Here is a 133,541-nt window from a genome sequence, read left to right as displayed (position 1 = left end):
TTGAAGTTAGGGCTCAAAACTGTATATATGGACTTGGAAATCCAAAAGGCCATAATGGTAATTTTTTAAAAGTCCAACAGTCATATTCATTGATTATGATTAAGCAATATAAAATAATAACTATTTTAATTTCAGTTTTTATATTTATAACTTTGCCATCAAATCAAAATACCTTTCAAGAATTAAGAGCAAAAACTAGCAGTTATGCCAAGGCCTTGAGATTTAAAACAATATTAAACTTTGAGATATTTTTACAGCATCATTTAAATAAATATATCACCAAGTTATTCAACAAATCATTAGTAAATTCAGCCGTAATCATAATCTAAGGTTTCCATCACTAGTTTCTCAAAAAAAATTTGGATGGTTGGATGGAATTTCACATATCATTCTCAATCCATGATTCAAAAATTGAAACATATACCTACGCATAAAGAAGACAAAAAGATGAATATCATTAATAATGATGAGCCTTTGATGTGGCAACATGTCAGGGCATGCCACATCAATGCTATTTCTCTTCTCTGCCATGTATATGAGTGTGCACCATGTGTACGTGTGTATGCATGGTTTCTATGCCACGTGGCCTATCAAAAGACACTTTTCTCAGTCTCTGAAAACACATTTATTACAATTTAAATTTAAACCTTTGATGTGTCCACGCTGACAATCCCAAATAATAATACATTTTAATATTACTTTATTGTATTTCATCTGTTAATTTTCATCAAAATGATCCTAAAAGCAAGTTATTAAAGCCTAAATAATTTATTTAATCTTTCAAATGAAGTTCTATTTTTTGCTTTTAGGTAATTTCACTTAATTTCTTGACATTAATTTCATAAAAGATTACAATTCATAAGATATATTTTGTACTTAATATTTTTTAGGGGTTTAAAATATTTTTACACTTATATCTGATTTTTTGCCATCAGTTCGTCGTCAGCATCTTCGTCAATGCTAGGGCTGGTGCGGGTAGAAATGGTGGAGGAGTGCCGAGGATGAGCCCGGGTAGGTTGACATGCAGCAAAGTCACGACGCTGGAGGGGGTCGTTGGAGGTCGGAGGTGAAGAGGAGAAATAAGCGTCGACGTGAAGAATTGAGTGTATGACCGAAGCTTGGTGGTGCGTCTGTGTAGGTTGATTGGTGCAGCCAGAACGAGCCGGAGGCGTTCGTCGGTGTGGTTGTGGTCGACGCGTAAACTCAGCGTAGGGTCATGGCATCAAGAGTGGCGGCAATGTCGACAACAGATACAACCTGGTCGCAGGCGTGGATGGCGGCATTGTCGGGTGGAGGCAGCAATAATGTCGAAGGTAGATTTCCGTTAGGCATTGAGGAGGCCCCAGTGTAGATTTATAACGCAGGGTGCGGGTTCCATGGATGCGGCGGCTGGGTGGTGCTGGAATACTACCACTGTGCACAATCAACAGACGACACAGCTCGTGCAATGGATGACAGCCAACGGCGGAGGGTCACGACATTGGACACATGGTGGGGTGAGAATGGCCTGCGTCAACCATGCGACTTTTCACAGAGGCGAGGACGTGCGATGCACGTCAACATAATCAATGTCGCGCGATAACCTCCCGTGTAGTGGGTGCGTGCGTCGGTTGATGTCGTCGGCGGTTCTTCCCGTCGTAGAGTCGCTACGAGTTGTAGTAACGCAGCCGGCAATGCTCTTTGCGAAGCAGTGCAACAGCTACAAAATTCATATGCCTCGCGGTCACGACCGAGGGGTCGCTGACCGCAGCCGGGACAAACGCAGAAGTCGTGGCCCCCTGGTAACCCAAGGACGGGGTCACGCCAATCAGACACACTTCGGAGAAGTCACCACACGGTCGCAAGCAACACGGTTACACCCGATCAACTACCCAGCGGCACCTGATTGTCGCTCAGTGCATGGATCTGACCTCACCAGTTGGAAGATGAGCTGTAGAAGCCCAAGATGATACAAACTCAACCTTGATGCTACGCGGTGATTGGAGGCACGACCTGAAAGGGAATAGCAGCAAATTCACGATTGGGAATGGTAGCCTCCAATGAAGATCTTCCTTTGCCTCTCCACCTTTCCTCTCCTTCTCTCTTCTTCTCCTCCTCCCTCCTGCTCTTCTCCTCTTACGGTGAGACCTGGCGGTGTAACTTCTACACAAAATAACTGCAACCAGATCTGAAGTTGAACATGTCCATCATGGCCTTATATAGGGCCATGATGGACCCATTACACAGTACACATAAGGGGCCCAATTAGGGACCCCTTTTACAACGTTGAAAATGAAAAAAAAAACATAGAGAAATATAAAAAATGACTTGAAATAAAATAAGGGGTGAAATGTGACGATACTGACTCTTCATGACAAGTATGGGGCACTCATCATGATGAACACGAACATGAAATCAGACTAACAAAACAGGTAATTAAAATGCGAACGTGTGCACAGTCGTGCTCTACCCGAAGAATTTAAACCCGGGCGTCTTCACGGTTACTTTGGCGTGCCGGTGGGGTTGGATAGGGACTGGCGGTGATGCTGATGATGATGATGACGGCTTCAATGACGTTTCGTCGACGTTGTTTGGGCACGCTACATCACAATCACATTCTAATCTCACCATTTCCCTAGTCCCACTATTTTGTATATTACATATATCCTCCCATTTCCTTAATCAAAATTTAAGGAGTTTCAAATCCTTGATAATATTCCATTTGGATTTGATACATATTCATTCATAGAAATATCTATTTCATAGAGTATAATTTTTAATTATTTATTGATTAAACTCATATCCAACAACCACAATAAATTGTAGTGTCTTCAGTTTATCACCAAGGTTTAATTTGTATAAAAAATTATGTATAATAAATATCCACATTTGTATACACATTATAGTTTCAGCCTTCTTCTAATGTGTCATAATTTTTATCCTCTATTATTATAATGTTGATTGCACCAACTTGATCTCATTTATGCAATAAAATTCTAAATTCTTTAAAAATGATAAAACTGATAAGTGTATGTACACAAATACTCTTCAATAGTATTTAAAATGACCATAATCTCTTCTTTAAGTGTTTTAGTTCTCCCATAAAGAACTACTTGATGTTTTAGGTTTTAATTCATCACGCGTATTTAAATTAATCAGTAATACTTATGACTTCCTCTCGTAAAAGCATATTACTTGACAGTGATAAGCAAGAAGTGTCTCCATAGGGAGCGTATATTAAGGATTTAATGATGTCTAACTCATTAATTAGGGAATAAGAAACATTTTTTATAAAATAAGATGTATGGTGAGATGAGAAGGATATCAAGTGATAATAGATGCATGTAACAATTAATGTACATATGTTTATAAAAATGAATCAGAGAATGGTAATGATGTGTAAATTAAATATGGATAAATGAAATGTTTGAATTATATGGATGCGATAGATATTACATGAACAGGTAGATATTTATCGATGGGCATGGATGATTCACAGAAGATGGATGAATATAAAGAAGAAGATGAAGAAAGAGGTTTCAGTGGACTCACCATAGATCCTAATATTCCATTGAGATGAAGGAAATTTGCAACAAAGAGCGAGCCCTCCACTTGTTTTTCAACTTCTAAATACATTAACAATGGGCAATATAAAACTTGACAGATCTCAAAATCACTTTCTTTCATTCGGCCAATAAATGTTGGTGAAATTAAAATATTAATTTTCTCTCTTTCCATCAATCCATGTTTTTAATTATCGAGCTAAAAAATTATGATTTGATTTATGTGTTTTTATTTTCTGAGTTGATGTTTTTCCATCATTGAGAAGTATGTCCTTAGGTTATCCATAAATTGTGTTTCATGATCTGCATTCATACTGTTTCGTCGAAAAAAAATATGATGTGCCTCACTTGATTGATGCCTTCATAGAACATTTATTATAATTTTAGTCATATATTTTCTCCTACTAATAGATGTCATTGATTTCTTGTCACATTTATGTCGATTTTAATCTCCAATTACTATAGTGATGGCATGGGTCTGACGCATCCATCACATTATGCAAATAGAATTATCACTATTTTAATGTCTCCATGTGTCCCTATGATTTAAGAAACTAAATTTCAGTCCTTCATTGTCCCAAATTCATATTGACATTTGTGATACCATAATAGTACCTTTTCTCAATCATTAACATGGTGATGCCTGATGTCATCGGTGACATCGTCAGATGGGTAAATCCCTAAGGAAATGTAACTATGTGATGACATGTCCTAGGAAATGTAACTATGTAAATCCCTAAATCCCAATTCGAGAGGTTTGCCGAGCTCCGACCTCCGGGGTGGATGACCGGTGACGGTGACGGTGACCTTCTAATCCTCGTCGGAGAGATGATGATGACTATGGCATCGAACAAAATGATTCCATTGGTACTTGCACGTAACGGATGGGCTGGACCCGCACCTAGAACTCGCTTGTGTCGTAGTTTTCAAGATATAAAGTCTCACCTTATCTAACCTGAGCACGGTAGAGTGCAGCCGAATTTATACTATAAAAGGTAATACAACTGACGAGCAGAGGAACGATGTACCTTGTCATTGGTTCTTCTCATCCTCAATATAATCATTGGTGTAGTGGCCGGTGCGGCAGGTTGGGCGAAGGCATGCCGTAGGTGAGCACCACGTGGCTTGACAGGTGGCGGAAGTCGCAACGCTAGAGAGTGACTTAGGAGATAGGCGAGGACGAAGAGGTAAAGGAGCAGCCAGGGCGCCCCAAGCAAACGACTGAGTTCGGCAGGCGTGACCTTATGGTGATTCGACGTGTGCGAAGATAGGCATCAATTGTGAGCCTTATTAGGCAGCTCGGTGGATGATCGTGTGTATATGCCGCAGCTAGCGGTAGCGAGGCAGCGCGATGGCTTGGCGAGCGACGAACAATACATCATGGGGTAGCGCTTGTCCGAGCAAGTGGAGTGCGGACGCAGGTGACACGGGGCAACAAGCCACGGCGTCCGAGGTGGCGCAGTTGTAGCACGCCACAGGCAAGAGCTGTGGCACTGGCTCCTACTACATCGGCGACCGCGGTTGGCATCGTTGGCGTCAGAGGATGGTTCGGTTGTGGCACGACGTAAGCTCTAGCGCCGACAACAGCGGCGATCATGGCAGCGTCGACAGCTTTCAAAGGTGGCGTGATTGTGGCACAACACAAGCATGGCGATGGCACCGGCATCGACAGCGCGGCGACCACAGGAAGCGTTAGTGGCTCTAGTGCGCGGTAGCAAGACTTTTGTTGGCGGCCCGATGAACGACATGGGCTGTAGGTTGTGATGCAATTGCAGAGGCTCATAGGAGTGCGACGGCCGCGACCAGTGCACTCTGACAGCCCTTTTTCTGGCGGCTCAATTAGCAACACAGACAGGAACAGTGGTGCAGTTGTGAGTCCGCACGTAGGGAACGACACCCACATCTAGTGGACAGCAGTACAATCGCGCAATCGCACGGTTTCACAATAACGCACCGCACACGATGGCAACACAGTAGTGCAGTCATTCGGTAGCAACAGTTGTGCGTCGAGGAGATGAGTAATCGGGTTTGTAGGGCAACGGCTTCGCGTTAACGCGTCAACAACGAGGTAGTCAGCGACAGCAAGTGTCTGGCAAGTGTGGGCCGCGCTTTATCGCCGCCCTTCCTTCCCTCTCCCTTTCTATTCTCCTCTTCCTTTTCTCCTTCCTTTTATTCTTCCTCCTCTTCCTTTCCTTCTTCTCTCGATGAATGATGCCTTTGTTGACCTAAACATCTTCAACAAGTAAAAAACATTGTTAAGAAACCAGGGCATCCATCATGCCCTTATATAAGGGGCATGATGGTGATGGAAATATATGTGGCCGGCAAGCGAATCACACATTCCACATCTCGTCCCATATTCATTAATAGAACATATTCATTATAGTGCATGTGTGATGCGTATAATGAAGTCCATGAATACATGATCGGACTTAGTGAATTATGATGAGATCATAATACGGAGATCACTAGTCTTTAAGCATGTGTTCTAAACATTCCTATTCAAAGGATACGCGAGAAGGACATCGAAGTATCCGAATAGAATAGTACTATCTAGCCTCACTCATAGATGAGTATGGCCGGTCCAATAGCCATTAGTGTGGCGACACTAAGGATAGATAGTGGGTGTTCTTTAGTGGAAAGAGTTCACTGAATTGATCCGTACGAATCCCTGAATGGTATTATACCGAACTGTCAATCAAGTTGATTCACGTCACGCTTGTGTAAGTGGTCCTTAGACCTGAGACACCAAAGACGTCTTGTGGATGGACGGTTGTACTTTGGCTATGGCCAACGAGTCTCTAATCATGGGATTCTAAACGGTCTTAGTTCGGGTGCATCAAGAAGTACACAAAGGCGATTGAGTGGTCAAGATGGGATCGTCCACCCTCGGTATAAGAGGTGACAGTTCAAGGAAGATGATGCGATGAAGTCTGATAAGCCGAAAAATCACGTAAAATTACGTGGTCGTTACGCTTTTTAGACTATGCAATAAATTTATAATTCCCTTAATTACTAAATAAGAATATAGAGCAAGCAAGGGGTCGATCCGCAAGGAGGCAACAATTCAGAATTTTCAAACAATTTTTATGAATCAAGTCAAGTAATTTTGAATTTTGCAATATTTAATTCAATTAATATTAAATAATATTCTTAAAATAATCAAAATTAAGTAAAACTTAATTTTGATTTCGGTCAGATAATTCCAGATAAGAATATTATTATTATTTTAAGCTCATAAAAAATATAAATTATTAATTTCCCAATTTAATAAAATTTAGAATAATTTTCAGAATTAAAATTGGGAAATTAATAATCAAGAAAGTGATTTTTGAATTGGAGTTTAAAATGGGTGAATTTTTGTTCAAATTTTATTTTGGGTTTTTATATATTAAATTAAATTCCTAAACAATAAAAACCGAAATCTAGAGAGAGAAACAAATCAAATTAACCTAGAGAGAGAAAGTGAAGAAATTGGGGGAAAGCCCCAATTTCGACCCTAAATTAAAAATGTAATGAAGCAGAAATGCCCTAAAATGATTAAGAATTAATTATCAAAAGTCAGATCTCGAATCCAAATCAAAAAGAAGTGCTGATGCATTCAAAACATGAATCTAGGGCATGTACATTTCGCCCATGCCAAGGCGTTTTCGAATCGTTCTAGAAGATGATCAAATACAATTCAGAAACTTACAAATTTGATAAAGAGATCCAGATCTGACGACTTCCAGAATGCCTCCTGTGTCCTTCCTGGCCAATTGCTTGGGGAGAGCCTCCAAAAGTGAATTTCGCCTTTTTTTCTGACCTCTATTTAAAGATCCAACCGTCCAGATTGTAGAGGAGGAAAAGACGAACCTGCCCTCAAAATTTCAGCCCAATCGGAGTTGTAGATCTCAAGATATCGCAGTTTTAGTGAGATCAAATGTGGGCCGTTGGATCTCTTTTATTTTCTCTAAAAAATCGGAATTTCCTATTGGCTGGGCTTGATTTTCTCGCTTTCCGTGTTTCTGGACACGTGCACCCTCGTTTTCCGTGTCGGTCGCACTTTTTCGCTGCTTTTTAAGAAAACAGAAAAGGACAAAATAGTGCTTTTTTCGCTTGGTTAGAAGAGAGAGAGAGAGAGAGAGAAAAAGAAAAAAATCATTGTTTTAAATAAACGCCAATGATCGGCGTCGATTTCCGCTTTTCTCTCTCTCTTTTAATCACTCTATTTGACTTTTCCTATCTCTCTCCTCTCTTCTCTCCTTTCTTATTTAATTAATATATCCCTTCATTCGCCCGAATTTCGGGCGAATGACGTGGATATTCATTTTAAATGCATTTAAAATGCAAAATAAATAATCAATATATTATTTAATTAAATGAAAATCATTTCTTGCCTAAATAATGGTCAGAAAAATTCAGAAAAATTCATAAAAATATGGGAAAATTTCATAAAAATCAGGAGATGATTTACTGACCTTAAACCAAGCAAATAAAATCATGTAAAAGTAATTCTTCACTGAAAAAATGTCAAATTCTATGTAAAAAATGATACAAAATATGAAATAATAGAAAAACGACATGTTAACTGATTTCAATGTATTTTATCATGATAACATGCAAATATGACCATTAAAACACATAAATAGAATGTATAATTCAGTAATTAAGTATATTAATTTGCATGTTATCAAAGTCCTTGGCCAAGGCAGTGAAATATCGGAGAAGAGTTCTCCAATGATTTTTGAATGCATCAGTACTAACTCGGATGATCGATTAGGGTTTGACAGTTGACCATACCCTAAGTCGTTCAAGGAACATCAAGTAGATGAGGGATTATACATACACAATAACTGATGACGAACAGGTTCCATGAGTGAGTCGATACACACTCCTTTGTATCTTCTAGGACTGATACATGGGCCTAGAGGGTCCCACGCAAATGGTCTTTTGGACGTTGGAAGATATACTTAAGTTTTGGGGGTTTTTATGAAACATACCCACTTAGTATAAATAGGGGAAGGCCCTAAACGAAATTTACCCAGGCCAGAATTATTCAGGGGCCTTTCCCCTTCTTCTCCACTCTCCCCACACCCCCTCTCCATCCCTGATGTGATCGGGACGACGTAACGACACTGACAGAGAAAGAACGGGGCTCATCAACGAGAAGGAGGAGATCCGACGCACCGAGGACCGCGTGGATACGTCTAGAGGCTGCACACTTGAGCAGCTTGACTCGTCTCACTCCGGGATCAAAGAAATCACGAATGAGATTCATGCAAAGGTACTTCGTTTCAACGTTTTCATTGATGCCATTCGATTCACAAAAGACTTCCGTTGTGCATTGTTTTGATTTCTTCATCCAAGTCAAGGCCTCTAGAACCCAACATATGGCCCCTTACAAAAGGGTCCAATATGGGGGTTCCATTTACATAGGGACCCCCTTTGAAACAAAATAAAAATACTAAAAGATAATGCCAGGCAATGCATGCCAAAACGACACGAAGGCGATACGACACATGACAACACAAACATGAACGCAACAGACAAGAACACGATGAATACGAACAAAAATAAAGCAACGAAAAGGATGAGCACGTGTCGATGAAAATCATAACGTCGAAAATGCGGACACATAGGATTGTCTAAATAAACCAGGAAAATAATTGTAAATACATATAATTTGATTCCCTTAGAAATGTCCTTGAAATTTCATTGGATCATTTATTCAACATGGAACCTGAAAAGTGTTAAAAGTATCAACTATACATATAAGAATAAATATCCATGTGAAATGCTAAACACACGTGATACAATCCCTCATGGTTTTAGAAATAGATGATAGTCAGGGGGAATGAAGCCTACTTCTTGTCGGATATGAGACTCTAATCTAGGATATCCTCTCACCTTTTGGACTATCTATGATAATCTCTCACTTGTGGCAGCTTATTAGTTCTAGAAGTTCACAGTAATCTTCTTCATGCCTGTAAGTAAAAGATGGGATTATGCTCCTCTTGTTCAATCACATATTATCAATATGTACCAGGGAAGCGTTGGTGATGAGACTCCTATCGAACTGTTGGAAGAGAACTAATAGAATTGGTGAGAGAAATAAGATAAAGTGTTAGGGTATAAAATATATACTGCGTAGATAAATAATACTTCTAAAGAATACTCCCAATAATTGATGAATGAAGAGAATAGACCAGACGTGTGTAGATAAAAATGATGATATCAAATCCTTCTCAAAATAGTGGATGATAAAGGTATGTGTCTACCTAAGAAAAGAAAGATAATGATAATGAGCAACATATCCTTAAAAAAATGAAATTACATGCTTCCAAACACAAGAAAACTCACAATACTACTTCCCTCTTTTCCCATTTTTCCTTTTTATTTTTTAATTTTTTTAGAAAGGGGTGGACACAAAATATAAGCTTTAATTAAAAAATAATATTTTTTGTCAAATATATTATTCTTGAAAAGTTCATCAAATGATAGTGAGAAAATTAAAAAATATAATGACAAGATATAGATAAAAAGGGGACATAAGAATGAAAATATATTGTAAAAGAGTGGTATCACAAAGGAGAAGAAGAGATAGGGTTCATGTAGTGATAAGCATTAACATATTAATTTATGTAAGGTAGACTAAGAGAATAGTGCGGATGATACATATATATGTTTGAAAGATAGCTTTAAATGGTTCGCAGAAAAAGGTATTACATGCTTAAACGTTAAAGATTCTTTCATTGGATTTGGAATCCTATCATCCCACATGGAAGAAAACAAAGATTTTGAGGCGTATATATTAAATCAGGTGATAATATATTAAATATACATATAAATTAAATATAAAATAACGATATTATTAACTCATTTAATATATATGCCTCAAAGTTTTTGTTTTCTTCCATATGAGAGTTTAAACTCCAAATCCTATTATCCCATATGGAAGAAAATGACATTTTTGAGGGGTATATATAAAATGAGGTAATAATATACTTAAAAAAATCTCTGTTTACCTGTTGGTCGACGATTTTCCTCACCAAACAATTGCATGACGAAGAATTTCAAGGAATTAATGCATTTTTACAAACATTCCAACTCCGATATCTGATATCGTCATCCTTTCCAAGAGACGTAGGCAGATATCGATAGTCTATCAACCAATATCAGATATCGTGATCTGATATCCGGATATCAATTAAACCGTTACCCATTATCAATATTGGGACGTGCGAACACTATTAAGAAGTTCTCTAACATCAGATGAGACCTACACTATTTCACTTGTGCAATAGCACCATTGGTGTCACACAAAAATGGAATAGGGTTTATGATCACATATAAATCCAGTTTTAGTGATGAACATTTCAATCACTCTTTCTTCTTTGGAGACTTCAACTATAGTGATGTACTCCATTCTCATCATCAAGTTTTAAGTTGACCTAGTTGGAAACTTTCCAATAGGTCATACTTCATTACTGTAGAAATATAACTTCAAATGTAGACCCTCTATCATTTGAATATCATTGAAAACACAATTTATGAAATGCTTGAGTTTCAATCCATCTTGTCCATGAACTCAAACATTTCCTTTTGTCTTCTCAAGACATCAAGAACATATCTCATTTTATTTTAATGCTCATAATAGTTAGAACTTAGGTCACTTTAGGCCTCATACATAGAATGATGTACATGATTAATCTTATTATCATGGTACAGTGAACCTATCTCAAAGTTCCCCATCCCAAAACTCCTTTTGGTGATGATATCTATGTTGATGGATATGGAGAATAGTAATAAACTTCTTGATCTATCTCTATAGATCTGTATTCTCAATATGTAGGTTACTTCTCCTAAATCCCTTCACGGCGAAGATATTTGAGAGGCATTCTTTTATCAAGATAAAATTCCTACACCATTCTGAATGAGTAGAATGTACTCTGTATAAAGAATATAATAATTATGATAGTATTTATGCTCCCCTTGGTCTTCATGTATACTTGCATGGATCGTTCTTAATTTTCAATGAAGACATGAGATTTTATCAAATCTATGGGAACTCGTATTCTAACTTTGGAATGTCTGCTTCAATCCATAACTGGATTTTGGCAGCTTGCACACCTGAATGTATACTTTTAGGTTGTATCGTATACACACTCATCCATTTCTAGATTCCACAATCATAGTGTGCTTCTATGGCGAGAAAGATTCTGGCGGACTTTCTCATGGTAGCTTGTGCAAACCCTTCCTCCATTTGAACTATTTCTATTTTCCCATCAGCACCAATATTTATCAAAAAATTCACTTACTCATAATAGGTATCATACCCTTTAGAGTGTCAACCAAGTTCCAAACTTGGTTGAGGTGTGTGGACCATATTTCAGAATCCATATGCTCTTGCTCATTCCAAAAGTTAGAATAGCCTCTTCATATGTTAGAGATCACCGTTCAGTTTGAACGAGGCCCCATTCCGCCTTGGGGAGGTTCTTTTCAGGCTGCACAATCAATTGTGGATTTTCTATCAAAACTACAAAACCCATCATCTAGACCCATAGGCCAGACCATCAAGGGTCCACTTGATCCACTACAAAAGCCTAAGTTCTATACACAAACTTGTATGCCGTCAAGTAAATAAACTTTTAATGGTGGAGTTACATTAAATTCATGAAGAAAATTTTAAGTGCCTTTCAAATTTTTTACCAAATTACTCAACTCCAATATTAAATTCATGCACAACTAATAAAGATTTTGAAATCATAAAATGACATTTTTTTGCCCAAACAGAAAATATGTGGTTTTCCTGATTCTAGGAAAAAGTGGTATAAAATAAAAATGGAAAACCATGGTTCTTTAAGATCATTCAGCTTGTTGGAAGATAATGCATGATGCTTCTATCCTTGTGCCTTTTCAGCTTGTATCCCCTTTAGATTGAGATTACATAAGAGAAGGGAACTCTAATTATAGTGGGGAGATCATGTTTTCTATGTAATAAAATTTTATTTAATTAAAAATATCATAAATTAAATGATAGTTTTCAAAGTAAATACTAAAGTAACCTACTAGAATCAAGTCTAAAAATTAAATAACTTATGGAATATTATTTTGTCAGGAATAGCATGAATATACGTGCAAATGCCATTGTCTTGGGGTTCTAGCTCCTGGTATTCCTCAAAATTTATCCATTCACTTGAATTTCTTACTTGCCTTTCGAATGTGAAGTCAGAACAGCACAATGCAACCTAATTCTTTTATCTTGCAAGTTGAGACTCAACTTCTTATTATCAAATAAGATCGATGTCCAACCTTGATCTAAATATGATAAGATTTACTAAATATCGTTCTATTATGCTATATCCTAATGGGTCATTAATAAACAGTCATAAAGACCATAAATCATCTGACATTATCTCACTCCAGTCATTATCATCTGGCAATATTCTCTTTAAGGATCCTATTAATTTCCTAATTTCTCACTTTAATTTGAAAATTGGCTTAAGGATGACATGGAATTCTCAGTTTATGATGAACCTCATACATATTCAGTAGAAACTGCAATGGGAATTATTAAAATCAAAACCTGGACTACATTAATTATGGCTCATGGACATCAAAACCTGGACTACATATATTCATAAAGTTCAGCCCACTTCATTAGTCATTTTTACAAGTAGTAGTTGGCTCAAAAAGTTAGAACCTTTCCAGATTATGGTGCAAAAGGTCCCATAGAATCTATGCCCCACAAATTAAAATTTTATATTTCAACGATTACTTTTAGAGGCATAGAATCTTTCTTTTTCAGGTTCACCGTAGATTCAAATTTTAATAATTTTTTTCAAATTATATGAATCTTAAAATAAAAATGCCAAGAAAAAACTTCAGTGAAGAACTTTAAAAGTATATTTTTGTAAATAAAAATGGCCACCACAAAATGATGATCGAAAACATCCTAATATACTTCTATGTTCTTCGTCAGGAAGACATCTTCTAAAAATATGATATGATCCTAAATGAAATATTTCAGGATCTTCCCATACATAAATTTTAATGCCTATCAAAAGTTTCTTTCTATCTTCCTCTCAGACAATCTTTTTTTTTTTTTATGTATTAACTTTCTTCAAAACAAAGATGGTTATTTATACAACTTTTTAATTTCACCGGATTACCTCAAATGGCCATGCTTGTTATTTTTTAGGTACTTTGATACACCTGATCAAAATGAATAAGAACATACTGAATTATATGTAATAGTTAAATCTCTGATTTATTGAAATAATTCAACCTGATTAATGGAGGAGAAAAGTTTAAGATAAAAATATTTCTACATGTTTGAGTTATTCCCTGATCCTTTTGGTTTATATCCTTTCCTCAAATGCATGCTATCATAGTGTCATTTCCATAGTTTTGAAAAAAAAAATTATAGCTATCTATACAAGAAAAAAAATCTCACCTGGGTCCACAAAAAAATCTTTCCTATTCTCCTGCAAAGTCTTCCACGTGGGTGAAAATCCATTTCGTTCCGTTTCATCTCACCAAGGCTCATTTTGACGTTTCTACGCTAAATAACTTCTATAAAACTTATCACTATTTTGACTCATCTGTAAATTTCAATACTTACCAAAACTTATGAAATGAACTTGGGAAAGAATTCAACGATCCTTAATTATTCTCTCTTAATCTATATCAGTGTGATATCAATCTAGACAAAGATATAAAACGAAACAATATCAATTGAAAAACCACATTTTTAAGAGAGTTAAATAAAATTAAAGATAAAATTATAAATAAATATTTTTTCCTGGTTGATTACAAATCCAATGCTTTTTAAGCAGTTTTAAATGAATCGTATTGTTCCAAAAATTAGTAACATACATTTTTCATATTGGGGATAATTTCTGCTGGTTGATTACACATGAATGGTTCTCTATAGAAGATTGAACTTTCATGGACAAGGAAGAAAATGAATTTGATAACTTATTTCAAATATTTTCAGCCAATAAATGTTGACATTTTGACATTTTGATAAATTATTTCAACTACACAACATATTTCATAAACGTCCAAAATACATGTTGACATTTTGATCCATTACGAGTTGTTTTTATTTTAACTGTGAAAGTAATCAAATTATATAAATGCTTAATTTTGTATTTTCTCAGTAGATAATAAATTAAAACATGGCTGAGATAAGTGCATCTATTTTACTTGCATCCGACAAATTATGTTGTATCATTTAAAAAAATTAGGAAAATGAATAACTAAACCCCAAAAACCTCAAAGTTGGACTTCCAAAATTCCCATAAAATATTAAGAATGATAAAAATAATATATTTAAAAATTTACCATACACTTAACTTAAAATAGCTTCATTAAAATAATTGTATAAAATTATATATTTACTTACCGGATTGCATCATGACATAGTTCAAAATTTTAACTGGGATAGGCCAAAGTTTTATGGTCATTTAGGAATCCTAGAAAAAAACCCTAACCTTCAAAATAAATGAACAAAGTTTTATTCTTCAACCCTTTCGCCTCATCAATATTTTAAAAAACCTACCTAATCATTTTTTCACACAGTTTTTTTAAAATTTTCCTGTTGACAGGAAATACAAAATAATGATTTTTCATATTTCAACAACAGTGGTGATGATCAATTTCCGTATTTGACTTGAAAATATGTGTTTTGGTTTGAATGGACTATTTTCCAATATAGATTTGAGATTAACTCCATGTCCATCTCTCTCATTTTAACTTTATGAATTCATTTCTGGAAGGGTTTCACTTATTGTTTGAGAAATGACAAAAAAATGTTTTGAAACATTGAAAAATACTTTTTTACCTTCTTATCATTTATTTATCATATCTCGAAAATGATTCATTATATTTATGTATGATTGACTAGGCATTCTTCCGATATGTATGATTGACTAGGCATTCTTCCGATATGACTAGGCATTCGTACTTGAATTTTGGAGTCTCGTTGTTTCTTTAGATAAATTCATGATAATATTAGCCTTTAATGATATTTTATAAACTATGAAATTATCGGAGATTCCATATATCATAAGGATCATAATAAGATACGATGTATTTATCTATAAAAATTAAATATGATTTGAATGCACAGAAAATATGGAGATCTAGTTTTTCCACAAAGGTTTCAGAGGCCAATCTTTTGGTTGTATTTATTCAGATATAGTTTCTCTGGAATTCCAATTGAAATTTTATTTTAATTTTAATTTTCCTATTTTCTGTGCCCGTAAATGTTCAACTATTATCAATCTTAATAGCTAATGAGTTTGAGTTTACATTTTTTCCAAAAGGACAACGAACACTAATCAATCAAATACATTTAATGGCTATCTAATCAATATAAGGATGGAGGATAGATATCTTTTGATAAGCCTAAATTTGGTATTTCATTAAACATATTTAATCATGTCTTTTGATTATAACCTTATGACATGATATTTATATGGTTCCCTTTTTCAGAGTACAGAAAGTGTAGGGAGAGAAATTAGGTTCATCCAAAGGTAGGAGGGGACTGCAAAATATGAAATGTAATTTATGATTTTGGTAGATAGAAGTTTAGCACAAAGAGGTGATGTTGAAGAGTGAGAAAGAGGATGTGAGATGAGAGTGTGAATTGAAGCTGACCTAAACCTTCGCCTATGGATTTAGGTTGCTTGATGGATGAATGAGAATGGTACATGGCGCTTAGGGTTTGACCCTCTTGGAGGATCAAGACCTAAGGAAAGAATAAGAACGACAAAAGTTATGGACCTCATTGATCTTGCTCCTCTCGTTCGGCATCAGACAGTGTCAGAATATTCTCTCTTACTTACAAGCTATTTTAATCAATCCAGTTGTATGTATGGAAAAGGGGGGAAAATGAGCCTAGCCTCAAATTCACATTTGGATCTTAAGATGTCAAGCATTGAAAAAGGATGAACCAAAGCTGTCCAGTTGCTCTTTTCTCTCACCTCCAGACCTAACCAGCTCATCCTGCTTTTCCTGTATGCCATTCACCCAAAATTTGTGCTCTTACTGATGCCAAAAATATCACCTTCCTTCATCTAATCTATTAAAATCTACACATGAATGTGTCATCTTCTCATTAATAAAAATGGGAACAGTAAGATAACTAGAAATAATATTATTGTTTCACATCTGAGAGTGTGGCACGTGTCCTAGATTCCATTGGCGTTGGATATCACTTAATTGAAAAAGGATAAAATGATTTTTTAATGAGAAATTGGTTTTTTTTTCAAGCAACTATTGTGCAAAATAAGTTATTGTATTTTTTGGATTTAATGCAAACTGTGTTAATACGATCTCTCTGTAACTTTTGTGGCTTAAATAAAATAAATAGTTAGCTCATTATTCATCATTTTTACCCAATAAGTTTCAAGGTCAAAACAATGAGTCCCCGATGATTATTTGCCACATCAATTGAAAAACTGACCGTTACATATGGAGGAATGACATGTAGCACTGGATTTCACTTTTAAGCCCTAGAAAGTTCATAAGTAATTCATCCAAATGCTTTAATTTATTCTGCATGAATTAGTTTTTTAAATTTTTTGTTGTAAAATGCAATCATATCCATAAAAATAACTTAAAGCCTTCGGTAATGCAGAATATGTATTTTCTAACTTATAAAATTAGTTTCATAGTGTTTCTAAAGTTATTAAATTGATAAAATATCAGAAATTCTTGAAAAATCATAAAATCACACCAAAGGATGTTTAAACAAATTTAAAACATCATAACATAAAATTAACACATTTTTAATGCAGAAATTTATTTAATATGCATAACATATGGCAATTTTCATGTTATCCTCCGCCTCTCAGACTAGGTCACGTGTTTCATGGTGGAGATAAAATAAGATAATTTGTGAAGAAATAGAGACAGAGATAAGTGAGTGATGGATTAAAATATGGGTTTATGGGTCAATGCTTTATTACATCTGGATAAGTCGGACCATCATATTCAAAAGATAGATTTGACTTACAAAATTTCCATATATTCCCCCTCCTAAACCTATGTAGATATGCTTGATGAAATACTATATCATGGCTTAAATGCATGGAAAAAACCTTGAACCTCTGTGTTCCCATTAGGCATATTTTCCCCAAGAATTATCTTAGGACCCTCCAGTCTGATTCTCACGGTTCATATGACTAAACATAATTCAATATTTTATATGTATTTTATGTTTCTACCTAAATTTGGAAAATAAATTTTAATGGAAATAAAACTTGTTTCACATAACCTAAAAAGTGATTTTTTATTATATGATATTTAATGTTAATAAATTTTCCCTCAAATTTTTTAGAAAATTTTTTGTTTATTTGGAGGTATAAATTTCTAAAATTGGCTTCTTCTGTCGTTCTAGAGCCTTACTTGGTATTGCATACACCTTATAACTTGTGATCATTCTGTTTAAAATATGATGTTGTGCTTCCATACTTTTGGTATGCTAGTTATGTCACTAGAATGTGCAACATATGGTATTACAACACATCATCTTTAAGTTGAGTCATGTAGCACAATGAAAAACTAGAATTTATGGTACATTAATTTCATTTAAAGCCTATGATTTATGAAAAAAAATTAATATTTTTTTCACTACATAGAACAAAGTAAGGAATGAATCCACAAAGAGCAGGTAATTTTGACATTTTTTGGATTTTTTTCTTTTAGAGATATTATCTTAGATGTTTTGAATGATTAATTTTTAGATTTTACGTTTAGATTTCACATTTTTAGATTATACAAAATCTGAAGGAACAAAAATTATTTTTTATTTTATTATATTATCTTCATTTGATATGATTTTTAAAAATTGGGAATTTCCTGGGAATTGATTGAGTTAAAAATGATTAATAGTTAATATTAAAAACTTAAGATCAGTTCAAATGATTGGTTTGAATAAAAGATTCAGTTCAAATGATCGATTTAGTTTGAACTGACCAGTTTGGACAATGGTTATGACAAACCAACCAATTATGATGATTGTTTTATTGTGAACTGATTGGTTTGCTATGGAAAATCGGGTCGGTTCGAACCAATCATTTCATATAGCTTCTTTCAATTCATCACCCTGCATCCAATCAAGAATGGCTTCAAAGTATGACTTTCTAACATAGAATAAAATTTCTTCAAAAAACCAAAATTCCTAAATCATTGTTTTGCTCTATCCTTGAAGGGTAGTGGAAAAACATTTCATCATCATAACTTCACTGTAAATCCCTTACAGTGGATATAAATAAATTCTTTTGTTAAATTCATCTAAATAAGCATGTGGATCTTCTGAAGATAACCACAAAATGTTTCAAGGGCTTCACAAAGGCATTATCATTGTTAAATACTACATTATCTGCTAATGGTGCATGTGAAAAGGTAGTCTTTTATATCTAATCAACTCATAATGCCCTTTTAATCTTGTATTCCTCTCAAAGAATTTATATTTGTTTCTAATCACTCATGTAACATATAATGTCCTTAATTTTGCTCATGGAAACATTTTTTTCTAATTCAGGAGGAGTGAATTCAAGTTGTTTACATGTAATACTGTTGATAAATAAAAATTTAATTATATTGGTGAACTGCAAGAATTTATCTCAAAGTACTCCTCTCATTGTGGTTCTACACTTATATAAAGGGCATAAAATACTAATGATACAAAATTAAATTTAGTTACCCCATGACGTGCTATTGGCAATAGCGTCAGTTGATAAATCAAAATTTGGGCTCTGATTTATGCAATTTTTTTTTAAAATCCATACTTTGTATAGGGTAAGGGTCAAATCCATAGCAAACTGGTGATGAAAAGGTTAATTTTTTTGTTCAGAGATAATTTCATATGTTTATTACGGGTAATATTTTTTTGGTTTTAATATTGTCTAAGTATTAATTTTTAAAAGGTAAATAATACTATTTAAACTCATTTCAATGAAAAATATTTTTCATTCTTTAATAGATTCTTCCAATTCAATATGATTTTTTCAAAATTTTCTTCTTTCAACCTTTTGGGAATTTATTAGGATAGGATTTTTGGGGAGTTTTTTAGAGTGAAAAATAATTAAAAATACAAAATTCAGCTCTCCTTGAACTGATTTATTTGGCTTGAACCAGTCAGTTCAGTTCAATTGATTGGTTTGAATAATTGTTTTGGATGATCAGTAGTATTTAAAATGATATGTTCTGATGATGGGATTGCAAACCATTCAGTTCAAACGATCAGTTCACATTGAACTGATTGGTTCAAAAGATCTATTCAGACGATTGGTTCGAATGATATGTTCGCATGACTGATTTGAATTATTGGTGTGAAAGATTGGTTTAGTTGGAGCCCATCAGTTCTGTTAGACCTGATCGAATCAGTTGTTCCACTGTCTCAATCCATTGGTATGGCTGGCAACTGGGTAAGCCGATGCATGCGGGCATTGCGAGTGGGAGATGAGGATGTGTGGTTCTTTAGAATGCTTTTAACTTGGGATACATGTTTAACTTTATTACACAGTTTGCATCATTGGAAAGCTTGGCTTATGGGCCCTCTTCTTTAATGCTTGTCGAGATAAAAATGAGATAAAATTCGAATGAAAAAGATAGGCATCACACAAACCTCATTGTCACTGCACCCAAAGGTCAAGTAATGATTTTTGTCCAACAATATTGATCAAAATTTAACCCCATATCCCACACTTTTATAAAAAATCAATGGATCAAAGGAATCTTATGGAGAATGCAACAAAATAATAAGTCAGGAGCATAAATCCAAAATGTGGTACAAACTGAGGGGAGAAGAGTTTAGATAGCAGTAACCTAACTTTCCAAGCCTTTGGAGTTAATTCCAAGGGTCTGGCGGGCTAGGGTTACTTGATTTACATACTTGATCCTCATGTTTTCCTCTGCATATTTGGAAATGGACATTTCAAATTCATATTATGTGTTAATTACACTATTCTTACCTTAATTTGACTTTGTTCTTAAAAGAGGCTTAAACAGGCTTGAAAAATGAATTTCTTGTGTATTAAAAATGGATTGGGTTTCTTGTTCTGGTCTAGGACATGAGTTGCAGGTCTTATTTTTCTCCCACTTGCATCCAAAATTTACCATTTATTCACCTAAGTACTAAATTTCAAATAAAACTCTAATAAGAAGAACAACATCATAATTCATCAAGAAAATGACTGAGAGAAACAATCGAAGAACCTGATCGCAATGTGAGGCATGTGCAACAGTCAGATATGACTGGAAGCTCGAGAAGCGGAGGCATTTACACTGCCGGAAGCAGTTCTCGATGTGGTATTTCTCAGGGAAAACGATCAGAGAAGAGATATGGATCCCACGACCGATGCCATCCATCTATCCGAGTAGCTGCTACATAGGCTGCTAAGCTGGAAAGCGTGCACAGGAAAATCTCTCACTTTTCGTTGCCAAAGATTAATATAAAATAATTAGGATAGTTAAAATAACTAAAAATGTAAAATAATTTTCTTTTTGCTCTCTATGAACTTGTTGTTAGAGATTGGGAAATAATTGGGAAGACACTGATGAGGTTTCCGTCATCGTCATCGCCTTGTCGATAAATCACAATGTCAAAGCCGTTGTTGTCATTGTCTATCTTTATTGACGTGAGCTTAGAAAAGTGAGGATGATGATGATGATTTTGTTGGGTTGTTGTGATCTAGATGATGAACCTTTTGTATCGTCACCATTGCAATAGTGAGGACTATAATTAAAATTATGATGACTTAGAATGAAAAATCTTAAGTATTTCACTCTATTTATGTAGTGACAACATAGAAGATGGAGCCATTTGGAATCTTAAGGTTGAAATTTTCAAGTAGGACCAACAATATTGCATACAAGTATAGTTTCGGATCGTCCCGGACGTGGACGATGGATGGGATGGGACGAATTTGTTCCCGTCCGACTTTCGGATTCAGTGTAGGGATGAAGGACAGGAAAAAATTTTGTCCAGGGAAAAAACCGTCCTGTCCCTCATCCCGGATGAAAAAAACCATTTGATATTTTTAATATATGAAAATAGATTTTTCTAGGTTTTTAGGGAAATATGGAGGAAAGAGAATCCTAATGGAGATATGTACAGTTATTTCTGAGCGGCATCAGTTTGTACGCGGGTAAAAATACAGGGACTTTGATGCAAATTGTCATAGAGAGGCCATGTGGCTACATCTCAACCATCGGATGTGAATCCGGCACTGTTTCATCCACAATCGTCCGTCCATCATCCGAGACCTCTGGACAGACCGTTTTTTTGTCCCAGGGGACAAAAACCGTCCCGTCCAGTGGTCCCCACGATGAATTTTCATCCCAAATTTAGTCCATACCCTTGGACGGGATGATGATTTTGTCCCGGGATGAAAAAAAATCATCCCGTCTGCATTCCTGAACTATACATACAATGAGTCATTGCCTTTTGATGAAGACCAATAAAGGGACATCAAATGCTCGTCGTGAAATTTTTGCACTTCAGACTTTCTCTCAACCAAAAATTTTAATCGATTATTTGGGAGGGCTAAAATTTGAGGATATCGAGCAGGCCTCTAATGGTCTAACTCAGGCAAGGGAAAAAATAGCATAATAGGTATTCACTGAAATCTTGGTTCCTTTTTAAATATCTACTTTGAACATGAATACTTTTCCTTTGTAGAGTCATGCTCTCGGTTATGCTTCCAATGAAAAGAAGATTATTGATTATCCAATCTCCTACAACTATTTAGCATGTGACATACCTTTTGATAATGCATCCAATACTGGGCTGTTATCACCACAATCTATCTATCCATCCATCCATCTATCTCTACGGATATTTATGTATTTATCCATCAATCTATTTGCCTACTATATATATAGAATTTATCTATCAGTCCATCTTCCCAACTACCTATATCTATGTATATCTGTATGTATGTGTGTGTGTATGTATGTATGTGTGTATGTGTGTGTGCATATGTACGTTTGTACGTATGTATGTATGTACGTGTATGTATGTGTGTATGTATGTATGTACGTACGTACGTACGTACGTATGTATGTATGTATGTATGTACGTATGTATGTATGTACGTGTATGTATGTGTGTGTGTATGTATGTATGTACGTATATACGTATGTATGTATGTATGTACGTATGTATGTATGTACGTGTGTATGTATGTATGTGTGTGCATGTGTATATACGTGTGTATGTATGTATGTATGTATGTATGTATGTATGTACGTACGTACGTATGTATGTATGTACGAATGTACATATGTATGTATGTATGTATGTATGTGTGTATGTATTTGTGTATGTGTGTAATGTATGTATGTATGTGTGTGTAATGTATGTATGTATATTTCTGTATACCTATCAATCAATGTATTTTACTATTTTCTTCTTAAATATTTATGCATCCATCTATCAATGTGTAAGTATATCGTCAATCCATCTATTATTATATCAATCCGTCAGTCCGTCCCTATTTATGGTGGTGATTCATCTACCTCTCCGTGCGGTTGTCTGATGATATATACCCAAACATTTTAACTACTATTTTTTCTTGCACTTTGAATATATTATCTGCAATATCTCCAGATATCTCTGTGTATATAAATAATATTTTTATCCCCGTCAAACAAATTAAAATGAATCGACTTACGGTACTTTATAACTATTTAAAACTATACTAGAACTATATTAGGAACTTTTTTTTATGGAATCTTCTACTGATTCCGCGGCGCGATCTGGGCCGTCCATATTTACGATGAGCTCAAGTTTCACCCTAAATCGTCTCTCGCTCTTTCGGTCCTTCCTTGGTCTCCGGAACTGGAGATTTGAAATTTTGAATCTGTGGATCTTCCGCTCGCCAGAGTACAACGGTAAGATTTTCTGTTCTTCGTTCCCCGCTTTTACTTGGATTCTCTCCTGGAATTCGTATTTTGAATTTCTTGTTCGATTTCAACGCCGGCGGACTAGAACTAGGATTTATATTGATTTTCGACATTTCCGCTCGTTTCCGAGCTGGCTGTTCATGGCCCAATCACTCTATGTCGCCTATTAACACATCATTGTAAATCTATGTTATTGACTCTTGCTTAATCTTGAAATTAAATTCATGGTTAAGTTTTATCTCGTTTAAACTGTTAGATGACTGTCCATCATCCTCGCGATTTTAGCCTTTCTGACTAATCAGTTGAATGATTAAGTTGAGAGAAAGTCTGAAAGTGCAAACAATTCGTGAGGATCATTTACTATCCATTTCAAAACCCGCCATCTTCTTGATTTTACACTACATTAATAGATTGTTAACCACTAATATCTAGTTAATTACTTGTAATTAAATAGATGGTCATCATGCCCCGATTAGGCCTCCTACATCACCTCTAGTCCTCAAAATCATCATCATTATCATTATTTTTTAAGGTTCAACTTTGCTAAGGTTAATTAGATAATAGATATTAATAGTAAAATCGAGGTGATGTAATAGATATTACTCTTTTATAAAGGCTAAGCTCACTCCGATAACAGTAAACAATGACAAGAGAAGAAAATGACGATGATGAAATTTTCATCACTCTATCATCTTCATGATTCTTCCCACCAAACTCTAACAAGTTGACATAGAGCTATTTTACATTTTGAATTTTTTAAACTATGTTATATCGTTTGGTCCTTCTATATTAATATCCCAACATTTTTTTGATTGACACTACATTAATAGACTGTTTTTTTTAAGAAATACATAACTAGATTATTAACTATTAATAAATCTAATTTTCACTTTGCTGAGCTCACTCCGACAACAATAAACAATGAGAAGAAGACGATGATGAAATTTCCATCATCCTCAACGCTTTCTATCATCTTCCTGATTCTTCCCACCAAACTCTAATAACAAGTTGCCATATAGCAAAAAAAAAAGCTATTTTACATTATTAGTTTTTTAAACTATATTATTTCTTTTGGTCCTACTATACTAATATCCCAACATTTTTTTTACTGACACTACATAAATAGACTGCTTTTTTTTGAAGAAATACATAACTAGATTGTTAACTATTAATATCTATCTAACTATCACTTTGTTAAGCTCACTCCGCTATCAATAAACGATGAGAAGAAGACGATGATGAAATTTCCATCATCCTCTACACTTTCTATCATCTTCCTGATTCTTCCCACCAAACTCCAACAATAAGTTGCTATAGAGCAAGAAGAAAGGTATTCTACATTTTTGAATTATTTTAACTATCTTAATTCTTTTAGATTATTCTTACCAGCTTAGAAGCTACTCGGATAAGAGTAGAGACAGACGAGCTTCAGACACCATCGCCGCAGTCATCAATGGCGTCGGCTGCCGGAGCCAGATCTCTTCTCCGATCGTCTTCCCTGAGAAATGCGGTATCGAGAGCCGCTTCCGGCAGCACAAATGCCTCCGCTTCTCGAGCTTCCGCTCGTCTCCGACCGCCTCCCGCGCCACGCGTCGTGATCAGGTTCTTCGATCAATTCTCTGTGACGTTTTCTTGATGAATTGTGCCTCTGTTCTTATTCTTGTTCTTTCTGGAAAGATCTCCAATTGAGATGACCAGCTTCTGCGTGGAATCACTTCTCCCGATGCACAGCGCCACGGCCTCGGCTCTCCTGACCTCGATGCTGTCCGCCTCCAGGCGTCATTGCGGCTGGTTCTTGGAAGGTAAGCAATTTTCCAGCAGTTTTTTCGAGAAAATTAGAACTTTTTTCTGTTCATCGCCTGTCATCTAGAGTTTGAAATTGATCGCCTTGTTCTTTAGAAGATCCCTCTCATACTTTTTTTTAGTAGGAGATCGAATCCGAACAGATTCTGATCATTTTTATTCAATCAGTTGGAAATGATGACGTGTGACAAAGTATGAGAGGGAACTAGCAAAATCGTTTGTCCAGAGGCATGCTCTGTGAGTATCTTCGAACATGATTTTATTTTAAAACTCTTTCCACTTAATTTCTGAAAAAAATCAAAATTTCATCTCTCTCTATCAAAATTAAATAATATCCTATTTCTCTTCTTTGTTACCGGCCATAAACCCATAATTCATCATCCACCGGCCACGAACTTACCAGATTCTCTGCGTTGAAACAGCTTGCAATGATGACGTATGAAGAGTTCCCAAATGACCACAGGTTCAAAACCTTTCCGCAGATTAATATATAACTCCATCTCAAGACACTCACATTCTCTATCTAGATTTTGTTCCCTCTAGAAATATTCTTCTCTTCGATCATGATTTGGTTCTAAAACTATTTCAGCTAATTTCTTAAAAAATCAATCTTTCATCTCTCTCTACCCTCGTCTCTACTTGATTATCTAAGTAAAGTTTTCTCTCCCATTGTTCTATCTTTCTATCTTCTGGAGAGAGAGATAGAGATACTCCCATTGTTTGTCTATGTTTTTTATGAATTTGGGGTTGCATGTATTTCTCATTTCCCCCATCTTTTTTCTACATATTGTTTTCTTCTTGGTGTTTGTAGATGGGTGAGCGAAGGGTTCCACTGGCGATCTCTCTCTCTTGATGGGAGAATCCATGCTCTTTGGATTACTAACATGTGCATCTCTCTCTCATCAATAAACCATTTTTCACATGATACAATAAAAAACGCATTTTTATTGCATACAGTGGATGGATGAAGCTTTCAGATCTAAAATTACAATCAAATGTCGTATCGATTCAAGTAAACGGGAAGAATGGACAAGTAAGAAAATAAGAACAGTAAAAAGCATAAATAAAGTGCCGTCAGAATTGAAGCTGGCGGCAGATCTCAGGAGAAGGATTCCTCGACTGAAAAAACTTCCGAAAGACTGCATCAGGGCTAATTTCTGCCCCTCCTTCTAGCTGAGAAGACGTTACAATCCTAATAATAAGCGTGCTCCACGCAGCCAAGAACGCCCTTTCTTCTTCTTCTTCTTTGGACGTCACCTCCGCAAGAGGTTTGCTTTGATCGTCAAAATCGAGCAATCTCTGAACGGAAAGAGGAGTTCCTCCGATCCTCTTCTTTGGGGTCATCATCGGTTCTTCTCTTGGCTCGAATGCATCGAAAGAACACTCTCCTGGCGTCTGAAAACCCTTTGGGATCTCCATTGAATCGATTGATGAACAGCTTTCCGAGATTCCCGATCGAGGAGTACCTGAGGTTTGGGCGTCTGCGGAGGCTTCTTTTTCGAGAGGGGAATTTGAATCTGCCGCGTCGAAGTCGAGCTTTCTCTGGACAGGATAGAAGGTTTTCCTCGCTGATTTCTTCTTGGGAGCGAAGATCATGGGGGACGGCCCGGGAAGAAAAGAATTGAAAGTTTTTCCCTCGGGCGTCATGAAGCTCGATCTCAAATCTGTTGTTCCGCATCCGCATGAAGATGTCGTAATCGGCCGGCTTTCTCTGTCGATAACCGGGGTCCCAGGCCTCATCTCCATTCCACGGGAGGTGATTGGAACGGTAATCTCACAGAACATACAACTCATCCATGATGAACAGCTTCAGCAATCTGAGCTTCCGATCCAGCGCTCGGATTCGAGGAAATTACGCCTTCGATCTGCATAAATCGAGCCAACAGGATCAACGACCGGCAGAAAAACGCCACAAGAGTGCAAAATTGAAACAAAACCTGCGGTAATCATCAGCCGCCGGCTAGGAAAAACGCCACACGAGTGTAAAATCAATATAAACCCTAGTTCTAGTCCGCCGGGGCTGGAATCCAACAAGAAATTCAAAATACGAATTCCAGGAGAGAATCCAAGTATAAGCGGTAAAAGAAGGACAGAAAATTCTTACCGTTGTACTCTGGCGAGCGGAAGATCCACAGATTCAAATTTTCAAATCTCCCGTTCCGGAGACCAAGGAAGAACCGGAAGAGCGAGAGACGCGGGAAGCGATTTATTGTTCCCGCTTTCTTGGAAATTTATATGGGCCGAAACTTGAGATCATCGCAAATATTGACGGCCCAGATCGTTCCGTAGAATCAGTCAAAGATTCCGGGATCTGTCTCCGTTGACCAGTATTTATTGATATAATAATCTGATTCCAGTATAGTTTTAAATTCATATATTAAGAAAGTTTATTGTCAACCGTGTTGACCGACTTGATAATAGTCAATTCTTAGTAGTGTCAGAGTGGGACAGATTTTATTCGCATTAAATTGTTTGAAAGGGGCAAAAATATTATTTATATACAGAAAGATATCTGGGGATCTTGCCGATACAATATTTAATTAGTATATCACCAGACATGCCTAGAGAGATAGATAAATAACCATCATATAAATGGATGGAATGACGGATTGATATAATAATAGATGGATCGATGATATACTTGCATATTGATAGATGGGTACATTAATATTTAAGAAGAAAATAGATAAATACATTGAGATATAGTTATACCTAGATAGCTAGCCAGCAAAAAGAATGATAGATAAATACATAAATGAAGGTAGATAGATAGTTATGTACATAGAGATGGATGGATGGATAGATAGATAGATAGATCGGTAGATAGTCAAAGATCCAAACACTTAGATAGATAAATAGATAGAGAGATTGATCGACCTATTCATACGATGTTAGATTTGTAAAAAAGATGGTTGGATAGATATATAGATAGGTAGACAGTCAAAGATCCAAACATTTGGGTAGATAAATAGATACAGAGATTAATTGATCTATAAATACATACAATCATAGACATATAGATAGGCAGATAGTCAGATATCCAAACACATATGTAGATAAACAAATACAGAGATTGATGGATATATAGAGACATACAATGATAGATAAAAAGATGGATGGGTGGATAGATAGACAGATACATGGTTTGATAAAAAAGACATACAGATAGATGGGCGTATCCGAGACATCCACATGAAAAAGCAAGAGAGATATATATAGATGTAGATGGAGAGACAGATAAGAAGATCAAGAGCTAGCGGCAGCGATACCACTCATCATAATCTTGAATTCGGAGAAATCAACGAGCCCGTCATGGTTGCGATCAACGGAGCAGATCATCTGGTTAACGCGGGAAATATCCCGCCCTTCTTCCCCCAATCCCAGCTTCTTCAGCACCGATTGCAACTCCCTCGGGCAGATAAATCCATCGCCATCTTCATCAAACACGTGAAACGCCTCCACCAGATCGGAATCCCCGCCATCTTCCTCCTCCGTCAATTGCGATCCGAAGAGAGAATCTCCGAGAGATCGGTGAAGATCGGCGAAATCCTCAAACCCTAGCCCCGATCGTCCGGCGAGAAACGATTCGAGATCGCCGGGGGTTTCTTCGAGCCCGAGCTTGGTTAGCGCCCGATTCAACTCCTCCACGGTGATCTCGCCATCGCCGTCGTCGTCGAACACGTCGAAGATTCTTCGCAGTCGGATCGTGTTCAAGCTCGAGCTCCGCAGGCGGAATGATTTCGTCGTCGACATCCTCCGATGGAGAAGAGAGAGAGAGATGATGTCTCTAGAGAGAGAAATCGGGACCCCTCCCGGAAGAATTTTATTTATAGTCCGGTGGAATTACACTAAAAATATAATTTTTAATTCGATAATTACCGGTGGCTTGTTTTGATATTTAAGTTTGATAGTTGACTGGTCAATGGTCAAAGGACAATGGTCAATAGTCAATATTTGTGTTTTTTAGAAAATGATATTTTATGAATGTTAGACAAAGTGAGAGGATCCGGTCGCATCCCGTCCCTCGTCCCCTCCTAGGGGTGTCGTACGCATGATAAAAAGTGAAGAGTACATGTGGTGCGAGGGGCTGCTTACTCGAAGGCCATCCGTCTAGTAGATCATTCATTCTTAACATTATTGCCCTTTAGGTGTCGTGACGAGGCAGTTTCTCATATGATTGGCCCCTGTGTCTATATTATTTTAAATTCAATAAATACATTTATGAATGTGATATTAAAAAAAAACATTCTGTGGAAGAAAAACTTAAATTTAATTTTGTCAATGGTAAATGGTCAATAGTCAATATTTGTGTTTTTTAGAAAGCGATATTTTGTGAATGTTTGAGAGGAACCAGTCTTGTTGTTTGGTCCACTGGTCCTGTCCCCGGTCCCTGCTCCTAGGGGTGTCATGTATATGAAAAAAGTGAAGAGTATATGCGGTGTGAGGGGCTGCTTACTTGAAGGCCACCCTTTTCGTAGATCATACATCCTTGACATTATGGATCAGATCCATTAATGTGTCGTGACGTGGCAATTTTTCGTCTGATTGGCCCCTACGTCCTACGTATAGTATTTTAAGTCGTATGCATAGTTATATGGATATATATATGTGAATGTGATATTAAAAAATATATCCTTGACATCTCGTAGATCATACATCCTTGACATTATGGATCATATCTATTTTGTTGTCGTGACGTGGCGATTATTCATTTGATTGGCCCCTACATCCTATGCCATGTGCATAGTTATATGGATATATATACATGTGAATGTGATATCAAAAAATACATTTCATAATCGGTAAAATAAACTTTTAATTTTACTTTTGACAATTAAGTTTAAAATATATATTTTAAAAGTCATGTGTGGAATATCAGTCCTAGTGATGGGGACGTTTTTGAATACCATAGGGCGCTAATGTTTCTCAAACTGCAGCAATGTAACTATGTAACATGATTTTTCTAGACCAAATAATAACAAATGGATGTAATAGACACAAACTAACATGGGAGAGAAGGAAATTCAGTAATAAAATAGATTAAATAAAGAACGAGCGTGAGTGAATGAGATAAATAGTATGATGGTATAAAAAAATATAAAAAAACAATATTGAAGGGAAATGAGAAGGCTCACTTTTTGTTTAAATGTAGGAAAATAACAACTAATTATTCTGGACAAGAGAAGGCAAAAAAAGATATTTAACTTAAAATAAATACTCTTACCTGACTCAAATATTGGTAGATTGCATAAGTTTTGGTGTAAACATATTTGTATCAATTACCTTCTGCGTGTTTTGACCATCATTCTTTGTCCAGATAGTAATATGGTCATATTTATTTTTTCCCATCTGGTAAAAAAATATGTAGAAGAATTATCGTGTCGCATCAAGTTTTCTTTTTCAATGTCGACCTCATCTTATATTTTCACAGGTACAAAGGGTAGTCCTGCATATAATAGTGGGAATGATGAGGCCTCTGAATTATAGCCCCAAAATTCCTTCATACATACACTCTTGATGGCAATGTGATGGCGGACGTCGTCGAGGACGTCGTCCGATCGGCACCGAGTATGATGGCTCAGTACCGAAATAGATAGTGGTATCAAACGTCAATGGTGTCGTCGTCCGATGGATAAACCCTAGATGGGTAGATGTAGCTACGACATGATGAAAGATGCATCCTACGTGTCGTACATGCAGACTCCAACTCGAGGGAAGCGCCGAGCTCCGAGTTTGGACGGGGTCACTGGGTGTTGGCGACGGTGGCCTCTCGAACCTCGTCGGAGCGTCGAAGGCGTCTACGGCCGAACGGAATCAATCCATAGGACTCGTAGGTAACGGATGGACTCGTCCGTGCAGGTAAGATGCTCAAATATGTCTTAATTTCTCTCAATTACCTCTATCACCTACCTAGCCCAATCGAGGAGGAGTCAAGACGAAAATATACTGTAATGGGTAATATAACAAGCAAGCGGAAGGACCGCGTACCTTGTCGGTGCGTAGCTCATCATGCAGAATTGTCGACAGTTACGGCGGTCAAAGCGGGTGTGATGGAGAGGCATCGGAGAGCAGGCGGCGGCTCGACGGGCGATGAGATGCCAGAGTGCTGGTAAAGGTCGGAGGAGTTGAGGGCGGAAAGATTGACCGAAGGCAATGGGAAGGCTGTTCAGCTCAAGCTCACGTTCCGTCACTGCACGTGTGTCCCGAGCGATGGAGCCCGGTGCGACCTGGGAATGGTGGTGAGTATTAGCGTGCACTATGTCAGGCTGGGCTCGGAGGCTCAACAGGGTGACAGCTCCTTCGTCTCAGTCAGGTCACTCGATCGAACAATTGGTGGTCACGAGTTGGCAGATTATCAATTCTTTCGTTGGGGGTCAAGACCCGGTGCGCGCACAGGAGGCCCAGGTCGTACGGTCAGTGGCCACTGTTGCCCAAGGTCAGCCCTCCCACGCGTGGGCCTCGGTGGCGAGACTCAGCGACTATCCTTGGCGCGATGGAGTGTTCTCTCACGTCGGGGACCGGGCGGAGAGCAGTCTCCCTTTTACAACTGTCAAGTCCAGTGATTGCCAGGATCATACGTGGTCGACTCCTGCCGGTTAGACGGAAACACCCGTGTCGAGCGGCCATTGATAAGCTCGAAAATATACGTGTATTTGTCGTTATTTAGGGATGTTTCAAGCTTAATCACTAAAATTTTTATGTCCCTCAATGTGTAAGGGGTCGAACCCTAGGGAGGCAATAGGAAATACTCAATTTTCTTTCTAATTAGGGTTTTGAACTTGAAATCTAAATGACTAGATGTTTTAATTTCTTATTCAAATGCTAATACTTGTAAAATTTAACTAACATTTTATCCTTTTGAAATTAAGTAATTTTAATGATTCTATGTTATTAAATAACAAAGATATAAAATCACTTAAGTTTATCTTTATAGTTGATTTAAAATCTTTATTGTTTTTGAAATATATATTTTTTTTTGTTCTTTTTAATTTGAGATTGATTTCCAAAATGGATGTAACTCTAAGTTTTTTTTCTTTATTTCTTTAATTTGTTTTATTTTTCAAAGGGGAGTTTGACTATTTCTAAATAATCAGTAAACTAAGTTTTATGCTAGTTTTAATAGTATTTTTTATATTTATATTTTATCCCAATAATACGAAATTGTATATATATCCTAAAATAGCAAATCGTGAATACGATTCACGATCTGCTTATTTAGGAAGAACGAGATCGTGAATCAAATTCACGATTTTATGCGAATCAAGGGACAGATAAGATTCGAATTAGGAATTTGATGATCAAGCCATACTAATTGATTTCAGAATGAAGTAAAATCTATGCAATTAAACGACTAAAATCAAAATGAAAAAGAACGGCGAACATGAACGGAAATGCCAGTTTGAGAAAACCAAGTACGGATTAAGGTGTAGACATCAAAAAGGAATAAACCTAGAGGTACCAGGAGTGATCATGACTCGATTTAGGCGAATTCCGCGCAACGAACACCACGATTCTCGTGAATTTCAACTTGAACTTTGGGGAAGAATGTGGCGACGGATCTGCGAGATTGCGGTCCACAACGAGCTCCGATTCACTCCAGGTTGATTCCTGAGCCTTGAAGGAGGCTAGGCAATCCTTCCTTCAGCTTAAACAATCAAGAATGAGTCAGAAAATTCGTTTTCTGGCCTTTTATCGCCGCGGAATCGGAAGAACAGCTCTTCCGATTCCGTTAGCATTTTCATCATTTTTGCGTTGTACGCTGAGCATACAACGCGACGCGATTGGCTCTTAAAGCCTTCGCGTATCTTTCACTCGTGCGCGACACGCACGAAATCACGTGCGTGCGTGTCGCGCACCAAAGGCGTTAATTGGCATTCTGATTCGCGGACGCCCCGCTGCGTGCGGTGCATTATTCCGTGCGTTCTGCGGGTGTTAAAAGAAGAAATTAGTACTCAAACCGGCCCACTAAGGGCCCGGTTTTAATAAAAAATACTTATTTATATTTTTTATTAAAAGAACACAAACAGTAAATTGTAAAAATCATTTCTAAATGCATGATAAAAACTAATTATTCATTTATAAAAGACTTTAATTTTTAGCTTCTCTTTATTTATAGAACTAGGTCAATTACAATCATTTAAATTGTTCCAGTCATCATTTTAAATCATTTAAATGTGTAAATTGACCTAAATATTGATTAAAGTTATTATTTAACTTGAAATTCAAGAAGTTTATTATTTTAACCTAGAATCATGATAACATGCTTGAAAAACTAATGTTCTATGCATGAAAATCCCAAAAATATGATGAAATGTGCACTTATTTTAGCTTCTATTTGGATGTTATCAGCCGTCAATTGACCAATCTCCCTCCCACTCGCGCGAGGTCGGGAGTTTAGAGGGCAACCGGTTAACCGTCCTCCCCTTTTACGACCCGTCGGGGTTCAGCAACGGCGTGGGTCGAGCGTTGTCGACTTTCGGTGGATAGACGAAATCACCTGCGTCGAATGGCCATCAAATGACCAATCACCCTCCCACTCGCGCGCGGTCGGGAGTTCAGAAGACACCCGGTTGACCGGCCTCCCCTACACAAAGCATTGGTAGTCTTGAGGATTCCCCGACTTGTGCTCAGGAGACTGGCCCGCGCCCGTGGCTTCCTCTCTCATATTTGGTCGAATCAACTGCAATGCACAGGCGCTAAATGCGTTGCACCGGTCGCTGGTGATAGTGACCCATCGGGGGCCAATTTTGGTTTTGCTAGGACTGGGATTCAGTCGCCCAAACTACCCCTCAAGAGTCTGATAGCGTGACTGGAACGGGGATGGCAGACCTGGGGCGATGCTCCCTCGTTCTGCCCTTCTTCACTGCCTCTCTTCTCCCTCAACTCCCCCTTTCCTCTTTCTTCTTCTCTGAGCAAGGGAGTGAGACCAAGAGAGAGAAACAACAACACAATTCTTTTCTTCTTCCTGGTCTAAGGACCTAGGGCGCCCCCCTCTTCTCTTATAAAGGGGGAGGTCAAATGGCCCCCCTAAGTTGGTCAACAAGGGAAAATTCAGGTCCATTAAGGGGGCCCTTATATAATGGGCCCCCCATTGCAAATAGAGGGGAAATTAAAATATAAAAAGAAAAGGGGAAAGGACTAGAGGCCCCTTCCCATAACGATGAAAACGGGCGTAGACAGGACGTGTCGCACTGTGACGCAAACAGGACTATGAGAGCAGAAAAACACAAAACATGACAAAGAAACGGTGAAAATCAAAAGCCATGAACGAGCATATTTCACCCGGTTGTTGACGACGGAGGCGGGCGGCGCGGACAGCGTCGTTGACGGTTCAAGATGACGCGTGCCATCACAATGCTCTCTAAAATTCAAAGCAGGTGGTTTGTTCTCGACAATATTGTTATTACTTCCATGTCAGGAACATTGGTTGGCCTTTTTCCATTATTGTATAGATATTTTAAGGCTCCTGTTCACAATAATAATTGTTACTAAATATGTCACATTATGACACTTTTTATCCACTGCTCTCTAATATTAACGTTATGAGATTTTAGCGGATTATGCCATTCCTTTTAAGTCGTTGATAACGTGCATTTTTAGTAACTTAATATGACCATATTTACATGTTTATTTGCATTGAATTAATCATATATGCATGTTATCAAGCTTAAAATGATTAAATTCATTTTTAGAATGATATTTTGATATTTCTGTATCTTATGTATTTTTGTGATTTTTCTGAAAGCATATTCTGAAATAATTTTTTTTGTCAGAATATGATTTTTCTGAATTTTTTCGACATTAAATTTTGAAAGATATGAGTTTTCTAAGTTGTAATATATGTATATATATTGATTTGTATTTTTTGGCCTTTTATTTTATTTTATATCAAGTTTAGAATATATTTTGGGTTTTTATTGAATTTTCCTAGGACAGATGACGTGGACCAATCAGAAAGAGAGGTAATTTTTAGCAATAAATGTGTTTCATGGCCAAAAAAAGAGATGATTAAATTATTATTATTTCTCTCTCTGTTCTCTCTCCTTGGAATAGTCAACAATTACGGCAGGCAACATGGCAGCGCCATAGAGAGCCATGTGTACACGTGACGCATACATGTCACATTTCTGTTAGTTTAGAAGAGGAAATTGCTGAGGTGGCATGCGCAGATGCGATGCCACGTTAGCTGGGAAAAAAGATATTAAAATAATATATTTAAATAATGTACTATCATTATTTCTCTTGACGTCGGACGTCGTCTAGGATGTCGTCCGATCAACACCGAGTATGATGGCTCAGTGCCGATAAGTGATGATGGTATCGAACATCGACGGTGTCATCGTCTGATGGATCAAAACCCTAATGGGTCGATGTAACTACGATGCAATGAATGCCCTACTCAAGGGAGGCGCCAAACTCCAAGCTTGGACGGGGTCACCGGGTGACGGCGACAGTGGCCTCTTGAACCTTGTAGGAGCGACGTAGGCATCTGCAGCCGAACTGAGGTTATCCGTTGGCGGAGGCAAGGGCGTTGCTTCAGCACTAGTGGAGAGTCAAGGGGGGGGGGAGGGGTGTCCCTGTCCGAGTCCAGTCTGATCAAGAGGTTTCTCGATCATGTGGCTCTCAATCAACCGTTTTCCATGACCAGAATGGATCCTCGATCAAGATGCTTCACAATCAGTGGACCATGCGAAGGATTCTCGATCAGGGCGGTTCTTGGTCACGACCAAGGTCAAAGCTCGCATCTGAACTACTCTGCCGGCAGACTTCACATTCAACGGATCTCTCTAGTCATGTGGATTCCACAACACTTATTTTCGGTTGGGTGGCTCCACGACCAGACCGACCGGCGAGAATTCAACAATGCCGGGACCTTGATGATCGGAAATTTGGGCAGCCCACAATGTTTGGGTAGATCTCTCGTGGTACCCTCAGACCTTGATGATCGGAAATTTGGGCAGCCCACAACGTTGAGGTAGATCTCGCAGGGTAGATCTCCCGGTTGGCAGATTTCTCTCTCCGGGCGACGCAGGAACTCGACCGGTAGATCAGAAATTGGGGATCACGGGAATTCAACGGCAGAGGGCGTCCTGGTGGCAGAATCAGAGGGGAGTTGAGAGGGGAATCGATGGATCCTTCCTTTCCGTTCTCCTTCTCGATGCTACCTTTCCAAGGGGCTTCAGCGGCTTCTCTCTTTCCCCCCTTCGTGAATTTCTCTCGATGGAGGAGGGGTGAGACCAAGAACATTAAAAAAACAACTCACTAATTCCTGGTCTAAGTCTTTATGGTGCCCTCTCTTCTCCTATAAAAGGGAAGGAAAATGGGCCCCCCAAATTGGGTCAACCAAGAGGAGAAAGGGGTCCATTAACGGGGCCCTTATATAATGGGCCCCCTCGTTACAAGATAAAGGGGGAAATTAAAATAAAAAAGAAAAGGAAAGAAATAAAACGGGCACAAGGGAGGGGTTCCAAATTGGCTAAGGATCCCTCCCCCTGACGACGATGATGGGCGTAGACGCGTCACGGATGCAACAAAAATGCAACGACGAGACGAGAAAAGCACTAAACATGAGAAAGAGAGTGACGAAAATGAAAAGCGATAAGTGAGCAATCTCATCTGAGCTTCGACGCGGACAACGTCGTCGACAATTTTTGATGGCGTATGCCATCATCTCTTTTGTCTTTCCCCATAGCGACATGTGGCGCGATGAGAGCCGTTGATTGCGGATGACGAGGATGAATCTCAGCCAATCATTGCATTTAATGCCCAAAAGAGACAAAAACCTAATCGAATGATGTGACGTCATTGACGAGGATGATGAGAGAGAAATATTTAAAGTAAATCAACAGCTAGAAATCATCCAACTTCCTGGCTTGATCCAGAACTCTGATTGAGCTGATATTTTAAGGGCAGCTTCTTCTGTTTGTCCTCTATCCATCCATACAGTTCGATCTACAAATTGAGATCCCGATCGTTATTTAAAAAAATCTTTAAACTCAGTTCCTTCTAGTGAGGCTGATTGAAAGAAAGTGAAGTTTTGAAGGTCCATCAAGTGTTCTTTGGTGTCTCAAGTGCTTGGGGAGGTTCAACAGAGAAGTGGGGAGGTTAATATGCAGCAGGAAGATGCCATGATCCCGGCATAATTTAGGGATCTAAGTTTATCCTTTCGCCTTATATTAAATCATTTCCAACATGCTAAGTTAGTTTATCCATCTTCACCATCTATCACCCTCATCCATTACCATCCTCAATCTACTCTATCATCCATTAACAACAATGATGACTATCATCGATGGGGATGCCAACCACGATAGTGATCATTGACAGGAATGATTGTTGTCAAAAATTACGATGACTATCATTTACGAGGCCAATAACTTTCATTGATGCAGATGACAACCAATGTCGACAATGAATGTTGTTAACGAGGACTATGATGATTACTTTTAGGAGGATGCCAGATAACATCAATGGAGGCATTGTTGATGTGGATGGTGTTGTTGACAAGGATACCAAATTATATTTCATGATGATTAGAACTATTATTGATGAGGGTGATGATTGTTCACGAGGAGGGGAATGACTAAGACAACTGACAAGGACGATGGCCACGATAGTTGTTGATGTGGAACCCGGCTGCCATTGAAGAATATGGCGACTATTGTTGATGAGTACAATGACAACTCTTGACATGGACAACCTATGTCATTGATGAGGAAAAATATTTTCGTTCTCATGGACAAAAACTACCAAAGATAAAGACGACGACTACCACTAATGGGGATGATGATTGTTGTTAATGGGAATGCCAAAAATCTTTAAAAAGGACAAATATTGACGATGATGACTTTGACCATCATTGATATGGCAGATGATTTTCAATAACGACTACGAATGTTGTCAAAAAAGATGATGACTATCCTTGATGCTGGCTATTATTAGCAAGGATGTAAACTATTGTCAATGGTGACTATCTGTCCATGCCAAGAGGACGATTAATGTGCTAAACATCGTCAAAAGTGTCATCAATGTGAAAGATAACTCTTAGGAGAGATATCAGAGATAATATTATAAAGAGAGGAGAGAGAGGACAGAGAGGAGATGGAGATAGAGAGAGAATAGGAGAGAGATAATACAGAGGAGGGAGAGATAGAGAGAAGAGAAAAGAGAAATAGAAGAGAGAGGAGAGCGAGATAGAGAGAGATGATAGAGGAGAGAGATAGAGAGAGAGGAGAGAGAGAGAGAACAGAGAGGAGAGAGAGAGAGAACAGAGAGGAGAGAGATAAAGAGAAAAGAGAAAGAAGATAGAGGAGAGAGAGATATAGAGAGACGCAAGAGGAGAGAGATAGAGAGAGACGCGAGAAGAGAGAGAGAGATAGAGAGAGACGCAAAAGTAGAGAGGGATAGAGAGAGACGTGAGAGGAGAGAGAGATGAGAAAAAGAGAGAAAATAGCGGAGAGAGAGACAGAGAGAGATGAGAAAAAGAGAGAAGATAGAGGAAAGAGAAGATAGAGAGATAGAGAGTGAGAAGAGAGAGGAGAGAATTAGATAGAGAGAAATGAGTGACAAAAGAGAAGAGAGAGAGATAGGGAGATGAGAGAGGAGAGAGATATAGAGAATGAGAATAGAGATGAGATAATTGGAGAGCGAGGAGAGTCGAGAGAGGAGAGAGAGAGGAGAGAGGAGAGATGTATATAAAGAGTGAGGAGAGGAGAGTCAAGAGAGGAGAAAGAGGAGAGAGGAGAGAGATATATATATAAAGAGTGAGGAGAGGAGAGTCAAGAGAGGAGAAATAGGAGAGAGAAAGAGGAGAGAGGAGAGAGAGATAGAGAGAGACGATTGACAACAGAGAGAGATAGAGAGAGAGATGTGAGAGGAGAGAGATAGAGAGTGAGAAGAGAGAGAGGACAGAGATAAAGAGAGACAAGTGATGAAAGAGGAAACATAAATAGATAGAGATCATACAGGAGAGAGAGATAGAGAGAGACAAGTGACGAAAGAGGAGAGAGAGATAGACAGAGACGAGAGGTGAGAAGGAGAGAGATACATAGAGAAGAGAGAAGGGAGAATTAGAGATAGGAGAAAGATACAGAGATGGGATAAACAGAGAGAGAACAAAGAGATAGAGAGATAGAGAGAGAATAGAGAGATAGCGAGAGAATAGAGAGGAGAGAGACAAAGAGATAGAGAGATAGAGAGAGAATAGAGAGATAGCGAGAGAATAGAGAGGAGAGAGACAGAGATAGAGAGATAGCGAGAGAATAGAGAGGAGAGAGACAAAGAGAAGAGAGAGGAGAGAAACAGAGAGAGATAGAGAGAGATGTGAGGAGAAAGAGAAGAGAGAGGAGAGAGATGAGAGAGGAGAGAGAAGAGAGAGGAGAGAGATAGAGAGATGAGAGAGGAGAGAGACAAGGGAGGAGAGAGATGAGGGAGGAGAGTTATCGAGAGATATGGGAGAGGAGATAGAGGAGGGAGAAGAGAGGAGAGTGAAGAGAGAGGAGAGAAATAGAGAGAGAAGAGAGGAGAGTAAAGAGAGAGGAGAGAAATAGAGAGAGAAGAGAGGGGAGAGAGGAGAGAGGAGAGAGATAGAGAGAAGAGAGAGGAGAGAGACAGATAGATAAGAGAGAGAAGAGAGGAGGGCGAATAGAGAGCATACTAAAGAGAGTAGGCATCGGGGATTAGATCGGATCGTTCGAATCTTGATCGAAAGATTCGAACGAACAAATGCCAATTCGAACTGATCTTTTCAAATCTTTGGACCAAACATACCCTTTGTTCGTGTTCGAACGAAAGTTTTGAGCGAACAATTTGGTTTGTTTGTGTTTGATTGGCCATTGTTTGAACTGTTCAAACAAGTTTGAACAAATGGCCAGCAGGCGCCAACGGTATCAGCAACAGGCATCGACTTTCTCTCTAGCGGCCGCTGGGCGCCACTGGCTAACCCAATACTGCAGGAGCCGAACTGAACACCGAATTCAGATTCAGACATTCGATTCGATCTGATTCGAACAACGTGTTTGAATCGGATCAAATTCAAACATTCAATCTGAACATCCATCTTGTTCGAACAATCCGATCCAAAATCAATGCACAGATTGGGTTCCGATCGGATCTGAACTAGACAGAACGGTGTTTGGATTTGATCGTTTGAATGCCTGATCTGATCGAGCATTCAAACAATCTGTCTGAATCCCCAATGCCAAGAAGAGAGAATAGAGAGATAGAGAGAGAAGATTGAAAAGAGAAGAGAGAGATGAAGAGAGAAGACTGAAGAGAAAATAGAGAGAAGAGAGAGATAAAGAGAGAAGACTGAAGAGAGAAGAGAAAATAGAGAGAAGAGAGAGGAGAGAGAAGAGAGATACAAATAGAAGATAGATTGAGAGAGACGAGAGGATAGAGGTAGAGAGAGAAGAGAGAGGAGAGAGAAGATAGTGGAGAGAGAGGATAGGGATAAAGAGGATAGAGTTAGAGAGAGAGAGAGGAGAGACAGAACATAAACAGAGAGAGAATAGAGAGAAGAGAGAGGAGATTTAGCAGAAATAGAGAGAGAAGATATGAGGGAGATACAAAGAGAAGAGAGATAGATGGAGAGAAGAGAGACTAGAGTCTAGAGAGAGGAGAGAAATAGATAGAGAGAAGAGAGAGGAGAGAGATAGAGAGAAGAGAGTCTAGAGAGATAAGAGAGTTAAGAGATAGAAGAGAGAGGAGTGAGAGGGGAGAGATAGAGAGAAGAGAGAGGAGAGATAGATAGAGAAGATAGTCTAAATAGAGGAAAGAGAATAGAAATATAGAGAGAGATAGATAGTCTGGAGAAAGGAGAGAGAGAGAAGAGAGATAGAGAGGAGAGAAAGAGGAGAGAGAGAGAGAGGAGGGAGAGGAGAAGAGAAGAGAGAGATAGAGAGGAAAAAGAGAAGAGAGGAGAGAGAAGAGAGAGATAGAGAGAGGAGAAAGGAAGATAGAGAAGAGAGAGGAGAGAGAGAAGAGATAGGAAAGAGAGAAGAGAGAGATAGACAATGAAGAGATAGGACTACGGATCGGTGATTCGGACAGATCGTTCAAATGTTAGATCGGATCGGGCATTCAACTATCGAATCCGGACACCGATCAGTCCAGTTCAGATCCGATTTGAACATGATCTGCGCATCGGGTTCGGTTAGGATTTTTCGAACAAGATGGCTGTTAGGATCGAATATTCGAATTCGATCCAATTCGAACACGTTGTTCGAACAGCGGATGCCAGCAACCGCCAAAGACCACCAGCGGCTGCCAGAGAGAAAGTCGTTGGCGGTCACTGGAGCTGCAGACGCCCGCTACCCATTTGTTTGAACTTGTTTGAACAAGTTCGAACAAATGGCTGATCGAGCACGAACAAATGGTCTGTTCGAATGAAAGATTCGAACAGATCTATTTGAATCGCCATTTGTTCGTTTGAATCTTTCGATCAAGATTGGAACGATCCGATCCGATCCCTAGATAGGAGAGAGAGACAGAGAGAGATAGGAGAGAGAGAGAGAGAAGATAGAGATAGATAGATAGATAGATAGAGAGAGAGACCGTGGAAGAGAGATCAGGTGCGCCATGTAGGCGACAAGGTTAATTGGTTTTATACTTTGTAAATCTACCAATGGATATTTACATGAAATAATCATTAGACAAGGCCATTCCACTGCCGTAAACCACGATATTCTGTCAACGACACCCCTTCCTGGCAGCGCCCTGAGCTTCACAGACTGCGATAAGAACCTCGATCGACAACCGACTTATCCACCATTGAATCCATCTCCCAGACTTTTTGGCAAAATCCAAACATTAAAATACGAAAAGGGTGTCTACGCCTCTCCATTGAATCCGTCTCCTAGACTTTTGGCAGCTTCTTTCTGTTCTACCTTATTTTATTCGATAAGATGTGTAAGAAGACACTCGTTGTGGGTTAGATTTGAGTTTCCGCGAGAGTTGACTGCCGCCGATGGCTGCTACTGTTGAGGATTAAATTGGTTTAAAATTGATTTATTAATAACTTTTGATCCTGAAGTTCGATTGAGATGATTTTTTTATGGATTTGTTCGTCTTGATCCCTTCTTTCTATCTATACAGTTGGATCATTCAGATCCATCCTACATTGATATATAAATATTAACTACTAAACATGGGTTTAGTAGTTAAAACATCAAACTCGGCAATCTCCAGCTAGGATCTAACTCAGCTTAGATAGTAAAAACAGATTATATAATATACTTGTTAGAGGCTTAGATGTTAGGATTAAATATAAGTTTCAACCTAGAATAGGATTAAATCTAGACGGCTAGGATTGCATGCTAGATAGGATTATAACGGCTAGGATTGCAATTGTTATAACGGATAATATCTAATCTGCTTCAATTTTAAACTAAGGAACACGGGCGCATCGATCAACGGCTGTGATCGGTGCACCCGATCTATTATGACGGCCCAGATTAGATCGATATTTCAAACAAAATATATCCATTGTAACCTGTTACAATGGATATATTTTCAATACTAATGGAAGCTTACTATTTTTATCCTATTATACATACTATAAAAACCAATCTATTATAACACACAAGACTTGAGGGAATACAACGATCTTCCACTGCCTCTTGTGTCCCCTATCTTCTTCTCTAACTTTCCCTTCTTCTCTCCATTCTTCTCCTACTTCTCTTCATCTCAAACAGTTACAAGATTCAAGATTCTCAACACCTACAAGGCAATCCGATCGTGTTCTTCTCGAGTCTCTCGTCTTCTCTGTTCTCTCCATCAGCTCATCTTCCCGTCAAGAACAGGAAGAATTGTTGGCATGTTCGTGGCTCTCTTTCCATTTCATCTTGTTCTTGTTCTTGTTCTCAACCTCTCTCTTGCGGTGAAGAGAAGGGAAGCCAAGTGGAAGAGAAAACCCGCTTTTTCTCCTGTTCAATCTCCAAGGCATTCTACTGTCGCTGAAGTCATTCAGTCCAGTGATTTGGAGTCCGCTCTCAGCAGGTATCACCATCACTTTGTAAATTTCAGTAGCTCGTTAAACAAACCATTCACTGTTTGCACCTCGTGTTGGAAGCTAAGAGGGGGGCGGGTGAATTAGCTTATCTACTTATTGTTTGCCTAATTAGCTTTTAAGATTCCTTGATTTGACTCTCACCTTCTTTCTCTTAAACACATAGATTTACTTGGTTCCTCGATCCGCTTAGTGATCGAGTCAATCCAAGGCCCCCCTTTGAGTCCAAATTAGGACTCAGGATAACCTTACTAAGGATCCTCCCTTGTAAGTTACCCTAACCCAACTTACAGAGTTGCTTCTGAAGAGGAGTCTTCCGATGGCACGTCACGTTCTTTGGTGCACGAGCTCCAACCCCGAACCGCCTTCGGGTACACCATCACGAACTCTTCCTTGTACGTCCTCTTCCCTCATCACCGTCACGTCCTTGGTGCCACCAACGTCACCTCCCTGCCTTCTCGATCTTTGTCACCTGCTCAGATTAGTGAAACAGAAGCTATGCCTCTCCCCGTGATTGATCAAAGGTCAATCACCGCTCTCAATGATGTATGATGGATAATCAACACTAAAATTCAAGATATGATATCAAGATCAATCTGTCAGCCTTTTGCTTTCCAAGATGTCTACTCAGATCACAAATTCAATCCCACTAAATAATTCTTTCAAGGATTCAAGATCAATCCCTCACACTCTTTCAAGAAATCACACAAATTCACCACTAATAACAAGAATGTGAAGGAAACTATCACTCAATTCACTAAATGGATGAATGATGAAAATGAAAAACTTCCATTATCAATGGAGCAGCACAACCACACTGATTGCAAGGGAGAAACTTCACAAGAAGGAGCACTTTCTTCTTCAAGAGTAGCACAAGAGAGATGATTTTCAAAAATGGATACCTCAACCCTTGTTCTGAAGGGGTATTTATAGGGCAGACTGGGTAGGTTGTAATTTTCTGAGAATTTTTTAAAAAATTTGAGCTCAAACGGAGCTGTATTTAATTTTTTATGAATTTTCATAGATTTTTGGAAGGTTTCATTAATGACGTTAATTACCCATTAATGAAATTAATGAAGGAATGTCAAAAGTCGAAAAAATTCAAATTTTGGCATTTAATAAAAACCTTTTTGGAAGGTCAACCATCGGACCTGCCCTTTGACCCTTTAAATTCCTTCTTTAATTAAGTTTAACTTAATTAATTATTTATATAAAAAAATCCTTTCTATAAATAAAACCCACGTGTAAAATAGATAAAATTAATTTTTTTGTTTCGCCGACTTTGAGATCCCAGGTTCGAATATTTCGCGCGCCGGAATTTTTCATTTGAAAAATTACGGCGCGCCACGTGTCAAATACAATATTTTTTATATTGTATTCAAAGAGAAACGTGGCCCAATGGTGAGATGCCACGTTGCATAAGGGGAGGTCGCAGGTTCGAGGATAGAGAGTGCCAAAAAAATATTCTTTTTCTCTCTTTAGCGGACCCGACCCGGTTTAACGGATCCGGTTTCGGGTCCGCCTTTAGGACTTAATGGGCTCCGCCCATTAAGGCCTTATTGGGCCCCTTTAAAGGGACTAAAATACAAAAATTAAAAAATCAATTTTGCACCATTTAAAAGGCTTTTAATTTTTTAACAAATTCAGAAAATTTTATTAAATATTTTTAAAGTAGTTTTCAATATTTAAAAACATTTCTAAGGCTTCTGAAAATAATTTTAACATACCTTAACTATGAAATGACCTTTTAAAATATTTTAAAGTATTAAAATAATATTTTAATACTTTTAAAAGTATTTTCAGAAAGTTTAAAAAGTATTTTTCATTCTCCCAAGTACTTTAAGATTATTTTAGTTTATTTTATAGTTTTAAACCAGTTTAAAAACATAATCTTAAAACATTTTTAAGCTCTAATTATAAATTAGTTTCTTAATTATAAATTCATGATATTAATGTAATTTAGTGTACATTAAAACACAAAAACCTCAACACCTCGCATTCGAGTCAGTGTTCGCAACTCGCATTCGAGTTCATTTTCAAACACTGGATGGGAGATTCAAGACTCAAGAGTGATTGCAAAGAACCTCGACCGATGACAAAACTACACGATCTGGGAATCAAATGAAGGGGACTACAAAGGATAAATTGTATTCAAAGATAAATGCCAAATTTTATTTTTTTAAAATTATGTGGAATTTTTTATTTTAATGAAACCTATTTTCCTTGTCGTGATCATATTTAGTCGTGATGGTTATAAACATTAGAGTATCCAAAATTTACACAAATTTTAGTTCCATCGTTCGAATGAATACTCAAATTTTAGGAAGAGTAAGAGAGCTGAGAGACAGAGAAAGGGAGAGATGTAACGACCGCGGCGAGGGGGAGATATGTTTCGGGGGAGAGAGAAGGGACAGACGGTATTATCTCATCGTAGTTTACTCATCATTGCACAAATCATTAGACTTTGTCGTAGAGATTGTAAGTGAATGATAATGAAGATGTTTTGAATTAATGAATTCAAATGTCATGTAAATGTGTGATTGGCCAAATGACATAAGTTCAATCATATGAGTATTATGGAATCATTGTCTTCAGAATTCATGGAGTCAACATAGAAAATCTTGGTTAATGTGAATTCAACGTAAATTTACAATTGTATATCATATTGGTGTTCTCCACTAATGCAGCATGTTGTGTTGTTATTTAGTGAATTAAAGTAAAATATTATTCCACATATAAAATTAAATAGGATTGCCGGACAGATGGTAGACATTGAATTCAATGTAAAGTACAAATTTGTTGTTCTCCACCAATGAAGTATGTCGTGTTAATATTTAATGAACTAAATTAAAATATTATTCCATTAAGTATAATAAATTAGGATTGATGGTCGGATGATAGACATTCATTCATACCATCTGGATCTATCAACCATCATCATCCATGGCAATGTGTAGATATAATAGGGTGAATGATGATGCTAGAATGATGAAAGTGTGGGGAATGGATAAAATAAAATTTAAGTTGTATTAATAATGTTTTCAAATATTTATATAATATAAAATTATTGCATATATTAAAATGTACAATTATTTAGTATATAATATAGCATGCCATTTTAACATCGACTACCAATATGAGGACGTCATATGATGGTGGAAGCATCATTGATAACTAACATCAATGACTAAAGCATCGTCAACAAGGACGACAACTATTGTTGACGGCGACTATCGCTGTCATTGATGAGGGCATGTAAAAAATGAGGATGGCGACTGTTGTTGGTGAGGATGACAACTAGTATCGATGAGGATGAAGAGTATCACTGTCGAGGCCAATGAATTTTACCTTAGTATTATTTTAATGATAACAGTAGAAAACATTGACTGAAGCATCTTTAATGAGGATGATGGTTGTCATTGACGAGGTTCACAATTGTAGTACTTGCGGATGATGATGATGACAACAATTCTGATCATCGAAGCTGATACCAACTATCTTTGGTATGGACAGGCACAATAATTGTCATCAACATGGATGAGAATAACGATGGTCATCATTGACAGGGAGGATGGTTTTCGGCGACATGGATGATGAATGCCATTCATATGGAAGGTGACTATCGTTGATGGGGAGGTTGAGTGTCATTGATGGCGAGGATGTCTGTCATTGATATTCATGACAATTGTTCTCGATGAAGAGGACGGCTTTGTGTTTTGACGACAACTACCATTTACGAAGAAAATAATTGTCGACGATGATGACAGTGACTATAGCTGGCACTGTCGACAACGATGATGACTATCATCGATTGGGATGCCAACCACTACATTGACAGGAATGACTGCTGTGAACAAGTACAAATGACTGTCATTTACAAGGTCAATGACTTTCACTGATGAGGAAGACAACCAATCTCCATGATGAAATTTGTCTACAAGGACTATGATGATTACTTATACGAGGATGCTAGACAACATCAATGGAAGCTTTGTTGATGTGGATGATGTTGTTGACAAGGATGCCAAATTATATTTCATGATGATTAGAACTATTATTGATGAGGGTGACGACCATTCATGAGGAGGGTAATGACCAAGACCATTGACAATGACGATGACCACGATAGTTGTTGATGTGGACCACGCTGCCATTGAAGAAGATAGAGACTACTGTTGACAAGTACAATGACAACTCTTGACGAGGACAACCAATCTCATTGATGAGGAAAAATATTATCGTTCTCATGGACAAAAACTATTGAAGATAAAGGCAATGGCTATACCCATAATGATGAGGACTGCAACCACTGATGGGGATGATGATTGTTGTTAATGGGGATGCCAACAATCGTAAAAAATGACAAACATTGCAGATGATGACTATGACCATCATTGATATGACAGATGATTTTCAATGGCTGTGAATGTTTTCAAAAAAGATGATGACTATCCTTGACGCCAACTATTATTAGCAAGGATGATAACTATTGCCAACAATGACTTTCTGTCCATGACGATGAGGACGATTAATGTGCCCTACATCGTCAAAAGTGTCATCGCTGTGAAAGATAAATATTAGGAGGAGAAAGAATAGAAAAAGAGGGAAGAAAGAGGAGAGAGAGATAAGAGGGAGATATTATTGAGTTCTAGAAGGCTTGATATGGATGAATAAATCAAAATATTCAACAGCCGAAGACTTGAATGTAATCATAACGACATCATTAAAATCATGAAACGAAGTACCTTTGCACGAATCACATTTGTGATTTCTTGGATTCTGGAGCGAGACGAGTTGAGCTGCTCAAATGTGCAGCCTCTAGACGTATCTACATGAGCTTCAACACGTCGAATCTCTTTCTTCTTGTTGACGAGCCCCGTTCAATCTCCATTGTCGTCGTTACGTTGTTTTGATTGCGTCGCGGATAGAGAGGGAGTGTGGGGAGATGGGGGAAGGGGAAAGCCCCTAAACAATTCTGGCTTGGGTGAATTTTGTTCAGGGCCTTCCCCTATTTATACTAAGTGCGTATTTTTCATAAAAATCCCCAAATTTTAAGTATATCTTCCGATGTCCAAACGACCATTTGCGTGTGGCCCTCAAGGCCCATGCGTCGGTCTAATTAATGACTCCAGCGGCCCAATAACCTTTATTGGCCTTCCAAATCAATTAACTATATCATCATATAGATTAATTAATGTTGTATCAATTTAATCCAATCGATAGGTCAAGTCTCTAACACGTGGGGTGCCAAGCTACACCTCGTGTACTAGAAGATACAGAAGAGGGTGTATCGACTCACTTCATGGAACCTGTTCGTCATCGGTTACCGTGTATGTATAGTCCCCCGTCTACTTGACTCTCCTTAGACGACTTAGAGTATGGTCAATTGTCAAACCCTAATCGGTCATCCAAGTTAGTACTATGCATTCGAAAATCATCGGAGAACTCCTCCGATATTTCACTACCTTGGCCAAGGACATCATCGCATCATCTTCCTTGAGCTGTTACCTCTTATACCGATGGTGGACGATCCCATCTTGACTACTCAATCATCTTCGTGAACTTCTTGATGTACCCGACCTAAGACCGTTTGGAATCCCATGATTAGAGACTCGTTGGCCATAGTTAAAGTACAACCGTCCATCCACGAGACGCCTTTGGTGTCTCAGGTCTAAGGATCACTTACACAACCGTGACGTGAATTGACCTGATTGATAGTTCGATATAATACCATTCAGGGATTCGTACGGATCAATTCAGTAAACTATTTCCACTAAAGAGCACCTACTATCTATCTTTAGTGTCTCCACACTAATGGCGACGGGACGACCATACTCATCATATGAGTGAGTCTAGATGGTGCTACTCTAGCCGGATACTTCGATGTCCTTATCGAGTATTCTTTAAATCCGAATGTTTAGAACACATGCTTAAAGACTAGTGATCTCCGTATTACAATCTCATCATAATTCACTAAGTTGATTATGTATTCATGGACTTCATTTTAAGCATCACACGTGCACTATAATGAATATGTTGTATTTGTGAATATAGAACGAGATGTGGAATGTGAGCTTGGCTTGCTTGGCACATATATTTCCATCCAAGGGAGAGGAGAAAGGAGAAAGAGGAGAGAGATAGAGAGATAGGGAGATAGAGAGAGAAGAGAGACAAAGAGATTGAGAGAGGAGAGAGAGAAGAGATAGTAGATAGAGGAGAGAGAGATGGAGAAAAGAGAGAGGAGAGATTGAGAGAGAATAGAGATGAGAGAGATGGGGAGATAGAGAGAGGAGAGACAGGAGAGAGATAGAGAGAGGAGAGAGAGAAGAGAGAAGAGATAGAGATAGAGATAGAGAAGAGAAAGATAGAGAGAGAAGAGAGAGGAGAGAGAGGAGAGAGATAGAGAGAGAAGAGAGGAGAGAGATAGAGAGAAGAGAGAGGAGAGAGATAGAGAGAGAAGAGAGAGAAGAGAGACGAGAGAGATAGAGAGCTAGAGAGATAGAGAGAGAAGAGAGACGAGAGAGATAGTGAGAGAAGATAGAGGAGAAAGAGAAGAAATAGGAGACAGACAAGAAAAAGATAGAGAGAGAAGAGAGACGAGAGAGATAGAGAGAGAAGAAAGAGGAGAGAGAAAAGAGAGAGAAGAGAGTGAGAAGAGAGAGGAAAGAGTAAGAGAGGTAGAGAGAGAGAAGATAAAGAGAGAAATGAGAGAGTTGGGCCTAGGGATCGACAATCGTCATCCGTCACGTCACGCATCACCGTGACGGTCTCGTGACGGATGACGTGACGGTGACGGTGACGAATCAGAGGGCCCATGACGGTGACGTGACGGTGACGGGGTGGTCCGGACGAGTGTCGTCCGTCACGGGTGACGTCCGGACGAGTTTCGTTCTCTCTCTCTCTCTCTCTTTCGTTCTCTCTCCCTCTCTCGCTCTCTCTTTCTCTCTCGTTCTCTCTCTTTGGTTCTCTCCCTCTCTCGCTCTCTCTTTCTCTCTCACTCTCTATCTTTCGTTCTCTCTATTGCTCTCTCTCTCTCTCTCGCACTCTCTCTCCTGATCTCTCTCTCTCTCTCTCGCTCTCTCTCCCGATCTCTCTCTCTCTCTCTCTCTCTCTCTCTCTCTCTCTCTCTCTCTCTCTCTCGCGCTCTCTCTCCCGCTCTCTCTCTCTCTCTCGCACTCTCTCTCCCGATCTCTCTCTCTCTCTCGCACTCTCTCTCCCGCTCTCTCTCTCTCTCTCGCACTCTCTCTCCCTCTCTCTCTCTCTCTCTCTCTCTCTCTCTCTCTCTCTCTCGCTCTCCCTCTCCCGCTCTCTCTCTCTCTCTCTCTCTCCCGCTCTCTCTCTCTCTCTCTCGCTCTCTCTCCCGATCTCTCTCTCTCGCACTCTCTGCCGATCTCTCTCTCTCGCACTCTCTCTCCCGATCTCTCTCTCTCTCTCGCTCTCTCTCCCGATCTCTTTCTCTCGCACTCTCTCTCCCGATCTCTCTCTCTCCCTCTCTCTCGCCCTCTCTCTCTCGCACTCTCTCTCCCGCTCTCTCTCTCTCGCACTCTCTCTCCCGATCGCTCTCTCTCGCACTCTCTCTCCCGATCTCCTCTCCCTCGCACTCTCTCTCCCGATCTCTCTCTCTCCCACTCTCTCTCCCGATCTCCTCTCCCTCGCACTCTCTCTCCCGATCTCTCTCTCTCGCACTCTCTCTCCCGATCTCCTCTCCCTCGCACTCTCTCTCCCGATCGCTCTCTCTCGCACTCTCTCTCCCGATCTCCTCTCCCTCGCACTCTCTCTCCCGATCTCTCTCTCTCGCACTCTCTCTCTCTCTCCCGATCTCTCTCTCTCTCTTGCACTCTCTCTCTCCTGGACGTGCCGTTATGTGAATAAAAATACATAACCTATAAAAACAAAAAAAATTTCCGTGGTGACGGTGACAAGGGTCTGCGGACGAGTGACGGTTCGGCGACGATTTTCCTGAAAATCCTTGGACAAGTGACGTGACGGTGACGTGACGACCAGTTCGTCACGTCACCGTCCGTTGCGATTCGTCACCGTCCCGTCACGTCCCGGACGTGCCGTTCCCTAGTTGGGCCTCTCCAAAGTTGGGACTACTCCAAACGATAATGGGCCCTGCTCCTCGTCAACGCACGGCCACTGCTCAGTTCAAGTTGGTAAGTTCGAACAACATCTTTTCATTTTCCACTGCTCCCCCGCCTCTCTGGCGGCAGCGATCGACACCACAACCTCTCAATTCGCACTTTACGATCTCTCACCTTCCACAAATCACCCAATTTCCCCCAATCACAATCCCCTCGCTCGTCGGATTCTCCGCTATTCATCCATTCATTCATTCATTGCCTTGTTTTGTTCAGCATGGGCGCGGTTTCTCGGCGTTTCTGCGCCCACGGAGCCTTCAAATTGGGCGCCCAGATGAAGAGAGGAGCCCGTTCCTGTTGTCTGGATGCCATTACTTCTCATTTTGATCGGCGAACTTCTCCTGTTAGTCGAGCTCCGCTTGTGCTTAATGTCGGAATCTCTTGCGTTGGGGCGGTGAAGAACAGGAGCTATATTTCTTCTTGCGATGGTCTTCCTTGTGGACGCAGGAATGTGTACTCTAGGAACGGGGACGTTCTGGGATGGCTCACTGGTGTTTCCTGCTATGGTTCTCTTCCGATGGCGGGGAGCCGTCGTTCCCATGATCAAGTAGCTTTCGTTTAATTTAATTTATTTTTTTGATTTCTTTTAGCATTTCGTTCTTGCTTTCCAATCTGTTGCTCTTGGTTTCTGGGTTTCGTCGGAGGCTTGTACTTCTGTTGAATGCCCTTTTACTTGTTTTTTCTGCGTGTCTTTTAATGTGCTAATCCAGTTTTCATTCTAAATTGCGAGGCTAAGCATGATCTAATTATTCATGTGATTCTTGAGTGTACTGTCTTATTGGTCATTCTTTTGATTATCAGTATTATGATGATTAGTGAAGGTGAGATTAATGAGTGGCCCTGTTCTTCTTAACGTTTACTGATGGAAATGGCTTCTTTTTTTATAATCTGGCCCAAAAAAATACTTCAACAAACTTTCTCATTTGTGTCGTATTGTTTGGTAAATGCTTCCAGGAACCCTTCCGCGTTCAAAAAACATTGGATACCATAATTTCATAGTTAGAATGAATAGAAGAAATTTTAGTTTCTTTAATTGAAATATCTGCTGATTTAATTGAAATAACTCCTTGAAGTTGTCTGAATTTGCATGTATGCTTTTATTGTTGTTCAACTTGAAAAATTAATAATGTGGGTGGCTTGCATATTTGCAGTACAATATGCGACTTCTTGTTCGCTCATTTGCTTCCACATCAGCTGGTAGTTTGGAGGGCAAAAAATCAGACGGGAAAACAGTGAAGCCAGTGGAAAACCCTAAATCTGATGACGATAAAGTTGCCGATATGATGATCTTCCGCACTCTTGCTAAGTACCTATGGGCAAAAGACAATCTGGAATACCGTCTTAGGTTTGTCTCAGCGTTGGTTTTACTTGCTGGTGCAAAGGTGAGAACCTTTTCTCATTTTTCATGTTACACCTTGGCCAACTATATTTTGCATGTGATTTATGCCTGGGCGGTTTAAATGTCAACATCTCTTTAAATCGTTAGAATATGATCTTCAGATCTTGTCAGTTGTTTTAGCTATTTTCTTCATGTTTACGCCCTATTGTTGTCTCAAGTTTCTACTAATGATTTTCCCTAAGAAGGCTTTTTGAAATGGCTGGACAGAAAACCAGTAGCAGTAGGGTAAGCACGCAAAGGAGGTTCATTTATTATTCTTTAGGTGGCTGGTTTAAATATAGGCTCAATAGAACGGAGTAATGTTTGGCGTGCCAATTGACACAATGTTAAAAAACAGTCGAAGAAATAGGGGGCCAAATGGACTTGACTCAGAGGTAATACTCATCCATGATGTGGCCCTTGGAACTCAAGGATAAAAACTACCCATATTCAGCTTCTCTTGAAACCTAGAAATGTGTGTTTATTTAAGTCGTCAGTGAGAAATATATGCTATCCCCATCATATCTAGTGTTATCTGGGGGCATGTTAAGCAATTTCCCTTAAAATAAATTTAACCCCCTCTGTTGGAGGCCAGGCAAGAATAATTGTGAGGTTATGTTTGTCAGACGATACCTGAATTTCTTATTTCTTGTCTTGATTTCTGACAAAACCCTGAAACTTCCAATATTGTAGAAATGCCCTTATGAGATCCATCTTATTGGATCCATCGTATTGGGTCCCAGAGACCCAATAACATTGTAACCCAATATAAATATTGAGGTTCTTTGGAGTTTTGTCTCATGCGGCTAGGGTTTAGGCTGGTAGATCAAGGGGAGTTTCGGAAGCTAACATGGTATCAGAGCACTGCTGAGAGTGATGGCCCCCTACTGTCTCCAGCCAGCTTGCTGTCTCCAACCAGCTCAGCATCTCCGATCACTCTCCCATTCCGCACAGTCCAAACTCTGACTGTGTTGGGTTCTTGAAGGGGAGATATTGAGGGTGGAGCATCTGAGGTCTACAATGGGTGACAGAGAAGAGAGAACAGGACCATGGAAGGGTCAGAGCAGCCGTAGGAGCCAAGACGCCCACCAGGTGTATGACAAAACAACTCAGATAGTTTTCCCAGGTATTCCAGATCCATTGAGGTACGATGGCCTTAATGTTCTACGCTGGGGCCAATATATTGAACTTATTCTGGAGGGAAAGGATCTTTTAGATCATATTTATACTATTTGTGATCCAATGGAAGAGGGCTACTAGGTTTGGAAGAAGGAAGATGCTCTGATTCGAGCATGGCTCTTGGGTTGCATGGTTGGAGAGGAGTATAAAAACTTCTTGCTCCTGAAGACTGCTAAGGAGATATGGGATCATGCTCATAACGGGAGTTTCAGAGGACGAGATTGGCGTATTTACAGCCTGGTAACAAAAGCAGCTAACCTGGTGCAAGGAGAGAAGACTGTAGCTGCATATGCCAACCAACTGCAAGCCATTTGGAGAGAAATCGATCACTGTCGTCCTGTTAGAAATCCAATTCGGTGGAAAGAGGCTATGTTATGAAAGACAGGTTCTACAAGTCTCTGATGGGCCTGAATATGGAATATGTTAACCCTAGGAGGGGGAAGTGGATCAAGAGAGATGGAGTGAGAAGGAAAATGGAATAATGTACCAAAGATGTTACAAGAAGAGGGTATATATATACCCTAAGTGAGAGAAGAGAGATAAAGGGCTAATGGGCTTATAGAACAGGGCCCATTAGCCCGATATAGGAATATATCACTAACACCCCCCCGCAAGCGAAGTATGGATGTCTTCCATACCGAGCTTGGACACCGCACGTTGGAGAAGTGGACGAGAAAGTCCCTTGGTGAGGACGTCCGCCGCCTGATCAGCGGATGCAGCGAAGTCAAGATCAAAAATCCCTTCGTCAACACGCTCTTTAAAGAAGTAGCGATCACGCTCCATGTGCTTTATCCGTCCCTGCTGGCCCGGATTTAAGGCCAGTGCAATCGCTGACTTGTTGTCATAGTAAAAATGGATGGGACGGGAATACTCCACCCGAAGATCGTGAAGGATCCCGTAAATCCACTGACCTTCGGATGCCCCATCGGCGAGCGCGCGGAACTCAGCTTCCGCGCTTGAGCGGGATACCTTGTCTTGCTTGCTGCTCTTCCAGCTGACTAGGCTGCCAAAGATGAACGTGCAGTACCCGGTGGTGGATCGGCAATCCACAATCGAGCCGGCGAAATCTGCATCAGTGTACACTTTCACTTTTCTGTCCGAACTCCGAGGGAAGAGCAGTCCCTTCCCGGGGCAACCTTTTAGGTATGCAAGTACCCGGTGGGCGGCCTGGCGATGAACCTCTCGAGGCGAGTGCATAAACTGACTAAGTAAGTTGACTGCAAAGCTGAGGTCGGGCCGAGTGTGTGTCAAATAGAGCAATTTCCCCACCAGCTGCTGATACTGATAAGGATTCACCAGTGGAGAGTCCTCCCCTTTGCCCAATTTGACGTTGGGATCAATGGGAGTGCTCACCGGAGCACACTCAGTCATACCAGTCAGGGTGAGCAGGTCAACGGCATACTTCTGCTGCGAGACGAAGATCCCCCGGGGGGAATAAGCCACCTCAAGGCCAAGGAAATATCTGAGGAGGCCGAGAGTCTTAATCTCAAACTCCTTGGGCGGGGCGGCACTGAGACGGACAGCCGGCAGCATCGAACCCGTGAGCAAAATATCATCGACGTACACTGCCAGGATAGATACACCGGTCGGCTGATGACGGAAGAACAATGAGGCATCACCGTTGCTCTGAGTATACCCTTCGGCTTTCAGAACGGAGGAGAAACGGCCGAACCACATCCGAGGTGACTGCTTCAGTCCATAGAGGGACTTCCGCAATCGACAGACGGTGCCGGGAGGACCAAGGGTGTACCCCTCGGGCTGCTTCATATACACCTCCTCCTTCAGATCGCCATGTAGGAAGGCGTTCTTCACATCAAACTGCCGAATCCCCCAATGGAAGTGAGCTGCCAATGCCAAGAGAAGACGAACCGTTTCCATCTTCGCCACCGGGGAAAAGGTCTCGAAATAATCCACTCCATATGATTGGGTGAACCCCCGAGCGACGAGGCGAGACTTGTACCGCTCCAGGGTGCCATCCGCATGATGTTTCTTGGTGTGGATCCACTTGCAATCTACCACCCTCTTGCCAGGAGGAAGGGGGACCACATCCCACGTGTGGTTCTTGAGCAAAGATTGCATCTCCTCGTCCATCGCCGCTTTCCAATGAGGAGAAGCTATAGCATCGGCTACACGGCGAGGAATGGGATCCGACTCGATGCGAGTGAGAAACAGCCGGTAGGGAGTACTCAGCCGGTCGAATGAGAGAAAATGAGATAGAGGATAGCGGGGTGTGCGAGTGCACTGACGAACCCCCTTCCGAAGGGCGATAGGCCAACCCAGCTGTTCCTCATCATCGATAGAGGGCTGAGCGGAATCGTCCGACGGAGGATGAGCGGAAGCGAGAGGTGGGGGAGACAAAGGTGCGGGAAGGGAAGTGGAGTCACCCGCACAAGGGAGGATAGGATCATCCTCGGATGGGAAGAAAGAAGCCAACTCACCGGGAGGAGAGGAAGAGGACTCACCCGAAGAGGGGAGATCCTGTGAGGACGGAGCTGGAGAATCCTGGCCAGTGAGAATGCCCGGGGGAGGAGGCGGCAAGGGTGCCGGAAGCGAAGGAGGAGTGGACAGCACGTCCAAGGACCCCTCAGGTGTCACCGACGGAGAAGAAAGGACATCAACGGGAAAAGGATCATGGAGAGACGAGGGTGGCGTTGGAGCAGTGGGCTCCACACTCGGAACAGGCCCCAAGTGGGGAGCCGAAGGAGCCTCATCCAACGGGAGGCGGGATGAGGAAGAGTAGTCCCCGAAATAGGGTTCATGCTCGGCAAAGGTGACATTTGCCGAGATGAAGAAACGCCTTGTGGGCGGATGGTAGCACCTGTATCCCTTCTGGAGGGATGCGTAGCCGACGAAGATGCACCTCAGAGCACGAGCATCGAACTTCGTCCGTGATGGAGAGGTATCGTGGACGTAGGCGGTGCAGCCGAAGACCCGAGGAAGGAGACCCGTCCGCAGAGAAATATCCGAAAAAGTCGCATTCATCCGGTCCAGGGGGCAGGAGAACTCCAATGTAGGGGAAGGAAGACGATTGATGAGGTGGGTACTCGTCAAAATCGCCTCACCCCAATACTGCCAAGGCACCTGGTAGTTCACCAACAGCGTCCGGGCGGTGGAAGTGACATACCCAATGCGGCGTTCTGCCATACCGTTCTGCTCCGGCGTAGCTACACATGAAGTTTCGTGGAGGATTCCACGATCCGCAAAAAATGAGGCAAGTGCGGTATTGACGAAGTCGCGGGCATTGTCCGACCGGAACCGCTGGATACCACGACCAAACTGAGTCTGGACCATGGCGCAGAAATGTCGGACGGTGGATGTGACCTCTGACTTCGTGGTCAGCAAATAGACCCCGTATACCGGGTGGCCTCATCCACAAAAATCACGAAGTAGCGGTGCCCCCTCAGACTAGGCTGCGGGGCCGGTCCCCAAACATCACTGTGAACCCGATACAGCGGACTCTTCGTATGCATTTCAGAGGGAGTAAAGGAAGATCGACGATGCTTGGCCAACTGACAGGCTTCGCAAACAACACTCGATAAGTCGAGTCCAGTACATAAAGAAGGGAAAACTCGCTGCATAGTAGAAAAAGGAGGGTGGCCAAGCCGCTGGTGAGCCAACTGGAGACGTCCTCTACACTGCTCGTCGGCTGGTCGAAGTGCCCGGTGCACCAAGAAAGTAGAAGAGCGCCCCCCGTCGTCCAACAGTAGCAGTCCATGTTCCCGCCTAATCGGTGTAGTCCTTCCCACCTTGTCAGACAGAAACATGCCGTCAGGTTGGAGGTGAAAGGAGCACATAAGGGCATCAACAAGACGTTGCGGAGACATGAGAATGGCCCGCAAATCAGGCACATGGAGGACGTTGTTGACCACACCGAGGCCATCCACAAAAACTGCCCCGATTCCGGCCACCCGGAGACGTCCACCGCCCGCCGTAAGAACGGTACGGCTCTCACGATGCCTCTCGTACGATACAAACCGGTCATTGAAGGGGGTCATATGCTCGGTGGCCCCCGAATCAAGAACCCACGTAGTATCAGAGACGAGAGGTGAGTGAAGAGCCGTATGACCACAGTACCACTCAGAGGAAGGAGAGGGCTGAAACGCACCAAAACCGCCGAAGTAGGACGTGGACTGGGTCTGGGTCTGAGTCTGAAGGGCAGCCCTCTGGGACTCCATTTGGTCACGGAGCAGTGAAGTCAGCCTGGAGTTGATCGATGGTGGAAGCGGAACTGCTCGTGCTGGTGGACGTGGCGGCAACCAGGGCCTGTCCGTCGGCGACTTCCTTCTTCTTCTGCTTGTGCTGGAACTTCGGGGGAACACCATGGAGTTTCCAGCAGCGGTCACGAGTATGCCCCACCTTCTTGCAGTAGGTACAACTGGGGCGAGTCGTGAGTCGGAAGGTGCCGCCAAGAGGGCCGCCGAGTCAAGGGCCGGCGCCGACGGAGTCCCATGGAGTGCAAAATGACTTTCCTCCTCTAGGAGTTCCGGGAGGAGCTCGTCGATGGTCGGGAAGCCTTCTTTGCGATGTAGGGCGTTGCGGCGAATGTCATGATACTCGCGGTTGAGGCCATTGAGGAACCCCATGAGTCGCAAAAGAAGAACATCTTTCCAAATTTTGCACGTCACATCGTCAGGCGGTAAGTATTGAGCCACGTCGTCCCACAATGTCTTGTGGGCTAAGGCATAGTCGGTGATGCTCATTGTGCCTTGACGAAGGTTGTACGCCTGTCCCACTAACGCAAACAGTCGCCAGTAGTCGTTGTCCCGACCACAGTACGTCTTCGCTTGATCCCAGAACCCCTTCACCGTCGTCGGGTAAGGAAAACGCTGCCGAAAATCATGGGACAGCGTATGCGTGTAGAGCCACCCCAGGACAAACTTCTCTTCCGCATTCCACGTGGCGTAGTGGACATGCGTCGGTTGGAGCGGAGCCTCGGTGCAGTGCTTGAACAGGAAACGTGATTCCAGGGTGGTTTGGACGTAGCGGGTCCATTCCAGTAGATTCGGGCCCCGAAGAAGAGTAGATTCGGGGACCGCTGGGAGGGGACTCACAATTTTGTAGGAGAGAGGCTTCTCGAGGAAATCGGCATCTTCGAACGGCATGATGTCAAGTTTTGGGTGCGGGACGGCAACCGGTTAGAGGGGCGACCGGCGTCGGAGAGGCAGACGGCCAGAACAGGGCCTGGAGGACGTAATGGGGCCGTCCAGGGGGCGGATGACGGAATGGATGACGAAAAACAGTCTCGGGATGACGCACAGATGAAGAGGATGACGGAAAAATCGTCCGGATGACGGTTTGGACGGGTCGGTTGACGGTTCGGACGGGTCGGTTGACGGTTCGGACGGGATCGGTTGACGGTTTGGACGGGATCGGTTGACGGATCGACTCGGGATGACGCGCCGGGATGACGGTTCGGCGCTTGCTGCGGCTGCTTCGGCTGCGGGCTCCGGAACGGCCGTCAGACGCCAGAAATCGAAGGAGGAAGACGGTATGGAAGACGGTATGAAAAAATGACTGGAATGAAGAAGAAATTGCGGAAGCGGAAGGGGAAGTTCCGCAAGAGAATGGAGACGAAGTTCCGCGTGACGAAGATAGTCTGCGCGGGGAATGTTCGTCCGGTAGAGGGATCTCACTCCTTAGAGAGCCATTGGCTCTGATACCATGTTAACCCTAGGAGGGGGAAGTGGATCAAGAGAGATGGAGTGAGAAGGAAAATGGAATAATGTACCAAAGATGTTACAAGAAGAGGGTATATATATACCCTAAGTGAGAGAAGAGAGATAAAGGGCTAATGGGCTTATAGAACAGGGCCCATTAGCCCGATATAGGAATATATCACTAACAGAATATGAAGCAGTGAGAAGCCAACTTTTGAATAGAGAGAATGTGCCTGACCTAGAAGAAGCAATCAAACATATGCGTGACGAAGAAGACAGACTGGGAGTAGTGTCAGAACCATCTGGGGGGGAGAATGGTACAGGCCTAATGACCAAAACTGTGCAACAGAAGCTGTCAAAGCATTCACCGTCCCAAGGCGATCACCAATCTCAAAAATGGCAATCTAGAGATGGACTTTTCTGAAAATACTGTAAGAAGAGGAACCACAACATCGATTAGTGCTGGAAGTTGCATGGAGAGCCGTCTCGTCAAGTCCAAGCAAACACGACTACTTCCCAAGATGTGGTAAAGATGACTTTGAAGCAGAGGGCTCTGATGAGCTGAGACAATGTGTGAAGAACCCAGGGGATGAGATAGGAAATCTCAGGAGGAAATTGAAAGGCTCAAGAATATGCTTGGTTCTACATCATTTGTTAAATCAGGTGAACATTTTATATCATCTGTCTTCTTGTCATCATCTCATTTGAGAATGGACTGGGCAATTGACACTGGCGCAACGGACCATATGACTCCTCATCGGTAGGTCTTCTTTCATTATTCACTATGTGATTCCATGCGAAGAGTGATTACTGCAGGGAAGAAATACTCCCTGTTGTTGGAATCGGCTCTGTTTTTATCAGATCAATGGGATTTCTAAAAGATGTTCTACATGTGCCAAAACTTAAGGCACAGCTTATATCTCCTCAGAGACTGATTAAAGATATCAAATGCTCATTAATACTGGATTCTGATGGTTGTTTTATATTTGACAAGGTCCTCAACCGAAGGATTGGATCAGTTAAGCTGAGGAGTGGGCTTCTCCAAATTGAAGATGATCCTGGTGGTGCCATGTTGGTGGGAAGCCCGGAACCAGAGCTCGAAGATAACAGAGAACCTGAGAAGTTGAAGCTGATCAAGTTGCTACATTTTCGTTGAAGACATCCATCCTTTGAAGTTTTGAGGAAAATGTTCCCATCTTTTGTTAAACATTCTGATGCTACTAAGATGTTTTGTGATGCATGCCAATATGGGAAGCATAGACGGGCATCTTTTCCTGGGATCAGTGAGTGAAGCAGCTCCCCCTTATGCTTGTCCATAGTGACATATGGGGGCCATGCAGGACTCCCTCTATAATGGGAAAAAGGTGGTTCTTAATTTTAGTAGATGACTGCACAAGGACCACATGGGTTCATTTGTTCAAAAACAAGTCATAAGTGCCCAGGTTAATTCAGGACTTTGTCCTTATGATCAAGAATCAATATGGAGTCTCAATCCAGAAATTCTGCTCAGACAACTCCAAGGACTATTTCAACAATGTATTGGCCTGATTCTTCTTGGACCATGGCATTATATATGAATCATAATGTGTAAACACCCCCCAGCAAAATGGAGTTGCAGAGAGAAAAATTGGACATGTAGTGTCTACAGCCAGGACTTTCTTATTTCATGGACATGTTCCTACTCATTTCTGGGCAGATGCTCTGCTAACCTCAGTATATCTTATCAATCGGCTGCCTTCTAAGAGATTGGGATTGCAAAGTCCAGTAGAGCTAATGGCTAAATATTTTCCAGAATTGAATGTGCACTCAAGCCTCCCTCTCAAGGTATTTGGGTGTACAGCATATGTGTATATTCAAAGTCCAGGAAGCAAATTTTCTCCCAGATCTCTCAAGTGTATCTTCCTTGGTTATTCTCCAACCCAGAAAGGGTTCAAATGTTATCACCCTGGACTGGGGAAATTCTTTATCTCTGCTGATGTTACCTTCCAAGTAGAAGAGATGTATTATGCTTCATTCCAGGAGAACAATGTACCAGTGTTGAGAGAACTTGGTGTCCAGCCGGAAATCACACTATTGAGGGATGCCTCTGAAGAAGATAGAGTACTAGAGCTACATGATTCTATTGATGTAAGCCCAGAACCTAATGGCCCCCAGGCAAATCCTAACAACTCCAGCCAGGAGCAGATGCAAAGTATTGGACCAAGTGAGTCCTCTACAGAGCCACCAAGCATAGACGATGATGGACTAGGGGAAAACTATATACAACATGATGGTTTGGGCTGGCCAATAGCCTTGAAAAATGGCAAGAGATCATGCACCCAGAGCAGCAAGTATCCAATATCCTATGTTGCTAGTTATGAGAAACTCACTCCTTATCGAGCATTTATCTCCCATCTGGATGAGGATGTTATACCGAGATCTGTGGAAGAGGCTATGAAAGACTTGAAGTGGAGAGAAGCAATGGACCTGGAAATGGAAGCTCTGGAGCGAAATAATACCTGGGAAGTGGTTCCAGTACAACAAAACAGGAAAATTGTTGGGTGTAAATGGGTGTATACCATCAAGTACCGTGCAGATGGGTCACTAGAACGCTATAAAGCCAGGCTAATGGCCAAGGGCTACACCCAATCATATGGAATTGATTATGGTGAGACATTTGCCCCTGTAGCAAAATTGAACAGGGTGCGTATATTGATAGCAGTGACAACAAAATCAGGATGGCAGTTACAGAAGTTTAATGTGAAGAATGCATTTCTTCACGGTGATCTAGAGGAAGAGATCTTCATGGAGCTACCGCCTGGGTATTACCCTCAGACAATGGAGAAGAAGGTATGCCGGTTGAAGAAAGCACTATACGGTCTGAAACAGTCTCCGCGCGCATGGTTTGGCAAATTCTCTCTGGCTATGAAAGATTTGGGATATAAGCAAAGTAATTGGGATCATACTCTATTTCTTAGGCATACCATTTCAAAGGGGGTGGTAGCACTGCTAGTGTATGTTGACGATATTATCATCACCGGCAATGATGAAGTAGAGATCCACAATTTGAGTGCTCAGTTATCAAAATTGTTCGACATCAAGTCTCTTGGCCTTCTGAGATATTTTCTGGGCATTGAAATTGCTTAATCTGAGGAAGGAGTGTTCATCTCTCAGAGAAAATATACACGATCTGTTAAAAGAGACAGATACGCTGGACTGTAAACCAACCACTATTCCTATTGACCCGAATATAAAACTTGGAAGCTGTGAAGATGATAGTCCTGTGAACAGAGATCAATATCAAAGGTTGATTGGAAAACTGATATATCTAAGCCTTACGAGGCCATATATCTCTTTTGTTGTGGGGACTTTAAGCCAGTTCATGCAAAACCCAAAAGAAGCACATATGAACGCTGCTCACTGGGTACTAGCCTACTTAAAAGGTACAGTGGGACAAGGCGTGCTACTCAAGAAAGAAGGTGACATTTCTCTAGAAGTGTAAACTGATGCAGACTATGGAGGTTCTGTCGTGGATCAGAAATCAACATCAGGATATTGCTCATTCATTGGGGGAAGCTTAGTAACCTGGAGAAGCAAGAAGCAAGATGTGGTTGCCAGGTCCAGCGCCGAAGCAGAATTCCGAACAGTTGCCAAAGGGATTTGTGAAGCTTTGTGGATTTGGGGAATCCTTACGGATTTAAAGTTACCCCAAGACAAAACTGTCATACTACATTGCGACAGCAAGGCGGCAATTGACATTGCCCGTAATCCTGTTCAACATGATCGTACCAAACATGTTGAGATAGATAAGCACTTTATCCGGGAGAAGATCGACAAGGGTATTGTGAAGATGAAGTTTGTGCCATCAACCAATCAAGTGGCTGATATCTTTATAAAAGGGTTGGCCGGGAGCACATTTCACAGGCTAGTTGGCAAGCTGGGTCTGCAAAATATTTACCTCCCAGCTTGAGGGGGGGTGTCAGATGATACCTGAATTTCTTATTTCTTGTCTTGATCTCTGTAAAAACCCTGAAACTTCCAATATTGTAGAAATGCCCTTATGAGATCCATCTTATTGGATCCATCGTATTGGGTCCCAGGGACCCAATTACATTGTAACCCAATATAAATATTGGGGTTCTACGACTGAAAAAAAGAAGTTTCTTTGGAGTTTTGTCTCAGGCGGCTAGGGTTTAGGCAGGTGGACCAAGGGGAGTTTCTGAAGCTAACAATGTTCAGTTCCTTTATCTCTCTCTCTCTCTCTCTCGACGAAGTTTACTCAGATGGAATCTCACCTATCTCCTCTCTCAACAATGCCCATTATGCCGGTATCCTTTTCCCCTTGCCTGTGCAGAAGTTCTCTCTTTCTTGTAGGATGTCATATGTACTTCCTTCTTCCCTCTCTTCCTGTGACAAGAACACCCATGCTCTTATCTTATATATTAGGGATGCTGTTGGACTATAATATAATTACTCTTTATGTAATTTTGGGCAATTTCAACATGTTTTGCTGCACCATGTTGAACAGTTTATTTGTGCTATGGTGATAGCAAATATGCCATTGTAGAAAATTTGTTCCTTTCAGCTGGAAACAAGTTCCTGGGCAAACCTTGGGTCCTCATGTTTTTGCACAGTTATTTTTTTTTGAAAGAGTTTTTGCACAGTTATTAAGATAGGACGCCAAGCTTTGACTCGGCAATTGATCTGGAGAGAACACCTGTCAAATATTGAGCTCTCCTCAATCAATGCTAGTCTCTTTCCCTTCTTGATTTAGGGTTTGACCAAACAAAACTTTCATAATTCAAACTAGGCTTTTCTGAGTACCAGTCACAAATGAGGGGGCCTGGCCCACTTGAATAAGTACCCAAGGGGAGAAATACAACAAAATTGAAAAACTCTAAGTTGGACACTTATACATGTGGATCGCTCATATAGGAAGATACAGAACATACAACCAAAATTAGGATAATGGCTAATGCTTCCCAGCATGTTGTGTGTGATCGATTTTTTTGATTGTTGTGTGTGATTGTTAATTATGCCCAACTGAGACACTATTTGTGGAAGTGTGGAACTGGCAATCCTTTGGTGGTAACATTAGCAGTCTGATCTCTTTTTTTGAAAGATGATTTAAGGCGGTCATTGGATAAAGCGCTAACCATCCAAAGCTAAAGCGCTATGCATACACTATCTGATTACACCTCAAGGGAACCATGACACCATGAGACCCTCAACCTTTTGGGCAAGCCCATATGTGGAAACCATGCGGCCCCTAAATACCGCCTCATTACTGTGTAGCCATATTGCCCAGAGCACTGTCATCGCTTGGCCCCCCTCTTCCCTCTTCCTAGGGCCACCTCTCCATAAGAACTCCCAGAAGACTTCCTCCAATGTCGCATTCACTGCCAGCTGTGATTGGGTGGCCCACAATGAGGGGGCAAAGGGGCGCTCGAAGATTAAATGGTTGCAGTCTTTGTCGCCTTTTGTGCATAAAGTGCATGCAGCCGATGTATCTGGTTGCAACATTTTGCGGAAGACATGGGTCAATAGTCTTTTGTGCAGTGATAACCATCCAAAAATCTTAACCTTTAGCAGAACCTTTAGGCCCTAAATGGCCTGACATGCCTGGGTAGTTGGTTGGTCCTCATTTCCATTATGGATCCTTGTGTAGGCCTTCCGAACTGAAAATGAAGTGCTGGTCCAAACCCATCCGTCTTGTTCTCCGAGTCTTGTCCTGCACTGATTCAAGGCTTGTTGCACGACCAAGAAATTGGTCACCCTCTGGTCTGACAGGGCACTGTCTACCCTCAGATTTCATCTGTTGTCCCAGCGCTCCTGCACTGTGGCATCGGGGCATCGGGCAATTGCAAATAGCCGTGGGAATGCCTTCTGCAAAGAGCCAACCAATGACCATTGATCCGTCCAAAAAAAGGGGGAGCCTTCATCTAGATGGGTGGAGAAGAAGTCTCAAGCTTGGGAGGAAATCTGTCTAAGTCCCTTCCAGAAAGGCGATGTCCCTCTGCCTGGGATTGCTTTCTCATCCCAGTTTAATCCCTGGCGTATCTGTCTTGCAGAATTTGGATGACTTGGTCCTCCCAAGTTTGCATGAGCCTTGTCGCCCACTTTGTTAATAATGCCGCTTTCATGCTTTGCAGATGTATGGTGCCCAAGCCTCTTTGTTTGATAGGTATGCTAACAATATCTCATGCCACCAATGCCAGCCCTTGACTCTAGGCGGGCTCGGTGCCTTTCCAGAAGAAATGACGCATCAGGCCTTCGATAATAATATATATCTATTCGAGGAGGAGAAACATGCAAAGATATATGGTCGTTCAGCATGGGCAACCTACCAAGAGAGCAAACAACATTGTTAGTGTGAGTACAGATGGACCTCGAGCCACTAAAAATAGATGTGAAGGACCTCACAAACTTAAATTTTGATTTTAACTCCTTCAGCTAAAGACCTCATGAAGTCAACAACAGATATTATTAGTTCCAACTCACTTGCACATTCAAGTAACTCCCGCTGTTATTCTCTTCGCAGAGCATCATCTCATAGGTCTACTCTGAGGATTGTAGACTCTGTGGCCACATGCCATATGATGTCCATGTAAATTTAAAACTTATGAACTCAGCTCTTATAATCAAACAGTTCAATGCTGATTGTACACTGATGGAATGTAGGATGTTGATTGAGGAAGTGAGGACTCTCGACAGAGAAAAAACCTCCACAAGCTGAAACAAATCCGGGGCCTCGAGGTCGCCATAGGAGCTTTGGGAGCAAGAGGGAGAATGAAGCACGAAGAATAAGAGCGAAAAACGAAAAATTGTATTCCATCGGACAAGTACCCTGATTTATACACAGTAATTGGATCCTGGATCCTCTACCCATTAGGGTGATCTGGGAATCATTAGACTCGAGGTACGTATACACAATTATATGAGTTTGTGGGTAAAACTGTAAAAATTACAGAAAAAGGGTCTTTTTGCCAATGTATACTGTACACCTGTTGCGGGCATTAGGAGTATCGAGGTACACTTTCTCTTTGAAGAACAGGTTTGCCACTTGAACTACATCTTTTGTCTTCTTGCACATAATGAATGTGGCATCTTGGAAAACCTGTCAACAGTAACAAAAGCAGAATCACCTAGTTGTGTCCGGGGAACCCCAACGCAAAGTCCATATATTTATACATCCATGGGTGTTCAGGGATAGGTAGCGGGGAATACAGGCCTGCGTTCTGTGCTTGACCTTGCCGCTTTAGCAAATATTTTAATGTCAGACAATGTTATCCATTTCTCTCTGATATGATTTTCGGCCCTCCTGCGGGCAGTCCCGTCTTTTTGCGACTAGGGGCATTCATTTCTTTCCCTTCTCATGTTCCCTTTAAATAGAGCAGCCCTCCCTTTAGAAGGGAAGCCAGGAAGTATTACAAATTTTATGCTCATTGTCTCTTCTCCCCTCAACATCTCAGTCCCGTATATCCCCCTCTATGATCCTCATTCTCATGATTGTCTCCTATACACTGTATTCAGGCAGCTGGTCCCTGGTCGATGCCTACCTACACTGTTTGACCTCTCCTCCAGCCATTCTCATTCAACTCTCAACCCCAGGAACCTCTCAATCTGTCTTCCCACTCACTTTCTTGATTGCTGGACCTGGAATAGAATTGAATTCAAGCATTACATTACTCCTTGAGGTGGAATACATAGAAGAAGATGATCTGATCGACTGGGATCGTATCACCTTCTTCATGTGGCTAGTAGAACCACACCTCAAGCAACTGAAGCGTTTTGTTTCTTCCAAAATTTCCACCAAGTCCCTAGGAATGTAGTTCCTGCAATGATTTCCATTTAATGAGGTGCGTTTAATGCACTATTGATCTTCATGAAACGAGTTGCCCAAGGATATACCCAGCAATATGGTGTTGACTAAAAAGAAACATTTGCCATGATTGCAAAAACGAATACTATTTACATCCTTATCCTGGCAGCATCTCAGGATTGGGGGTCAACTTAATATGATGTAAAAAATGCACTTCTACACGGAGATTTGAAAGAAGTATAGATGAAGTCGCCTCCAGGATATGACTTTCCATCTGGCCAAGTATGTGTCTTAAGATGGTGCTTTATGGACAGATGCAGTCTCCTCTTGCATGGTTTGCAAAATTTACAGATGCCCTAACATATCTCAAGTATCACCAATGTGAGGGTGATTTGTACTCCTCTGTCAACAAAACTCCTCTGGGGAGATTGTTCTTCTCATTGTTTAGTTGATGGTATCATCATTATGGCTGCGAATCCCTTGGCATTACTAAGTGTAGCCTGCATCTTAAGGTCAACTTTGCCATTAAGAGCTTCGGTGTCCTTACATATTTCTTAGGAATTGAGGTGGCCCATTCTCCCAGTGGCATCACTTTCTCTCAACTATAATATATTTATGATTTGTAGTCGAATAAAGGACACCTCCAATATAGACCCTTGTCTACTCCTATAGAAGTAAAGTTGAAGCTCACCCAAGATGTAGTCAAATCTACCATTTGCACCCAAGATGTCTTGGGGAAAGCTTATATACCTGGCTCACATGAGACCAGATATCTCATTCAATGTTAATGTTCTTGGTCAATTTATGATGTATCCTGAAGTGTCTCATTTTCCGGCTGCTCACCATGTCCTTCACGACCTAAAGGGCACCATTGGGTTTGACTTGACTGTTAGAAGAGATATGCCCTGAATTCTTGAAGTGTATACTGAGATAGAGTTTGCTGGATTGCAGGTTGATCGTAAATCTACCACATGCTAGTGCTCCTGTGTGGTAACTTGGTCATGTGGCTCTGCAAGACGCAGAACGGCATCTCAACCATCACTGAAGCTAGTTTTAGGCCTTAGTCAAAGACATCCCTGAAACTCTATGGATCCAGAACTCCTAGGAATTGGAGCTACCCCTAATTCAACCTGCTAAACTGCTCTATGACAATCAGTCAGCCATTAGTCTAGCCCATGATCTGGTACAACAAAAAAAATGAACCGGACCAACAGATACTTCAGATTAATTTTTTTGCCCACAGAGCATCAATTGGCCGATCCCCTGACCAAGGGGGTTGACCAATAATCAGCTTGACTACCTCATGTCCAAACTGGGTGTTGAAAATCTTCATTTTCTAGCTTGCGGGGAGCTGTTATCATGTAGCACTTGTGCTTCACATGTTATGGAAAACTATCCATTAGACGAGGTTGTACCAGTATATGCATAACTGTTAGTCTGTGCTGGGTTTGTATGCCCATTGTAAGTGGGTCATGATGTTTGATTGAACCACAACGTCTAAAACTCTTTTTCTGATTCACTTATGTAACAACCAGGCCTCCTTGAGTTAAATGGGCCCAGGATTGCTTTGTAACAACCAGCATATGACTGGCTTATGGAAATAAAATGGTATCATTTGGCATTCTTTCTTTAGGGTTGTGCCTAACCCTAACAGGAGAGGTGGCCGGCAGCTGAGGAAGAGGGAGAGATTAGGAAAAGCAAGTCTAACCTCTTTACGCAACACAAAAATACATCAGATTTTATTTCTCCTTTCTTACTCGGATATCTTGTTGGTTCCTGCTCCTCAGTTGGTGCCCTAGAAAAATATTAACAGATAGGATCCTCCAACAAATGATCCCCCAATAAGAGACAACTTGATAAGATCCCACGGGTGTATTGATAGAAAACCAAAAATTTACCAAAAGAATCCAATGTTCTTGGGAGAACAACAGTGGCAAACACGATCCCCTGGATCGATTGTAAGAATGATTGAAGAATGAGGGGTGTTAGTGAGATAGTCAGCCTTATGGGCTAATGGGCCCTATTCTATAAGCCCATTAGCCCTCTTATCATTCTCTCTCTCCTAGGGTATATGTATACCCAGCCATGTACTCTATTGAGTAATGTCATTATCTTCTTCCTTCCTCTCTTGACATGGTATCAGAGCTCCAGAGCTCTTCCATCTAGGGTTTGACATCACCCTCTCGCTGTCTAGCAAACCCGGAGCGTGACCGATGGATCAGCCACAGCGCGAGCTGTAGCCAGCCCGCGGAGCTTCCGGAGAACCAGCCGCAGCCAAAACCCTAGCCGCAGCCGCAGCCGAGCGCCAGCTGCAGCCGCAGCCGCAGCCCTAGCCGGAACCGCAGCCGAGTGCCAGCCGCAGCCACGCACAGCCGCAGCCGCAGCCGCGCACAGCCGCAGCCGCAGCCACCCACAGCCGCAGCCGCAGCCGTGCACAGCCGCAGCCGCAGCCTCGCACAGCCGCAGCCGCAGCCGCGCACAGCCGCAGCTGCAGCCAGCTGCCTCAGCCGCTGCCGAAGCAGCAGCAGAAGCCGCAGCAGCCGCAGCCAGCAGCCGCAGCCGCCGCCGAAGCAGCAGCCAACAGCCGCAGCCGCCGCCGAAGCAGCAGCCGCAGCCACTGCCAGCAACCGCAGCCGCCGCCGCAGCCACAGCTTGCAGCCGCAGCCGCAGCACGGGCTGCAACCTCAGTCACAACAGCCGTCTCCGTAGAGACCACGGCTCTGATGTCGGAGGAACTTTACTCCACGGGCCAGACGCGTCAACCGGCCGTCCCAGATGATGGCTTCACCGATGCAGACTTTCAACGAGAACCCTTGTCACACAAGGTTACTCATTATCTGCCAGTGGTTCCCGACACGACGTGTCTCCAGGGCCCGAATTTGTTACAGTGGCGTCACTTTGTCGAGACTACTCTCAAGGCTCGCCAACTGTTCAAGCATTGCACACAAGCCCCGCTTCCATCGACCCATCCACACTATGCGGCGTGGGAAGCCGAGGAACACTTCGTCCTTGGATGGCTCTACACGACTTCCCTGGCACCCTCGTTCCGTGAAAGGTTCCCTCGCTGCTCCACCGTGAAGGGTTTTTGGGACCAGGCCAACAAATTTTGTGGCCGCGAAGGGGACAACTGGCGCCTCTTTATGCTCGTTGCCAAAGCCAGCAACTTTCGCCAAGGCGCACTGTCCATCTCAGACTATGCGCTTGAACACAAGTAGCTGTGGGACGAGGTGGACTACTACTTGCCGACGGATGATCCGACGTGCAAGTCATTCCAGAACACTCTTCGCCTACGACTCTTGGGGTTTCTTTATGGCCTAAACAAGGAGTATGACGACACTCGACGCCGTGCCCTCAATCGCAAGGAAGGCCTTCCTTCCATTGATGACTTGGTGAAGGAACTCCAGGAAGAGGAGAGTCATTTTCATGTCATTGGCACTCTCTCCTCGGAGGCAGCTCGTGACTCGACTGCCCTCCTCGCCCGGCCTCCCTCGCCCGCTCCTGCTCCCCCCGCGGAGGCGGACCCCTCCGGGCTGATTTGCTCCTACTGCAGCAAGCCTGGACATCTTCGCAAGTGGTGCAAGAAGCGTCAGTACGACAACCGGAAAAAGGAGGCTACCGAAGGGAAAGCTATGGTTGCCTCCTCCTCTACCTCTTCTACCAGCCCGGCGACTATTGAGCAGCTCCAAGCCGACTTGGCCCGTCTCCGTGACCAAGTGACTACTATGCAGACTCCGACTCAGTCGACGGCACATTTTGGTGGATTTGGTGCGTTCTCTCTCCCTCAGTCTGAACAGTGGTATTGTGGTACGGCTTCTTACTCGCCTCTCGTATCGGATACGAGCTGGGTTCTTGATTCGGGGGCAACCGAACACATGATCCCGTTCAATGACCGGTTTGTATCCTACGAAAGGCATAGTGGGGACCGTACAGTTCTTACAGCCGGTGGTGGACGGTTGCGTGTTGCTGGAATTGGGGCAGTTTTTGTAGACGGCCTCGGAGTGGTCAGCAATGTTCTTCATGTCCCCGCCCTGCGAGCTATACTTATGTCTCCTCAGCGTTTGGTTGACAGTTTGTCCTGTTCTTTTCACCTCCAGCCTGACGGGATGTTTCTGTCTGACAAGGTTGGTCGGACTACACCGATTAGGCGGGAGAACGGGTTGCTGTTGTTGGATGATGGGGGACGCTCTCGCTGCTTCCTGCTTCACCGCCAACTCTGGCCGACGGATGTGCAGCGTATGGGACGTCTCCAGTTGGCTCACCAACGGCTGGGTCACCCACCATTTTCAGTTTTACAGCGTCTCTTTCTTTCGATGTGTACTGGATTGGACCTTCAGACTATCGTGTGTGATGCCTGTCAACTGGCAAAGCACCGTCGTTCATCTTTCTCTCCGTCCACCTCGCACTCCTCCACTCCATTATTTCGCATCCATAGTGATGTTTGGGGACCCGCCCCGCAGGCTAGCCTAAAGGGCCACCGATACTTTCAGATCTTTGTTGACGAGGCCACCCGCTACACATGGGTCTACTTGTTGACCGCCAAATCTGAGGTTGCTCCGACGGTCCGTCACTTCTGCACCATGGTTCGTACTCAGTTTGGCCGAGGTATTCAGCGCTTCCGCTCCGATAACGCCCGGGACTTCGTCAACACCGAGCTGGCCACGTACTTTGCTGACCATGGGATTCTCCACGAGTCCTCTTGTGTGGCCACCCCGGAACAGAACGGTATGGCAGAACGTCGGATCGGGTATGTCACGTCGACCGCCCGTACCCTTCTGCTGAACTATTCTGTTCCGTGGGCGTATTGGGGTGAGGCGGTCTTAACGAGTACCCATCTCGTAGACCGTCTCCCCTCCCAGCCCCTCGGGTTTGCCAGCCCACTGAGTCGCCTCTCCACGGCAGTCCCCATCTCTCACCGCGGACTGGACTCCTCCTCGCATCTTCGGTGCACGGCGTCGTCCACGACACGGCTCCTCTCGCGACGGCTCGATGCTCGAGCTCTCCGGTGCGTCTTCGTCGGGTACGCTTCTCCCCAGAAAGGTTTCCGTTGCTACCACCCTCCGTCTCGGAGATTTTTCATCTCGGCAAACGTCACCTTTGCCGAGCATGAGTCTTACTTTGGTGATTCTACCTCGCCATGCCTTCCGCTGGTTGAGGCGTCTTCGACTCCTTCCTTGGAACCCTTTCCATTTGTGGGACCCATTCCTCCACCGTCGCAGTCCCCAGCCACCTTCTCTCCCTTGCCTCCTACCGTCTCCCCTCCCGGTGCACCGTATCGTCCCCCTAGTACACTTCCTAACCCCGGGAAGTCCATCTCTCACCCCGGGGAGCTACCTCCTACTCTTGGTGCACCGTATCCTTCTCCTAGTGCACCACCTTCCCCCGGGGAGCCTCCCCCTATCCCCGGGGAGCTATCTTCTTCTCCCTCCTTTGCTTCCGCTCCTCCGTCGGACGATGCGTCACCCTCGTCTACTGATGATGATGCTCAGTTGGGATGGCCTATCGCCCTTCGGAAAGGGGTTCGTCAGTGCACTCGCACACCTCTCTACCCCTTATCTTACTATCTCTCTTTTGATCGGCTAAGCTCTTCCTACCGGTCCTTTCTTTCTCACATCGAGTCGCATCCCCTCCCTCGTCGCCTATCCGATGCTCTTGCTTCTCCTCATTGGAAAGCGGCGATGGATGAGGAGATGCAGTCCTTGGTCAAGAAGAACCACACTTGGGAAGTCGTCCCACTTCCTCCTGGCAAGAGGGCGGTGGATTGCAAGTGGATTCATGCCAAGAAGCATCATGCTGATGGTACTCTCGAGCGCCTCAAGTCTTGACTTGTGGCTCAGGGGTTTACTTAGTCGTATGGCGTGGACTACTTCGGGACCTTCTCTCCTGTGGCGAAGATGGAAACAGTCCGTCTCCTCTTGGCGCTTGCGGCTCATTCCGACTGGCCGATACGACAGTTCGATGTGAAGAATGCTTTTCTCCACGGTGACTTGACGGAGGAGGTGTACATGCAGCCACCTCCCGGGTATACCCTTGGCCCTCCGGGCACCGTTTGCCGGCTGCGGAAGTCTCTCTATGGACTGAAACAGTCGCCGCGGATGTGGTTCGGTCGGTTCTCTTCGGTCATGGAGACTGAGGGCTACACTCAGAGCAATGGGGATGCCTCCCTATTCTTCCGTCACAGTTCCGCGGGTGTCTCCATCTTGGCCGTGTACGTCGACGACATCCTCATCACGGGGTCCGATTCTGCGGAGGCCGGCTGCCTCAGCTCTGCATTGGCCAAGGAGTTCGAAATCAAGGCCCTCGGGCCTCTTCGCTACTTCCTCGGCCTTGAGGTGGCCTACTCCCCCCGGGGGATCTTTGTGTCACAGCAGAAGTATGCCGTTGATCTACTGGCCTTGACCGGAATGACTGAGTGTGCACCGGTTACTACTCCCATTGACCCTAACGTCAAGTTGGGTAAGGGGGAGGACTCAGCACCTGTGAACGCATATCAGTACCAGCAGGTGGTGGGGAAACTCCTGTACTTGACCCGCACCCGCCCCGACATCAGTTTCGCCGTCAACCTCCTCAGTCAGTTCATGCACTCTCCGCGGGAGATCCATCGTCAGGCGGCCAACCGGGTACTTGCATACCTTAAGGGCTGCCCCGGGAAGGGCTTGTTCTTTCCTTGGAGTATGGAGCGGGCCGTGAAGGTGTACACTGATGCGGACTTTGCCGGCTCAGTTGTGGACTGTCGTTCCACCACGGGGTACTGCACTTTTGTCTTCGGCAGTCTTGTCAGTTGGAAGAGCAGCAAGCAGGACAAAGTGTCCCGCTCCAGTGCTGAAGCCGAATACCGGGCACTTGCCGATGAGATAATTCTCCATGACCTTCGTGTGGAGTATTCAGGCCCGATCCACTTCTACCGCGACAACAAGTCGGCAATCGCTTTGGCAAAGAACCCCGGCCAACAGGGACGGATCAAGCATATGGAACTCCACCGCTACTTCTTCAAGGAGCGCGTGGACGAGGGCATCTTTGACTTGGAATTTGTTCCATCCGCTGATCAAGCTGCTGATGTCCTTACCAAAGGACTATCTCGACCTCTCCTGCAACATGCAGTGTCCAAGCTCGGCATGGATGACATCCATACTTCGCTTGCGGGGGGGTGTTAGTGAGATAGTCAGCCTTATGGGCTAATGGGCCCTATTCTATAAGCCCATTAGCCCTCTTATCATTCTCTCTCTCCTAGGGTATATGTATACCCAGCCATGTACTCTATTGAGTGATGTCATTATCTTCTTCCTTCCTCTCTTGACAAGGGGAAAAGCCTTGAGTGGAGGTGGAAGGAGAGAGAGCGAATGAAACAATAAACTAGTAACCGAGAACAAGAGCTGATCGGTTCTTGCTCCTCTGGCCAGGAGGATCTCCTGCCAGCCTTCTCGCCTGAGGGATCTGAACTTTTCAAAAACTGCCTACCGATCTCAGCGTAGGTCTTTATTATATTGTTCTTGATTCCCGCTCTTTTTATTCTGACCTCCACATGTGTCTTTATTGGACTGCACGTGGTCTCTCTTCTTTTATTCCTTCTCCGATGTCTTTGTAAAGTCCTTATCACAACTCTATTAGTGGATAACCTCTACGCCGCTGGTAGATAACCCCAAAACCTCTACGCCGCTTTAAACATTGACTCCCATTGAACTTCATCTGGATGCCTGTAAACAAAGGACAGCCTCTCATGATCCCTTTGAGCCATGGTAGAGGATGATGACGCTTGAATGTTTGTCATTGGATTCCAAGATCTCCACACCATGCAAGCACTGTTTAGGACCGAGCAAAATTTTTTGTTTGATCCTAGAGAAGATTATAATTCTGTCTTTAAGTTTTCAATAATTGAGCTTTCTCTTCTTCTTTCTGTTGTTTCCGGCCCTTAAATCTGTACCATTATAGGCTTCTATAAGCCGCAGTCAAGTTCTTTCTGCTGCGTTTCAGTGATTTCTCCAATTTTGTCTTAAAAAGCATTCTGCCCATCAGTTGTTTGCATTGTTGCTTCTGGATATTACTAAAATTTTCAATATCTTCTCGATATTATAATGTTCTTTGCTGAAATGTATCTCATCTTTGAAATGACTCTGTTGGTCATAAACTTATTGTTTCTGATATTATGTTGTAAATTTAATGTCAGGTCGTAAACGTTCAAGTTCCCTTCTTGTTCAAGCTTGCTGTTGATTGGCTTACAGCAGTAACCGGTTCTGGCAATTCCTTAGCGTCCTTTACAGAGGCTAACTCTATGGCGTTAGCATTTTTTGTAAGCCCAGCAGCAATTCTGGTTGGATACGGTATTGCTCGGGCAGGGGCATCTGCTTGCAATGGTATCTGTTGTGCATGAGCAATTTTTCTTTTGTATAGGAAAATTCATAACATTCATTGTATTTTTTGGCCTATATATATGAGTATAGTTTTTAATTGTAGAAAGGGGTTTATTTCCTTCTGTGTTTGTGCATATTTGTATTATCACATTCAATTCATATTGTTTTCCATCGTTTTCCATGGTAGAGTTGCGGACAATTGTGTTTTCTAAGGTAGCTTCGGGAGCAATTCGTAGTGTCTCAAGGAAGGTAAATCTTTACTAGTGCCTCTTCTATCAAGTCACAATGATTTCCTCTTTCCAACATTTTATTGTGTCTTCAGTCTCTATAACTGAGAAAGAGATATTTAACCTGTGAGCTCAACCAGATTTGGTTTTAGAATTAATTGTTGAATCCTTGCTTTCCTTTCGAGGCATAATTTGTTTTCATTTAGTGGCCTTTGGAATGAAGATGTGTATTGCAAAAATAATTGAGATGTCATGATATCCAACTAGTGCTTTTTGACATCTCAGGGGCCTTTCAGGTTTAGGGTTGTAATTGGGGATCTAGTTTTGGGCCTTTTTAGTCAGACTTTATTCCTGAAAGGTATGCAGTGGACGACTCAGTAGTGGCAGGCAAAATCCTAGCAGCATGGATGCTTCATGTTGAAAGTCGACATTGCAAAAACATACAATTTCCTTGACTGGGATTTTTTGTGGTCCTCCATAAGGAAGAACAACTTTTCGCGTAGATGGGTGGCATGGTTGCTGCGATGCATTGTTTCATTTTTTTCAGTCTCTGTGAGTGGGCATCCAGAGGGGGATGGATTCATCCGCATCAATGCAGGGGTCTCCATTGACACCATTAATTTTTTTTTTTTGAACTATAACAAGGGATGAACACAAGACGAATCGGTGAACCTCCCGTCAGGACCTCACAGGCCCTTTACATGCTTATCAGTCACCGTCAAAACCTCCCTTCATTTCCCGTCATTCGCAAGGACCATGCTGCCTTAAGTCCTTCTGCTTCATGTATAGCTCCATCGGTAGAAGCCCTTCTGCCTCTGAACAACACCTCGTTTCTATGTAGCCAGATGGCCCACAACACCGCTAGTGCTCGGCCCCCTTGTTTCTTCTTCCCACGTATTTCTGTGCCGACTCCCAAAAGGCCTGTTCAGATGTCACCTTCATCCTTGAGAGTAACTGGCAGGCCCAAACTGTGCGAGCAAAGGAGCATTCAAAGAAAAGATGGTTGCAATGTTATTCCCCATTCAAACACAGCACGCATTGCGACGAAGCATCTGGGTATAACTTTTTGCGAAAGACTCTTGTCATTAATCTTTTCCTTGCTAGCAGCCACCCAAAAAACCGCACCTTAAATGGGACTTTTTGGCGCTGACTAGTGCCATGTCTTCCTCTTGTCCTTCTCGGATCATCGTATATGCCTTTGGGACCGAGAAGGGGCCATTTGTCCATGCCCAACTATCTCGTTCCCCATCTTCTGGTCGTAGCTGAAATAGGGATAGTTGCATATTTATGAAATCCATTGGCACCATTATTGTTTGTTCTAGCAGTAATGCCTTGGCCGTATATATCATTCAAGCATGGACACATGACTTATTGAGGGGTTTCCAGATGCCAAGATACCCAACAGGTATTTTGTTGCATATTGAGGGGTTTCCAGATGGAAGGCTCTGTGGAGGAAACTTGGAACCTCCCCACATTATTATGCCTATTTGCATATTTTTTGAGCCTCAAGATCAATCGCGCCAAATCAGCTTTTGTGGATTTTACTCTATTAACGTAGGAGGTTGCTTCAAAGTACTGGGGACACCCATCGAGTCAACTCCTACGCACTATCTAGGCCTGTCACTGACGTGGGGATGGCTCTCAACCATAGATTGGCAGCTGGTGTTCCAGGTGTAAAGGAGATTGGAGGTGTGGCAGAACAGAGTGCTATCAAAGGAGAGCCACTTGGTGTTCCTGCAATTGGTCCCTTCTACCTCTCAATCTTTAAAATGCCTATGTGGGTAGGAAAGCACCTTATTGGCTTGATGAGGCAAATTTTTTGGAAGGATCCAGGTCAGGAATGACAAGGGAATGTCTTTGGTCTCATGGGACTTGGTTTGTCGACCTTTGTGGGGGGAGGGTTGGGGGTACTTCATAGACATTCCATGAACTTGGCACTACTGACAAAATGGGTGGGCAAGATTATGCAGTTGGAGGATGATGTGGTCGTGAACATGATATAAATCTCAGAAAATTCGTCAAGAAAAACCAAGAAGATATCGTATCGATGACCAATTCCAAGCGTCTCCAATAAGAGTACAAAAGACGATAGAGATTCACCAGGTGATAGAGCAGATCTGCGAAAGGAAAGAATAGATGAAAGGGTGGGACTTCAGCCGCATCGGCTTCCCTCCCGCTCCTGGTGGAGAATCTCCCGCCAGCCAGTCTCCAAAAGACCTTCTTCCTCTCTTCTCCTTGAAGACATTTATTTATATAGACGCTTTTCCTGCCCAAAGTTAAGCTTGTCTGTTATACCTTTCTTGGGCATTTCCTGTAGAAGCGTGGGAGATCCGTAACAGAACATCATGAAGGATATAGCGTGGGGCTCTGGTGGGAGAGGCAGGTGGTTCCAATTCGAGAGGAATCTGCTTGAGGGAGTAGTATGCAACAGACCTTCCCCCAAATTTGGGAGTTTTTCGGTGCCAATCTTGGGGTTGGATCTGTTTATACATACCGTTTGGACGATGGGTTGGCTAGAGGAATCCTACAGGACGAGTTTTGATGCATTTTTTGCATGCAAAAGTCATGATACTATTAAGGAGTGTTTAGTGGCACATGGAATCCAATCTTTGATGGTGCTTTGTCAGATCAGAGGGTGGAAGAGCTGATGGGCATGGAGCAGTTACTATTACATCTCTGCCTTTGAGCAAGGCACAAGATGGCTGGTAGTGGAGAGGCACCTCCTTTTGGGAAGATATTATGGGGGGATTGCCAAATGATCCGTCTACCACCACCATATTCCTCCTCTTTAAAGAACACATTCTTGCTTAAAGATGAAAAGTAGCGCCCTTACTATGAGCTATAGCTTTTAGCACAGTTGGTAAGTGCTTTAATCCAACATGGTATCAAAGCCAGGTGGCAGGTTCAAATCCCAGAAGCAACACCTCGCACGCTTGAAGAACACTTACCTGCTTAAAGATGAAAAGTATCCTGACTATCACCCTGAGTATCATCTATAGCTTTTAGCACAGTTGGTTAGAGCTTGAATCCAACACACCTCTTAGCAAAGCTGAAGGTTTACGTCAAGGTGTTGATTTTTGGATGGTTGTCGCGTAGGTGGCGAATTGTGACAGGAATCCTCTAGAAGAGATTGTTCCAACCTCTTCTTGGCATCTGTTTGCCCTGGTGAGATGGGCATCACAGCAGATTCCATGGGTGGACTCCTCTTCTAATGGATCTTTCTAGGGCTCTATCAGGAAAAGTGGATCCAGGATGAGCAGAATGGGAGAGGCTCCTTACAGTGCCACGGGTGATATGGCTGCATTGTAAGGAGGTGGTTTTCACTTTGAGGACGCCCTTGACGGACATTATTCTTCATGACGTGGAGAATTTTGTTTCATACAGGTTTAGAAGTGAGTGAAGGGGGGGCATCCTGGCCATCATGTGTATTAATCATATTGAGTAGGCGTTATTTCATCATATGGGTAAAACCATGTAATGGGCCCCATTACACTCGCCCTCTCCTTTCCCTTCTATATATGTAATGACAATTAGTCAAAAAAAAGATCAATCTAGTTTTTCTCGATCTACTTTCTCTCTCCTCCCTCCATGAGCTTCTTCAAATCATTCATCTATTTTTAGTAGTATCAGGTTGATCACTGTTCTGGGGTTAACTTCCCTATTTTTTAAAGAAATAAGTCAAGGGGAAACTAATAGTAGAAATTAGAAAATGACATAACTCAGATTTTACTTTTCATTCTATGATGATTCTAAACTTGCAGTTGATACAAACCCCTCCAAGTAATACTTGAGGAGAGCATTTGGCCTGAGGGAGGCATGTACTGGACCTTATTGAATTGGGGTGGGAATTGTGGCCCTGTAAAGAAGAGGAAATTACCCTCGTGAAAGAGCAGCTGGCACTTTTATCGTGCCAGAACTGGCCGGAATAGGCTGGAGCACTGGAGATTCTGTTACTACTCCCTCAAATATAGCTGACGCGGACAAACTAATTTGGATTGATTCAATAAGAGTTGATGATGAGTGAGAATCAAAAGAAATCCAGAATGTGTGACATCAGATTGTTTGTAGAACTAAATAGGAAACAAAGGAATCTTGCAGGAGAACATGCACAGAGATGATTTGGAGAAGACAAACTGATGATGCAGAGATGAATGACTACTGTGCTGGGAGAATCTGGATTGCAGAAATGAGGATCAGTGATACGAACCTTGATCTAGGTTCGTATCGGAATGAGTAGAGGACGAGGCAATGTAGGAATTCCCGGGGTGGAGAGGTGAAACGGGAAGGGTAGGGGAGGAGGCTGAGCAGGGAAGGTAGGGATTGACCGAGGGACGAGCCGCCTGAAGACGCGGTGAAGCAGAGACGATCACGAGGACAGGGATCGTAGAGGGAGATGGAGCATGGATGTAAGAAGAGGCGAGAGGGAAGAGAGGACCAACATTCACTTAAGAGACTAACCTTCTGTCTGCCGTCCTCCAGGGAGGGCTGTGCTATTTATTTAAAGAGAACAGAGAGGGAAAGGAAACATAGCAAAATGATGATAATGCCCTTCATGCAGCCGGGGGATCTTATCAATCAGTCAGATTGACTTCTCCTTCCACAAGTGAGAGAATTTCCCGCCCTTCTAACCTTTTAAGAATGGTTCTCTCCTTCCTGATCTTCCTTATTTGTATACACAACTTCCACCTTCAGGCGTTTGAACTGGTGCGGGTGTGCATTGCATGTGACCTGGCATTCTGGCTACACCATTTGCTTCGGTAAGTTCTCATAAGAGCCATATCAGATTCTTGGATCCAACAAGGAGGGGGCCAATTAGGTAAACTTTTCAGGAGGACAAGGCTGATCTATAGGCGTCTCATTACCTGCTGATCTGTGCATTACCATAGCCCCTATTTGCAAATTGGACTCATTTGATCGGATCTGGAGGAGATCCACGTCAGCAGTCCAATATGCCTAAAGATTTGTTTGTCTTTTTTTTGTTTCAAGGAAACTAGTGAACCACATTGCTTTTCACTCAAGTTCTATGTAAACACATTCTTTCTTAATGATTATGGGAGGAGAGCGTTGCTTTTCTGGGGGCCCTCCGGGAGTCCATACAGAGAGCCAGTCCTAGATGAAGAGAAGAGGGGGGCCGGCCATGTATGAACAGACGAATATGGCTTCACCATAACAAAGTGATCTTTAGGGGGAGGAAGGCTTCAACAGACGGGCTCGTCAACAAGATCGAGGGCCTCATGGAGACATGGTTCCCTCAAGATGTGTATGGAGAGGGGGGAGGTTGATCATGTATCAACAGGGCTTTAGGGCTCGACACATGCACTTCTGGAGTGGTTATCGCATTGTAGGGTGACTGCCTTAAACTTTTTCAAAAAAAAGAAACTCATAAAGGTACATTAGCAGTAAACCTGTGGATCGTAAACCTGTGGGCTAACACAGTGCATTATATGAATAATCAGTTTAAGAAGAGGAGCAAATCTGTTTGAAACCATGATGCTGAGAGTGTCAAGAGAGAATCTTCCAGATAACGCTCTGAAGGAAGATAAAAGAGAAGGGAGAGGAAGGACCAGGCAGTGGCAAAGGATTCTTGCCTCTGTGAAGCAATAATGCGTAATGCATTGTAATTCATTTGCTTGTAGGTACCTTATATAGGTGGTAGGCCCGACTGGGCCTGAGAGAAGAGGTCCAAAAGACAATTCTAATAACCCACAAAGCTCCAAGTCTGCAATTCCTAGTCTCTTTTCCACTCCAAGAGTGAAAACAAGGAGCCTCCCGAGCGATGGAACTCCCCTACAAGGTGCATGAATATGCATGAACACAGCACTACTAACAAAGTGGGTGACACGGCTTATGCACCCTTTGGAAGACCTAGCCATCCAAATTTTGCGCGACAGCTATGGGAGTTTAAATTGGGATGAGAAAGCAACCCCAGGCAGAGGAACGTTGCCTTTCCCCCAAGTTATAGACTTCTTCACTGCCTGACTTTGTGATGGCTCCCTATTTCGCTTCTGGAAAGACCCATGGTCTTCGGATGGCCCTTTGAGTGAGGCATTCCCTCAGCTCTGTGTGCTGGCCAGATGCCCTGATGCCACAGTGGCAGAATGTTGGGACAACATATGGAATCCGACGGTAGAAGGTGCTCTCTCAGACCAGAGGGTGGCGGACTTCCTACGCATGCAACATGCTTTGATTCAGTGCTGGCCAAGACATGACGAACAAGACGGATGGGTTTGGACAGGTACCCCCTTTTCTGTTCGGAAGGCCTACATCAGGCTATGCCAGGGAATCGAGGATCAATCAACAATCCAGGCATGCCGGGCCATTTGGCACCTCAAGATTCCACTAAAGGTTAAGATCTTTGGATGGCTCTTACTACACAAGAGACTGGTGACGCACGTCTTCCGTCGGAGGATGTATCCTGATACCTCAATGACGTGCAATTTGTGCACAATTGGTGACGAAGACTGTAATCATTTATTTTTTTTGTGCCCTGTTGCCCGTTCGATCTGGGCCACCCAAGTGCACTTGGCGCCGAAGGTGACGTCAGGGGAGGTTTTTTGGGAGTTCATTAGGCAAGGGGGCTCTAGGAGAAGGGAAGAGGGAGGTCGAGTGTTGACAGTGCTCTGGGCGATATGGCTACACCGAAATGAGGTAATATTTAGGTGGGGCAAGGTGTCCGAGGACGCCCTAGCCCACGAGGTCGAGAGCCTCATGGCGTCATGGTTCGTTAGAGGGGTAATCAGTTTAAGGGAGGGGTTGGCCAGGTGGTAAGGAGAATTTAGCTATCTCCACATGTAACTCCGGGTGGTTACCGCTTATTCGGGTGACCGCCTTAAATAACTTTTCAAAAAAAAAGAAGAGAGAGACACAGAGATAGAGAGAGAGAGTGTGAGAGGACATAGGTGTTGACATAACCTTGCCGTCTGCTGGTGCTTCCTTCCTTCCCCCTCCGATGGTCCTTTTGCCCCCATCCTCCTTCCTTCTGTGCGTCATAATGACCCCCTCCCCCTGTGTTAAGGGCCAGTGGATCTGATGGGCTTGTAACCCTACTAGATTCCTTCTGTAGGAGGCGGAGCCCAGACCAACCTGGGCCCCGCCGATAAGTCATTATAGGGGCTTATCAATAAGCTAATGTGCTATGGTAAAAATTATGATTACAACTGAAGAAAATAAGAAATAACTGAACTCCCCTTGTCAGCTGATACCTTGATATTATCTGTTATAGTCCTCTTACTTCAGTGACGTTCTAGTACCACAAGTTGGGATTCTTCTTCCATTATTATTCTTCCCTTAACACATATTTAAGTTTTGAACACAGATATCCAGATGTAACCAGGAGATGTAGAAACTATGTAATTTTAGGGCTAAATGGGATCTATAGAAGTTGAAACTGCGTCCATTCTTCTGATAATCTTGAAGGGTAAAAATGCCCTATTTAATTAAATATATGTGTTTTTTTCTTCCATAAGTTTGTGACCTATTTTATGTAATGTTGTTTTCTTCTTGCTTATTTAAAATATATTTCCTTCTAGGTGTTTGAACATCTTCATGCCTTGGATCTTCGATATCACCTAAGGTATAAATAGAGGACATGATTTGCATTTCTCTTTCTTGTGCATCATCTTTCCTGTTCAAGTGTGGACTTATATTTAAAATGGTTCTATGTAGTGTTCATCATTCTGCTAGAGATGTGACCCCGTGATTATCTTGCTTAAGAGAGGGCGACCTATGTTTCTTTTGAATGGTGAGAGGAAGAGTTCATGGGATTATTGTATCATGAGTGATGGAAAGAGTACATTATTTGAGAGGGAAAGGGTTCATCGAGATTCCACACTGGCAAAATCGCGTGCTGTGGAAGTGTTGCCTCATGGATCAGTGAGGTTGAGAACGCGTGGGAGAGAGAGATTGAGCAGTGATTTTACAGAGATAGGATGGTGAAGGTCAGATTATTGCATGTGATTCCTCTCCAAGAGAAGTAATTGCTGGACAGGTCGTCAGTTCACTCATAGCGAATCCAGGAGCAGGGAACAGGAGGGGAAAGCTGGGAGTTGGTAACTGGAAGGGGGGAGTGGGGGAACAGGAGCTGAGAGTGGGGGCATTGGGAGGGGGGGACTTTTGAAGATCATGGATGTGTCAATGAAACTTGGTTCACACGTGTAGAGTTCTTGGATAGTGTCAAGAAACGCTTAGATCTGGAGGAAGAGAATTAACCCCTGGTTGTCCTTCTCAAACACCACACACTTCCTCTCTTCTCCCTTAAGATACCTGATTACTGTAAATTATTGGTTTAAATACCAGTTACATAGTAATGGGCTGCGGCACACGAGGGAAAAGAGACACGTATTATTTACATACAGTTCCTATCCACATAACATGTTACTGTAAATTACTGGTTGAAATACCAGTTTCATGGTTTTTCACCCCATTTATATTTCAAAAAACCTGTTGCATTGTGATGGGATACCTTGGTATTTATCAGTTTTAGTGTTTTGGCCAAGGGGATACCTTGTTAAACCCCTTGTTGGCGAGAATTATTCAATGAAAGAAAACACGAAAAATGTTGATAGGTTACGAATTTCCATGTAGCCCATTTATAACTTATATGATTTATTTTTGTGTAATTTTTTGTCGTTTTGCTTTAAGCGTAATGGTTGGCAGAGAAGATCAGACAAGCTCTTGGCAATCTGAGGGGTGAGGAAGATGACTCAAATCATTTTTCCTGGGCATTCTAGACCTGTTGAGGTAGAGTGGTCTCAACGTTTTGGATTGGTGCCGATATGTTGAGCTTAGGCTTGAAGGAAAATGTGTCTCTGAGCAGCTCTCAACTTTGAGTCATCCATTGGAAGGTTAAACAAATAATCCTTCTAACTAGAATTCCTTGTTGACAAGGAAGAACTTCAACAGATTCAAGAATTAGAGACAGAAAGAATCTTAACTTCTTCATTAATTCAATCCGTTCCCGTGTACCCCTTATATAATGGGATACAAGGGAGTTACATGTAATGGAAAAGGAAATAACAGAAGGAAATGTCAAAATATGGAAATAACAAATTCGGAGTTGCTAGCTGACACCCCCCTTCAAGCTGGTAGGTAGATGCTTGTAACTCCCAGCTTGGAGATCAGCTTTTGGAATGTAGTCCCTGGAACACTTTTGGTGAGAAGGTCTGCCACTTGGTTGGTGGTTGGCATGCACTGTAGCTTGATTGTTTTTTGATCCACCTTTTCTCTGATGAAGTGTCTGCTAATTTCAATATGTTTCGTTCTGTCGTGCTGTGGGGGTTGTGAGCTATATCTATTGCTGACTTACTATCACACTAGAGTATAACTGTGATAGGAACCTTGATCTAGGTTTGTATTGGGAGGAGTTTGGAGGACGAGGCGTGGTAGACGTTCCCGGGGTAGGAGAGTCGAAACGGGAATGAAGAGAGAGGTCGAACAGATGGGGACAGGGATCGACCGAGGACGAGTCGCCTGATGACGCGGTGAAGGGTTGACGATTGCGGGGACGGGGATCACTGGAGACTAAAAGGGAACCGAACGGCAGGGGTAGGGATCGGACTGGAGGGGAACCGGCTGAAGATCCGGTGAGACGATCATGGGGATAGGGGATCGCTGGACGGTCAAGGGGACGGGACTGAGACAAGGAGGATCGAGATAGTGAACCAAGAGGCCGATCTTACCATTAGTCTTGACTGCCCTCCTCAATGGAGGGCTACACCTATTTATAAGAAAAGTAAGCAATCTACCCTAAACATGAAATTACTAAAATGCCCCTAGTGGGCTAAATTCCTAAGATACCCTTTGGGGGTAGAGGATCATATCAAACTGTTGTATCCAGTGGATTTTGTAGTAGATGAAGATCTGAGAGGATAATCTGCAACCACAATCCTTCACAAATGCCTTTAGTGAGAGCTCGAAATTCAGCTTCAGCACTAAATAAAGCAACCACCGGCTGTTTTTTTCTTTTCCAAGTCACCGAATTTCCACCAAGGAATGTACAATATCTTGTAGTTGATCGTCGATCAACACATGATCCCATATCTGCTTGGCAGTCTTTAGGAAAGACATTTTTGGGAGCTGATCTCCCAAGTAAAAAAACGTGGACACTTGCATCATCTCTCTTCCAAGCTTTATATGATGGATGAGATGGCTCCATCTCGACGATCAAGTGATCATCTAGTTCCTGGCAAACCAGCGTCAACTCTACTATCTGCCCTCATTGGGCAAAATTTTTTCCATTATACCGAAGTGGTTCAGCTACTGGAGGGATCAATGACGGAATAGGCTCCGTGATTCCACAGCGGATCCTTGGATGTCATTCTCTAGATGGGATGAGGCTTCACAAGACAGCATTTTGCACTAACTTTTGAGCTTGGGACGTCCTCAAATTTGGAAGAGGGTACTTCTTGGCAGTTACTTTAGTCGTAGCTTCACTGATGTTGAGAGTTTCTTGAACGGCAATATACTCCGACAACCTTGACAGTGACTCCTCAGCACAGAAACTATGACCTTGCCGATAACTTTGCTGAATTTGTGGAGTGTCCACAAATCCAGAACAGTCGTTTCTTGAACAGTGGAGTGTCCACGATATTCTTGATGACGACGATGACGATTGTAACCCCACTGATGGCTTTACTCCCAAAAAGCAATGGCAAAAAAACTTCTCAGCAGGATGATGACCGTAACGTTGCTGACGGCGTTACTCTCCACCAGCAATGGCGAAACGGACAACGTGTTCCTCATGGATCACGCTCTGATACCATGTTAGAAGGTTAAACAAATGATCCTTCCAACTAGAATTCCTTGTTGACAAGGAAGAACTTCAACAGATTCAAGAAGGAGAGACAGAAAGAATCTTAACTTCTTCATTAATTCAATCCGTTCCCGTGTACCCCCTTACATAATGGGATACAAGGGAGTTACATGTAATGGAAAAGGAAATAACAGAAAAGGAAATGTCAAAAATATGGAAATAACAAATTCGGAGTTGCTAGCTGACAGCAGAGAAGATCAGACAAGCTCTTGGCAGTCTGAGGAGTGAGGAAGATGACTCAAATCATTTTTCCTGGGCATTTAGACCTGTTGAGGTAGAGTGGTCTGAACGTTTTGCATTGAGGCCGATATGTTGAGCTTAGGCTTGAAGGAAAATGTATCTCTGAGAAGCTCTCAACTTTGAGTCATTCATTGGAGGTTTGCAACGAGAACTGGAAGGAGGACGCCCTGATTTGCACCTGGCTCCTGGGAAGTATGCCAGGAGAAAGGGACACAAATTTCTTACTGCTAATAACAGCAAAGGAGATATGGGATCAATCTTGCAGAGGAAGCTCTAATTCATGGTAAGAAAACTATCTTCCTCTCTTTAATCCTCATTCTGGGAAGAGAGGATATGTCATGAAAGGCAGTCTTTATAAATTCTAGATGGGGTTGAAATTGGAGTATGAAGCTTTCAAGAGCCAAAATTTAAAGAGAGACTCTGGAAAGCTATCATATTTGTGCAATAAGAGGGAGGAAGAATGGGATTGGTGGTTGAACCATCCACTGGAGATAGTGGCGCATGTCTGATGAACAAGACTGTGCCACAGAAGTGACATGTGTCCCAGGAGATCAGAAGGCTTAGATGTGGCAATCTGGAGTACCATTTGGCACATAAGGCAAGAAAAAAAATAATATTGATCAATGTTGGAAGCCGCCCGGGATACCTGCTCAGTCCAAGCCAACCCAATACTACCACTTCTCAGGGAGGAGTAAAGGATAATTCTGTGGGCTCAGATGAACAGATGCTACTGTCTATGAAAAAACCACTCTTGAAGAACCCAGTGGATGGAACTGGGTAATCCGAGGGAAGAAGTCGATGGTCAAAACTCTGATTGGCTCTACCTCTCTTGTGAAATCAGGTGTTGAACATTTCATCTCTGTTTTTGTCCGATTTGGACCACCTAAACCCTAGCTGCCCAATAGGATGAACACATGAAAACAGATTCTTTCTCTCTTAGGTCAAGCGACACCCACACACCCATATATGTGGAATGCTAATATGAGCTGTACAATAGTGGGCCTATCATAACAGGTCATCAGTTACTTAAAAGGAAACAAGTACAAATAAAGAAAGTAAGAAAATTACACGAATAGAAAGATGCTAAGTATAGGAGTCTGCAGCTAACAATTTTCATCTAATCTCATCTAAGAATGGATTAGGTGTTGACATGGTCACAACTGACCACATAGGTCTGTCTATCAAATTCTTATTATTCTTTAAGAAATTCCCAGGAAAGAAGTGATTACTACATAGGGAGAGTACTCCCAGTAGCTGAAGTCAGCTCCATCTTTATTTTAGATTTGGGATTCCTCTAAGATGTCCCTTGTGCATCAATTGAGGGCACAGCTTATATCGTCTCAAAGGCTGGTAAACGATATTAAATGCTCTTTAATACTGGATTCTGATGGTGATTTATATTTGACAATGTTCTCAATGGAAGGATTGAACATGAGGCTGAACAATGGGCTTTTCCTAGTTGAAGATGATCCTCAGGTGCTATGCTGATTGGAAACCATGGCCCAGTGTGTGAGAGACGAAGAACCTGAGAAGTCGAAGCTGACGAAGATGCTGCATTCTAGGATAGGACATCATTCTTTTGATATAATAGGGATATTATTCCCCTCCTTTATTAAAAACTGTGATGCTTCAAACAGTTTTGTGATGCATGCCAGTATAAGAAGCATAGAAGGGACACCTTTTCTTGATCTGTAAGAGGAGGATCATATATGTATGTTCGTTCATAGCGATTTGTGGGGACCATGCTGGACTTTCTCTATCAGTGGGAAGAGGTGGTTCGTGATTTTCATTGATGACTGCATCTGGACCACCTGGGTTCATCTATTCAAACATAAATCAGAGGTGTTAAAGTTAATCCAAGACTTTTGCCTGATGATTATGAAACAATATGGTGTATCTATGAACAAGTATTGCCCAAACAACTCTAGATATTATTTCAACACTACATTGGCAAAGTTTTTTCTTGAGCTGGGGAGTTTATATGAATCATCTTGTGTAAATACCTCTTAACAAAATAAGGTCGCATAATGTTAGTTTCGACATATAGCAGCTGCTACCAGGACATTGTTATTCCATGGACGAGTCGTTACTTATTTCTGTCTGATGCCCTGCCAGTGCTGTATATTTGATCAATCAGATACCTTCCAAGAAATTAAGATTTCAGAGCACTGTAGAGTTGACGTTGAAACATGTTCCACAGAGGATAATGAGCTTCCCCCTTCCTCTCAAGGTCTTTGGGTGTACAGCCATTGTACATGTTCACAGTCCTGGACGCAGACTTACTCCAAGATCTATTAAGTTCATCATTCTTGGGTACTTCCCAACCCAGAAAAGATTTAAGAGCAGTCATCCTGGACTAAGAATATTTATGCTTCTGCTGATGTGATGTTTGATGAAAAAGTGATGTATTATGTCTCTTCCCAAGTAAGCCGTGAAGCAGTGTCAAGGCAACTCCATAATACTCTTCAGAACTTATCTTGTCAAGAAGTGAAGGGGAGGGAAATGGATTCCAAGAAATGAATGATGGCCCACCCTACATTGCTGTGGAGAGAAGTCTGGGACCAGATGACCCTCAGGCAGGGCATAGAGTACCATTTGTTATGAGGATGCTACATCAGCAAAATCCTAACCTTTTGAGCATGTGGTGTCATGTAAGGTTGGTGGATGGATGACAGAATGGGATGGACGGAATGAAGGTGAATCGAAATGAGTTCAGTCATCTGTTTGAGTCTGCAGTTTTGTTCCGTTCCCATCCAATATTCTTGGAGGAATGTGATGGATTAAGATTGTTAAACTAGAGTAACTGGTCACTGACAGAATGGAACAAAATCCAGGAAGGGATTATGTTCTGTTTTTCATTTTTAGGTCAGGACAGATGTCTGACGGCATATTGGGTTTTGTTCAGTTCCTTTTGTCCTCTGTCCTTGAACCTAAGTGACATGTTATCTAGACCATTGAACTTGGGCACGCTGTCATTGCACACTTAGTTCCTTGCCTATGTTATCTAGACCAAGGTGTCTTCAAAGGAGAAGATCTTTAATGACTCAGCTAGGGAAAGAAAATGCTGTGTTGGTCGTTTGGTTCTTTGTTAGGGGGTGTGGTGAGAAGCCTACACTTGAGATTATGAAAGAAGGGGATGTTTAGACCTGCATGATCTTTTCTGTCACATTTAATGTTGATCTCACACTTGCCAACCTTTTGAGCCTATTTTTGTTCAGTAATATTTACAGGATTCTATCAATTCTTCAAGGGTTGTGCAGAGAGCCTTTGGTATTAAATTCAGTGGATTCTTTGATTCTATAAGGGAGTGCATAAAAGCCATGAGTAACTTTGAAGCTATTTTACTTGCGTTAACTTCTCTTTACTAAATGATGGTTCTAATTGGAATGTACTTGTGCACATAGCTTTCTTGATCTTTAAGGATCCACATCTTCTACCTTGCTGCTTGCCCTCTCCAATTTGAAACACACCTCTGCCATTGATGAAGATGTTTCTTGGTTGGGATTAAGGGTGATTCACGTGTAGCAATATGAGTCCCCTGTGTTTTAAAGTCAACTATTATCTTGCAGAACTAAAGGAACATTAGTGAAGACACAAAAAGTTTTTTCTATCTGGCAGTGAAGAAATGGCAGTATACCTCATCCGTCAGGGCCACCCACCTCAGCTTTGAGAAGTTCCACATTTTTCTGAAATTTTATTGGTGCTTTGTTAAGTTGATGAATTTGGCATCAAGATCCACTTCAATGAGGGAAAGTATAAACTGGCCCTAATTGAATGGCCCTAATTGAATGGCCCTAATTCTTGCCAGGGTGATTTCTTGGGGTAGGGCTGAGAAATTGTTGAAAAGTATGGCCTCGGTTTGAATCCATTCATTTCTTTCGGCGATTTTTTTGTGTTCTGAGCAAATAGGCTGATTTAGGTAGTAATTTTTTCCTTAAATAGTTTGACTTCTGAGGTTAGTTATGTCACGTGAGTTTTAATCATGTGACGGTTGCCTTTCTTTTTATGTGCCTCACATGTGCGGTAGATCTCTTTAGATATTCTCTATGTGAATCAGGGTTATTCATGACTTGGACCGGGAAAATTTCCTTTCTGGGCTTGGGCCTTTTTATTTAATGGAAAAACTCTTGTTTTGCTTGTAGATACATGTGTTCACTCAGATCTCGTCAAATTTCAGATGTGGTTGCATGAACTTTTATGCAATGTTTCATTTGTTCCATATGCAATGGCTTTTAATGAAGAAAAATGTATTATTTTTAAATATTTCACATGTGTATGAGAATTAATTTTTATAGTCTCTCGAAAAAACGAATTTGTTTTTATACTATGACGACTCTTTACAGCCGCCAAACTGGTGCATTGAATCGCATTATAGATCGTGGTAGCCGTGGGATTAGTTTTGTTCTTTCAGCTCTTGTTTTCACAACACTTCCCACTCTTTTGGAGGTAAATTTCTACATTTCCTGTTATGTTTCATTTGTTCGCATTTTTCTCTCCAATATTGTTGTTTATTAATTTTTCTAATAAAGTAGTTAACATAATTTGCTTTTACTTACATCAAATTCAATCTTTTTCGACACACATGTCTTTCTATTGCGACTTTCAAAATTTTCAAATGGCATCGGATAAAAAATACTAATCTCTCTTTTCTTTATGTTTTTCTTTGTATTTATGCTTATATATATTGCGGTTAAGTGATGTGATTGGCCTTACCAATTTTGTGCATTATATTGAAACCTGTTTTAGCAGTTTTTTAGTGAAAAAATATCGAATGTCTTTCTTAGAAACCCTGGGAAAGATGTCAATGTGTCTCGAGAAAGCTGGGAGAGAGACATAGTGATACAAACATTTATGTAAGTTAGTACCGGGGAAGGGGGATAGAGGGGAAGGGTAGATGTTTGTGGGGTTGGAGAGTCGAACATGAGTGATAGGAGGAGAGTTAGCTTTCTCCACTTGTAACTCTGGGTGGTTACTGCTTTGTCGGCTGACCACCTTACATAGCTTTTCAAGAAAAAAGGAGAGGTCAAATGAAGGAGTCAGGGATCGATCAGGGATGAGCCATCTGAATATACAATGAAGAAGAGATGGTCGCATGTGATAAGGATCATTGAGAGAGAGGCGGGACGTAGACATTGAGGGGAGGAGAGACAAGGGACTTCAAATTCATTCTTCTCTGGTACTCTCCTAGAGGGAGGGCTGCCCTATTTAAAAGGATTACATAAGGGCTAGATATCCAAAATGCCCCTGGTGGGATGACATGGCAAAATTAACCATATATAGGATAGGGACCTATCTTTTGGAGGTGTGTCGGACAGTGTCCGCATTATTATTTATTATTTTTTGCAAGCAGTACGTTATTACTCCCACCAGGTCCCATATTTGCAAAAGATTAGGTTGCCAAGGAGTGGTGCAATCTAGAATACGAGCTTAGATCAATGTTTGAGACTGGGCCATTACAAGTTATTTTAAAGTGGAATGTTGGGTCAGTTTGGCCATCCTTCACTCCTCTCTTCATGAGGCACCCCTTGGCTTGTAAAGAATGCACCTGACATCTGTTCATCTCCCACATCTGGAAATCTGAGCTATGTTTTCCACCTTAAGGTGTTACTGTGAGAGTTGATAACTTTTATTCTGTACTAACCAGTTTGCTTTGCTGAGATATGATAACTATATTCTCAGTACTTTCCCAGTTTGTTGTACTTGCTTGATATGAATCAGGACAAGTGTCAAACCAGTTTATTATGCCTAAATGTTCTAAAATTAGTGCAGCTAAACAGTTTACTAATTTGAAATATATGACCATTAGATCAATACTAAGTCTGTATATCTATGAAAATTGCTTAATAATGTGGAAACAGTATCCTTAAATAATGCACCAGGTCAACTTTTCAAACAGAGCCGATTACCAGGGTATTGTATCCAAACGTGGCTAGGATTGTCATATGAGCCTCAATTCATTAGATTCTAGTGAAAGCCCCAAGGGCATACATCCGTTTCTTGAGTTTTTCAGGAATGCAATTAGTTTTAATGGTGAAGAGTGCAGGGAAATAAGATAGGCTGGGCATCCGTTTCTTGAGTTTTAATTGTTCCAGCCAAATTAAGTGGGAAGAGATGCATTCAGCTAGGTAAGCATGCAAATCACAGCTCTTTTTTCATAACTGCATAAGCAGGAAGATAAGTTTCCACTGGTTCATGTACAAATCAACACTGTCATAGGAAGCCGAATTCAAAAACAAATAGTTTTTGATCAGGAATTGCTCTCATCACCAGGAGCTACATAAGACAGCAGACATTAAATAGGTGATTAGGTGATTAGCGGGTGAGTTGGTAGAATTTGAAGAGGGTACTGTAGGTATTTCTTTGAATTTGGACTCAAATAATGTTGGCATTGTATTAATGGGGGATGGTTTGCTGATACAAGAGGGCAGTTCTCTAAAAGCAACAGGAAGAATTGCTCAAATAGCCATAAGTGATGGTTATATGGGTTGTTCTGAATGCTCTAGCAAAACCGATTGATGAAAGGGGGAAATTGCAGCTTCTGAATCTCGTTTAATTCATTCTCTCCTACTGTCAGTTACTTATTCGGTGCGGCGCTATATCACAATTCATTCTCGGAGCTGTCCGAGCGAGAGGTCAGACCAATGGCCAAGACATAACAGCTGCTCTATGTTTCATTTGCAGCTGTTAACCAATGAAGATTGTCACTTCTCCACTAACCACTCATGCTCGGAGCATTTAGGAAATGAAGAGAGCATGCAGTCTGACATCCCTCTCTTGACAGCATCAGCTCAAAATTTTGAAAAATGAAGTTTTTAAGTACCTTTGCTGTGAGTTGAATCTATTGTCTGAAATGATCATTTTATGTTTTTTTTTGCTTTTTTTATCTTCGGACTACTATCTCCAAGCAGGAAGTGTGATATCTCATCCACCAGCATGAGGACATGTCAAGAGTTGGGATAGGAACCTTGATGTAGGTTTGTATTGAGAAAGGAAACTAGAGGAGATGCGAGGTAGATGTGCCCGGGGTCGGAGAGTAGAACGGGAATTGTCAGAAGTGTCAAACAGAGAAGGCATGGATTGACCATGGATGAGCCAGCTGAAGATGCAGTGAGGGGTTGACAATCGTGGGGGCAGGGATTTTCGGAGACTAGAAGAGAACCGATCAGCAGGGGTAGGGAATGTATTGCAGGGGAGCCAGCTGGAGGTCTGGTGAGACAATCACAGGGGTAGGGGATTGGTGGACAGTCAAGGAGATGGGACCGAGTCGGGGAGGATCTAGGTAGTGAGCCAAGAGGCCAATCTTATGTTAATTCTTTACTGCCCTTCTCAAGGGAGGGCTACACATATTTATAGAGAAAGGAAGCATCTATCCTAAACATTAAATGGCTCAAGTGCCCCTACTGGGCTGAAATGCTGACGATACGCTTGGGGGTGTAGGATTGTATCAGAAGTGTGATTTCTCATCCACCAGCATGAGGAGATGTCAAGAGTTGGGAAAGTTCATTTACAATCATGCGAAGCGTCTTTAAATTACTATGCAATATCCTGTTTATATCTTCCAGGCGTGCAAAGAATATCATCATATCCTACTCTAAAGCGCAGTCTTGGCTGGTAGGGTCCTCCTTGGTGCCCTATCAAGCTAAACTGTGTAGTTCTCTCCCTACCATTTTCTTTTCTTTATCTGACCAAACAGAAAAGATCTACCCAGTTCCTGGTAAGCATTCAAAACAGACTTTGAATGCAATGCCGTGTGCTTACTTTGGACAAACCCTGAATAACCAAAACAAATAAAATCATCATATTCTGGGAATTGATGCCACTGTTGATTACAGATAAAAATGACCACACTACCTGCTTGAGATGGTATGTATAATTCTTACCGATCAATGTAACCTGGATTTCTTTGCTTTTATAGTCCCATTTGTTCTCCAAAGGAATGAATTCCTGAATGGAGTTATGGTTCCTTTCGTACTTATGGCCGCTGCTCGCTATGTTCAGTAGAAATTTAAGTCTGAAATATGAAGAACTTCATTCTCCCATGACCTACCTAAACATACTTTTTCTACTCTTCCAATATTTCGTTTTCCAGATTTCTATGGTCTCAGGGATCCTGGCATACAAATTTGGAGCTTCGTTTGCATTCATTACAACCATGGCTGTATCAGCATATGTGGCTTTTACCCTGATTGTCACACAGGTAGTTATATTTCTAGTCTCCCATCGATTTACACAATTTTATTTCTGGTCTTAATATGTTGTGTCCTGCAATCTTCTTTTTTTCAACAGTGGCGGACTAGATTTAGACAGGTCATGAACAAGGCAGACAATGATTCAAGTTCGAGAGCTCTTGATTCACTGTTAAACTACGAGGTCATCTTTAGTGGATTTCATTTAATATTATTTCTAAGTCAATATTATTTCTATCTGATAGTTCAAAAAAAATATTATTTCTATCTGACTTTCATCTGGTTGTCATTTAACACCTTTACATCCAGACTGTCAAGTACTTTAACAATGAATCGTTCGAAGCAGCAAAGTATGATGACTGTTTGAAGAGTATGTGTCTATAGATACTTTATCCTTGTTGCACAACCAGATAGTGCAAACGTTTTTATCACCTCGCTTTTGTGGCCTTATTTTCAGATTACGAAGACGCATACCTGAAGACACAAAACAGCCTTGGTTTTCTGAATTTTGGACAGAACACAATATTTAGTACAGCCTTGTCCGCAAGCATGGTTCTGTGTTCTTATGGTATCATGGGGGGGAAATTGAGTGTTGGTGATCTGGTAACATTTCACACTTTGCCTTGTGTTTTCTGGTTCATTTGGTATCTACTTTTTGGTTTGAAATATGATATGCCGAATGAATGTCTGGCTCTTCTTGTATGGGTTTATCTTTATTTTTATGTGACCCTCTCTTTATTACTATTATTTATGTTTACCCTTGGACATTTTATGGTGGAGGGAGGGATGGAGGCACATAAACTAAATTATAAACTAATGAGTATGCATGTAAGTGAAAAGAAGAAAACAGTTTGGATGGTTGGAGATGCTCCTGTAAGGTTTTACAAGGAGGGTCACTGACTCGATGGGTGATCGTCCCTTTTAATGTTAAAAAAAGGAAGTCAAAATGGGGTATGTTCTTTCATGCCAAGCTTGGTGAAGAGTTTGATAAACATGGCCTTAGGCTGGCCTTTGGAGAAAATAGCACATTCCTTCTCGGACCAGAAATATGGTGAGTAGATCAAATCAGCCTCCAATTTTTCTCTAATGAAGTGAGATTCAAATTTTATTTGCTATGTAGAGTTGTGTTAAATGGCATTTCAAGCGATGTTTATGTCTTACATGTCACTGCAGGGTAACTCAATCAACTTATTGAATTCAATAGGCTTATTGATACCCTAGGGTCCAAAATTCAGCTTCAGGAATGGAATGGCTGATCTATGCCAATTGCTGGGGCACCTGCCATGAAATCCACACTATTGTGCTGTGCCAGCTTATTTGGCCATACTAAATTTGATATTGAACTGTACTGGACTATCCATTGGTTGGAAGTCTAAGAAACCAGTGCCAATCTTAAGTTTCAGAAAATATTTCTGTTGCGATAGAAAAATACCGTCATATGATTGTGCAACTTCAATTCTTGAAGAATACCTAAGTTTGTCCTGAAAATTCAATGTCAAATAAGCTTGAAATATTTTCTCCAAAATTCTATTTAACTACCAGTTATTTTCTCCAAAGTTTTTCCTGAAGATCAGAGTTCTATTTAACTACCAGTTATAATTTTTTTTGATGAAAAGAGGGAGGATCGCCCAAAGCCAGTGATCAACCAAAATTTAATAATATCTATGATCGTGAAAACTACATGACAGACCAGACCGGTTCTCTTTCTGTCCTTCGCTCCCTGCTTAACCAGGAGGAGATAAAACTCTCCACATTATGCATTCCAGTATCTGTTAAGGATTAGGAACTTTGTTCCGTTCTGTTCAGTTATTCACTTCCTTTCCATTCTAAACATTATTTAGTACCGTTACACAGACTGTTGTGATATCTTATTGGGCTCTGACGGACCAAATAAGGTAAGTTAAATAGAGATGTAATGCCGTAAAAGGGTTCAGGGGAGTTTTTCCCTTTCAGAAACCATGAGTGTGTATTTCTTCCTCTCTTCTCTCTTCTTCTCCTCTCGACATCTCTCTTGACCTGCATACCTGATCCTTCGCTGCCTAATCGGAGCTTCTGCTGCATCTCTATGATTGTTGACCCTTAGTATTGCCTGAGAGAACGACGCCTGCTGCATCTTCATCTCTACCTACATTCTCTACATTCCTTACAGTATCCATTGAAACAACCCTTCCCTTTAACACAATCTCGTTGCGGTGCAGTCATTTGGCTCGGAGCAGCACGAGGAGCCTTCCCCACCCCGAACATCCTCCGCATGCACCCCCTGGATAGAGCCTCAGCATGCCTTGTCAGATGCCACATCCGCCTCGGGCTGCTTTTGCGAGCTCCAAATTGCCCTGGCGAACAAACAGGCAAAGAGAAGATGAGGGCAATCTTCCTCGCCTTTTGTACACATGGGCCACTATGCCGATGTGGCTGGGAGAATGCGTTTCCGGAGACTCGTCTCCTAAGAAACAGTCGTTAAAAAATTCTCATTTTTTAATGGAACTTTCTGCGTCCATAACGGTCTACATGTTAGAGTGATTGACCCTTCTATTTGATCCTCTCTGATCTTCTTTTATTCTTCCGTACTTGGAGAAGATGGGCCCATCCACACCCAGCTTTGCTGTGTCCCACTTGTGGGCCGCAAATATAAGATAGCCTGCTGCAGGTTCAGTAATTATTCCACCCTCTGATCAGACAGAGCACCCTCCAAAATCGAATTACATATGTCGCCCCATCAGTCTGAAACCTGCGCTTGGGGGTTCTGTGACAATGGGAATTGGTGGGGGGAAAGCCTCTTGCGGAATAAAGCTCTCCTAGATCGTCTTTAAAAAAACCTTTAAGTTTTTGGAAAATCAAGCCGGGCCAAAAAATGGATTCCCCTTTGATTGGGGTCAGCTGTTGCTTTGAATTCATCCCTGTATCGTGATTGTCTCTCAAGACATTCATAGCCATGTCTTCTTCTGGTCCCACAAAACTGCCCTCCCATTTTGTCAACAATACCATGTTCATATCTTGTGGGTGTAGGACCCCAGTCCCCCTTGCTCCACTGGTTGACAAACGACCTCTCATGATACCATAGAAGATTCACTTCCATTCCCTAGCTAAGGGCCTTTCCAGGAAAAAAGCCTCATAAAGGATTCCAGTCATCATCTGGCCCCCTTTGGGAGCTTGAAAACCGAAAGATAAACTGTAGGCACTGTGGAGAGTACCAATTGCAGCAATACCAGTCTGCCTGCTCCTGACAGAACATGGCTCTGCTAGCCCTCCAGTCTCCTCTCCATTTTCTCGATCTCTGGTGCCCAGTCTGTGCTGGACAACCACCCCTTTGTTGCAGGCAATCCCAGCTTGCTCTTGGGCATTGTCCCAACGAGCATCCCCAACACCCCATAGCATTGTACCTCTTCCTTATGCGATAGGCCAAACCCCTCACAAGCAGATGTGGTTTGACTGATCTGCAAGCCCGAGAAATCTGCAAGTAGGTTTGAGAATGTTGAAAGATTTTGAGGTTCCTCTGCTGAGCCTTCCGTGAAGAAGGTGGTGTTGTCTGCATATTGGAGTAGCGAAAGTCCCTCAGATAGCTCTCTGTCTGAAAGCCCTTTGACATGCCGTTTGCTCATACGTTGACAGTACACGTGGCCTTGGCATCCATTACTAGGACGAATAATAACTGTGCCGAGGTGCATCCCTGCCTGAGTCCCCTTTGGGGATGGATTCATCCCCCTCTGGTCTGCCATTCACTAACACCAAAAACAAGTGGGAGGTCACACATCTCCTAATCCATTTCACCCTCTCTATTGTGAAGCCTCTCTTTATCATCAATAGCACGAAGTCCCATTCAAGAGAGTCTTGTGCCTTAGCAAAGTCAACTTTCCAAACGAAATCTTTCATCCCCTTTCTCTGCCAAGGCACTATGATTTCCTGCACACAAGCAAGAGAGGACTTGGATGATCATGCTTAAGAAAGATAAACTTCATCTCAATCTAAGGACTCAAACAATGGTGGGAAACATAGAAATCACATCCTCAAACTCATGATAGCAAACCAGGAAAATGTTGGTGCACAGGCTATGGGATGGGCTATTGCTGACAAATTTTTTCTCCAAAAAAAGGAAGACGAACGAGTGGAAATGGAGTGCTAGGGGGCAATGATGGTAAGTCCAGAGCACCAAGCAGAAATGGTCAGATCTTTCTCAGAGGTCTAGTTTGCACTCATGGAACAAAACGCCAAGGGGACCCAGGCCCAAATGGCATTCGAGTATTCTTTTATAGCGAGTTTTGGGAGCTGGTTGGGCCTGATGTGATGCTCGCGTTCTAATTCTGTCATGGACAGGGTATAAAGGAGAAGATCAATAAATCACATCTCTTCCTTCTGCCGAAATGCCGAGGAGCAGCTAGAATTGAGGACCACTGATCCATTTCATTGTCCAGTTCAATTTACCTTCTATCTGCCGAGGTGTTGGCGAACAGGCTAAGAGATGCGATCGGAGAACAGGATAATGCCATATTTGAATCTTGCATTTTCAATACTCCTAGCCCCCTAATGAACTGGTTTCCACACTATGTTTCATGATAGGAGGGCCATTCTCACCCTATCGTACGACTCTGAGCTTTTCCTTAGGACTATTCTCATCATACCCTCCACACGCTGGGCAACCACCCTCACCCCCCCTCCCCCCCCCAAAATCAATTGCAGATCCACCCATGGCTTCCTCTTCTCGTGATTACCCAAAGCTGAAAAAGGTTGTCTTGGCACGGGTAATGTGTAATCCCGAACATTTGGCAAACAAGTCCAGCAGTCTGATTAGATTCTTGGGTCTCCTCTGCACCCTAAATGAAAAATGAGGTATCATCTGCATATTGTAGTAGAGGGATAATGGCTGGGAAGCTAGGTGGCCGAAATCCCTTAAACAGGTCATTGGAGCAAGCCTCTGTTGTACTTTAGGCGAAGCAAGAAACAACCTGTTGTCTCTCGCTCTAGTGCTGAAGCCGAGTTTCGTGCTCTGGCACAAGGCACATGCGAGGCATTATGGATCACCAATCTTCTCAGAGAGTTGAAGCTGTCATGTGATCAACCTACTCAACTATTTTGTGATAACAAGTCGGCTATCAGCATTGCCCATGATCCGGTACAACATGATCGTACTAAACATGTCGAAGTGGATCGACACTTCATCAAAGAGAAGCTCGAGTCCCGACAATTTTACATATCACATGTTCCCTCTGTCCAGCAGTTGGCTGATATCTTTACCAAAGGCTTGTCTGCTCCGCGTTTCCAAGAATTGTGTGGCAAACTGGGCATGGATGATATCCACTCGCCAGTTTGAGGGGGACTGTTGAATATGTAGTTGGCTTTTCTTTTCTTCCTTTTCTTATTTCCTTTTGTACCCCTGCGTTCCTCTCTCGACCTCTTCTTCTCAATATGTACTCCTGGTAGTGAACAGGGAATACCTAATGAAGTTTCTTCTCAACCCATCTTCCTCTCTGGGTTTCTACAGCTGGTATTTAAACCATCTCAGTGAGTAACCTTGACTGGGACTTCCTGTGGGCATCTTTGTGGCATCGAGGCTTTCCAGCAGAATGTGTGAGGCTTTCCAAAAGTATTACATTCCACTCTTTTTCAATGCTAGTTAATGGGTGAAGCCTGCATCCCACTGCGGAAACCATCATGACTTGGAACCCTTCCGTAGTGGGATGCAGGCTTCAGAGGTTGTAGTACCTTTTCACCTCTAGTTATGATTTAGTAACCTTTACCGGCATGTCAGTAGTTTAAGTGAACACTAGAAAGAGCTCAATGAGCGCTTCACTATGTTGTTTGCTTTTTTCAACTGAAGTCGTGTAGCGCCAGTTGAGAGCTGATAGAGCAGTTAGATCGCTGAGCTCCGTTTTGAGTCTAAGTGAGCAAAGCCATCGCGCACTTAAAGGTACCCCAAGGTTCTGATTTCTCGGAACAGAAACTTTCTTATAGTTACAAAGTTCGGGTGGGTGACTTTTGAATTGACAGTAGTTATGAAAGGGGGAAATAGCTCAGTTGGTTAGACTGCTGGTCTGTCACACCAGAAGTTGCAGGTTCAAACCCTGTTTTCCTTGCCCAACCCATTTGGTCTTCACTGGAAGCTGCCCTTGCATTCATTACAAATGTCTTTCTCCCCACCCAGGTGAAATTGAAGACTGCTTATCCATCAACAATCCTTATGGACCAGTTTCAAGGGGATGGTAAGTGGCAATGTGTCCTCACTCTTATAATCCATGTTTGAAAGACTCTTTTCTCGATTGACATGGGTCAAGGACTTGAACTTATATTTGATATGAATCATATTAAAGTTCTAATATTTTTCCAAGCATCTTTCATGTTCCAGAGAAAAATAGGAGTCCTGGTGCAAAGCAGACATGTGACAATGAAATCACAGGAACAGAGAAGGAACAAGAACCAGGTGGCAGAAAATAATGAAACCACCTCAACAGGAGATCTCACAAAAGAATCCTGTTTTGGCAATACTTGTCTACCAGGAACCATAGGTTGGAATAGGCTTTTTTTCAGGTGACATTAATTGCAACGTAAGAAAATGAAGATGCTTTTTTGAATCAAAAGTTAGGAGTTAGATAAGCCTTTTGCAATGAGCTGCCAGGTTCTAGCAAAAATCTATAGTTAAAATATTAACAAATGCAAAAGAATAGATAACCTAGTTTTTAGATGTTTGAAATGAACGAATAAAATGAGTAATTGCTAACATGGTACCTTGCAGCTTGCAGGGCTATGTCTGGGTCTTCTTGCTCGGTTTTATTTTTAGCATTCTTAGAAGCCACCCTTGTTTATTTTCTGTCTTCATACTATTGGACATAATGTAAAGACATGGTATTTTGTCATATTTAAAGATATTTGAAGCACTTACAACATGACAGCATGTGTCGGACATCTGCAGGTCATGATAAATGGTCTGCTCTTTCAGCTTTCGTTGCCTCTCAATTTTCTAGGAAGTGTCTATCGTGAGACAAAGCAGAGTCTCATTGACATGAAGTCTATGTTTCTGTTGCTGGAGGTACTTTCTTTGTTCTCACTGGTTATAATCTATTACATTCGCTAATTTTTGAAATTCATGCATCCTGCCTTTTTATCCAAATCGTACGTGGTGCTGGGATGACGTAACTATACCATAGTCTGATTCTGACTGCATTTTGTTCATTTTTTTTGCCTTTGTGAGATGACATTATGGCAAAAGGCCTGGCAAATAGATTACGGGAGGTTATTGGAGATCTTGTCAGACCCTTTCAGTTTGCATGCATCCCAAACAAGCAGCTGGTACAGCAGTGGCTGCCAAGATGGGACTTGAAAGAGGTCACTAGATTGGATTTTGCTTCCAACGAGTCCTGCTGGGTCTCTCTTTGGGGAGGCGTGTGGAGTGGAGAAGGCTCCTTGTGGTGCTATGGATGATATGGCTGCACAGAAATGAGGTTGTGTTTTGGGAAGGGCTATGTCAACAGGCAGTGCCCTGCATGATGTGGATAGTTTCATTTCTTATTGGTTTAGGGTGGTCTGAGGGGTGGCAAGAGGAGCAATCTGGTCTTTCATGTATTTTAAGTTCACATATATCATAAGCTTCAGGTTTATCCCCAATATGGGGTGAGCTTCCCTATCTTCTTAAAAAAATACTTGTATTAAATTTTCTTGCTAGACCTTGTAAATTAGACATAGGGATACAAATCTTTTGCGTAGAATATAAGCTACAGGATGATTGTTATCCCCAAATCTTTTGCGTAGGTTTATCCCCAAGAATCTATTATGTACTCCAGGAGGTTTTAAATCCCAGTATACAGCACAATAAAGTTGACTACTAAAGATACCAGACTACTTCTATTTGAGATGGTTGTTCACAAGTCCAAAGATTATCGCTCATGTTGAAACTTTAATATCTGAGAATGGACTTCTAGTCAAGGTACGGTGCTTAAGGTGTTTGTTGCAAACAAGTTTCTCACACACCACAGAAATAAAACATCCCTATATTATCCATCAAAATACTTTGTCGATCCAGGAGAAGGGCTACAATTTTAGTTATACAAGAAGAAATGTGATATGATACCGGGCCGTTGTTACACCAGACGGGGGCCCGGTACGTCATCCAAGCCATTCTACCGGCCCAATTAGACCCAAATCGTTGGGCTTCCTCCCCGTATGTATATATACATACGGGAAAGAAAGAAGAGGCATCAAGAAATTCCATCGTAAGCCACTCTACCTTTCCTTGAATTCTCTCTTACTTCCTTCTCTCTGCCCTCTCTCGTTCTAACCCTACCTCCTCTTGTTTCCTGTCCTCTCACATCTCTCCCAGGCATCGCAGCTCTGTCCCGTGGAATCGAAGCTGTTGCTCCAAGGGAAGGCGATCAACCACGACAGAGTTGCGAGCTCTTTATCTCTCTCTCATCCCCTCTTTCAATCCTTTCATATCGAACAATTCCTGGAGACAGTTACAAATTCAAGAAGTGTCAAGAAACGTTCAAGATCATCTTTCATGTCGTTTAATTGCATAGATATGTTCAAGAACGTATCAAAATGGTACACCAAAGAATTCAGTCAGAAGTTTCATGGAAAGGTATCTCAGGTAGGACAAATGGAAATGACTGTCTGGGATGTAGAGAGATACATAGCGCTATTACTAGCAGTGAAGCTTCATGGAATGCGATGGCAGAGCATTTTCATGCATTTTCTGGGCGTGGGGACAAGGCAAGTGGAAATAGAGTGGCAAAGGGCCCAAAAAAGTCACAATGGAACAACGGGTTGAGTTGGTTAGGCCCTTCACAACGGGTGGACGAAGTCATGGATGCAATTAAGGAGCTGAATGAGGAAGGCACACTGGGGCCTGATGGTTTCCCAGTTTTCTTCTGGGGCCTTGTGGGAATTGGTTAAAGTCGAGGTTGTGGACATGCTGGAGGAGTTTTGGGCAAGGAAATTATGGGTTGGAGAGACTTAACAGGTCACCTAAGCTGAAATGTCCAGGAATAGTCAACATTGGTTCAGGAGGTGATTAGTGATCTCATTGTCCCGTTTCAATCAGCTTTCATACCAGGCCGACAGCTACGTGAAGGAGCAGCAGTGACAGGTGAAATCCTAGCGGCTTGGTGGAGAAATTTCCGGTGTAAAGTTGATTTCGCGAAAGCCTATGACTCTATTGATGGGGAATTTCTGTTGGCCTCTATGAGGAAGAGAGGATTTCCTACTGAGTGGGTGCAATGGATCTGAAAATGCGTTACATCCCATTCATTCCCAGTACTGGTAAATGGAAGACTGGAAGGTGCTTAGATCCACCCACCGGGGGAGGGGGTCCGGCAAGGATGCCCTTTGGCACCGCTATTTTTTGTCTTAGCAGTGGATGCATTGGCAGTATGTACAACCAGTGTTTGCTCCCAGGGCTTGCTATAAAGATTTCATACTGCGAGCTCGCAACGGGCATTCAGCTTCTGTGATATGCTGATGACACAACTTTCTTCATGTAGGGCTCTGTTGAAGAAGCTAAAAACCTAATTGTTTTGCTAAACCTGTTCGCTGATTTCCCAGGGTTACAAATCAACCGTGAAAAATCCTCCTTTCTTGACTTTGGACTATCATAAGTGGAAAAGGCACAATGTGCAGGAGCTCTAGGGACGCCCATTGGGACACTGCCCATGTGGTACATAGGTTTACCACTGTCAAGGGGAAGGCTTTTGTGCACAGATCGGAATTCGATGATTGAAAAGATGGAGAGGAGATTGGAAGGATGACAGAGCTGGATGTTGTTGAGAGGCGGATGGTTAGTGAAGAAGCCCCAAGGAGAGAGAATAGGTCAAAAAAACTTAAACTCATACACCTAAGGGTTCTCGTCGATGAAATATATATAGAGAAAGACAAGAGAGAGAGAGAGAGAGAGGAAGAGTAATGGCCCATATAACTAGGCCCATTAAATAAAAATAAAGCCTATTCACCAGTCCCCCTCAAACTGGTGAGTGGATATTATCCATTCCTAGTTTGCCACACAATTCTTGAAAACGCGGGGCAGACATGCCTTTGGTGAAAATATCAGCTCGTTGATGGGCGGATGGGACGTATGGAATGCAGAAGCGTCCCGACTCCAGCTTCTTTTTTATGAAGTGACAATCAATTTCAACATGTTTAGTACGGTCGTGTTGCACTGGATCATGAGCATGCTGATAGCCGACTTATTATCACAAAAGATTTGAGTAGGTTGATCACACGACAGCTTCAGCTCTCCAAGGAGATTGGTGAGCCATAATGCCTCGCAGAGACCTTGTGCCAGGGCACGAAACTCTGCTTCAGCAATGGATCGAGAGACGACAGGTTGCTTCTTACTGCGCCATGTAAAAATATTGCCACCAAGAAAGGTACAGTAACCCGTTGTTGAGTGACGATCAACATGAGAGCCAACATAATCAGCATCTGTATAGACGTCCAACTGGAGACCACCTTTACGCTTGAATTGAAGACCGAGGCCAATAGTACCTTTGCGATAGAGGAGTATGCGGTTGACTACATGCATATGACACGCCTACGGAAAATGCATAAATTGACTTAACACGCCCACGGCATAAGCGATGTCAGGGCAAGTGTGAGTGAGATATATCAGCTTACCAACCAATCTTTGGTACCTTCCTTGATTGACCGCCTCCTCATGCTCCGCCAAAGATAGCCGGTGACTGACTTCGATGTGAGTGGTAAGGGGTTGTGAGTCCTCCTTTCCAAGCCCTTGAAGAAGGTCAGTAATATATTTCCGGTGGTAAAGGAAAATGCCAGTCGCATACTATGCCACCTCAATGCCAAGGAAGTATCAGAGGGGACCAAGATGTTTGATGTCAAATTCACCCACAAGGTGACTCACCAACTGAGCCGCCACATGTGAGTCATTCTCCGTAATGATAATGTTATCCACGTACACAAGTAGTGTGACTCCCCTGGACGAGGAATGATGATAGAAAAGGGTATGGTCACCATTGCTCTGAGAATATCCGAAGAATTTCATCAAGTGCGTAAAGCGACCAAACCAAGCCCGCGGAGACTGCTTCAAGCCATAGAGGGCCTCCTTGAGACGACATACCAAGGGGGACGCTGATGAAGGAGCTGCATAGCCGGGAGGCAAGGCCATATAAACCTCTTCATGGAGAAAGGCATTCTTGACGTCAAACTGCTGAAGAGGCCAATCATGATGAGCCGCAAGTGCAATAAGGAGACGAACGGTGTTCATCTTAGCAACTGGAGCAAACGTCTCCAGATAATCAATACCAAACTGCTGTGTATAGCCTTTAGCCACAAGACGGGTCTTATACCGTCCGAGAGAGTCATCACACTGGTTCGTGACGGTATAGACCAATCGATAGCCAATCAAGTGCTTGGCCGAAGGTAAAGGAACAAGATCCCAACTCCAGTTTTTTTTTAAGGCAGCCAATTCCTCTTCCATAGCATGACGCCCCTCAGGGAAAGCCAACGCTGCATCCACAGTCATCAGAATGGCAATGGAATCAAGACGTGTGAGAAGGGCTCGATAAGACGGTGAGAGGCGATTGGGGGAAATATAATGGGCCAAAGGGTACAGTGGGGTGGAGGTGCAGAAGTGAGGTGCTTTTGGGAGGGCAATGGGAAGGTTATCGCACGATGGAGGAGGGCTCGGGGCATCAGGTGGTGGGGCAGGTGGAGAGACAATGGGAAGATCATCGCAAGAGGAAGGAGGGCTCGGTGCATCGGTTAGTGGTGCAGGTGGCGGGGCAGAGACAGTCAAGTGATGACACAAGCGGCAGGGCAGAGACAGTCAAGCGATGACGCAGGTGGCGATGGTACGCGGTCCCATCAAATTTCTGCGGAGGAGCCGTGGTTGGGAGAACTGATGGAGGGGTAGCACGTAGAGGATGCAAGGAGGGATGTGTAAGCGGAACAAGGAAATCGAGGGACTCATCACATGAAAGAGTAGCGGAAGGAGAGGACGACGAGCAAGAAAGGTAGAATGGGGCCCATTAGCAACTGGTAGCCCAACAAAGGGATTCTTCTAGAAACTGACAGGATTTGTGAAAATGCACCTAGAGCCCCACAATATCCTTCGACAGATTTTTCTCTAACAGGATCCAGTAACAGATTTTTCTCTGACAGAATCTTCCGACAGATTTTTGCAAACATGATCCACTGACAGATTCTTCTCTTACAGAATCCTCTGACGGATTTTCTTCTGCCACAATCTGCAGAATATCGTTGCTCCATCTTGGCAAAGCTACCCGATCTTCTGTTTTGTCCTATCAGGACCTTCTTGAACCACACAAATATCTCGTGACAGCTTCTACAGGCCCAGAATCTGCTGAATATCTCTGCTTAGTCTAGTCAGGCTGCTGATCTTCTGTTTTAGCTTGTCTGATTTGTTATGTTTTGGATTGCCCTTTCATGGGTACTGACATTATGGACGACCCTGCGCTTGTGGTGGCCTATATAGGGCCCCCTGTACCCTTGAAGGATCATTATTGAGGTATATTTTTGTTTTGTTGAAACTCTTGTTTCTCCCCTTTGAGTTTTCTCTTTGTTAGAGAGTGCCTCTGTACCTGTGGATTCAAGCACAACCTCTTGTGGTCTCTAAGATTGGAGAAGCTAGTTTTCTGCATTCAGCTTGGCTGCTTCAAGTAGAGCAAGACTTGTGGATTAAAGTCTTGTTCCTACACTGTTCGTGTACTAAGGCTGTGTCACATGGTCTATCTTTAAATGCACGCCTGGGCCAAAATTTTTTCTCTTTCTGTTGAGCTGAAGGTGCACCAGAATTTGGACATTCATTTGACTTCTCAATCATCGATGAATTATCCTGCAATGAAACACACCAGAAGAATGGGTTAGCTAAACGTAAAATTAGTTATGTTTTGAGAATAACTAGAACTATGCTCTTGCACAGGAATGTTCACAATGCATTTATGGGGGTAGCTGTTCTTACCAGTGTGCATCTCACTGATAGGATACATTTAGGAGCTTGGGACTTGTAAGTGTGCTGGATATTTTATCGAAGCACTTCCCTTGTGTAAAATTGAGGACTGACTTCTTCCAGGATATTTGGATGTGTCCACTAACTGTCTGCCTCTGTGGTCAATTTAATGTATTTTGTGGGCTATTCATCCACCCAGAAGGGATAAATGTGCTATCATCCCATGTCCAGACGGTTTTTGTCTCTGCCGGTGTGAATTCTGACGAGGCAGTAGGATTCTGTGGAGGTAACACTCACAGGCCAAATCAGAACAGCCCTATGGCAATTACATGAGTATGATGTATCTATCTGGTGGAGAAGAGACAGCTGAAGGAATGACTAAACTTTCTGGGAGTACAGAAAAGGTAGTGCCAGATCATGTCCAGATCCATATTACTAGATGAAGAAACTGACGTTGTTAACACAGATCCTAGAGCTGGGAAGGAGGAAAATGAGGATGGACAGTCCTATTGGCTTGCATTGCATAAGGTCATCCAGATCTGTACCAAGAAACCGCTATACTCAATTTCTGACTTCATATCGTAAGGAAGACTGCGTCAGATGTTCGAGACATTTCTTATCAATGTGGGGATTGTTGCAGTCTGGCTGCCCAGTAGAAAAGGCATTGGCCCGTAAACAGAGTCAAGCAATACTGAGAAATTGATGGGCCAAGAGAAATATGAGGCATTGGACTTGGCTTAACTACCTCCTAAATAAAAGGTTGCAGTATGTAAGTGGGTATGTGATCCTAAATATAAGACTGATGGAATCTGATAAAGATATATAAAGACAAGTCAGTCTCTAGAGGATTTACTCAATCAGCATGTGTCCTACTTTTTTTTTTTCAGCTGCCTGATTTGTCAATTGTGCAAGCCTTTTTCCTTGGTTATGGTCATATATGAACACAAATCTAAAGCTCAATTTTTCATATACGGGTAATTATATACCATGCAGAAGAGTCTTGTTTGAGGTGGCAGACTATTCAAAATCTTCATTGGCATAACTTTGAAAGATATTTGACAATCATCACAGGTGTTTGAACTGTGTTCAAAAGCTTGCATACATTGATGACATGCATTTGTGTTTTTCGATCAGATCATATTGATTTTTCTGTCTTGTTTGTTGGTATTTTTGTTGCAGGAGAAGCCTGATATCAGGGACAGGGACGATGCAAAACCTCTGGAGATCCGTGGAGGAACCATTGAGTTTGAGGATGTGCACTTTGGGTATTGTATATCTCTCTTTCTCTTCGTATTTCTTGCTGAAGCTGTTAAATTAATTTAAATGCGATGAAGTACAAGAGCATTGACACCAGAGGGATGTGGGAAAAGGGAAATCATAAGGTATCTAAATGCATGAGAAGGAGGTGGATGTCTGATGTAATATACCCTTATTCTCCATTGTCACTCGGTCAAATCTCGAGCTAGGACTCTTTGCTCGGAATTGACGTGTGCCGGCCTCAGTGCTTGGGCAGAACTGTGAGCAGCCTTGATCTCTTGCAGCGGAAGCTCTTGGGATTGCTTAAGATTGCATAGAAGGGGTTAGGGGAGATGGTGGTGCTAGGCACTGTCAGTGAACAGGGTCATTGCATTGATATCATCAGGAATACATCGTAGATTACATGGGGGAAGACGAGGGGTGTTACAAGGAACAAGACGAGGCGCCTTGCGCCGAGGTAATGTCGCCACACCGCCTCAGGGCCGCTGCTCCGTGCGCGAGCACCCGCTCTGCCGCTACACAAGCGCGCCCGCGGGCCTGGCGATCACACACGCCACTCCTGCCTTGACGATCACACACCCCACCGGCACCCATGTCGACGCTCTAGCGCACAATCTGCGCGACGCTGCATTCGACGCCCCCGAGCTGGGCGCTACGCGCCCAGCACTATCTGCAGGAGCGCTATGCGCCCGCTGTGCCGTCTCGGCGCTCTTTGTGCGCCACATGCCTTAGTCTCCTGGCGGGATGTCTCACTATCGCGCGCCCCGCACACGCAATGCGCGCACCACCCGTGCGGCCGCCGCGCGGTACCCCGCGCGACTCCGCTCGCTGCAACCGCGGCATGCCGCCCGGCCTGCGCGTCCCGCACTCAGCGCAGCGCCGGCGCTGGCAGGTAGCGTTGGCGCCAGCGCGCTTGCGCGCACGCGCGCCTGTGCCGTTCAGCCCGCGCGCCCAGCACGCGCGGACCTTACCTGATCCGCCCCGCCTTGGGCGTGGACGGGCACATGCGCAGTCTGTCGTGAATCACCACCGACAGTGGCATTGGCCTAATAGATCAGGTACTGGGCATCGCTACCCATTTGACTCAGTACTCAAGACTTCATGAGTCGAATACGCGAACAAACCCTCCCAATAAGCATGCAGGCCTCTGGGCAAGGAATGCCGCCTAGTTAGGGGCCTAACATCCATGCAGAGATCACTAGATACCTGATGCTCGCTGTTGAATGTCTACGTTCCCTTAATTTTTTTTTCAAAAAAAACTATCCCTTAGAATCTTGATTCTGTGTGATGGGAGATATATACCCTTATGTCAGTCCCTTTAGTAATTACATGGATCTACTATTAAGTGGGTGAAGCCCATTAACTGTTGTCACCCATCTTTGAACAGGTATTATGATTTATGGAAAAATAAGTTTTTTTTCATTTTGAAACCCTAAGGGTGCCATCAACTTTGTCCAACAATTCTGTCTACAGTTTTTTTCTTTTACTTTTTGTTTCCTTAATTTTCATTTTGAAAATTTATAATCTCCATAAAAGATATACTGGCCCCATGTGTTACCATATGGGATCTCTATCCATATGGATTATCTATCAGTAGAGCCCTAAAAGACTTATGTCAATGTGCTATTTTCTTTCAATCTTCTTTCTCCCATCATGGATCTTTGACAACTCATTCTCATGGCGAGGGATCCAAGGAGAAATTATATGGTATCAGTGTCGGATACTCAATCAAGTGTTTTTAATTGGGCCATGGAATAAAGGGAACGAGAAACTGGGTCAGACTGTCTATTGCTTCACATGGAAGCAAGCTGCAATTGTTCCTGCATCCTGGTCATGGTCAAATTGGAGTGGAAGTTTTTTCACACGAGTATGACAACAATGAAAAAGAAGTGGCGGCCTACGACAACACGCCCAGATCTAATACAGCTTCAATGATCTTGAAGACGACCGTGCATGATCTGATTATGGTTAAGATGACCCAGGAAGTGTGATCAGATTACCTATTTTACCCACAGTTAAGAAATTGCGGATGAAGCCCATCAGAGATGCTCCAGCAATTCAGACAATGGGATGTGTGCAGATAGTTCTGTAAAGTCAAACAATCCTAGAATATGAAAGTGAACTTGAGGTATTTTGAAGAGAATATACCATTAACGTCTCTGAAAACATGCTGAATCCAGATTTTGAACAGGCTAGGTTTTTAAAAAAATATATAAGGGGTGAACACCTGATGAATCGGTGAACCCCCATCAGGACCTTACAGTCCCTTCACCATCACTAAGATCATATTCAAACCCTCCCCTCTCCACCTTTTTGAACAGGTGAGGTATTTCTGGAAACATACACTTTATAATGTTTTGATGGAACTTTGAGCACTCAAGAGACTTATTCTCTTCATGGAGAAGATACCAAATCAAAGAAATCATTGTAGTTCTACTTGAAGAAGAAATGTCACTCATCCTGTTTTTAGTCTACAGAGTCTGAAAATTTAGCTTATGCCATAGAAGCTAAGGACAAAAGTGTGACTTCCATTAATCTTTCAGTGACAAAAAAAGCAAAATCATCTCTATCTTTTCTATCAGCATCCCAAGAAAATCCATCTGCTGAACAAGATCTGAAGAAAATATTTTTGTTGTAGTATTTGCAAGAGAAAGCACCACACGGGGAAAATATGTTGGAAGCTGCATGGTCAGATGGGTCAACCTGTGCCAGATCATTCATTTGACTCTTGGTCAAAGTTTCTAGACGAGGGGAGATTGATCAGCAAAGGAAATTCTACTTCAACTGAGATGTTAAGTGTACCTTTGGCCAAGTTTCACCAAAATTGGATAAGAACAAAAAGTTTGCAAGACTGAGGTGAGAAGCTGAATCTATACTGAGTTCACCTTCATTGGTCTGTTTTTGCGTTGCAAATTTAGTGATCAAAATGAGATTTATTCTAAATATGGGGCCACGTACACATGACATCATCAGTAAATCTTTTTATAAAATTTGAACATTGCACTAGGAGAAAATATATGTTTATTGTTGGATGAAAATTACTTCCTGTTTTGGGTTTATATGATGCAGATATTGATTCAGTCGGTGTCCAAAGAAAGCACTTGATGTATTATCATTAATATTCCATACTCATACCATCAAATTTGCTTTGGTTAAAACTGTATATTTAATGTGACAATGCAACAAAAAATAAGATGGGACATATTGAGAGTGGGGGTTTCGGGAAGCTTGAAGATTGTTTATTTTTATTCCGGACGATGAAGTTACCTCCAAGAAAAACACCATAGCCAGCGTATATCTGTGATTGATATGAATTTGGCCCAATGTGAATTGACATGTCAGGGACATCTGAGGCTAGTGACCCCAAGAGCAAAGGCACCATAACCCGCAGAGGGCAAGGAGGAAGGAGCTCCCAGGCGCCCAGTAACGTCGCACTCCAAAGTGTCTCCCCAGCGGGAAGAGAGGAAGGAGGTCTTGCAAACCCGGATACATTGCCCCGCTCGAGAGACACTTCGTCAGGAAGGGGGGCCGAGACCGAGGGATCCAGCAGGGCAATAGGCTGGGACTTGCGACCAAGCAAGAAGGGAGAACAAGGTCTCGAAGGTCTTGTTTACAAGTGAAAGAAGCTCGGTATCCACCATGATAAGACAATAGTAGCCTGGGTCAAGGCTGGGAAGAGCGGACACATGAGGCTGGCGGCGGAGCGCTTGTCAAGAAATAATACCAAAGTAGACCGTGGTGTGAAGGAGACAGCAGAGCCACAGGGACAAGTCAAGGAGTTCATGCACACATCCAGCAGTGGACTAGTAGAGCCAGCAGAACAAAGAAAGAGCATCGAAGAGGATTGTATTACAAATCCCCAGGCTAAAGGGATGGCGGCAACAGTGGGACTGAAGCTGACACCAGTCCACGATGGGGCCAACGAAGGTTTACCATGAAATGCATCTCATGGAACGTTTGAGGCCTCTGGGACGAAAGCAAACGAAGAGTGGCGGGCAGCTACTTACGTGAATGGGAGGCGTCTGTGGCATGCTTACAGGAAACCATGCTGGAAGGCTGCGAGTCAAAGGAATGGAATCTAGTGGGAAGAGGCTTCCTTGATGGCTTCGTAGCAGTAAATGCGGTCGGGCAGTCTGGGGGAGTGGTGGTAGCTTGGAGCAAGACATTGTACTCAGAAGTGGTTACATGGAAGGGGCAGTTTGCCACAGCAGTCAAGCTGAAGCGTATGAATGACAATTTTGAGATGGTCGTAGCCTCGGTATACGGCCCAGCAACCGTTGAGCGGAGAAGGGAACTATGGAGGGAATTGGCCAACCTAACAAGCACGTTTGAGGGATGTTCCATGTTGTGTGGAGACTTTAATGTGACACTGGAGGCAAGGGACCGACCAAACAAATTCGGAGGGAGAGATGCCAATTCCGAAGACTTTTGGGCTTTTGTGTTCAGGATGTCGTACCTGGACCGCATTGTGTGTTCAGTTGAGCTTGCAGAGCGATTTCCATTAGTAGACGTGAGATCACTCCGGTGCCCAATCTTGGACCTTACCCCTATTGTTTGGGCTGGTAACAAGGCGACCAGGAGGCCCAAATATTTCAACGTAGACAAATCGTGGCTACATAAGACGGGCTTCAGTGAAATGGTGAAGGAAAAGTGATCATCACAGTCCCGACTGAATTAGGAGACAGAAACACAAGCCACCAAAATTCATGGGCTGAGAAGTCATCTCGTGGAGGTCCGCAAGAGAATACATGAGCACCAAAAGCAGACTAGAATGAGGCTTTGACCAGAATCAAACGCTTTGATGACCTTGAAGATATACAGAGCTTGGAAGAAGACGAAGCATACGAACGAAGGAAATGGAGGGGGGTGGTAGCCGTGGAAGACAAGAAGCTTGAGTCAGACTGAGACGAAGGTCCAGACAACTGTGGCTAGAGGAGGGAGATGCGAACATGAGATTCTTCCACCGAGCTTCAAACGGGAGATGCCGAACCAATAATATTTGGAAATTGTTGATGGGTGGCCAAGAACATGTTGGATCACAATTGGTAGGTCATGCAGCCACAGATCATTTCCGCACTTTTTATAAGAGAGGAAGACGCAACCGATGGATATGGAGCGGCAAGGGGGCTTGGACTCTGGAACCCACACACAAACAGGAACTGATTTGTCGTTTCTCGGAGGACAAGGTCAAGAAGGCCAATGAAGGCCTCAACGGCGCAGGAGCGCCAGGCCCAGATGGTCTGCCAGTTTTATTCTACAAAGAGTTTTGGGATTTGGTGAGACCAAATGTGATGGCCATGAAGAATTTCGCAACGGAATCGGTAGTATGGAGAGACTTAACAGGGCATACCTCTTTCTACTACCTGAAACCCAAGGTGCTGAAAGAATCAAAGATTTCAGACCAACATCCTTGTCAAACTCTATCTACCTAAATCATTTCGAAGGTTTTGGCGAATAGGCTGAGGGAGGTGATCGGGGAACTAGTAGGACCCTCACAGACAGTATTCATACCGGGCCAATTGCTAGTGGATAGTGCAGTTGCAGCAGGAGAGATCTAAGCGACATGGAAACGACAGGGGACAAAAGGTTTCATGTGGAAGGTCGACTTCACCAAGGCTTAACACAGTTGACCGGGGCTTCCTCTGGGCATCTATGAAAAGGAGGGGCTTCCCTAAAGAATGCGTCACGTGGTTAAAAAGGTGCATAACTACACATTCCTTCTGACTATCGGTGAATGGAAGACCAGAAGACGGGAGCATACAACAACAAAGGGGGGTGAGGCAAGGATGCCCTCTTGCACCTTTACTTTTTGTGTTAGCAGTAGATGCACTTGCCACATGCACTACCCTAACATGCTCACACAGCCTCTTGAGGGGGTATCAGACACCTAGTTGCTCAAAGGGTATACCATTACTGCAGTACGCAGACGACACCACCTTCTTTATGGAAGGTTCTGTGGAGGAAGCAAAAAACCTATCCATGCTACTTGATTTGTTCACAGATTTCTCGGGGCTACAAATCAATTGGGCCAAGTCAGCTTTTTGAGTAGTGGTCTTTCTCACGAGGAGGAGGTGCACTGTGCAGAGGCTTTGGGAACACCGATTGGAAGGCTTCCTATGAGATACTTGGGCTTGCCACAGACCACAGGGCGGATGACTAAAGTGGACTGGCAACCGGTGGTAAAAAAGGTTGGGAGGAGGTTAGAAGGATGGCAAACCAAGGTGTTGTCGAGAGGGAGCAGGCTGGTGCTATTGAGATCAGTTCTGTCAGCAATTCCCATATTTCATCTCGCAATATTCAAGATGCCAGCGGGAGTTGGTCAAAGACTTGAAGGCTTGATTAAACGGTTTTTTTGTAAGGGAGCTGGCACTGACCAAAGCCGAGAATCGGCACTGGTATCAGGGGATACCATATGCAGGCCACCAAACACGGTGGTCTGGGAGTATCTCATGGGATACCATATGAACACGGCATTATTAATAAAATAGGTGACGAGGATTGTGCAACCATCTGTTTTTCGAGTGCCCGTCGCCTGCACAATTTGGGACACTAACACTCCAGGGTGTGATCACGACATCAGTCAAGGCTTCTGGGAATCCATTCTGAGAGCTAGCCGTAGACGGAGAGAAGAAGGGGGCAGAGCGCTGACAGTGCTATGGGGAGTATGGCGTCACTGAAATGAAGTGATCTTCTGGGGGAGGCGGCCTACAACCGACGGGCTCGCCCATGAGATCGAGGGTCTTATGTTGGTGTGGTCCCCCTCAGATACGAACAGAGCGGGGAGAGGATGACGGTGCACGGAAAAGGCCTTTTGAGGTCGATATATGTACTCCATGGGTCGTTACGGATTTGTCGGGTACTTGCGACAGATGACAGATGAATAGTGCATGGATTTGCAAAGAATTGACTGAGCATGTTCATAATGACAATAAAAAAATTGGCTGGCCATGTGCCCACCAGGGAGTGCCAAGCTGTGCGACAGTGAAATAATTCTGCCAGCCCACCAGATGATAACATTGACCACAAGAACATTAAAAAAGTAATGTGTCAGGGTCGAGTTTAACCTTTTGGACCATGGGACTCGAGGATGGTTTATGACCCAACAGATCTGCATCATGTAGAAGATCCAGGACAAACTTCTGATGATAAAATACTGTAGAAGCTCGGCATCTTGCTTAAAGAGGAAAAATAGCATCCTTTATATCAGCTAGAGCTTTTAAGATGGTAAACTCTTGAATCTAGCTTGGTATCCAATCCAGGTGGCATGTTCAAATCTAAGAAGAAACACACGGCATGCTTGGCTGTTAATAGGCCAGTGGCAGGTTCTGTGGGCGAGTGTTGAAGCACACAAACCTGCTTGAAGAGTAAAAGTACCGCCCTTATCAGGTATAGCTTTTCGCACAGTTGGTAAGTGCTTGAATGTTACAATTACCAGTCGAACGGCTGAATAATGTGAGAGGAGACTGTTTGATGGCCACACACGTGGAAAATATGCAGAAAGGAATTTAACATGTTGAACCGTACAAACATCCTACAAATCCCCGGGCAGAATTGCATTTTTAATACCCATCATATAAAGAGGCCACAAAGTGAACTATGAGATATTAATGAATGCAAATTGAATTAATCTTGGCCATCATGGCAAATGCCTTGGAGTCATCTTTATGATATGTTTGGGTAAACTTTGAGAAACCTCGTGCTTCAAGGCAGTCCTCCAAACTATCAGGATCACCAACCACCATTTTGAATACCTACTTGTTACCTGCAACTGACGTAGGTGGAGGCCAATGCACCAACTGCCGAATGGGTGATGAATTGACCAAGAACTGAAGAACTCTGGAGATCGATTTCATTTCCCACACTCTATAGATATACATATATTTAGTTCTTTTATCATGTATCAGTGTCCCACTTCTTTGGATAGCAGTTTCTATATCTGCTGATGGCTACGGCCAAATCCATTTTTTGACAAGTGTCTTTAGCTCCAAGATTTCTTTAGCTCCAAAATTTCATACCATAGACTCTTTGTAATGTGAAAGTCTGCGGTTTTACTTTCTTATCAGGTTTTCCTTTCTTGCATTATGCATTTAAGTTCTAGAAACAATTCTGGTGCGAAACCATGAACTCATTTGCTATATCTCTTGAGGGCTGTACTGTTGTCATCCCCCATTTTATATATTTCTTTGTATTCCATACAATCTGATACATATCCAATCAGTGAGGGGGACAGTTAGACCACTCCCTAGAGTAATAGGGGTACAAATACTCCTGTTCTAAATAAACCGAGTTGGGACGCCTTTTATGTTTTCTTTCAGTCTTTCCTCTCGGGCATTCTCTATTATTCTAAAACGTCACCTTCCAGGTATGTATGACGATATTTTCACAGATTTTTTGATGTATTTAGATTTTATTCTCAATGACTAAAAGCAAATAACACAGTTCTTGTCAGCCTTGATAATCATTTATTTATTTTTTGAAGTTCTCTTTCATAAAATGGAGTTATATTTAGAGGGAGTCCCACTTTATGCATGTTTTGTAGATATCTGACGGACAGAAAGATTCTTGATGGATTGTCCTTTATTGTACCTGCTGGGAAAAGTGTGGCTATCGTTGGAACTAGTGGCAGCGGTAATATCTCACTCTGGCTGATGTTCCAAAATTTGGATTAATATTTAGGGTTTTATTTTGGAATTCCATCTATAAAAGACCTGTGATTCTCTGGGATGCTTTTTGGTTACATATTCTTTTGAGGGCAGGTGGATCTGCATTTTAGCCTTTATTATCTCATTTTCCTGCCTTTTGAGGACATCTTTTCTGGGATTTGGTTGGTTAAAAAAATCCAAATTTATTTTATTTTTTTGATTCGCCATTTCCCCCCTATGCGGCTGGACAGCCTGGGACTCCATATTTCTGATGAACCAAAATACTAAGATCTAATAAGTTATGAGGCCTCAAATTTTATTGCAAGGAAGAATTGTTTTCTGAATTAAAATAGCTCTTCCATTTTATTAATGCTGGAGATTTTTTTCATTAGATAATCAATTAAAGCCATGATTCATTGGATAATCTGATTTTTAAAGTGTTCTGGTCTTTCCCCTGACCGTTATTTTGGTGGACCCTGATCGGAGTTAGGGTTTCGACAGAAAATAAAAATTATCCATCATAAAGTCAACATCATCATGCTCTGCCGTGTGGATGATAATGACCATGGTGAATCTTTTACCACCATTCTGCTGAAGCCAAATGACGAGGACAACAAAGCCCCGTCCACATAATTAGGGACGGAAAACCTTACGTAGAGTTACCTGCGGCGATCATTTGGAAACCCTTCCATTCTATAGCAGCATTTTTATCATTTTCTTGCAACCGCCTTAGAATATTCTTTTAGAGTAAGAGATTCAAAATTTTAACTGGATCTGTTTGTTCAGGAAAATCGACTGTTCTCAGGCTCATGTTTAGATTCTTTGACTCTGACTCTGGAACTGTGAGAAACTTCCCTCGTTATTTTTCTCTGGAGAAGAATATGATTTAATTGCAGCGTCATTCATTTGATATAATTATGTGTCCTCGAATCTTCATGTAGATAAGAATAGACGGGCAAGATATACAGAGTGTGACCACAGATAGCCTCCGAAAATCTATGGTCGTTGTGCCACAGGATACTGTAAGTATCTCAACCTGAGATCTAGTTGCTATCATCACCACTTTTAAAAGTCTTGAACCAATCTTTTCTACTATATTGGGAGATAGGTCACAGTATCTCTTTTCCAATCTCGTCCTCCCTCTTCTATCCTCTATCTCATTCTCTCTCTCCTTCTCACTCACTGTCTCTCTCTCTCTCTCTCTCTCTCTCTCTCTCTCTCTCTCTCTCTCTCTCTCTCCCACCCTTCCTCTCTCCTCTCTCTCCCCTCTCTCACTAGCTCGCCCTTCCCTCGTCTCTTGCTCCCCCTCTCACTCTCCCTTCCCCCTCTCTCTCTTCCTCTCTCTTTGACACGATGACACATTTCTCTCTCTTTGGCACAATGCCACATTTCTCTCTCTCTCTTCAACAAAATGCTACATTTCTTTCTCTCTCCCTCTCTCTTGGCAACTATGTAGAATAACCATCAAACAGTTTATCTTTCTGTCATTACTACTGTCTGATCATTCTAAACAAATCCATGCTTTAATGTAGCTTTCATGTTTCGCTTTAATGCTCCTGTTCCACTTACAATAAAGTCAAATAAAATTACATGCAGGTTCTTTTTAATGATACAATATTCCACAACATACAATATGGTCGATTAACAGCGACGGCGGAAGAGGTCTTTATTGACTTTTCATTGTCTAAAATTATGTTGATATTCTGCATCTAAAGTCGTTTTCAATTTTAGGTTTATGATGCAGCTAAATGTGCTGCAATTCATGATTCTATCATGAACTTCCCAGAAAAGTACTCTACCGTTGTTGGAGAACGTGGGCTAAAGGTAAGTTGTCAATGTATATTTTTTAATCATCACAATCTTCCATTTTTAAAAAGTATATTATGTAAAATGTTGCTTGATGAAAAAGAGGCTCAATCCTCATAATCTATTTTCGGGTTCATTACATGCTATTTAAAATGGGGAGGAGCGAGAATATGGAATAAGCCCATGTTAATGTGTCATGACACAGAGATATAAGAGAAACAGAGAAAGAAGACTGTCCATCACGCCCCCTCAAGTTGGTGAGTGGATATTATCTGTTCCCTATTTGCCACTCAACTCTTGGAAGAGGGGAGATTGGCCTTTGTTGAATATATCGGCTCATTGTTGAGCCAAAGGAATGTACGGAGTATATGCCAACAGACTCCAGCTTCTCCTTAATGAAGTGACAATCAAATTCAACATGTTTATTGTGATTGTGTTCCACAGGATCATGGGGTATGCTGATAGAAAATTTATTATCACAAAAAATTGAGTAGGCTGATCACAGGAGAGTGTCAGCTCTGCCAGAAGATTTGTGTGTCATGATGCCTCACAAAGACCTTGAGAGAGGGCGCAAAACTCTGCTTCATAACTGGACCGAGAGGTCATGGATTGCTTCTTGCTGGCACATATTTAGATTGCCTCCAAGAAAGGTATGTAGCCCTATTGTTGATTGTCAATCGACATGGGAACCAGTATAATCAGCATCTGCATAAACGTTAAAATGGAGGCCACCCTTACGCTTGAGAAATGAACGATGTCATGAGAAGTGAAGAACGTGGAATTTTTTTTTTCAACAACAAAAAAGGTGGTCACCCGGAAAAGGTTGGTAACCACCCGCTATTACAAAGGGGTTTATCCTCTCCCCCCTCTTTTCCCGACTCTGGGGAACTATGATGCCAGAAGTCCTTCAACCTCGTGGACTAGCCCATCCATAGAGGCCGTCCCCCCATGAAAGATCACGTCATTTCTGTGGCGCCATATTCCCCAGAGCACTGTCAATGCTCTGCCCCCCGCTTCTCTTTGTCTAGAGCCAAATTTCTGTATCGAGTCCCAGAAGGCCTCCTTTGATGTCGGGTTTGCCGCCGTCTGAGTTTGAGTAGCCCAAATCGTGCGAACAAGAGGGCACTCAAAGAATAGATGGTTACAGTCCTCTTCACCTCCTGTGCACAATAGCATTCCGTCGGTGCGTCAGGATACATCTTCTTTCGGAAGACTCGGGTCGTCACTCTTTTTCGAAACACAAGCCACCCAGAGATCTTCACTTTCAGTGGGACCTTTAGACGCCATATCACTCAGCATGTGTGCACCATCTCTATACTTTCTGTGTTTGCCTGTCAGATTCCCAAGTAGGCTTTCCGCACTGTAATGATGGAGTTAACATAATCACGGGCATTATTAGAGCAGAAACATTCAGGAGATGCGGCAAAATGACTTTGGAAGAGGACATGGAACGGATTGATAGTTTGGCTAAGGTCGGATTTATTTTTTAAGAGATAATCCCATGTGAAGCAGGTGGAATCATCAACAAATATTGTCAATCGTCGTGTATTCAAAGTGACAAGGATAGGGGCAAGACCCCATATATCACTGTGAATGAGAGAGAAAGGAGAAAACATGTGTGATGAAGGATCAAAAAGGGGGTACATTGTCTGAGTATAAAAGACAAACAAACGCATCCATAGGACTTCCATGAAACAGATGATGGAACATCAGTCTCAGAGTAGAGGAGGGTGGATGGTCCAAGGGGAGGTGAAACAAAAGATGGTCGTACATTGTAAGGTGGGAGGGGAATTTGAAACACTCAACACCTGCAACAGTAAGGAAGTCACCCGGCATAGTACTAACTATATGAGAATTGGGAGAGAGGGTGTAGGTGATGAAACAACATGATTAATGGGTCATGGGGGCAGTGGCACCTGAGTCAGTGATCCATTGCATCCTAAAAGAGGAAGATGAGGAATTAAAAGGGCTTTTACCTCTATGAACCAGTGAAGTAGAGCCAACCGTGTTAGACTGAATTTTATGACGGAGTTGGTCAATTTCTTCACACCGAAGCTGATCTCCTATAGAAGATGATGCATCAGCTGTTGTTGGGGTATCCTTGGAAGAAGACAAAGTTGCAAAAGAAAACTCATGGCCAGTATGTTTGTAGGTAGAAAGACAGGAGAAATCGTAGTGGTTACCAAGTGGAATTGGTGGGCATTCTTGTGCTGTGACTTGTAGCAAGTCCCCTTGGCATGACCATGTTTCTTACAATACTTGCAGAAAAGGGGATAGCACATAAGACAGCAATCCCTGGACGAGAGTTCCCAAACTGTTGGATAGACATCGCAGAGACTGGTTCAGAGTGAAAATTGAAGGTGTCTCCTCAGTCCGAAACATATGAAGGGCCTCCTTATTGGTATGATTTTTTTCCCGATGGATAAGCTGGATAAACAGAAAATCATACTCTGAATTCAATCTCACGAGGAATTTGAACACCTCAAGTTGAAGAGCATACCCAAAATCAACCAATAGGGGATTGGGGAGCGTGCAGTGATCAAACTTGTCTAATAGAGAAGTCAATTTGGTGCTCTATTTCCGAACAGATCGCGGACTTTGGACCAAATTTCACGAGGGATTCGCATGATCATAGAGCACTTTTTGAATGAGATTCTTGAGCAGTGTCCTCTGTATCCTTGGAGGAGTTAAGAGAAAGGAATTCACTAACGAATGATGGAATGATGCAGTCAAGGAGGCATTGGTCAACAACAACTTCAACATCAAGCTGATGATCATAATGGGAAGCAGTGGGAAGTGATGGCTCTTCCAAAAGATGCATCATAAGTTTTCCTTTCAAGGTAATTGGAACATGCTGATGCCATTGAAGAAGATTCAATGTTCTGTTACAAAATTCAGGAGGTATGGAAGGCAGAGGATAGTACAAATGACTCAATTCTGGTGTTGACAGAGTAGACGACCCTGACGGCTAATTGGCAATGGATATAGTTGAGATATCGGTGGTCATTATATTACCTAGCAAGGAGATCAAGAACAATCAATTTCACAGATCTGATGTGTGTAACGACAGGGGCAACGGGCATGAAGGCAGAGCCAGCATAAGCGTTGGTGGATCCAGCGTGAGCAGAGGCAGAGCAGACACAAGCGGAGGTGGAGCCAAAGCGAATGACCGCAGGCGCAGAGCGAATTGTGGTGGAAAAAAGGGCTGATAACAACGGCAAAAGATGGAGCAAGCAGCGGTGGGCACTGCAGCGAAGCTGGTGAGAGTGGATTCTATGATGTGACGACGAATCGGAGGAAAACGTGAGATCTGGCCTCGATACTACGAGGAGATCAGGAATGAAAAAGAGGCTCAACCTTTGTAATCTGTTTGAGGGTTCATTACTTGCTTTTTATAATGGGAAGGAGAGAATACTAAATAGGTCTTTGTCAATGGGCCATTATGTAGAGATATGAGAGAAATAGAGAAAGAAGCCTATTAAACACTTGATTGACAAAAAAGAGTTTTTATGACACACTTGTTGGAGACATTGTCCTGATTATCATGAAATTTTAGTTTGAATATCATTTCCCTCATATTACGTATATATCTTGCTTGACTCAGAAAATTCTGCATCATAATTTTTGGAGATATAACCTGGTTTTCATGAAAATTTTGTTCAAATATCATTTTCCTTTCACAGCTAAGCGGGGGAGAGAAGCAGAGAGTGTCTCTAGCACGTGCTTTTTTAAAGGCCTCTCCTATTCTGTGAGTATTGCTTGTTTCCTAATTTCTACGATATTCACCATTCATATTTAAGGGACAAGAACACAAAACATTTTGTCATTTGGTTAATATTGTGCTCTTTTCCTCCAAAATCAGGAGTTTGGTATTATATATTTAAATTTTCGTTGATGGTCATGTTTTAAATTTGACATGAATTACCAGGTTATGTGATGAAGCTACAAGTGCCCTTGATAGCACAACCGAAGCTGAAATACTGAGCTCATTAAAGTCTTTATCGAAAAACCGGACCTCTGTCTTCATCGCCCATCGACTCACCACTGCCATGCAATGTGACGAGGTACTGTAACAACCCAACTGCTAAACATAATTCTCCGTCCATCAGTTAATACTAATTTTCTTATTGGATGATTAATAAAACTTGCTTTAGTAGCTCTAGTTAGAGTTCAACAAGTCTCGATGATATTGACTTGTGACATTGATGTTGGTTGCCGGTTTCACTCTGACCTCGTCACCATCATTGTCAATGTCTTCAGTGGCGGTCAACACCATCGTCACTGTCTACTGCTCTTGGCCAACTAGACTGATTGACGTTGATGACGACATTGGTGGGTGGGTTAACATTTTTTAACCAGAATTTTACTAAGTTGATGGCTGACCGACAGCATCAACTGTCTGTGATACCCCGGCATGGTCGACAGTGACCTCCTTGACGTCAATGTCAAAGTCATCATCAAAAGTCAGCAAGGGTCGATGAGGTTGACAAGTGTCAAACCGTAGCTAAACAAAAGTTGGTCGCGGTTTGTCTGAAAATGATTGGTATCTATTTCTGGATAGTAATTAAAAAATTCTCCAGTCACCTCAGCAGAAGAACCTGAACAAGTAAAAGGCTAAAGTCTGATCCTGTTTGTACAGTTGCAAATGCTTCATTTGCCAACAACCCCAAAGAAACTCTAGAAAAGCCCACTTATTCATCTTCGATTGTTGAGAACCCAAACAACAAAATTTCATATGAATTCTCAAATCTTTTTAATTTCCAAAGAACATGTACATGATGAAAGTTTCACTTACCCAACAACTACCATGATGTTATGAAAAAGCCATCTGGCACGGGTTTGTTGAGCCATCTGCTATTAAGATGGAATGGATTTGTTGGTCCAGGTCATTGTTCTGGAAAGTGGTAGGGTTGTGGAGCAGGGCCCACACGAAGTACTGCTGACCAGGGGAGGAAGATACGCCCAGCTTTGGGCCCAACAGAACAACACTGAAGCCACTGATGCAACTGTGGAACTGGAGTCAGCACCGCTCTGAGCTTGAAACCCCACCATCTCCCCGTGTACATTCACATAATAGTCCTAATTTTGGGGACAGGTAAAACCCATGTCTTATTTATTTGAATTTTGTAGATCTATATTTTTTTATACAATTGATTGTTTGTTACCTTTTTGGACTCTATTATGACACGTCATCTCCAGCTGAATATTGTTTTTTCTTCCTCTCCTTTTCCTCTATTGTCAGTTATCTTTTGGGCTATTTTGACTCATCGTCTCTTTCCATCCTGATGCCTTTTTTTCTCCCTTTCCCTCTTTTTCTATCTCTATATCTCTGTTCATAGTAACATTTTGGGAGTCTATTATGATACATGATCTCTCTCCCTATGGACGCCATTTTTTCCTCTTTTTCCCTCTTTAGGTTTGTTACATGGATGACAGACGACAATTTTGGATGGACAGGAGGAGACATTGACGAAGCAAAAATGCGGTGTTAAATTTGTCGTTGTTATTATTTTCGCTTCAATCAAATAAAATTTTTAATTTGTAAACTTACTCATAGATGTATAAGTGAGAGTAAGGTCGTCTCCACAGGGACTGGCCTTTAGGGATGTATTTGATAATTGAGTTGTTAGTTAATAAGATATAGTAATAATAATACTAAAGATAGTAAGCATAAAAAGAGATAAGGAATTAGTAAGTAGCGGCAATATTAGTGTAATAAGAGGTCTAGAGAAGGGAAAATATCCTATATTATACCCACTTACTTAGTCATAGATACTAAGTATAATCAAGAAGTCAGATATTAGAGAATATCGTTAAGGATGATAGTATTATAGTTGGTGAAGAGATAGATAAGTATTAAATAAGAGTAAGTAGTTTAATAAGACAGAAGAAAGACAAGGGCTACCTTACATCAGTAATTACTTTAATAAAAAAAGGGAGAAGAAAAATGAAGAGAAGCTAGATTGATAAGTATAGGTTTATTTAATTAAGGGTAATTAATTAAGCTAGAGAAGTATTTGTATATATAAGAATGTATATAAGGAGATAGTAAGTAAATATCTAATATAATATACTAAGTAAGAGTTTAAATGAGTATAGAGAGATATTAAGAAAGGGAGAAGAGGTAGTAATGGTAATTAAGAGGTAATTACAGTAATATAAGATCGCATATACTTATAAACTACTACTTATATATGTGAAATATTTACTAGAAGTATTTTAGATGTTTTTATATGTTTTATATTTTTATGTGTACTTTAAAAGATTTTTAAGGGTCGATTTAAGGGAGTAAAAGGGTGATTTAGTCGAACACCTGAGAGGTGTTCGACCAAATGCCCATTAGGGGGTTGAATAAGAGATATATATAGTATTTAATCTTCGTATGCCTTTTATAAATTTTATATATAATTTTAATAGTAAAAAAATCAAAGATAAGGGGTATATCTGTTGAACGCCTGTGAGGTGTTCGACAGAATGCCCGATAGAAGTCGGGTAAGAGGGACTAATATGTTTAGAAATTTTATAAGGATGATAAGAAGGAACTTAGGCAAATCAGATAATAATCATCGAACACATGAAGTATTCATTGAAATGCCACAGAGAACTTATGGTGCAAAATTTTAAGAAAACTCAAGATCTATCCATGTTTTCAAGAGATGTATATAACAAATAAATGATAGGCGTAAATTTATCGGATTTCTGCAGCAGCTGGAAGTCGTCGACTCCTGACTCCCCTCCGGCCGTGTCATCCTTCACGTAAGTGCCTCCAACTCCTCCTTTCACTCTTGCTATGTTCTCCCCTCAGGTCGCGGCACTGTCACTGTCGTCGACCGAGAGAATTGAAAGAAAATGAACATAAGAAGGAGGATCTTCTCCTTCTCTGATTTTTATTTCAAAAACGAGAATGAGAAGTCGGGGAGATAGATGGTTTTTCAAGCAATTTTGAAAGTATTTGATAGGTCAGGAATGGTCCAATGACCTTCCTGACCTATATGGGACATTCCTGCCGCCGTCTCCCACGACGAATCGGCGGAAGTCTACCTTTTCATCGCCGGAATAACTGCTCCAACGACAAAGACGGCAACGGGAAGAAGGGAATGCCAGAACTGCCCCTAGACCGTTAGATCCCGCCTTGACGATTCAACGGCTACGATTAAATTGTAGCCGTGGACCTTTTTTATTTGTAGTGGACCCTGCACAGTTAGCTGCGCCACGTCAGCTCCAGTCATCCACATTTCTCCGTCTAATTCATCCTCGGTGGCGCCCCTCCTGAGCTGTCGCCTTGAGCGCAAGCTTCTGCACCTGTTGGGCCTCCTTGAGAGGGGCCACCGGCCTGGCTGTGGCTGATGTGTGTCGCCTGCGTTTGCAGCCTTGGCTGCGAATGTGGGTGGCGCCTGCGGTCGCAGCCTTGGATGTGCTCCTTGGTGGCTCAACTTCCCTTTTTATTTATGTAATATTATTTTATATATATATTTCTCTTCTTTCATTCCTGCATTAGCATACATACTAAATAGAACATTAGAAAATTAAAAATGTCTTAAATATATTTTTACTAAGAAATACTTATAGTTGTAGAACATGCATAAAAATGACATTGAAATGCATTATTTCATTACTTGCTCTATTTAGTACATGAAATGCAAAACTCTATAAATTAAGAGAAAATACACATGAGATGTCCCCAAAGTAACTTTAAAATATGTATATGATTTCATGGCACATTCTGGTCTGTCAGACATCCATTCAGTCGTCAGTCCATGGCATTTCATTTCATCTGTCATTGATTTGTCATTGTCACCATTCTGTCATTTTTTAGTGATGAAAAATGGAACGACTGATGGATAGACGGATGATGAAATGAATGAATTATGCAGAGAGAGAGCAAGAGAAACAAAGAGAGAGAGAGAGAGAAAGAGAGGGAGAGTGGGTGCATGAGACAGAGAGAGAGAGAGAGACCGATGTTAACAATAGTCGTCATATTGGGAAACAACAGTTGCAATCTCCATCGATGACAGTCATCGTCCCCATCCGCGACAGTCCCATTGGGAGCCGAACATTGTATGGCCCTCCATCCATGACGGTCTTTGTCCCCATCCATAAGGTTTCTTGTTCCCCATTGCTGTCATCCACGACAATAGTCATCATCACCGTCAATGACAATGATCTTCGTTGCAGCTCACAATAGTCCTTCCCATTATCAACAGGAGGCAAATTCGGGTGTTATTTTTTTAATTGCATTGTAAATTTAATTGCATAAACTCGCTCAAATATGTGTAGAAGTGAGGTAGTGTCTGCAGTTACTGGTCTTTAGAGGTAGCATGGATAATAAGATAAATTAGTTGTGTTAGAATAATATAAGGGATAATGTTTTACAAGGAGAAGATAGTGAAAGGTGAGAAGATAAGTAATAAGTGGAAAGAAGTACTTAAAGGCAGAATTATAGATTAAAAATTATAATAAGTAATAATTGGTACTGCTAGGGAGAACTAAACAAGGGAGAGGTAGTACATCCGTAAGGAAAGATATTTTTATGTTCTTATTAGGATTTATAGTATTATAGATACTAAGTAAATTAGATAATGAAATTTATTTATAGTATTATAGTAAAGGGATATTTTAAGATTGGTAGTGGAAGAGTTATTTTAGATTTTTGGTTAAGATACAAGAGAAATAAGGTGTTGAGAGATAAGTAAGAATGATATTCTTAGTAGGAGATATACTTGAGATAATTTATTTTAAGTGATATTTTAGGTTATATTTAGGATAGCATAGATAGGTAGATATAGTAATAGAAGGTGGGTTAATATGTAGGGATTAAGTGAACAGGAGTATTTTATTTTATTAAGATATAATATGCACGATAAAGAGGAAACGGGGTAAGTCCTAATGGGCTAATTTATGTAAGAAAAGGAATGATAGAAAAGGTCAATTAATTATAAATAGGTTAAAGGACTGAGGTAACTTATAGATATAGCATCAGAGTTATATTAAGGGAGAGAATTAATTTTAAATTTTAGAAGTCTAAGAAATTAGGTAGAGAGTGAAAGCTACATGATAAGGGAGGAGAATGATGATTCATTTACATTTATTTATATCTCTTTTAAATTATGATTAGATATATATTACATTAGTAAAATATGGTTTATATATTTAATAGGTAATTTTTGATATTTTTATGATATAAAATTGAGAGAATTTAGGATAAAAACAGTTAAAATGGTCGATGCCTGGTGGGTGTTTGTAAAAAATCCTCAAAGAGGTAGACCTATGAAACCCAAATCAAATTTGGATCTCAGTATCTATTTCTAGTTAATCTAAGCATCCATTCATATTTATCAATTAGATATCCACCAGATGAGAAGGGGCAGGGCCGCCGATCATCACCCCTTAGCTCTTATTTGTGTTTATGCTTGTCTTCCTCTATGATGGCACAGATGCAGGGCCTTCTGAAGTTCCTCTGGCGCCGTCCTGAGCATTTGAAGCATTCAGAGAGGTGGCATGACTCTCCTCTAGCTCATCACACTGCTGAAGGGCTCCCTCCGCTGTTATTGAATTCCATGGGGAGATGCATAAATTGGCCAGAGGCCTTGTTTCAAAGCTTTAGGAGGGCCTTCCTCCATCATTGATAATGTGAAACTGTCTTGGGAGTACTCTGCCAGAAACTGATGTCTGGTCAGAGGAGGACAGAGGTTAGGGGTAGAGTTTGATGGCTCTGCTAGCCTCTGGATCTCCATTAAAAAATACTAGCAACTGAGATTAGATCACAGCCGTAGACCCATTTAAATTTCAATAAACCTCCTCTTATAAGTGACTGTCCTTAACCCCATTTTTGACAGTTCTTCCCCACGTCGTCAGCAACATTCCTCATCTCCCTCCATGAGAATCATCATCCATGATATCCATCATCCCTGTTGTCATTGTTGTAAGACTATAAATCATAGAACACAAAAGTTTATCACTCGATATACTAATTACAGTATAGTCAGCATAAATTAAAACATTATTATTACAAATTTTTTAAAAGAATTTATCCTCACTTCCTTCCTTCAAGTCGTTATTGGTCATTCTCCATTATCATGTGTCATTCTTGTCATCAGTCATCAGTCATCTCGCACGCATGACTGACAACTGATGATGGAAGTCATCCTGTTTAGTCTTCTATCCATCGCACCAGACTGATGGATGATGAACTCAGATTGAAGGTATGATCTGTCATCCATCCAATAAGACAATCCCTCTTTCTCCACATATCTGTCTCTAGCTAGTATTGGTCATCTTTTTCTCTATTATCACACATCATCTCTCCATCTACTATTGGTGCCATTTTTTCTCCCTCTCCCTCCATCTCTCTATCTTTATTCTTGGTAACCTTTTCGAGCTCTATCATGACATGTGATCTCTCCATCTGGATGTTATCTCTCTCTCTCTCTCTCTGTGTGTGTCTGTCTCTCTCTCTAGCCTCATTATTTACTGCCTTATGGACTATTATGAATAGGTAACAACTAACGTCATTCATCACGGTGACAGACCCATGATGGATGAAGGGATGGTGACAGATGACCTTTTTTAGCCCCTCAAGGGTGATGGATGACATGGCAAAATATCTGTAAGGGATGACATGATGCTGACGGGGGGTCTCAGACGGATAACGTGATGGTAACAGATAATGTTTTTAGCCCCTTGACAGGGATGGATGCAGTGAGGAAATATCCTTGACAAGTGACATGATGGTGATGGAGGGTCTCGAACGGGTGACATGAAAGGATGGCCCTCAAGGATGAAGATGGTGACAGAATTTTAAGTGATGGAAAAAGGGGAAAAACTGAAAAAAGGGGATAATAAAATTGTGTTATGTGAAGAATAAAAGGAGAGATACAGACAGGGAGAGAGAGAAAGGAGACCGAGATAGCGGGGGGAACCGAAAAAGATTTTGACTAAATACTGAGAGAGGGAAACTATGAGAGAGATAGAGACAGAGAGCGATTGGACGAGCACTCCAGTGACAGGTGTTGAAAATGAGACAGATTTTGACAAAATCCGGGGATGCGAGATAGGATGGGAGATGTGACGAACTCCACATCAAACTCTCCTCCATCACCGCCCATCATCCATCCCATTAGTCTGAGCCATCACGTATGGGATGTGACGTTCCCTAATAACATATCATCTCTCTCCATACAAATGCTATTTTTAGTTCTCTCCCTCTCTCTCCCTCTCAGCCATCTATTTCTATCTCTATCTTTCACAACATTTTTCGTCTCTATTATCTTTCTCGATCTGAGTGCTATTTTTCTTCCTCTCCCTCTCCCTCTTTTTCTCTCTCTAGCAAACGATCTGTTATTATCTCTCTATCTATCTATCTATCTCTCTATCAAACAATCTTTTGTCTATAATTCCGTGTCTCTATCTCTATATATCAAACGATCTATCTATCTGTATTTCTATCTATTTATCTCTGGATGAAACGTTCTATATGTATTTTGATAAGCCAAAAATAGGGGTACAAATTATGCAATTTTTAGCCCTTGTCGTTGTAAATTTTAGCTTATGCAATAAAATTTATAAGAACTCTACTTAGGATGTATAGTGATAAGTACGAGTGTCGTCCAAGGGAAGCTAGTAAGGAATTCGATTAGATGATCTTCTTGGTAGTTTAACCTTAATTAGAGTGAATTTGATCTTCAATGAGGATCAAATCACCCTAATTAGAAGAGAAGTTTAGAAAAGGGGGGGTAGAAGAGATGAGATGAATAGAAGAGATTGGGGGCTCTAAATTGGCTTCTTTGATCCAAATAAAAGGATCAAAGAGGTCAATTAGAGAGGTTGAGAGGGAAGTTTAAATTTGAGTTTGGTTGGTTTTGTAAGTTTAATAATTCAGAAATGAAATGGGGGTAATTTAATCTCCTAAAAATTAAATCTAAATTTTTTAGAGTTTTTTCTAATGTGCATTCAGAATAGCTAGGTAAATCTCTCAATCTCTCCTCTCAATCTCAGTAAGGGCTTGTACATTTCGCTCAAGCCTAGTGGTTTAGAAGTTCATACCAAGATCAAGAAGAATGAAGAAGAAATTTCACTAAAACAACATCCAAAATACACTAAAAGTTCAAGTACAGACAAGCAAAATGTACCAGATAAGTTGATCCAAGCTGAGCTCCTCCCTGTCTTGCAGCTGTGATAGAGCACCATCAAGAATGATCCCCCCTTCTCGAAATTTGGCTTTTATACCAAGGTAAAATGGAAAATATGACCATTTTAACCCTAATTAGTAATTCACTAATATCTATCAATGTAGGCTTGATATCATTAATCCAACCATACAAATAGAAAGAGGGGATCATTACAAGAAAATCCATAAAAAATCGTCTCAATCGGAGTTCTGGATCAAAAGTTATGAATAAATGAATTTAAACCAAGATTAACCATTGGATTTAAATCATTTATTCATATTATATTTTTTTCCCCCGATCGCTGACGTGTCGTCCGCTTATTGGACGACGACTCTTCAACTCCTCCAAGCGGGCGCATCCTCATTGCGCCACGTACCCCCCTGCGAAAATAAGAAAAAAAAGAAAACTCAAACGGCGCGTTTTGCATATGTTTCGATACGCACGTCCATGTGTGTTTCTTCACCGATCTCCCCTTCAGTAGTTTGCCACGTCACCGCCCGTGCATGCACTTCGCATGTGTCGCACGGGAGGTCATCTTACCGCAACTGGCCTCTATCACTGGTCGCCGTCAGATTTTCATCTGACGGTTGTCATGAGGTGACGTAGTCGCTCCAAGAAATCGGCCTGCAATTTTCATGTAAGTCCTTTACAAAATACATATTTTTTATCTGACGCCGCCCAGAAATAATTATAGATATACCCCTTTGTGCATTCTCTCTCCTCCGCTTTTATTCAAAAATATTAAAACAATAAATAAGTAATTGCAATAAAACCCTAGAGAATTTTAAATTAGATCTTTACGTCTGCAGTGGCGACCGAGAGCTGTTTTCAGGGTCTTTTTGCAACGAAAGTTTGCAAAGCGGCCCTTCAATGTTCAAAAATTATAAAATACTTTTTCTTTTCTTATAAATATACCTTTTTTCCTTGAAATAAATACATTTCCTCTTCAAATAAATCTCACAAAATTCCTAAAAATTCGTAAAAAATTCTAGAAAATTCACTGATTCCTCCCCATGCTGATAAATGTCGAAATTAAATATTAAATTTGCCATTTTCATTCAAAAATAGTTATTTCAAGCTTCAATAATTCCTGTAAAATTCATAAAATTAACAGAAAATTAGGGGAAAATCAGAAATCACTTGAAAACACTATTTTCATGTAAATATATGATAACAACCCCATTTTAAGCTCTTTAAATGCATAAAATTGTGCTAATAACATGAAATAAAGACAGAAATTAGGGTGTTATCATTTTTCTATCTCTCTATCTCATATCTCTCTCTATCAAATGTTTTATCTTATTTCTATCTATCTCTCTTTTTTTTAATAAAAGTTATTTTTCAAATTGATATGACAGTTAAATTACAGAGTTCGAAATGCCTTTTGGGCAACCACATTGGAGATAGGAGAGTAGAATGAGATGTGTGTTTTGCATTAACTCAAATACTCTCGGGCTTGGTGAGATGAATGTTGCTAAAATGGTGCCTTCGGTGATTGCTGATTTGTTGGTAGTTGGCGCAGTAATTCCTCCATGGTT

General features: G+C 42.0%; 3 protein-coding genes and 1 long non-coding RNA gene across 10 annotated transcripts; 2 read left to right on the top strand and 2 right to left on the bottom strand.

Moving 5' to 3' along the window:
• Window positions 1–23,281: 23,281 nt before the first annotated feature.
• LOC144714239 (protein NUCLEAR FUSION DEFECTIVE 6, mitochondrial-like) lies at window positions 23,282–26,202 on the top strand. Of its 5 annotated transcripts, XR_013584290.1 has the most exons (6): window positions 23,282–23,435; window positions 24,837–25,049; window positions 25,125–25,249; window positions 25,419–25,487; window positions 25,673–25,713; window positions 26,062–26,202. XR_013584290.1 is itself a non-coding variant. In XM_078588937.1 (5 exons), exons 2-4 carry the CDS (start codon window positions 24,901–24,903, stop codon window positions 25,690–25,692), a joined length of 294 nt encoding a protein of 97 aa, XP_078445063.1. In that variant the 5' UTR covers window positions 23,282–23,435; window positions 24,837–24,900; the 3' UTR covers window positions 25,693–25,713; window positions 26,062–26,202. The 5 variants fall into 5 exon arrangements, 4 of the variants coding, with proteins under 4 accessions (XP_078445063.1, XP_078445062.1, XP_078445061.1 ...); XM_078588937.1 differs by lacking the exon at window positions 25,419–25,487; XM_078588936.1 differs by lacking the exon at window positions 25,673–25,713.
• An 11-nt stretch (window positions 26,203–26,213) lies between these two features.
• On the bottom strand, window positions 26,214–27,346 carry LOC144714240 (uncharacterized). Its single transcript, XR_013584292.1, has 2 exons — window positions 27,188–27,346; window positions 26,214–27,115 (listed from the first exon to the last, which is right to left on the bottom strand). It is a non-coding gene; the product is annotated as an uncharacterized LOC144714240 (long non-coding RNA).
• Window positions 27,347–28,303: 957 nt separating this feature from the next.
• On the bottom strand, window positions 28,304–29,060 carry LOC144714237 (calcium-binding protein CML42-like). Its single transcript, XM_078588934.1, has one exon. The coding sequence runs from the start codon at window positions 29,001–29,003 to the stop codon at window positions 28,497–28,499; it is 507 nt and encodes a 168-aa protein (XP_078445060.1). The 5' UTR covers window positions 29,004–29,060; the 3' UTR covers window positions 28,304–28,496.
• A 22,368-nt stretch (window positions 29,061–51,428) lies between these two features.
• On the top strand, window positions 51,429–125,413 carry LOC144714670 (ABC transporter B family member 25, mitochondrial-like). 3 transcript variants are annotated; one of them, XR_013584428.1, is made up of 21 exons: window positions 51,429–51,945; window positions 52,550–52,780; window positions 75,575–75,761; window positions 75,946–76,007; window positions 83,515–83,558; window positions 91,379–91,481; window positions 95,125–95,232; window positions 95,322–95,405; window positions 95,531–95,591; window positions 95,679–95,824; window positions 102,123–102,239; window positions 109,311–109,396; window positions 117,928–118,016; window positions 118,817–118,872; window positions 118,972–119,052; window positions 119,627–119,692; window positions 119,762–119,854; window positions 123,520–123,584; window positions 123,765–123,900; window positions 124,722–124,931; window positions 125,294–125,413. XR_013584428.1 is itself a non-coding variant. In XM_078589448.1 (20 exons), exons 1-20 carry the CDS (start codon window positions 51,616–51,618, stop codon window positions 124,869–124,871), a joined length of 2,295 nt encoding a protein of 764 aa, XP_078445574.1. In that variant the 5' UTR covers window positions 51,429–51,615; the 3' UTR covers window positions 124,872–125,002. The 3 variants fall into 3 exon arrangements, 1 of the variants encoding a protein (XP_078445574.1); XR_013584427.1 differs by having other exon boundaries at window positions 125,253–125,371; XM_078589448.1 differs by lacking the exon at window positions 125,294–125,413 and having other exon boundaries at window positions 124,722–125,002.
• The last annotated feature ends 8,128 nt before the right edge of the window (window positions 125,414–133,541 follow it).

Source organism: Wolffia australiana, chromosome 17 (assembly GCF_029677425.1).
Source record: "Wolffia australiana isolate 7733 chromosome 17, ASM2967742v1".
Classification (NCBI taxonomy): Eukaryota; Viridiplantae; Streptophyta; class Magnoliopsida; order Alismatales; family Araceae; genus Wolffia; species Wolffia australiana.
This window is presented reverse-complemented; position numbering and strand designations above follow the sequence as displayed.

Bases quoted from the DNA above. Each gene is read 5' to 3' on its own strand.
- LOC144714239 (XM_078588937.1), top strand. From the start codon at position 24,901: ATGGCGTCGGCTGCCGGAGCCAGATCTCTTCTCCGATCGTCTTCCCTG. The intron at 25,050-25,124 runs GTTCTTCGATCA...CTTTCTGGAAAG, and splicing joins GCGCCACGCGTCGTGATCAG to ATCTCCAATTGAGATGACCA. The intron at 25,250-25,672 runs GTAAGCAATTTT...GCGTTGAAACAG, and splicing joins TTGCGGCTGGTTCTTGGAAG to CTTGCAATGATGACGTATGA.
- LOC144714237 (XM_078588934.1), bottom strand. From the start codon at position 29,003: ATGTCGACGACGAAATCATTCCGCCTGCGGAGCTCGAGCTTGAACACG.
- LOC144714670 (XM_078589448.1), top strand. From the start codon at position 51,616: ATGGGCGCGGTTTCTCGGCGTTTCTGCGCCCACGGAGCCTTCAAATTG. The intron at 76,008-83,514 runs GTAAATCTTTAC...ATTTCCTTCTAG, and splicing joins TTCGTAGTGTCTCAAGGAAG to GTGTTTGAACATCTTCATGC. The intron at 83,559-91,378 runs GTATAAATAGAG...GACTCTTTACAG, and splicing joins GATCTTCGATATCACCTAAG to CCGCCAAACTGGTGCATTGA.